We start from the raw sequence: 144,179 nt of genomic DNA, 5'->3' as shown, positions 1-144,179 counted from the left end.
CAGAGGAAATTTCTAATAAAGTCCATCGACTTAAATTTAAAGAATAATTATTTTTGGTACAATAGTAAGTATTACCATCAACATACCGGAGTTGCAATGGGAGCTAAATTTGCCCCGAGTATAGCCGGATTATTCATGGCCCAGTGGGAGGAGGATAATGTCTTTAGAAGTGCACCAGGGGAACTGGTGATCTATAAAGGATATATTGATGTTATCTTCATCTTATGGAAAGGGGACACAGATAGTCTCACCTGTTTTTTAGACAGACTCAATATGAATAATAAATATCACACTCACCTGGGACATCAGCAATAGTAAGCTAACGTTTCTAGATCTAGAAATTATACAAGAAAACTCCGTACTAAGATCGCAAACGCATTTCAAAAACGTTGATAGAAATAGTTACCTCCCTATCGAGAATTGCCATCACAAGAATTGGCTCTTCAATGTACCAAAGGGCCAATTCGTACGACTGAGACGGAACTGCACGCAGCTAAATACTTTTCTGGATCAAGCAGAAAAGATAGCACTGAGATTTGCAAATAAAGCATATGATCGCCAATTTATAGAGAAGAAAGTGAAAGAGGTCTCTGCGCTAGACCGGAATGTACTGATTAAGGATACCAACAAATCCAAACAGCCACTAGGGGGAGCACCTTTGATCTTAGATTTTAGTGCACAACACAGGAAAATCGAAAAGATCATTAAATGCCACTGGCACATTCTTTTAGCAGATAAACAATTGCAAGGATCCCTATCCGTGCTCCCACGTTTTATTTACAAAAGAGCACCAACTATTTGCGATAGAGTGGTGAAGAATGTAATAGATCCACCTAAGAGGACCTATACCTCTTTTACGGAGAAAGGCTTCTTTCCATGCAAAATGTGCTTTGCATGCCTGAAAACGAGAAGGCCAAATGAAAGAAAATTCCAGTTCACATCAACAAGTACGGGAGACACATACAAGATAAACAATTTTATTTGCTGTAACACTGAAGGAGCTGTATATGCCCTAGAGTGCAGCTGTGGGCTCCAGTACGTTGGCCGGACAAAAAGACCACTTAGAGTACGAATTAAAGAACATGTGAAAAATATCTTAAACGGCTATGATAAGCACAGCGTCTCAAAACACTTTCTATTATGCCACAACAAGGACCCGACCCATCTCAAATTCTGGGGGATTGAACCATATATTAGACACTGGCGGGGGGGACATAAGGTTAGGACCCTCAGTCAGGCCGAATCCAGATGGATATTCACGTTGGACACATTTGCACCTCGGGGCCTAAACATAGAATTCGACTTGAATTGTTTTCTGAGTGACTTTTAAGTTCTGTATACAAATACACCAAGTTCCCATGTCACACTGGCACCCAATCCTCCCCTCTCCCTCCCCATCCCCCCTCCCTTCTTTCCCCTGTTCGATCCTTTCCTACCCCTTTACTACCCTCATCCCTGCTCTGTTTTTCTACATCTGTAAATTATTCCCTCACGAATACGGTCCCATTATGGTCTTACCACATCTGTCACTTATTGCTATTTTTAGATCGGGTGTTAGCCTCTGGGGCACCTTTACCAATTTAATATTTTATACCTATTGCTTTTCAATTTTATATAATTTTTATTACATTTTGATATGTTTTATATTTTCCTGTGATATTTTAATTTTGGGGGAGAATACTTGATACCCCCGGGAGGACCACTTATAGAGTAACTTCATGATTGTGCACCGATTACAGTGGAAGGTCCTTTCCCTTAGCTATCTACTACCCTTTTTCCCATTTTAACATTAATATGAAACCATAGACCCACCTGCTCTTTTTTTATATTAAATCTCTATGAGCCCTCGATTTTCTGTTTATATCTATACACTGGCCTCCACTACTTTGGGGATAAGTGGATACTGGGGGGATTTTGGTTACATTACCCAGGCCATCCCCTCCCTTGTAACGGCCAGAGTATCCTATTTCTAACTCCTTGAAGCATGTGTGAGCTGCTGATATTCAGAAGACACCGGCCATTAGATTTACTGGTGCTTCTGTCAGCTTTCTGATAACCTATAAAATGGCCGCCTCCATGTAACCTTGGGAAAATGGCCGCTATGGCACTTCCCCATAGGACTCCGAGAAAATGGCCGCCGCACATCCACTTTACCTGATCTATTTAAAGACAACCCTGTGGGCCCTCTTGCATCCCCTGATGAAGTCATGTGACCCGTGACGCCACGCGTAGGCACAGGCACCTCCCACTGTCAGCAGTGTACGAGCTCGCCGCTCGTTTGGTTATATGCACCCTCTGCCGTTTCACTGTGTGAGTACCCCCGTTTTATCTATGAATAAAGTCTATATGTTTTAAATACTACACTATATGGCATCCTTGTTTCTCCTTCAGCTGCCGTGCCCCCTGTGGACCTGAAGTATAGAGAGACATAGTCCGGGACCCAGGACCAACCCCCATAGGAGCTACCTTAAGTGATGACTGACTTATGCTCTAACCTCAGTATAATGAGGTAAGGGGCCACTATCCACCAGTGTAGGATTGCTGCATGAAGAGGACTGAACCTATACACTTCACACTTCTCACCCTTTTAAGTGATTGACTTTAGAATCCAGTTTGCTGCTTGCACTTTTTTCACTTTTTTCTCTCCGGACGTACAGTGTAACATTGCACTTTTTTGTTTTATCTTCAGGAAGTTGTTATTATGCTATTTATGTTTTAGTCACTCACGTATTTATATATGCACTATATGTTCAGTTTGACACTGCATGTTTTTAATACCACTCATGTTGATGTTATTATTGCTATTTTTCATAGTCCGGATAATTTGACCTTATTTATTGATTTTTTTTTTTTTTTTTCTAGATTGGGCATAGTATATCTATATTTGATATTTTCCATAATGTTGTTTGAGTTTAACACACACCTTACGTTTAGGTCAGGCGATTAACTCCTGATTCACCAACACTATAGCACGGTTGCACTTATGCATTTATTTATCTACCTGGATTAGCGCAGCACCACACCCACCTGTTAGCTACTATCTGGTATAAATGCTATCACCTTAAAGTGGTTGTAAAGGCAGAACCTTTTCTGCATTCTATGCATTAGGATAAAAATCCTTCCGAATGCAGCTCCCCCCCCCCCCCGAATACATACCTGAACCCGATCTGAATCCACCAATGTGCACGAGAGCAGAGGCTCTCTCAGCAATCTCCCTGTTCATTGGTTCGGATACGGCAGTGATAGCCATTGGCTCCTGCTGCTGTCAATTGCAGCCAGTGATGAGGAGCTGTTGGCGGGTCTGAGCCCCGCTCTGTGTGTCTTATGGACACACAGAGCTGACTTGGGAGGCTTACTATGGAGACACTCAGCAAGGGGTCGGGGGGGGGGGGCTGCCAGGAACGCCAACGGGGGACCCAAGGAGAGGATGATCTGGGCTGCTCTGTTCAATACCATTACACAGAGCAGGTAAGTATAACATGTTTGTTACAATCACTTTAAGCATAGCTCCCAACTGTCCCTGATTTTGAGGGACTGTCCCTGCTTTGGAACAAAGTCCCTTTGTCCCTCATTCCTCCTCATTTGTCCCTCATTTTGGTCTGATGCATATACCTGTATATGAAATGCACTATTTAGCTATCAAAAAGTGTTTCCCAGTGCTAAACCTTTCATCCAGTTTCTAAGTTGTTGCATTTGTACATTTAAAAAGCCAGTATAAAGGAATAGAAGTGTTAAAAAAAAGTACTTGTGGGTTTAACTAATAATTATTTTTGTATAATTCTCCTTTAAGGGGGTGTGGCAGGGGGTGTGTCCTATGCCTACATACTTTTTCTAATAGGTGTACCTCATTCCCATCTCAAAATGTTGGGAGGCATGCTTTAAGGGCCCTTTATCACTGATGTGCTTTTGATTTGCTTTTGATGCATTCTGCTTGACTTACAATGGAAGGTGCCTTTTGGTGAGATTTTTAACCAAGGATGCAGCTTGCATTACTTTCCACAGTGCAGCACACCTGCAGTGTGTACAGTTGCATAGGATTTCACGAGAATCTTTTAAAATGCACTTTTGCCACCCTGGAAAATGTGGGGAAAGCGCACAAGTGTGAAAGGGGCCTACTACTCAACTCTAGGCACATATAAAGGACACAAGTTAATGCAGTCCTGTATTCATGAATACATCAGTAAATGTACTGTTGTTTTAATGCAAGCAGTATAAGTATGTAGCCCTCTTTTTGGGTTGCTCTAAACCTGTAGCTACATAGATAGATAACCAGAACCTTTAATAAGTGGAGTTAATAAAAAAAGTTGTCAGTGTCTCCACAGGGGAGGGGATTCCCTCCTGGAAAATTAACCAGTAATGTAATCAAAGTAACTGGGAGCAGAGGAACCACTCTATTCAGCATATAACTTTAACCACAAGTAAATGGATGTATACCAGTATGGAAATAATACAAGCTTTATATAAGAGATTAATAAAAGTACATTTATTGTGGTGGAATTGTGTGCATAATTCCGGGCAGGACTTTTTATCTCAAAGAATAGGTGCAGGAACACCCCCCCCCCCCCCCAACAGGGGAGAGTAGCGATTATGTGCAAGCCCCATAAGGTGGGTGTGGTCAAAATACACTGACAGAGAGGCAATTTTTAAATAAAATTTGGAGTGCATAACACAGAGTGCAGGGTTCAGGAGTATGCTATGTACAGAACGCAGGGTTCAGATGCTCAGGGCTGCAGTAAACACAGGGTGCAGGGTTCAGGAGTGCATTACACAAAGAATTCAGAGTTCAGGATTGTTCTACCTATAGAATGCAGAGTTCAGTTTGCATTGCACATAGGGTGCCTCTAGGAGAACATAACACACAGAGTGTAGGTTTCAGTACTGCATTAAACACAGGGTGCAGGGTTTAGGAGTGCATTACACACAGAATTCGGGGCTCAGGAGTGTGTTTCACACAGAATGCAAAGTTCAGCAATGTGATATGTAAATAATTCAGTGTTCAGGGGTATGCTACGTGCAGAATGCAAGGTTCAGGAGTGCACGACACACAGAATGCAGGGTTCAGGAGTGTGCTATGTACAGATTGTAGGGTTCAGGAGTGTGCTATGTACAGAGTGCAGGGTTCAGAAGTGCACATCTCTCAGTCTAGTTTACAACCAAACCCCACATTCTAACCATTCCTCCTCAACAGCTAACTTTCACAGTTTCAAAGTTAAGCTCCTTAACAGCTAAGAGTCTGCAGCCATCTTCTTCAGATATGCCCTCTGCACCCTCACAGCTAGGCTTCTGTGTTTACAAGAATTAGTAAATAGTAGTGTGCACAGAGCCACTGCTGGAGGTGGTGAAATAGACTGAAAGAAAGCCCTGTACTTGGGTATGTATGTAGTTATTATTAGAGATGCATCCACATGAATGCTGCTGCAAAGCTCAGCTGCAGGGGTCCCTGAGGGTGATGCAGCATCTGTCTTTTTATCGGAGACCTGAAGACAAGATCTGCAGTCATGGGGAGATCATTCAATTGTCCAACCAGCCAGAAATGGAGTTCAGTAGGAACTGTTGTGTGGCACTTGTGGTGTGGCATTGGAACTCATAGTCAGCCTATCTACTCTGATTTAGTCCTTCCCTAATAGTTTCTAATCTGACCTACAGCCGAACCACAACACATACAGTAGCACAGACCTAGCTATTTGGCACCGTGCATGTGAAATAAAACAAAGACAGAGTAGAGATACTCTGTCTGTCCAAAGGATTTAGATGTACACTCAGCAGATGCTTTTAAACTATTAGATCATAGGAATACTTGCATAATAGTCCCTTCTGGCTTGGGGTTTACCAGCATGGATAGGGCATGTGGTTGAGACTTTCTCCCTCTCTCCACTTCCTTCTTCCGAGTTTCAAAGCCAACAACCCAGGGACAGAAAGTGCATACATAATATATTTACAGGCGTTTACAATTGAGACAGTAGAGGGCAGAAGATCCCTACAAGTACCTGAATGTAACTTAGTATTAGCCTCTTGCAGGCCTTGTATAACCGAGCTCAGACTAGGAAAAAAAAGCAGCACAAATGCCCAATCAGTTCATGTTTAGGTAAGAAACATGCTCATATGAGGAAAAAGCAGAGTGACAGAGAAACTAACTCCTCACTGTGCAGCTTCTCCTTCATGGATCAATCACAGGCTGGGGCAGGTCCATGATAGCCTGAGCTCAAAGTATGTGGACTGAATGATGCTGGCCAACGTTCAACCCAGAAGACTGAGTGCATATACTGCTGGAGAAAGAAGCACTACATGATCAACTCCAGACTAAAGGTTTTCCAGTAAAAGTATCTTTTTTTATTTGATGTTCTAATGCAGTGGTCTCCAGACTATGCTTGCCTTTATCTGGCCCTTGGGGCACTGTTCCTACCACTAATACCAGCCACTATTCTTTCCACTGACACTTACAATAGGGCACCATTTCTTCCACTGACGCCAATGATCGTCACTATTCCTCCCACTGACACCAACAATAGGGCACTATTTCTCCCAGTGACACCAACAATGGGGCACTATTCTTCCTCCTACTGACCGCCAAGCCTGAGATATTATCTACTCCCACTGATGTTGGGGCATTTTCTACTTTCATTGGCCACAGTCCGGCCCTCCTAAAGTCTGAGGGATAGTAAACTGGCCCTTTGTTTTTAAAGTTTAGAGACCCCTGGTTCAATGGACTGCTATTTATTTTTTCACTGGACTTCTGCTTTAATTCTGGATATATGATGCTGCTCTGAGTCATATGGTGGTATATGACTCAAAATTCACATATAACGTAGCCTATGAACAGCAATAGGATTGTTATATTTAGGTTTTGTTCACTCTAGAAAATGCATGCAGGTAAAACACATTAATGCTCATGTTTTTTTTTTTTTTCATATTAAATTACCTAGAATTACAACATTCTGAAAAAAAGGCTAAGATTGCTGCAAAACTACTTTTAATACATATAGGTGTATTATATTTATGAATAAAGTCCATTAGGAAATACCTTAGGAAAGGTATTTTTATGTAAAGAACAATTCCTGCCCTGATAAGTGGCAGACGTAGCATTTCCTGTATATGATCTCTAAGCTTAAAGTAGATTTTACACCACATCATGATAAGGTCTGATATAAAGAAGCTTGAAATTTTCCTGGGCTGCAGAGAGGCTTGTGACTTATCTCTGCAGTCCCTCACTCTCTCCTTGCTCAATTCCATTGCTAAATGTATCTAAAGTGGCAAAGCCTTGGATATACAAGGATTATCATAAATCATGGCTTTAAACAGTTAGATATAAAAAACAAATCACTGCAGCCAAAACAGGTTCAATTTACAACACTCATAGGTGTAATAAATGTCTCCTTTATTGTAGCATGCAGCATATACAGCATATAAGCAATGCATTTTACAAACTGTGCACAACACCCTAAAAAACAGTTTAAATGACAAGCACAAGTAAATAATTTAAATCTCCTTTTTTTTATCTATTTTTTTTTTCACTTCAGTTTATGTTATTTCCTGAAATATATCCTAATGTTAAAGCTGAACTCTAAACAGTTATAAAAGACACAAATTAATACAGATGTAGGTTGAGGCACCTAGTGTAGTTCCCCATTTTGGCCACTAGATTCCCCAATTGCTAATCTGAATCTTGGCTACTAGAGTTACTTGGGTTAAAGCAGCATTAAACCCGAACACAAACATTTATTATTTTTCAGCTTACCAGTTATTAGATGTGATGGCTGTATTAGTTTTCTTTTCTAGACTTTCTTTCCTTTATCTTAACCTTGTGACCTGGCCAGTAAGGTTTTTCAACAGAACAAGCTGCCCTGCAGATGTAGCAGATAGAAGAATGAGACAAACCATTTACCACTGACAGGGGTGCTTAAAGTCTTTATTTATTTATGTAAAACATTTATTCCAAAAAGAAAAAAAAAATGTTCTTGTAACTGATTAAAAAGATTGAGCTGAAGTTTGGCTTGAATTTGTTAGTACATCTAAAACTCCCTTCCTCCCAAATTAAAAACGCTACTATCCAAAGGTGTCTCTGTTGCTCCTTAATCTGGAGTGTAGGCAACCTAATACAGGAGGTGTGTTACTGGTTAGATCACTGGGTGAAAATAAAGGTAAAAACGCTTAAAGTGGTTGTAACCCAAAAAAAAAACAAGATCCTGTTCCTTTAAGGCATTAACTATAGCACAGTGCTTGTGCCATGTGATTTGTCCCTTTCTATTTTGTAATATACCTGGTTGATTCTGCCTGTTCCTGTGTCCCCCTTTGTGTGCTGACCACAGTAATCATGTCTGCTGAGCCATGATACTGTGATCAGGTTACATGCCTCCGTCAGCCTGATCTCTACTGTGAGTCTCTCCCCTCTCCCCCTCCCTCCCTGTCTGTCAGCGTGAAAGCAACTTTCCTCCTGCCCCCCTCCTACCTCTATTCAGCTGCAATATGCAGAAAAAATAAATGTATCCCCTCCAGATTCTGCTGCCATTAACCACAGTGTATGTGTATTTTTAAAATGAAAAGGCTAAATACCTGTTCCCATACCACCGCTATGCAGTCACGTGACTTCTCTCTGCTGGACAGCTGACGTCACAGGGGAATCTCAGCCCCCTCTATTTCTCTCCATAGATTGGAGAAGAAGAGCGGAGGGATATCACGTGATCGCACAGTTGTGGTGTGAGAATAAGTATTTTTCATTTTTAAAAAAAGCACTTACACTGTAGGTAATGCCAGCATAATCCAGAGGGCATACCAGAACACTTTTAAAGAAAACGAATGCAGCCACATCTAATGATTGGTAATCTGCAATATATTTCATTGGAATCCATACGTCCAGCGTCCTGCATAGGGGCCAGACGCATGGACAGGGGGGAGGTGCCCGTGCGCCCTTAATGGATGGACCGCCCCTGAAAAGCAGCCTTCCCTTTAGAGGGGAAGCCAGAAGATTTTTTAAATGGGACATTTAACATCCCTCAGGGGTATGTTGGGACCACAGACACTTCTCCTTGTCAGGTAGCAGGTCTCTTGTTTCTTATTTCTGTCTCTCTCTCTCCTTACGCCCAAACTGTTGCATTCTATAAGCCCCCATGGGTGGCTAAACTTTTCTGTTGAACCTTTTAACTGCTTCCTGCCCAACTCTGGTGTCCCTTAACCAGGGCCTTTACACTCAGGGGGTAGGAAGGACTGCCCAATTATGTGACCAATGTGATTGGCTGTCACAGTGGTCACATGATTGGGAGCCTGTCCTGTTGGTTCCCAGACATTACTAGAGACCAGGAGTTGTCTTTGACAGCTCAGTCACTGTGCTGAAAGTGAGCAGGGAGCATGTTCTCAGCACAGAATATTGGGCTGCCCATGGAAGCATAGGTTCAGCATGTTGACATTAAAGCCAACCCTCTATGTTTCACATGTGCACTACATTGTGGTAAGAGGCTAACTAATTAAACTTGCAAAAAAAAAAAAAAACAACTTTGTGTGCGCAATGCTTCCTTCTTCTAACTTAAGTAGCCACCCTCTGCTATAGTGGATATCTAAATGTAACTAACCTGGGGCAATTATTAGCTGCTCAATGGGTTTCTCTCTTATGTTTCAGAGCTGCTGCAGCAGTACCCAGCTGTCATCACTAGGTGTCACCGACGCTTAGGGCTATAGTTATTGGGCACGGCTATTGAGCCTTAGGAGGAGATTTACTAAGAGTGTGCAAAATCTGGTGCAGCTCTGCATAGTAACCAATCAGGTTCCAGATTTTATTGTCAAAGCCTAATTGAACAAGCTAAAGTTAGATCCTGATTGGCTACCATGCACTGCTGCAGCAGATTCTGAGTGCTCCAGTTTTAGAGAATCCCCCCACCTCCTTATGTCCCATTTGGCTTCTACTAGTGGTCTTCTTACACTGGTGCATGCCGAGAGTGGTTATAAAAAAGCTCAGGGAGTGGCTTGGTGAGCTCTCTCTCCCCCAGACCTCGGCCTAGAGAGGAAATGTTTGTGTTGTATAGACCTGGCCTAACACAGGTTTAGCTGAGAGGCCCTGCTTGATTGAGGAGGGTGCATTTTGATTTGAAGAGCCCAGTAGATGTCTGCTGAAGGGGTAATGGTTGCTGCCCTCAGAGAGTCCAGGCCTTTCTTTAGCCTGATAGATGTCTGCTGGAAGGGGACAGAGTATCTTCTCTGGAGAGTCTTAGAAATACTTTGAAGCAATGGAGACTGGAAATCTGGTTGCTACTAGAGACCTAACCCTAAACCTCTCTCCCAGTGAGCCTGAGCAATAAAGTGACTGACACCCTTCTTTGTCATGTATCGCTCTCTATTGTGGTCACGGATTTACCCTCAGGTAAATGCTAGCTTTTTCCCTGCTAGAGGTAAGCCCTCTCTCATGCAGGAGGGTTGCTACATTTATATGGGGATGCCTCATAGAAACAGACTTGTGTCCACGGGAACATTACAGAGTCCATAGCTGGCTCCAGCTACAAGAAGTATTGGTTGGGCCAGGCTGTGTGGCCTTGCAGTCATCCCCTAAGAAAGGAACACTCGGGAACCCTGGGGGCCTCTTTCTGATAGTATTCCACCAGATCATAGAAGTCACCCAATGCTTGGACAGGGGTGGATTAAAGAGCAGATGTGCGCCCCATTACACAGCAAGGCTATGTATTCATTATTAAAGTGTATGTAAACCCTCACCTTGTAAAACAACCCATTTTGTTTAAAATGGAAATGAAAGGCAAAACATTTGTGCATATGTATATAAAAAAAATGTGTATATATATACATATATATTTGCTGCCCCTAAAAATAACTCAACACACAGCCATTAATGTCTAAACTGCTGGAAACAAAAGTGAGTACACCCCTAAGTGAAAATGTCAAAATTGGGCCCAATTAGGCATTTTCCCTCACCGATGTCATGTGACTCGTTAGTGTTACAAGGTCTCAAGTGTGAATGGGGAGCAGGTGTGTTAAATTTGGTGTTATCGTTCTCACTCACATACTGGTCACTGGCAGTTCAACATGGCACCTCATGGCAAAGAACTCTCTGAAGATCTGGAAGAAGAATTGTTGCTCTACATAAAGATGGCCTAGGCTAAAAGAAGATTGTCAAGGCCCTGAAACTGAGCTGCAGCATGGTGGCCAAGACCATAAAGCGGGTTAACAGGACAGGATCCGCTCAGAACAGGCCTCGCCATGGTTGACCAAAGAAGTCGAGTGCACGTGCTCAGCGTCATATCCAGAGGTTGTCGTTGGGAAATATGTCGTATGAGTTCTACCAGCATTGCTGCACACACTGCATCAGATTGGTCTGCATGGCTGTCATCCCAGAAGGAAACTTCTTCTATAGATGATGCACAAGAAAGTTGCAAACAGTTTGCTGAAGACAAGCAGACTAAGGACATTGATTACTGGAAAAAGGTCCTGTTGTCTGATGAGACCAAGATAAACTTATTTGTTTCAGATGGTGTCAAGCGTGTATGGCGGCAACCAGGTGAGGAATACAAAGACAAGTATGTCTTGCCTACAGTCAAGCATGGTGGTGGGGGTGTCATGGTCTGTGGCTGCCTGCACTGGAGAGCTACAGTTCATTGAGGGAACCATGAATGCTAACATGTACTGTGACAAACTAAAGCAGAGCCCCTCCCTTCAGAGACTGGGCCACAGGGCAGTATTCCAACATGATAACGACCCCAAACACACCTCCAAGACAACCACTGCCTTGCTAGAGAAGCTGAGGGTAAAGGTGATGGACTGGCCAAGCATATCTCCAGACCTAAACCCTATTGAGCATCTGTGGGGCATCCTCAAACAAAAGGTGGAGGAGCGCAAGATCTCTAACATCCACCAGATCCGTAATGTCGTCATGGAGGAGTGGAAGAGTACTCCAGTGGAAACCTGTGAAGCTCTGGTGAACTCCATGCCCAAGAGGGTTAAGGCAGTGCTGGAAAATAATGGCGGCCACACAAAATATTCAAACTTCAAACAATTTGGACATTTTCACTTTGGGGTGTACTCACTTTTGTTGGCAGCAGTTTAGACATTAATGGCTGTGTGTTGAGTTATTTTGAGGGGAGAGCAAATTTACACTGTTAAACAAGCTATACACTTACTACTTTACATTCTAGTAGGGATGAGCTTCGTGTTCGAGTCGAACCCATGTTCGACTCGAACATCGGCTGTTCGATCGTTCGTCGAATTGCGAACGATATGGGCCGCTCGCGCCAAATTCGTGTGGCGCGTCACGGCCCATAATTCACTGCGGCATCGCAGTGCATTGCTGGCTGATGATTGGCCAAGCATGCACTATGACCCGCATGCTTGGCCAATCACAGCGCCGTCAGTAGAGAGAGCTGTAATTGGCCAAAGCCAGGGTGGCTTTGGCCAATTATGGCTCAGGGGATTTAGTACACACCCCACACTATATAAGGCCGCCTGCACGGCGGCCCTGTGTAGTGTGTGTTCCGGTGTGCTGAGAGATAGAGAGAGAGAGAGACAGTGTCATTTGATTTGAGTTAGATAGATTAGGCAGAACAGTCAGTCAGTTAGCTGCACTTACAGTGTATTGTGTATATATATGCATCCCAGGTGTTGCATATATATATATATACACTGTATTCAGTTTAGCTAGATCCATTCCTGTTATCTTCTATCTAGACTATTTACATTTAATGCAGTGCGTCCTGCTCACAGTGTTCAGCTAGATCCATTCCTGCTATTTACATTTAGTGCAGTGCGTCCTGCTCACAGTGTTCAGCTAGATCCGTTCCTGTTATCTTCTAGACTATTTACATTTAGTGCAGTGCGTCCTGCTCACAGTGTTCAGCTAGATCCGTTCCTGCAATTTACATTTAGTGCAGTGCGTCCTGCTCACAGTGTTCAGCTAGATCCGTTCCTGCTATTTACATTTAGTGCAGTGCGTCCTGCTCACAGTGTTCAGCTAGATCCGTTCCTGCTATTTACATTTAGTGCAGTGCGTCCTGCTCACAGTGTTCAGCTAGATCCGTTCCTGTTATTTACATTTAGTGCAGTGCGTCCTGCTCACAGTGTTCAGCTAGATCCGTTCCTGTTATCTTCTAGACTATTTACATTTAGTGCAGTGCGTCCTGCTCACAGTGTTCAGCTAGATCCGTTCCTGTTATTTACATTTAGTGCAGTGCGTCCTGCTCACAGTGTTCAGCTAGATCCGTTCCTGCTATTTACATTTAGTGCAGTGCGTCCTGCTCACAGTGTTCAGCTAGATCCGTTCCTGCTATTTACATTTAGTGCAGTGCGTCCTGCTCACAGTGTTCAGCTAGATCCGTTCCTGTTATCTTCTAGACTATTTACATTTAGTGCAGTGCGTCCTGCTCACAGTGTTCAGCTAGATCCGTTCCTGTTATTTACATTTAGTGCAGTGCGTCCTGCTCACAGTGTTCAGCTAGATCCGTTCCTGCTATTTACATTTAGTGCAGTGCGTCCTGCTCACAGTGTTCAGCTAGATCCGTTCCTGTTATCTTCTAGACTATTTACATTTAGTGCAGTGCGTCCTGCTCACAGTGTTCAGCTAGATCCGTTCCTGCTATTTACATTTAGTGCAGTGCGTCCTGCTCACAGTGTTCAGCTAGATCCGTTCCTGCTATTTACATTTAGTGCAGTGCGTCCTGCTCACAGTGTTCAGCTAGATCCGTTCCTGTTATCTTCTAGACTATTTACATTTAGTGCAGTGCGTCCTGCTCACAGTGTTCAGCTAGATCCGTTCCTGTTATTTACATTTAGTGCAGTGCGTCCTGCTCACAGTGTTCAGCTAGATCCGTTCCTGCTATTTACATTTAGTGCAGTGCGTCCTGCTCACAGTGTTCAGCTAGATCCGTTCCTGCTATTTACATTTAGTGCAGTGCGTCCTGCTCACAGTGTTCAGCTAGATCCGTTCCTGTTATCTTCTAGACTATTTACATTTAGTGCAGTGCGTCCTGCTCACAGTGTTCAGCTAGATCCGTTCCTGTTATTTACATTTAGTGCAGTGCGTCCTGCTCACAGTGTTCAGCTAGAGCCGTTCCTGCTATTTACATTTAGTGCAGTGCGTCCTACTCACAGTGTTCAGCTAGATCCGTTCCTGTTATCTTCTAGACTATTTACATTTAGTGCAGTGCGTCCTGCTCACAGTGTTCAGCTAGATCCGTTCCTGTTATCTTCCTACTGACAGGCAGGCTTGTCTGGTTACAGTATATAAAGCTACCTGAAGAAAATTACAGGTGTTCTATTTGATCCTATTAGTACCACGGTCAGGCAGCTAGACTATTTACATTTAGTACAGTGCGTCCTGCTCACAGTGTACAGCTAGATCCGTTCCTGTTATCTTCCTACTGACAGGCAGGCTTGTCTGGTTACAGTATATAAAGCTACCTGAAGAAAATTACAGGTGTTCTATTTGATCCTATTAGTACCACGGTCAGGCAGCTAGACTATTTACATTTAGTACAGTGCGTCCTGCTCACAGTGTTCAGCTAGATCCGTTCCTGTTATCTTCCTACTGACAGGCAGGCTTGTCTGGTTACAGTATATAAAGCTACCTGAAGAAAATTACAGGTGTTCTATCCCAGCTTAGTGCAGCTACAGGCCATTAGTATGTCTGGAAGGCCAAGAAGGAGAGGCAGACAGTCACAAGCCAATAAGAGAGGGCAAGCAGGCTCTGTGTCTAGTGCTGGTCGTGGAGACGGTGCATCCTCATCAGCACGTGGCCATGGGACACGCTTGGCCTTTTTTTCGGCAGCTGGCCGTGTTGAGCCGCAACATGCGGAAGACTTGGTCGAGTGGATGACCAAGCCGTCCTCATCCTCCTCATCCTCTCTCACCCATGCCCAGGGTGCTTTGTCTGGCAAAGCAGCGGCCTCTTCCCTCAGCTCAATGTCATCAGTGACTCCTTCCCTAGCTCCACCATGTCCTCATGAGGATTCCCTCGAACTGTTTGACCACAGTGTTGGGTACATGCTCCAGGAGGATGCCCAGCGTTTGGAAGGCTCTGATGACGATACTGAGCTCGATGAAGGCAGTAACATGAGCACGGACAGAGGGGGTGCCCAAGAAGGACAGCAATCTGGCAGTCATGCTCCCCCTGCTGCAGCATACTGCCAGGTTTGCTCCAGTGATGAGGAGGGAGGGGATGATGAGGTCACTGACTCAACGTGGGTGCCTGATAGGAGAGAGGAGGAGGAGGAGGAGGAGGCGGCGGCACATCACCAACGAGGCAGGATGCCCTCCAGGGGCCAGCCTAAGGGCAGCACATTGACTGCATCACACCCCAAAGCTCCACATGTGCAGGGCGCTGCAGTCTCTGCGCGTTATTCAAAAAGTTCTTTGGTGTGGGCCTTTTTTGAGACGAGTGCATCAGATCGCACCGCTGCTATTTGCAACATATGTCTCAAGCGTATCTCGCGTGGCCAAAACATCTCCCGCTTGGGTACCACATGCTTGACCAGACATATGTTGACCTGCCATGCAGTTCGTTGGCAAGCGTATCTAAAAGACCCACACCAAAGAACAAAGAGGATCTCTCCTTGCTCCTCATCAGCTGAGATTTCCAACCCCACTAGACCTTCAGTCCTCTCTGAGACCTGCAGTGAGAGGAATGAAGGTGTAGAATTAGGTGTGTCACAGCCAAGTACTTGTGGGCAATCTGCTTTTGGTACACCGACGTCAGATTGTACCAGGCAAATTTCCCTGCCCCAGCTGCTGCACCGCCGAAAGAAGTTTGCTCCCAGCCATCCACATGCCCAGCGGTTGAATGCTAGCTTGGCAAAATTGCTAGCACTTCAACTGCTGCCTTTTCAGTTGGTAGACTCTGCCCCCTTCCGTGAGTTTGTGGAATGTGCGGTTCCTCAGTGGCAGGTACCCAAACGCCACTTTTTCTCACGGAAGGCGATTCCGGCTCTCTACCGGCATGTGGAAGGCAATGTCCATGCCTCGCTGGACAGGGCGGTCAGCGGTAAGGTGCATATTACCGCTGACTCATGGTCCAGCAGGCATGGACAGGGACGTTACCTAAGTTTCACGGCGCATTGGGTGACTCTGCTGGCAGCTGGGAAGGATGCAGGACAAGGTGCAGTAGTGTTGGAGGTTGTTCTGCCACCACGCCTCCAAAATGCTGATTGTGACACACCTCTCTCCTCCACCCCTCCTCTTCTTCTTCCTCCATGGCCTCTTCCTCGGAACCAGCGGTGCTCCGTAGGCGTTCAAGGGGCTACGCAAGTACGCAGGCCAAAAGATGCCATGCGGTGCTTGAGCTGGTGTGCTTGGGGGACAGGAGCCACACTGGGGCAGAGGTTCTGTCAGCTCTGCAGGGGCAGGTTCAGAGGTGGTTGACGCCACGCCAACTTAAGGCAGGAATGGTTGTTTGCGACAATGGCACCAACCTCCTCTCTGCCCTCCGACAGGGACAAATGACCCATGTGCCCTGTTTGGCTCACGTCCTTAACTTGGTGGTGCAGCGGTTCTTGGGCAGGTACCCGGGCTTACAGGATGTCCTGAGGCAGGCCAGGAAAGTCTGTGTGCATTTCCGCCGGTCATATAATGCCAGTGCTCGGTTGACGGACCTCCAAAAGGAGTTTAACCTGCCCAAGAACCGCCTAATCTGTGACATGCCCACCAGGTGGAACTCAACGTTGGCCATGCTGCAGCGGCTGCACACGCAGCAGAGGGCCATCAATGAGTACCTGTGCGACTATGGCACCAGGACAGGGTCAGGGGAGCTTGGTTTTTTTTCCCCACGCCAGTGGGCCATGATCAGGGATGCATGCACTGTCCTGTCACCATTCGAGGAGGCCACGAGGATGGTGAGCAGTGACAGTGCATGCATCAGTGACACTGTCCCCCTTGTCCACCTGTTGGAGCACACGCTGCGTGGAATAATGGACAGGGCACTTGAGGCAGAACAGAGGCAGGAAGAGGAGGACTTCCTTAGCTCTCAAGGCCCCCTTTATCCAGACAGTGTTCCTGCGTGCCCGCCGATCACACAGGAAGAGGACGAGGAGGAAGAGGAGGAGGAGGAGGAGGAAGATTGTGTCAGTATGGAGGTGGAGCCTGGCACTCAGCATCAGCAGCAGTCTTTAAGGGATCAGTCCCAAGAAACACATGGACTTGTACGTGGCTGGGAGGAGGTGGCTGTGGACCATGTCGTCCTTAGTGACCCAGAGGACTCCGGACCGAATGCCTCAGCAAACCTACGCTGCATGGCCTCCCTGATCCTGCAAAGCCTGCGTAAGGATCCTCGTATTCGTGGTATCAAGGAGAAGGACCAATACTGGCTGGCAACCCTCCTTGATCCACGTTACAAGGGTAAGGTTGCGGACCTTATCTTGCCATCGCAGAGGGAGCAGAGGATGAAACATCTTCGGGAGGCCTTGCAGAAAGGTCTGTGCAACACGTTCCCAGAGACTGGGAGGTTACAAACTCCTGTTTCTGGACAACGTGTTGCTGAGGCTTCGGTCAGTCAAAGAAGGAGCGGTGGAGAAGGTGTCCGTCTGACCGATGCGTTCAGACAATTTTTTGGTCCGCAGCCCCAAGGTATGATCGGTTCCAGCAACCATCGCCAGCGTCTGTTTTACATGGTGCAGGAATACCTAGGGGCAAGATCAGACTTGGACACCTTTCCCACCGAAAATCCTCTGGGTTACTGGGTCTTGAGGATGGATCACTGGCCAGAGCTTGCACAGTATGCAATTGAGCTACTGGCCTGTCCTGCATCCAGCGTTCTTTCGGAACGCACATTCAGTGCTGCTGGAGGCGTGGTAACCGATCACAGGGTGCATCTGTCCACCGACTCGGTCGATCGGCTGACCTTCATAAAAATGAATGAGTCTTGGATCACCACCAGCTACCAAGCACCTGATGCTAATGTAACCGAATAATTTTTTTTGAAATCTCAGATCCCTTCAAAGACTGCCTATGCTGATGCTGAGTGACTATCCCTGAGTAATTATCCTCTTCCTCCTCAATCATCACGCTGATAGCTTGTAAGAACATTTTTGGTTCTGGGCGCCACCACCAGTGCCTAAGGCACAATTTTTCAGCCCCTGTTTAACAGGGGCGTGTAATTACAATTTTTGATGTAATACTTTGCAGCAGGGCTCGTTCCTGCATTCCAACTAGAGTGTCTGTGAGGGGTTGCAGTGTTGTGGCACCAGCACCAGTGCCTAAGGCCCAATTTTTCTGCCCCTGTCTAACAGGGGCGTGTAATTACAATTTTTGATGCAATACTTTGCAGCAGGGCTCGTTCCTGCGTTCCAACTAGAGTGTCTGTGAGGGGTTGCAGTGTTGTGGCACCAGCACCAGTGCCTAAGGCCCAATTTTTCTGCCCCTGTCTAACAGGGGCGTGTAATTACAATTTTTGATGCAATACTTTGCAGCAGGGCTCGTTCCTGCGTTCCAACTAGAGTGTCTGTGAGGGGTTGCAGTGTTGTGGCACCAGAACCAGTGCCTAAGGCCCAATTTTTCTGCCCCTGTCTAACAGGGGCGTGTAATTACAATTTTTGAAGCAATACTTTGCAGCAGGGCTCGTTCCTGCGTTCCAACTAGAGTGTCTGTGAGGGGTTGCAGTGTTGTGGCACCAGCACCAGTGCCTAAGGCCTAATTTTTCAGCTCCTGTTCAACAGGGGCATGTAATTACAATTCTTGATCTAATATTTCACAGCAGGGCCCTGTGAGGGCTTACAGTGTTGTGGCCACAGCAACACCTAAGGCCCAAATTTCTGCTGAGTATATAGGGCAGGACCCTACTTTCAAACATCTAACTTACAAACGACTCCTACTTGCAAACGGAAGGAGACAACAGGAAGTGAGATGAAATCTACCCCTAGGAAGGGAAATTCTCTCCTGTAAGAGTTAATATGGGAAAACAATTTCTCCTTTCCACTGATGCTTTCCAATCCTTGTTCCACAAAAAAACCCAAATTTTCAAAAAACATTTTTCATTGGGACAAAAAAGTGAGGTGAAATCTTCTGAAGAGGAGGAAAGACAGCAAAACAAATGTCACAGGGGTGATAACCCTTCCCTATGTTTTCCAAAAAGCTTAGAAAAGATTTTTTGGCTGGAGCTAAACACGTTAAAAATGTTCAAAATTACAAACAGATTCTACTTAACAACAAACCTACAGTCCCTGTCTTGTTTGCACCGCCTGTATACTGCTGTTCAGAGTATATAGGGCCTGGTGGCCCCACACCTTTCCTTATTTTAATTTGGGTGCGGGGTTCCCCTTAATATCCATACAAGACCCAAAGGGCCTGGTAATGGACTGGGGGGTACCCATGCCGTTTGTCTCACTGATTTTCATCCATATTGCCATGACCCGACATGACATTAAACCCGCAAGCAGTTTTAAATGAGATTTTTTCCTTTAAAAATGACATTTGGTGCAGGGACTGTTCTAAACATGGGAAACACGCGTCACTTTACAGGCATACTATAGACACCCCCCAGGTACGATATTTAAAGGAATATTTCACTTTTTTTTTTTTTACTTTAAGCATCATTAAAATCACTGCTCCCGAAAAAACGGCCGTTTTTAAAAGTTTTTTTTGCATTGATACATGTCCCCTGGGGTAGGACCCGGGTCCCCAAACCCTTTTTAGGACAATACCATGCAAATTAGCCTTTAAAATGAGCACTTTTGATTTTGAATGTTCGAGTCCCATAGACGTCAATGGGGTTCTAACGTTCGTGCGAACTTTCGGTCCGTTCGCGGGTTCTGGTGCGAACCGAACCGGGGGGTGTTCGGCTCATCCCTACATTCTAGCATAGTGTCATTTTCTCAGTGTTGTCACATGAAAAGATATAATAAACTATTTACAAAAATGTGAGGGGTGTACTCACTTTTGTGAGATACTGTATATACAGTGGGAACGGAAAGTATTCAGACCCCCTTAAATTTTTCACTCTTTGTTATATTTGCTAAAATCATTTAAGTTCATTTTTTTCCTCATTAATGTACACACAGCACCCCATAGTGACAGAAAAACACAGAATTGTTGACATTTTTGCAGATTTATTAAAAAAGAAAAACTGAAATATCACATGGTCTTAAGTATTCAGACACTTTGCTGTGACACTCATATATTTAACTCAGGTGCTGTCCATTTCTTCTGATCATCCTTGAGATGGTTCTACACCTTCATTTGAGTCCAGCTGTGTTTGATTATCCTGATTGGACTTGATTAGGAAAGTCACACACCTGTCTATATAAGACCTTACAGCTCACAGTGCATGTCAGAGCAAATGAGAATCATGAGGTCAAAGGAACTGCCTGACGAGCTCAGAGACAGAATTGTGGCATGGCACAGATCTGGCCAAGGTTACAAAAAAATTCTGCTGCACTTAAGGTTCCTAAGAGCACAGTGGCCTCCATAATCCTTAAATGGAAGACGTTTGGGACAACCAGAACCCTTCCTAGAGCTGGCCATCCGGCCAAACTGAGCTATCGGGGGAGAAGAGCCTTGGTGAGAGAGGTAAAGAAGAACCCAAAGATCACTGTGGCTGAGCTCCAGAGATGCAGTCAGGAGATGGGAGAAAGTTGTAGAAAGTCAACCATCACTGCAGCCCTCCACCAGTCGGTTTATGGCAGAGTGGCCTGACGGAAGCCTCTCCTCAGTGCAAGACACATGAAAGCCCGCATGGAGTTTGCTAAAAAACACCTGAAGGACTCCAAGATGGTGAGAAATAAGATTCTCTGGTCCGATGAGACCAAGATAGAACTTTTTGGCCTTAATTCTAAGTGGTATGTGTGGAGAAAACCAGGCACTACTCATCACCTGTCCAATACAGTCCCAACAGTGAAGCATGGTGGTGGCAGCATCATGCTGTGGGGGTATTTTTCAGCTGCAGGAACAGAACGACTGGTTGCAATTGAGGGAAAGATAAATGCGGCCAAGTACAGGGATATCCTGGACGAAAACCTTCTCCAGAGTGCTCAGGACCTCAGACTGGGACGAAGGTTTACCTTCCAACAAGACAATGACCCTAAGCACACAGCTAAAATAACCAAGGAGTGGCTTCACAACAACTCCGTGACTGTTCTTGAATGGCCCAGCCAGAGCCCTGACTTAAACCCAATTGAGCATTTCTGGAGAGACCTAAAAATGGCTGTCCACCAACGTTTACCATCCAACCTGATAGAACTAGATCTGCAAAGAGGAATGGCAGAGGATCCCCAAATCCAGGTGTGAAAAACTTGTTGCATCTTTCCCAAAAAGACTCATAGTTGTATTAGATCAAAAGGGTTCTTCTACTAAATACCGAGCAAAGGGTCTGAAAAAGGGTCAGTTTTTCTTTTTTAATAAATCTGCCAAAATGTCAAAAATTCTGGGTTTTTTATGTCAATATGGGGTGCTGTGTGTACATAAATGAGGAAAAAATTAACTTAAATGATTTTAGAAAATGGCTGCAATATAACAAAAAGTGAAAAATTTAAGGGATATATATATATATATATATATATATATATATATATATATATATATATATATATATACCCTCTAAGCTCCTTATGCAGCGGAGAACAGAGAGCTGGGGGAGGAAAAACAGCAGGTCACTGAACGTCTCAGTGAATTGCTCAGCAGGGACAATTCTGATTATAGGAGGAGAGCACACTAGAGCACAGCTAGAGAACTGACCAGGGTTTGCTTTCATGCCTATTGTGGCCAGTTTTTAATAGGAAAGCAGAGTGACTGGCAGGATCACCAGGGATTTCACACAAAGGAAGCAATACAAAGAAAACAGGATACTTTTTCATACAAATACATCAGGCACATATCAGAAATATCAATTTGTTGGGTTTACATACTGTTTAATGTTTATTTAGCTGCAGGGTGTCTTGTGACTGCTCACATATTCCTTTTTTGTTTATATTTCTGCATTTGCCAAAATGTGTTTATCTAAGGTCAGATGAAGGTGGGTAGTAGGGCAATTTTATGTTTAGTTTCTGTTCACCGCCCTGTTGTTGGCATCCTTTTGTTTTTGTTTTATGGCAATTGCAACCCCAGGTAACCCCTGATTTCATATACAAGATTGATAAAATGATTTGTGAGAAACAAATAAAAAAAAAAGTCTCACTTCATTTTCCTTTCATCTAGTTGAGAAACCTGCAGAATGCTGTTTACTTCACTCCAAGAGACATCTGCTCTATCATTTTATTAACTTATTCCCTGTTAAAAAAAGCTAGATGATAAAAGCCGTCAGTAACAGAAAGTACTGAGATGCCTGCCAACCCCCTGTTTCCATTCTCTCTCGCCTGCTTGGCTTGTTTGCTGATGGTCGGGGCTCAGTGATCCTCTGACTTTTCTCTCCGCGAGACCTCAGCATAGCAGGTCATGCACTAATTGTCCGGGTTTTTTCACACTTTTCATTTTCCCACCTGACTGCACAATCAATTCCTGCTTCCGACCAAATCCATCCCTCCGCCCAGCCAGTCGTCCCTGCTTCACATATTTATCATGCACCATACCGCGCTTTGACTCTGTAATATTTCACTCTATCACTTAATAGGTCACTCCATCCCAGCATTAATTATGAAGGCAGCTGGAGAAAGTAATGCAACACGGGCCCTTTAAAGGACCAATAGGCTTCATGGAATGCCAGTCTTTTTCATATTTAATTATAACAGCGATTAAATGACTAGTGCAATTTGGAAGCTGTTAAAGTGACCCTGTTGCTAGACTTTTCATTACAACAGCAATCTTCCCATAAGATTATTTGTGCATTTAACATGTTTTAGACCTGTAAAAGCCTCCCTTGTGTAGACGAATGTAGCGCACCCCCTAAGGTACTGCAAGTGCAAAGGGTTCCCTCACACCGCATTCTCACAGCACCCTCGAGGCAAGGAACAATCCAGTGCTTTGTTTTGTATTTTTACTAGGGGGTTTAACTTGGATGGGAAAAAGGGTAATATGGGATGCTCACTTGACTTCAGTAGAACTTTTCAGGGACAACTTCTTCTGTACAGGTTTTATTTACACTCCTCAGCTTCCTTCAGCACAACACTTGCTTGAAGCACTACAACTCCCAGGACTGGCTGGCACACTGTAATGTTATCTGACTACAAGGCCCAATCAGTTTAGTAGCAAATGCCCTTTACAGGCAGGGACTGTGGGCCCCTTTGGTAGTGTAGCATTGTCTTAGTGCCCAGCTGTCTTCCTGTGGCTACTGATCTCAGCACCACCTCTTCAGGCACTGCCAGCCCACCTGGCTGCAGCTGCCCCTTTCTCCAGCCCTCTTGATTAAACTTCCACAGTCCTCCCAGACTGACTCTGTATCCATCTCAGACTGCTCTCACAGTGTTTTCCTCCTGCTTGTAATGGAACGTCCCACACTATGCTTGAGTGCTTCAGTCATATACCAAGGAGTGGCTTCACAACAACTCCGTGACTGTTCTTGAATGGCCCAGCCAGAGCCCTGACTTAAACCCAATTGAGCATCTCTGGAGAGACCTAAAAATGGCTGTCCACCAACGTTCACCATCCAACCTGATAGAACTAGATCTGCAAGGAGGAATGGCAGAGGATCCCCAAATCCAGGTGTGAAAAACTTGTTACATCTTTCCCAAAAAGACTCATAGTTGTATTAGATCAAAAGGGTTCTTCTACTAAATACCGAGCAAAGGGTCTGAAAAAGGGTCAGTTTTTCTTTTTTAATAAATCTGCCAAAATGTCAAAAATTCTGGGTTTTTTATGCCAATATGGGGTGCTGTGTGTACATAAATGAGGAAAAAATGAACTTAAATGATTTTAGCAAATGGCTGCAATATAACAAAAAGTGAAAAATTTAAGGGATATATGTATATATATATATATATATATATATATATATATATATATATATATATATATAAATATAATAAAAGTGTACACTGCGCTAAATTGAAAAAATATATGGTGCGGAGCAGCTACTTACAAGGTGACAACAACCAAAGAAACATGTGAAAATGAAATAAAAAGTAGCGCATAAATGGTGCCAAAAGTCTTCAATCAAAAAAACAACTGAAAAAAACAAATGTCCACAAATAATAAACATAACAGTGAAAAAACTTGTAAGTCTCTCAATATAAGTGAATAAAATCCTGTCGGTGAGTGGGAAACAAATGACATGGAATGTCCCACTGAAAACCATGCGTGGATGCAGGGAGACAGAAGTTAAAACGCAGGTGAATCAACAAATCATCCCCAAGTTGTATCTCTCAACAACATGCGACTTGGTAAAGGTGGTGTGTAAGAAACTCTTACCAGATATGATGGACTCCCTTGTCAGCGACAGGGAGTCACTCGAGCGGGTTGCCTCTCAGGGCCAGTGAACAGACATCACAGCTCTGCGAACCTTCTGGGTCAAACTCTGCGCGGATCTCCCGGGGTCGCCAGGTGGGTCCTCCCAAAGGATGGCCAAGGTGCGGATCAGAGGGAACAATGTGTCACGTACAAAGGCTGGAGTGAAGGCTGGTTGAATCTCTCAGTAAGTATGTGGAGAAAAAATAAACAAGCTCCACATAGTGTAGATGAGCAAAAATAGGATTTTTATTGCTAAAAACGCCAGATAACAATAAAATGTGATCACAGAGTATAAAATAAAAAATGGGCAACAAGGAGGATGCTGGAAGCGCCCGAAGCTTTTCGATCAATAGATCGTCTACTGGGGCATGCAGCATCCCCTCCAGGTTGCCTAATATTTATAAAAAACATTCCAAAATGGTGTGTGCTGTCAAACAACCTTCCCCATTGGATGAATGGGGTCACATGATCACACCTGATGATGACCATGATGTTTCACACCTGACAGGTGTGAAACATCATGCATTAGTATACATAGTGTGTGATTAACCTGTTGTATGTCACCAAACAGACCTCACATAGAAAAATAATTGAATAATACAACCTCAGACTGTTCAAAAATGAAATAAACAGGGAACGGAATTTGACCTGTTATATATCACCAAAAAAGACCTTACATAGATAAATAGTAGCATGATATCACATCAGAATGTTCAAACATTTTGTAATGAAGTGGAATGAACAAGAAACGGACTTATATGCACAATACTCCCATTGCTGACACTTCTGTGTCAGCTCTAAAGCAACATGGAGTCAGTGCCAATCAGGGACTATGTTTCTGGGGGCGGGCAGAGCCAACCACCAATCGCTGTGAAGACAGGAAGTCACTGGCGGCGCCGCCCAACCTCCATGAGACAGACATGAGGAAGTGACGTCGGAGCGCAGGACCAGCTCCACGTCCATCCCCTGTCATGTGGAAGTCAGGGAGAGGAAGAGGGAGGGGGGACGAGTGTCAGATAAAACGTTCCCAACGCCGGTGCCCAGGCTCCTCCCCCGTGTCTCCGGAAGTAACAAAAAATGTTAATAGCAGCCAGAAATCCCACCTCAATGATGGAAAACTGGCAAAAAGTTACCTAAGAAATGGGGAAGGGGACGCACCACTCAACAGACGGCAAGGCACAAGGGCAAGGGCCATACAGTTGGGTGGCGCGCCTGAAAGGAAGGGTAGTGCTCGGCTGACTTCTAACAGTTGAAAATCGAGGGACCAAAAACCAGCACTAAATACATCAATGCTGGCGAGAGCCCCCAAAGTGTAATAATAATCCCTTCCTATCAAAACAACAGACAAGATAAATGAATAAAATGCAATGTCTTCTAAAGACATGATATAAAATGGGTTCATGAACATTGCATCTACAAAGTAAGAGCCATCCTCATAATGTTAACCGTGCACAAGCCAGTGTGAAAAGCCAACATGCGGAAGGTGTAGCTCACCTCTGAATATAATGTAAGCGCACCCCCAAAAAATTGCGCCAACACAGGGGAAAATAGAATAATGTGGAAATAAACATAGGTGGTAGTATTAAAGGGGAGCACCTGAAAATATATGCAGATGTGATGAAATGAATACAAAAAAGGGGGTGTTAAGATGAATTGATAAACGAGTTGAGGTCCCACTCCACGTTCATCCCAAACGGGAAGAAGGACCTCAACTCGTGAATCCAGTATGTCTCGAGACGTGAAACCCCACGCAGACGAGACTCACCCCTCCAGTGCGGGACAAACTTGTCAATAACCTGGAACAGAGTGCCTGTGGGATCCCTGTCATGGTGTTCCAGGTAGTGACGTGGCACAGTGTGCTTGTCCCTACCTTTTTTGATTGCAGCCACGTGTTCATTAATACGAACAGAAAAAGTTCTGATCGTGCGACCCACATATTGTTTGTGGCAAGGACAGGTTATCAGATAAACGATGTATTGTGAGGAACACGTGGTGAAATGCTTCATGGAGTAGGTGCGGGAAGTGACAGTGGACTTAAAAGTGACACTCTTGCGTCTTCCCCCAATATTATGTAGGCAGACCTGGCACTTACGACAGGGGTAGTAACCTTTACACTCCTGAAAGAACGACACTTTTTTGGGGGGGTCTATTATATTTGGGGCGATCTGTCCCTGAATGGACCTAGCGCCTCTAAAGACTACCGAGGCCTGCTTGGGTAAAACAAGACCAAGTAGTCTATCGTTCTGTAATATTCCCCAATGTTTTTTAATAATACGTTTAATCTGTTTAGATTGAATAGAATGGGTGGTAAAAAAGGATAGCTTAGCATTAAATGTAGTGTTGTCTTTAGAGCGTTCTATAAGCGTAGCCTGCCTTTCAGTGAGTAGTGCTCTATTAATTTCGCTGTCTAGCAGGTGAGGGTCGTAACCCTTATCCAGGAATCTGCTTCTGAGGACTTGAGATTGGGATAAAAAATCTGAAGTCTGGGTACAGTTGCGCCTCAATCTTAAAAACTGGCTGCGGGGGACTGACCGAAGCCATTCTTCGCAATGGCAGCTGTCGATCGGAATGTACCCATTCCGATCTGTGGGTTTGAAGTAGGTACGGAACTCTAGGTGTTGGTGCACAACTGAAATTTCCAGATCGAGGAAATGCACCTTGGTTGTGCTGGCTTCAAAACTCAACGAAATCCCCCTGTCGTTGGCGTTGAGAGTATTCATGAAGCCCTCGAGTGATGGCCGATCTCCTTCCCAAAAGAGGAGGATGTTGTCTATGTACCTGGCCCAAAGAACCAATTCGGGTCTCCGGGCAGCATAGACGACATCCTCCTCCCACTGGGCCATGAAGAGGTTAGCGAGACTGGGGGCAAATTTGGCCCCCATGGCCACGCCCCTCTGTTGTAAAAAGAATTTGTCCTGAAACCAGAAATAATTATGCCTGGTTGCAAATTTTAACAGCTGCATAATGAAGTTTCATTGTAGTGTGGGGAGTCTTCCATCTTTGGAGAGATGGTTTTCGACTGCTTCAAAACCCAGATGGTGTGGTATGCACGTATATAACGCTGCAACATCAGCTGTAACCAGGAAAGTATATATATATATATATACCCTCTAAGCTCCTTATGCAGCGGAGAACAGAGAGCTGGGGGAGGAAAAACAGCAGGACACTGAACGTCTCAGTGAATTGCTCAGCAGGGACAATTCTGATTATAGGAGGAGAGCACACTAGAGCACGGCTAGAGAACTGACCAGGTTACCGCTTCCTCCAGTTTGAAGATAAATATCAGATATTATAGCCGCATATTGCAACAAAGAACTAGGCAGGACTCGTTTGGCTGCAAAGCTGGAATCCTTTTTCTTGTTCATACATCACGGGACACAGAGCTCTATTCATTACATCATGGGTTAGATAGTCACCTTCAGGGGTTGGAAACAAGGTTTTGCCTGTAATGTCTCTCTCTGAGGACTGGGCTCTGGGATCCAGTACTTTTGAGCACATATATTGAAGATGCACATAGTTTTTCTGGCAGAGTCTTCTACAGGTCCAGGGAAGAGGCTCCTGTAAGTAGGAACCCAGAACCCTGAAGGTTGGCACAACACTACCCCCCGTGATGGGTGAAGGTTGGGTCTGGCTGTTCTCAGCAGTATCCTGCGGTGGGGGTAAGGTAAGTGAAGCAATCCTAGGCGAACACCTTAAGGATTAGCTTCTTTGAGTTGTTGCATGTCTTACCTGTTATCTGCCACTAGAGGGAGTAAGAGGCATACCTGGTGTTACTTACATGCTTCCAGGAAATACAGCTCAGTGAAGCCGCTCTGTCAGTCACTCACCTCCTCCGCTGCAGGCTCTGCCACTTAAATGATAAAGGGGATCCCACGCAGTCTTGGGGTCCCGCATAGCTTCCCAGTCTTTTCCTTTCTCCCCCTTGCCCCCAGCCACCGCCATATTGGGACTACATGTGTGCGCGCGCAGGGGGCGTGCTTTTACAGTGAAAGCGGTGGGGAAGGAGGGGGCGTGGTTGCGGGCGCGGTGCACGTGCGGCGTGCACGGCGACTCACTGCGCAGGCGCGAGGTGCTTGTTTTAAGAAGAGCACCAAGAAATCACCGTCAGGGTCTGGGGACTCTAGACGTGCCTGCAGGGTAACATCCCCCCCTGAGAGACTGGAGGCAGCCACGCAGGATGAGTGATCGCCGCTGTCAGGCATTGCTGCTTCTCCCAATATTGCAGCCCCTACACATTTCACTGATGATGCTATGGAAGCAGCATTGGGTGGTTTAGAACAAAGGATTACTGCTTTTATCACAGCATCCTTAGGAGATAGCAGAAAACGTGGTAGGTCTCTTTCCTCTGCTCTGGGTTCCCTATCAGATGATCAGCAGTCTGATGATGATGATACAACACTGTCTGGGGACAAGGATCACGAGCAGACGAATCAGGGGATGAGGAGAAGCTCTCTTCTAACTCGCAGGCTCTCAAGCTACAGTTGCAATATTATACAGAGATGGTGCGTACCACATACAATTTGCCCTGTACTGAATCAGCTGTGTCCCCTGTTTCATCCTTGGGGTCCCGGAAGTCTCCACAGGCTGCATTTTCCTTTCCCATCCATCCATTAATGGAAAAGCTAATGTATGATGGCTGGGCTCACCCAGATAAATCATTTTCTCCTCCTAGGAAATTCTCCCTGCTCTACCCAATGGAGGAAAAATTCACCAAGAAATGGAGTGTGCCAGCAATAGATGCGGCTATTTCTTGTGTGAATAAAAGCCTAACTTGTCCTGTGGACAATGTTTAGGGGTTTAAAGATCCAACTGACAAGAAGCTGGAATCATTACTTAAATCCTCTTTTGCCTTGGCTGGCACTGTGGTCCAACCTGCAGTTGCAGCAGTTGGTATGTGCCAATATTTGAAGGAGCAGGTGAAGCAGGTAGTTAATTTTCTTCCTGCAGCTCTTCCGAGGGCCTTATGTTTTGCAATAGATGCTATTATGGATTCTGTCCAGCAAGCATCCCACCTTACACTCCTGCTGGTATACATGCGTAGGTCCTTTTGGCTTAAACATTGGGCAGCTGAAGCCTCATGCAAAAGATATTTAGCTGGGTCCCCATTTCATGGGGAACGCTTGTTTGGGAATGATCTGGATAAATATATCCAGAAGATTTCTGGTGGCAAGACCACCTTATTGCTGGTTAAAAAGAAAGATAAACATCCTTCTTTTAAACGTTCTCTTTCCCCAGCCCCGAGTACCTCGGCCTCTAGGCAGTGGCGACGGCCTTCCCAGTCCAGTACAAGAGGAAAGGTCCAAGGCCAAGCCCATGGGCAAAAGAAGCCTTGAGGTCAAAGATCTGCTAAACAGAATACCAAAGCCTCCTTGTGAAGGGGTGCCCCCGCTCGGCCGAGTGAGGGAAAGGCTTTGGTGTTTTGTGGATCTTTGGCAGAAAGAGGGTTCAGGACAAATGGGTATCCTCCACTGTATCTCTCGGGTACAAGCTGAAATTTCGAGAAATTCCACCATCCTATCTTCTTTGGTCAAGTGTCCCCAAGGATCCAGAGAAAAGGAGACAATTGTTTCTGGCTTTGGATCGCCTGTTATCTCAGGGGGTGATCATAGAGGTGGCTCCAGAGGAGCAGGGCTCAGGGTTTTACTCAAACCCTTTTTACAGTCCCGAAGCCAAACGGAGGTGTCAGACCCATTCTGGATCTAAAGGACCTAAATCAGCTCTTAAACATTTGCTCATTCCGCATAGAGTCTATTGGCTCAGTGGTTTCCACCCTTCAGGGGGGAGAATTCCTGGCATCAATAGACATCAAAGATGCATATCTACATGTGCCAATTTTTCCCGCTCACCAGAAGTTCTTAAGGCCTGCGGTAGAGCAGCGCCACTTCCAGTTTGTGGCCCTCCCTTTCGGTCTAGCTACGGCGCCTCGAGTATTTACAAAGGTTCTAGGTCTGCCCCTGGCAAAATTAAGGGATCAGGGCATAGCAGTAACAGCTTATCTAGACGATCTACTACTGGTAGAACAGTCCATGGCACGCTTGAAGCACAATGTGCTCAGCACAGTAAGATACTTGGAGTACCTATGCTGGGTCCTCAACCTGGAAAAATTACTATTACAGCCCCTAAGAAGGCTGGAATATTTGGGCATGATCATAGACACAGTCCAAAGCAGGGTATTCTTGCCCAAGGCAAAAGCCAAAGCCATAAAGGATTTGTCCGACTAGTCAAGGTCAGGAAGACTCCTTCCATTCGTCTCTGTATGAGATTATTGAGGAAGATGGTAGCCTCATTCGAGGCTGTTCCTTACGCCCAGTTCCACTCAAGGCCTTTACAGAACAACATTCTGTCTGCCTGGAACAAAAGAGTTCAAGCCTTGGACCTTCCAATGCGCCTGTTACTAGCAGTGTGCCAGAGCCTCAATTGGTGGTTACTAGACAAGAATCTACAGAAGGGAAAGTCCTTTGTTACAATATTTTGGAAAGTCGCGACTACAGATGCCAGCCTTTAAGGCTGGGGAGCAGTTCTGGAAGAAGCTTCGATCCAAGGAAAATTGTCCAGAACCGAAGGGTCTTTACCAGTCAACATTCTGGAACTTCGAGCAGTCCTTCTGGCCCTGAAGACCTGGACAGGCAGGCTACAAGGCTGTCCTGTCCGAGTTCAGTCCGACAATGCCACAGCAGTCGCCTATATCAAACACCAAGGGGGCACCAGGAGTCTGAGTGCCCAGAGGGAGGTGAATCACGTTCTCACTTGGGCAGAGAAACATGTTCCTTGTCTATCTGCAGTCTTTATACCAGGGGTGGAAAATTGGTAAGTGGATTTTTTAAGCCGCCAGCAGCTGGACCCAGGAGAATAGTCGCTACACCCCGGCAATATGCCAGAGATGGGGTACCCCGGATGTAGACCTACTAGCCTCCAGGTTCAACAACAAACTGGACATCTTTGTATCAAGAACAAGGTTCAGATGCCTTGATAGTTCCGTGGGATCAGTTTTCTCTGATCTATGCGTTCCCTCTAGTTCCTCTTTTTGCTCGGTTACTTTGCAGGGTCAAGACAGAAGGGAAGCTAGTAATCCTAGTAGTCCCGGCTTGGCCCAGGAGGTCCTGGTATGCAGAGATCATAAGGATGGCAGTCGGAAGGCCATGGGTGCTCCCACTGCGACCAGACCTGCTCTCGCAAGGGCCAATATTCCATCCTTCCTTACAAAGTCTGAATTTGACGGTTTGGCTGTTGAGACCCACGTCCCGAAAAAACGTGGGCTCTCAGGTCCAGTCCTAACCACTCTGGTTAATGCTATTATAGAACCTGAAAGGCATATGTCTCCTGGTGTGAGTCCAAAGGATGGTATCCTAGAAGGTAAATAAGTATGTGAGGGTCACCGGCGCATATATAATAAATTAAATAAATGTGAATCCTACTTCGGTTGCTGCAGTCAAAAAAACACCAATATAAGTGATGAAAAAAATTTAAAAAATACTGTTAACTGCGCCACCTTACTATTTTAAAATTAGATACACCACTAATTTACTCAAATTTGTTATGTGATCAAGATTCTATACTTCAATATATCCAAATCTACAAACTTAAAGTGCAATGTGCCAAATGCCAAAAATACCATAAAACCACATACAGATACAATTGTTACATAAATAGATATAAGATGCTACAGTGTCCAATTTATGAATAAGTGATTCTTATGCTTGTTAGCTCAATTATCCATTTCTCCTTGTGACATTTCCACCATTGAAAGTGACAATTCCACCACCACCTGTATTAACCACTCACCATACTTACCAGTATTGAATGGCGTGTTTTCTGTCTGTTGCACGGCAGCTCGAATGTGTTAAATGCTGGGTTTTGGCTGTGTCTAAGGATGGGTTAAAACACACACAAAACACGCCCTTCAACACACCCCCAACCCGCCCCGCAAAAGCGAGGCAGAAGGTGACAATTACATTCTCTCTCTGCGCTAAGTAGATCGTCGGATACTGCCTCAGACAATTTGCGCATGCGCCGTGTTGACGTCACGCCAGCTGATCAACATATCAGCTGGAGTGATGTTGCGTACTGCGCAGACCCATCGGAGGCATTTTTTGATGAAGGGCATTTCTCAATAGAACACCGGCTTCAGGCTCAGAAAGTACAAAACCCATTAACATAAGTATAAACACAGGACACCTTCAGACAATAGCAGGAGACCTCAGTAGCAGATTGCCCGGCTCCTTCACAGTTCCAGAGGCCAATGTGACCAACTCTTTCAATTAACATATATCGTTCAGAATCAAACAGGAATAGTCTTTATATACCGTATATACTCGAGTATAAGCCGAGTTTTTCAGCACTTTTTTTGTGCTGAATGTGCCCCCGTCGGCTTATACTCGAGTCAAGCACTTTTCTGCCGCAAAAAAGGACATTTTCCGAACCGTATTTGGGGCCCCGTATCTCGGGGCCACTTGGTGCTAGGAACCCCAAATTTGGTGTGCAAACCCAGTGGAACTAGCACTACAACATAAGCACAACAACATGGGGTTCCTAGCACCAAGTGGCCCAGAGATAGGGGGCCCCAAAGTCGGTTCGGAAAATGTCATTCTCTGCTTCAGAAGTGCTTGACATTTTCTGAACCAACTTTGGGGCCCCGTACGTCAGTGCCACTTGGCGCTAGAAACCCCAGCTTTTGGATATGTTGTAGAGCTAGTTCCACTGGGTTTGCACACCAAATCTGGGGTTCCTAGCACCAAGTAGCCCCGACATACGGGACCCAAATCCGGTCAACTGTGTCCATCTGCAGCAATGTCATTTCAGGACCCTTTGGGTCCAGAGACCCCAAATTTTGGCTGCAGCTAGGGAACATCTAGGAACCCTTAACTACTGAGTTTGAAGTTCGGGGGACCTATGGCTTCAAATGGGCACAGTGAGGCTGCAAATGGGCATTGTTGACCCTCTTTTCCACTTACAGTAGCAGCGCATTTCTCACCCTAGGCTTATACTCGAGTCAATAAGTTTTCCCAGTTTTTTGTGGTAAAATTAGGTGCCTCGGCTTATATTTGAGTCAGCTTATACTCAAGTATATATGGCATTTCCTGGGAGATATTGTGGATAAATATTAGTGTCCCACCTGAAGTAATCCACCGCATTCTCAGTGTCCGCTAAGTGGTGGTCCATCATTAGAGAATGATCTGCTCTCTCCCTGAGCTATAGTCAGTGGGTAAGAGACTTGCTCCTAGTCCTCTCCAGAAGCCCCTATCTTGGCTGGGTCTGTCACACTGCTTTCCTCACACCTGCTTACGTGCCACTGGTCAGGACACCTCTGTGTGTCGTGAAGAGGGTTCCTTCCACACCCGAGCTCCCAGACCCAAGGACACCCCTACCCCAGACTAGGGGGCTATCATTAAAGGTCTCCAACAGCCTCCTAATGCTCCATCTCCATCTTCCACCTGAACTTCACTGCCACAGCTGGGCTGACTCTAAGTATATGAAGGGGCCTGTCCCTTGCCAACCGATCTGTTGGGGATTGGTCAGGGCCCTCATGAATACTCTAGGCAGCTCCTCCTCACCTCCACTCCCATTCTTCTAGACTCTTCTCCAAGTTTCTAGAAGTAGGGGGAGGAATAAGAGGTGCTGCCTGTAAGTCATCCAGCCTTCCCCGAGTCTCTGCCCACACCCAGATAAAAAAAAAAAAAAAACACAGACTTGGCTGCCAGACAAGCCTGAACATTTTACGTACATTAGCAACAAAAAATCTAGCACACTAGCTAAGGGGTGCTACACGTAAAAAAAAGCCCTGAGTCTCAAGTGACACATGTATGGTGCGCTCCATCACTCTTCTCCTGGATGCTACATAAAAGTTTATGTAGGGTGGTGATAGGAGGGGCAAGCGAAGCTGGGCCAGCACAGACAATAGTTGGATTGGAGGGCTATGATGTGCAAGGAGGAAAGGGTCTTCTCTTCCTAAAGTAGTCAAATTTGCTAGTCAGTTCAGCACATTGAAACTGAATGTTAAAAAATGTTTACTGCAAGGAAAATGTTGCAAGTAAGCATTTAAAATATATGTTTTTTTCTGTATTTTTACCTGCAGGATGGTGACAGGGTCTCTTTAAAGAACTATTTTCCTCTGCATACAGATTAGTCAGTTTTCTAACTAAACTTCTTGAACATCAGAAGAAAAGAACGCCATATTTTAGACAATTCAGGTTTTCATGCCATCACTACCTAAACCCCCCCCCCCCCCCAGCTCTGACTTCTCATGCTGCCAAAGCATGGGGGCATCAAAGTGATAAGATGTAGACACAATTAGTCAGATCCAAGGCTGCAGCTAGCAGTAACAAATGAGTGCTTAGAGTATAGTATCTAACCTTATATCCTACAACTTATTTATGTAGAGTGGACCTTTACCTGAAAATCACACTCAGCTTCACCACTCTTTGTCCCCTCCAAGGTTTTTTTTTTTTTTTGTTGTTTTTTTTTAAATCACATTTTGTTTGATAAATTAGAACTTTTTTTTGGTGGTACCTACTCTCAGTTTCTCGTTCCTCACCTAGGCAAGGATGGCATACCTCCTGTCCACAGCCCCCTGGGATTTATATAAGTGGCGTATCTCAGGAGGCTACACACCAATTTCCCTACAGTCTGTGGTCTTGCGCATGCACAGTAGGGTGGCAATGGTGAGTGATGATAAAAGTGACAGCTGGCTCCTGAATGCAGATAGTAGAGCCCTTGAAAGAATCAGGTGCGTGAAAGACAGCACTGGACTTCATTGGCTGGTAAGTGTTTCATGAAAGTCAGTAGCTACATTACTTCTAGCTGCTGACTTTTAATATTTCCATAGCCAGGTACAATTCCTCTTTAAAACTGAAATTCAGGCAAACAGCTAAATACACAGCTGAAATCCATATATGTGAACCACCTTGTCTGTTCATTGGACTGAGGTGATGATGTTCATTTGTTGTCCAGTAAGGAGGCTGGAGCCAGAGAGGAATAGGCTCCAAGTCTTTCATCTGATGCTGTACCTGACTTCGCAGGCAACCCCAAACGAAGTGATATCCTACCTGACAGTGCCTATATAGTTTCAGTGCCAATGTCATTCATTACAGCCAGCAGGTAGAGGCAATAGGCTTTTAACCCCTGCTAGCAGTCGAGGAAAAGGTTAAAAGCGCAGGAAAAGTGTCACAGAAGCCTGTAATGCGCTTCGGCAGCGCTGCCCATTGATTTAAATGGCAGGGGCAGTTTTGGAGCGCTGTATACACTGCCCCAAAGATGCTGCTTGCAGGACTTTTTTTCCCATCCTGCAAACGCACCGCCCCAGTGTGAAAGCACCCAGGCTTTCACAGTGGGGCTGCAAAAGTTTACAGGCACTTTTCAGGTGTTATTTTTAGAGCAAAAACGCCTGTAAAACGCGTCAGTGTGAAAGTAGCCTAAGCAGAAGAGTGGGTTTAATAATAAAGTTGGCAGTGCCTCCACCCAGGACAGGGTCCTCCTGGGGAATTAACCAGTAAGCTAATCAAAGTAACTGGGCACAGGAGAACTACTGCATCCAGCATATAACTTTAACCTTAAGTATACAGAGATACACCAGTATGAAATAATGCAAGCTTTATATATTAATATTAATAATAGTATATACATCCAATTCACTAATAGGTATTATCAGTAAAGGTCCGAACAGGAGTCTTGAGTCTTGGTGGAATTGTGCACATATACATGAGTATTTATCAGTGGTGGCCCGTAATGCAGGGCGCAGGGGCACCACCCCCCATCCATACGTCCGGCCCCCTAATCTACATGCGGGGCACCGGATGCATGAATTCCAATGTTTTTTTTTTCTTTTAAAGCATGTGATTAGAGCTTTAGGCTCTAATAGACTTCAAAAAAGGGTGGGTTCGGGTCGGCTCGGTGCACCCCAAGGAAACCCAGTTGTGTGACAATAGTGAATGAATATTCACTATTGTCACACTGATTCTCATCCTGGCCAAGCAGGAAGCATGTCTTGAGACCAGTGGCGGCTGGTGCTCAAAATTTTTGGGGGGGCGCAAACAAACTGAAAAATTCTGAAAAAAAAACATCAATCGCAGCCACTGTCATCAAAACGCAGCCACTGTGTCATCAAAATACAGCCACTGTGTCATCAAAAATGCATCCACTGTGTCATCAAAATGCATCCACTGTGTCATCAAAACGCATCCACTGTGTCCACTGATCCCAGAAACCATGATTGTCTTCTTAATAGCAGCCAGCATCTCTTTGAACAAGGGGGAAGGGGGGCAAGTTATCAAAGAAGGAGACTCACAGTGATTTGGGGGGCTGGGAGAGGATGCTGTATGTGCTAGGGGCCACTTTGGGAGCAGAGAGGATTTGTGCTGGGGGGGGTCTAATTTTATATTCAACCCCCCTTCTAGCACAAATCCTCTCTGCTCCCAAAGTGGCCCCTAGCACATACAGCATCCTCTCCCAGCCCCCCAAATCACTGTGATTATCTCTCTTTGATAACGTGCCCCCCTTCCCCTGCAAGTGTCATATTCAGACCTCAGATCAGCACGTCCTGTGTATGTGTCCATTCTCCTCCCCCTCTCCGTCTGTCTGTGTATAGGAAGGCACTCGGAGGTGTCTTCAGTCCGTGTGTTAGTGAGACAGGAGAGGGGAGGAATGGGGAAGAGAGGGACAGATACAGATGCAGCTGTGCTGTGCTGTCCTGGAGCTCACCCTCCTTGCCAGACTGGAACCCGTCCCTCATACTGCTCTTATCTTCCTCCTGCAGCTCCGCTCGGCCGAAGAACGGAGCTGCCGACGTCACTTCCGGCTTTCGTCTGTTTCACGAAAGCCGGAAGTGACCTCAAGATTTGAAAAACAAAGCTCCAGCCCATAGAATCACACTGATTCTACGGGCGGAAGCGAATCGGCGTTTTCGTTTGCGCCACAAGGCGGGTTAAAAGCCCGCAAATGAAGCGCCACGTCTGCAATCTTGTGATTGCATTGACGTGGCACTTCCCATAGTGCACTGCGTCCGGCGCCACAGTGCACTTTGTTAAAGGACTTTTTTTTTGTTGTTGTTCTTAAAGGGTCCGTTTTAAAAAATTATTTTTTTTTTTTTTTGACTACAGGAGGGGGGGGGGGGGGGGGCGGCGCCCAGGCGCCCCCTATGGAAGGGCCGCCACTGCTTGAGACCTGTTTCCTAATTGGCGGAAAGGAGAAGCAATCCTATTTGCCTATGAGAAGGAGGGAGGAGACGCATGGTCGCCGAGAGGAGACATAGGAGAAGCCGCCGTCCGTCACCCGTAAGAAAGAGCTGCCCACGCCATTAATGGGGTAAGTACGGGGCCGACCGACCGACCACAAAATTGCTGAAGGGAGTGATTTATAGCAGAGCACAAACCAATGTAGAAGCGCTTTTGCCAGCAACTCTAGAGATTGAATTGCTAGCTGGCAATCTCTGCTACAAAATTGCTTTTCTACCACCCGCCTAAGTACCAGGTAATTCTCTTTTGCTCTCTGAATGAAGGCGTGGGGCACTGAAAGAATGGTAAGTATTAGCTGCTGTTATACCCTGTACACACGATCGGACATTGATTGGACATTCCAACAACAAAATCCATGGATTTTTTCAGACGGATGTTGGCTCAAACTTGTCTTGCATACACACGGTCGCACAAAGTTGTCGGAAAATCCAATCGTTCTGAATGCGGTGACGTAAAACACGTACATCGGGACTATAAACGGGGCAGTAGCCAATAGCTTTCGTCTCTTCATTTATTCTGAGCATGCGTGGCACTTTGTGCGTCGGAATTGTCCACACACGGTCGGAATTTACACGAACGGATTTTGTTGTCGGAAAATTTTATAGCAAGCTCTCAAACTTTGTGTGTTGGAAATTCCGATGGAAAAAGTCCGATAGAGCCCACACACACTCGGAATTTCCAACAACAAGCTCCGATCGCACATATTCCGTCGGAAAGTTCGACCGTGTGTACAGGGCATTAGAGTAAATATGGATATCTGCCATTAAGCAGAAAATGCAATTTGTTGCACCAATCAGTCCTTTTTACATCCATGGTTACTGTGGCCAGCATACTCCAGAGGAAGACGGGGGGGGGGGGTTGGGGTGGTGGAGTCTATGGCAATCTTACCATTATGCAGGGATTTTTTTTCTCAGAGAATAGGTGCAGGAACTCTCCCTTTTTGAGTCACTCCCTGTTTCTGTCTCCCTACCCATCTACGAGCACCGTTCCTTTTAGCGAATACAGAACCAAGTATAATTTTATGGTGCTAAGTCATTTGTATGGAATTTGGTCATTATAACAAGAGAGGCAGTGTGCTCAACCCCCTGCAGCCAACAAAAATAGACCCCCATCAACAATAGATCCCCCACAACAATCGATTAGCCCACAACAATAAACACCCCCAGAAACGATAAATACCCCCATAACAATAGACCTCCAGCAGCAACAACAGATTTCCCAGCAGCCAACATCAGTAGACCTCTCCTTCAACAGTAGATCCCGCCCAGCAACATTTGACCTACCAGCAACATAAGACCCCCCTTCCCCAGCAACAATATATTCCCCACCAGCAACGCTACAACCCCCCCCCCAAGCGGCAATAGATTCTCCAGCACCGGCATCAATAGACCCTCCAGCACACCCCAGCACCCCTTGCCAATGCATAGAATTCAGTGCTGGAGGTGCTGGAGGTGCTGGATTCCCACGTTCCCGCTGAAAAAAGTCCTGCCCTTACATACCATGAGCCAGTCTGACAAAGTCTATGACTTTGTTTCCAGCTCTGCCCTCCTGATGTAAACATTGTGCTGACCCTTTACATGCTGCTAGGCAGTACAGAAACCTGGACCTTCTACTTCTACTAAGAGGTACTTCTTTATACTGACACTTGTGCTAGACATCATATGCTTGATTATGTTCTATTAAAATATGGTAATCCTTCAACATACATATGTATAATTGCCAGGCATGTACTGGCCATCAGCTGCGCTGATGGGCACTGATCAGGGTGCAATAATGGGCAATGGTGTGGCTGCACTGATGGGCACTGACCAGGCTGCATTAATGGGCACTGGTGAGTCTACATTAATGGGCACTGGTGAGGCTATGCCCTGTCCTATGCCCAGTATTGGAATGTTTTTGTATAGTTTATATACAGTTTTTGTGCTTGTTTGCAAAATTAAAGTGGGCCGGTCTGGATGAATTCTAGGGCTAAATTTTTGTCCCAGTCCAGCCCTGATAATTGCAGTTTTATAAAGATAATGCTACAGATGACTGGTGTGGCACCCTCTACCAATAGGTGGGTGCTAGTAATAGGTTTTTACTAGGAACTGCCAGCACAGGCAAATTTAGGCAGGCCTATGCTGCAAGCTAGGCCTGTCTGTTTTGATCTGGGGGCTGGGAGTAGTCAGAGTAGCAGTGGGTGTGACTACCTGTGCTCTAGTTCTGAGGCGCCTCCCCTGCTTCCATGGAGAAAGTTCTGGAATAGCGGCAGGGCCTGGAACTGGAGTGGCAGGCAGATCATGTGGGAGCCCTGACCAATCCCCATCTGGTACTGGCAGGGGGCGGACCTCCTATGTAAGCTGAGGTAACATGCCACGGGGGAGGCTGAGCGAAGTGGAGGATGGAATACTAGGCAGCGGCAGGAGAGCACCCCCATCTGGGGGGGGGGGTGCGCCGATCTCAGGAGGAGGCCCAGGGAGAGCTGTGAGGGAACTTTGCCTCTACAGGGGCCCCCCAGAGGGGCAGGTGAAGCTGTCGGAACGTATGGTCCAGTCAAGTTCTCCATCAAGGATTTAGGGCAGTGAAAAGTCGGTGAGTGTTACCACAGTTGAGGGTTGAATGTGCCAGGAAGTCTGTGAGGGAACTTTACTTCTACACGGTCATTAGCAAAGTCTTCATTATTTACACAGTGAATGATGGGGAGTCCTGGATCAGAAGAAAGACTGTGGGGTTATGTGTCAAATCGATGTGGCCTGAGGGCACAGGATTTGCAAGCTGGGCTAGCTGGGAACAATAGTCCACCATCCATGAGAATGCTTTTAAACTACTAGGCTTCCTGGGAGAGGTACTGCAGGCCTCAGGCTTAGTAGCAGAGAGCAACCAGAGCCTGCTTAAGGACTTGTTCAGAGTGGGTCCTTACTGCTCAGTAGAAGAGGATGTGGCACTAATTCACTTAAGGATACGTTTTGTGCAGGAGGAAAGAAGTTTTGTGCAGGAGGAAAGAAGTTCTGGGACCATCACTCTTACATGGTAAAGAGTGGTGTCCTCATACTTTACACGGTAATGGATGGGGAATTCTCAGAAGAAATAGTCTGCAGGAGTTTAGCAGAGGAGGAGCAACAGTCTGCATAGTGATGCAGGAGGAAATTCATATCAATCATAAATGCACATCATCTCTTCGGGCTCAAATTATGTGCTTATGTGTGTAATTTGTAAAATATGATTACAAATGAAACATCCTATGAGCATCCCATATACCCTTTTCCCCAACCAAGTTGTACCCCCCCCAATAAACAAACAAAAACATTACCAGCAAAAGACTGTTCTTTGTCTCTAGTGGCAAATACACCGCTACACTGGCCTTTTGGGCATCCCATATACCCTTTTCCCCAACCAAGTTGTACCCCCTAATAAACAAACAAAAACAAAACCAGCAAAGGACTGTTCATTGTCTCTGCAAGTGACGTATGGAGTATGACAAAGGGGTGAATTGGTGGATTGTCTGTTACTAGTGGCAAATACACCGCTACACTGGCCTTTAAAGTGAGGACAGGGTTAACTACGCGGGTCCCGTTAGCACTTTCTGGCTGCCTCTCTTCTTGGAGTTGTGCCCTAAAGGAAGATATATTGTCTGCAAGTGAAACACACTGATTACTCCACAAGTCATTTTTCTTTTAGAGAGCTTTGCAGAATGTTGCCTCTCTGACCTATTACTAATGCAGGCCCTTTGAGAACAGTGCTGGCAAGGCCACAAACTTTTACTTTATGTGTATATTCAAGACGTCAAGCTATCCTTTACCCTGCCCCCCATTCACATTGACACACTGTACTCGCTTTCAGTTGAATATTTTCTTTCCTGATTTACAACTCATCTCGCCATCAAGCAGTGGCTGTCTTGGCACAGAGCTGAAGATCTTGTAACTCTTTCTTGAACGCCATCAAAGAAAAAGCAGATGTGACGGGAATCCACAATTCTCTTATATTAAAGCGCATTGTGGGTTGTGAATGAACCCTGGAAGAAAGTCATCATGTTGCTCAGATAGATTCACATTGTCATTTTTCTGAAACAGGTAGGAGCATTTAAAACAAAGTACTTGCTGTTGAGATCTCCTCCACTTTTCTTTTCTCCAGTTTTAAGTATAAATGTTCCTGTAAAAGAAGCTTAAGAACCACATGTGGTTGCAGAGTTCCCTACTCATATGCATGTATGGGCGCTTTCAGAGGTGTAACTAGAACCTTCAGGGCTCCGGTGCAAGAAACCATGAAGGGCCCCCCCGGCATCCAACCGTGGCCCTTCCCACTGATCCCATGGGACCCTTTATTACGGTCCCACTGCGGGCCAACTTCCTGCTGTCTTGGGGTCCAACACCAAAGCCCAGTCGCAAGTGCAACCTATGCGACCCTGGTAGTTCCGCCACTGGTGTCAGTAGTTTTTTATTATCTTTTACATATTTGTTAGGACCCACATTGGGGGGCTTTGGTGAAATTTCAGGGGTCTAAACAGACCCCTGATGTCTCACTCTTGAGACAGAGAAAAGGACTAAGGACAGATTCATCAGTCCCTTTCTCTGCAGCCTCAGCACAGAAGGATAATCAGGAATAGCTCTGTACAGAGCTGCCCATTCATTCATAAACTGAGGCATAGTAAACACAGTTTGCTATACCCCAGCTATAAATTAATTAAAAAAAAGCAAAAAAAACAGAGTCGGTGATCGGTACCAATTACTGACTCTATTAACTAAGACAAGGAAGGGGCCAATAAATGATGGCCCATCCTGACACATCCTCTGCAGCAGCTGGCGGGAGGTGGAAGGGGGAAAACTGGCAGTGCTACGAGGGTGGGGGACAGGGGGGCCAGGGAAGCACACAGGGGTAGCAGGACAGGGCTACGGGGGTGGAGGGATTGGCATGTATAGGAGCCGATGCCCTCCATTTGCCTCCTGCAGCTGCTAAGGGAGAGGAGGAGAAGCAGGCATTCAGCGGCTACATGGAGGGTATCGGTTCTTCAACATCCCACCACACCTGCTTCCCTCCTATCCAGACAAACAGTGTGGCTGCACACTGGTCACCCCATGACCCCTGTACTCATGGGTCATGGCTCATGGGTACTTTCATGAATACAAGGAACAGTGTCCAATACCTTTGCAAAATCTAAATATATCACACTAGCTTCATTACCTAATCCCAGATTTAAAATGTATTACCCCCAAAATAATTATCATGTTAGTCACTGACATTAGCTATATGCTGGTCTCTGACACAGGTAAAGAGTGTTTAAAGGGTTAGTTCTCCTTTGCATTCAAATTTACCTTACAATAATACAATATGGTTCATTGGAGAAAAAAATGTACAATAAGAGTCAAGAAGAAATGTACTGGGCTATTTTGGCCAATAGAGACTGGCATAGATCAATTCCATCAACCATGGAAAAGGACTTTCAAGAAGACCTTATATCCTTTGCGAAGCATATAGTGAAGCCCTGATTGATAAAGAGACATTGGACTATTTAAATGAGCTTATATTAAATAATATTCCTGCAGGCCACAAGGGGGGCTTTTTTTAAGTTTAGCTAGAAAACTTAAATTGAGAGAGATCCCCTGGGCCCTGCAGATTCTAGGACCTGAGAACCATTGAGCAAAAGGAACAAGAGCTCTCCCTCTGACATACAATGGCATACTGTATGCATACCTCCCAACTTTTTGAGATGGGAATGAGGGACACCTATCAGCAAAAGTATGTAGGCATAGGACACACTCCTGGCCACGCCCCCTTAAAGGAGAACTGTACAAAAAAACAAGATTGGTTAAACCCACAAGTGCTTTTTTTTTAACATTACTATTCCTTTATATTGGCTTTTATAATTTACAAATGCAACAATTTAGAAATCAGATGAAAGGTTTAGCGCTGGAAAACACTTTTTGATAGATAAATGTGCATTTTATATACATCTATATAGATCATACCAAAATGAGGGACAAATGAGGAGGAATGAGGGACAGAGGGACATTGCTCCAAATCAGGGACAGTCCCTCAAAATCAGGGACAGTTGGGAGCTATGCTGTATGTGCAGTGCTCTCTCCTATCCCCTGATCTCAGCCATGAACATAATAGGGGATGAAGAGAAAATTGTGCATGTACAACCAGTTGTATGTTAGTGGTGCTACACCCAGTGGTTCTCATCCCCTAAATTCTGATCAGGATGTGGTGAATCTCTATTAATAGACGTTTTTTGGCCAGGCTTCATTCTTGGCCTACATGAATATCATTTAATGTAAGCTCATTTTTTTCTCAACTGAACAATGTTTTTTTTTTTCTTTTAAATACTGTGGCCTTCTCACCAAATTAAGCTTTATCTAGTACACATTGATAAATGCCCATTTGCTCATTGATCCTATCATTTATTAGTATTTGTTTAGACATAACTGCACCTCTTCTTGTGTCAGGTGAGTAAAGTTTAAATAAGGTAATTTCTATGTCCCTCCACAATATTACCGGTCAATTGTAAATCCATTGAAAGACCTTGTTCTCAATTATTATATCTCCTAATTTATCTTGTTAGGGGCCGTTACTATTGTTTTTTTGTTTTTTTTTTTCAAATATACATTTTTTTGATATTTAATAAAAAGAAATTGGAATTTAGACCCATTCCTTAAATGCAACCACTTGTAATACATGGTTACTCAAATATAGTTTTATGCCCCGTACACACGGTCGGATTTTCCGACGGAAAATGTGTGATAGGACCTTGTTGTCGGAAATTCCGACCGTGTGTAGGCTCCATCACACATTTTCCATCGGATTTTCCGACACACAAAGTTTGAGAGCAGGATATAAAATTTTCCGACAATAAAATCCGTTGTCGGAAATTCCGATCATGTGTACACAAATCCGACGGACAAAGTGCCACGCATGCAGAATAAATAAAGAGATGAAAGCTATTGGCCACTGCCCCGTTTATAGTCCCGACGTACGTGTTTTACGTCACCGCGTTTAGAACGATCGGATTTTCCGACAACTTTGTGTGACCGTGTGTATGCAAGACAAGTTTGAGCCAACATCCGTCTGAAAAAATCCATGGATTTTGTTGTCGGAATGTCCGAACAAAGTCCGACCGTGTGTACGGGGCATAAGAGTTACACTGTTGGAACAGATCTCTTGGCAGTTGCAGTTGGTGTCTCATTTGCATTCTTCAGTTGGCGTTAACAGTATATAAATACTATATCCATTCTGTTATATATCTCCGCTTGCCATCATAACCGTAACCTACCTATACCTGTATAAAATGTTTTGTCTGTTTTTCTGCGATATTTAAAAATAACGAGTTTAAAAAATATCATTTTGTCTTTAGCTTCCGTTTTATCCAACATAAACTATTTTTACAATTTGCATTCGATTCTTTACAATTTCTGAATATGTTTTCCACACCTTTAAGTACAGAACTAGATAGATAGATAGATAGATAGATAGATAGATAGATAGATAGATAGATAGATAGATAGATAGATAGATAGATAGATAGATAGATAGATAGATAGATAGATAGATATACACACACATACACACAGTATATAAAAAAATCATATTCAGCCCAAATGCTTCTCTTTTATTCCTAGAATTTCTGGTTTTGTACATGACACATAATTTGGTATTGCTAGATGTTTCCATTTAGTTAATCTTTGTTAAAAAAGCATACTGTCAATTCCAGCTTGCAAGAATAATTATAAATGTGTGCTGTTAAAGTATCATGTATATGAACTGGGAACATTATAATTCAGTTGTCTTCTTCAGAAAATGTATACACACTTCTCCTGGGACAGAACTTCCTCTTGGATTATTAAGGACCAGTACACTAATTTTATTGCAATCCTGGACACATATTAATGGTCCTCTTGTTCAGAATTTAAAATAAGGAGCATTTCTGGCAACAAAAAATATGTTCAAATATAGATGAGTATACCCCCTTACTATAGTGCTTGGTTGGCTATTAAATAAACTAATGCTTCCATGCCAACCTTGCATATTGGGGAAGTGCTATCAAAAAGGGAGGTATCTATATACAGTATATGGTATTATTTTTGGGAGGTCCCCTTATGATGTATTATTTTTGTGGTAGTCCCATTAGAGCAATTATAATTTATCCATAAATGACTGCATGGCCGCATAATGTATAATTACTATTTTTGGGGAGTAGGGGTGTAGTTGGTAATTGTTTGGCCACTCCATGTTTATAGCTTAAAGGGTAACTCCACTTTCATGGGGATAATATATTGTATGCAATTGCGACACAAGTCATATTATAATTGAATTTTATTAAAAACTACCTTTCCTTTTCAATCTGCAGCTCTGTAATTTTCAGAAAATGCAAAGCTATATAGCTACCTGGAGGTGTTCTGTATGAACGTGTACTGAACACATCACAGAAACATCCTTTCCGGCTTGTGTGATTGGCTCGATGATTTTCCGAGAAGTCTGCACTAAGATACAAATCAGATTTCAGGCATCCCCTGCAACAAAAATTTCATTTTTGGCGAGATACTCTAATTTGGAACACATCTAAAGGCATGCAGACCTAGCAGCTTTTCTCATTAGTGCCCTGCAGGTGCACAGCTGATTGATAATTATGAAACCACTCCTATTAGACTCACTTTCCCACATGGGTACAGAGAAACACACAGGGATTTTTTTTCAGAATAACTAAAGGTAGGAATCTGCAACAAAGGTTGTTATAATCCTTGCAATGTTCATATATCACCGAGGGGGAATGTTTGTTTCTCAACAAAAGTGGAGTTACGCTTAAAACTGTGAATTTTGGATACAGATGTGTGTTGGTCTCAGCCTTATCTGGAGCCTTCTGATATACTTTATTTAGGGGTCTCCTTGTTTTCTCCATTTCGTTTCTCTCCCCTCTGTTTGTATGTAACTAAAAAGATTTAAGAAAGGGGGTGGGAGTTTCAAATATTGGGTTTGAAACCATATCAAACGACTAAATTTGATGATGATCCTCCTTTTTAGAAAATTGATAGTTTGGAACATTCTTCTTCCTCTATGATAGGATTGATGTCCATTATTGCATCCGATATTCTTTCAGAGGCCTGGGATTTATGAGTCCATTCATTTGTGGGGTGCCGTTGTTCTTCACCAGATTTTTATACTGTATTGCACACTGATTTGACATCCATGACAGGTAGTAAAGTGTATGATTGGTACCACTCTGTCATATATCAGGGATATGCAATTAGCAGACCTCCAGCTGTTGCAGAACTACAAATCCCATGAGGCATAGCTAGACTCTGACAGCCACAAGCATGACTCCCAGAGGCATGATGGAACTTGTAGTTTTGCAACAGCTGGAGGTCCGCTAATTGCAGATCCCTGTCATATATCAACATGTATGTTTATCAAATAGAAACTGTTGAATCGAAATTGTTTGATTTCTTTGTTTAATCCAGACACCTCAGTGTGTTACCCTTCCTGAAGAAGCAGGCTTTGTCCCACGAAATGCGTCTGCGAAATTCATCTGTACGACTCTTCTGAGTTGTTTGTATCTGAGGTTATGCTTGTAACCGTTACCAACCAAAACTGTGGTTTGTGCTATTGTATGTCCAATGTGTTACTTACCCCTTTCTTGGGACTTTTAAAGATTATGTTTTTATAAAAAGTTTGTACTAATAAACATATTTGATTTTTATACTTACATGGTGTGGTACTGTGAAAATCCTACTTTGTTTAGGGGTGTTTTTTGGGGGGGGTTAATATAACATTATTGTATCTATAAATCCAGTAAGTGATTGGAGGAAGGCTTTCTGCCCCACACACACATAAACACACTAATTTTTACTGTTTGTATTTAATAATGTTATAACATAGTGCAGAAGGTGACCCATTCTGTATAACCTATCCCTCCACTGCCTGTGCTCTCCCTTTATCTTCAGGTCATGAATGAATTCCTCCACTGTCTGTAATCCCACCTCCACAAACAATCCACTGTGTCCTGCTTATAACTCTTCAGCTTCCTGGTACATCAATCAGCACTCTATTTGCGCAATTAAGAGAGCCATACACACTAGCAGCGGGACCAAAAATACTTCTATTTCAGCGAGCATAGGCATGTGTCATGATTGGCTCAGCCTGCTTTTGAAAAACATCTCATTGTCTCATTGTGCACTCTAGTTGTCCATTGTAGCATTTATTAGCTTGTGAGTGCAATTCAGTTCTCTCTTCTCAGATTGGTCCAAATTCACTTTACATTTTGTGTTTTGGAACACTAACCATGTATCCATCACTTTTGCAACTTATTTCACTATGTAATGCATAAATATCTTTGTACTGACTTCTAATGGCAATCCATTGTAACTACAATTTGTTATTACTGTGTTTCTGAAATGGAATATTCTAGTTTCACTATATGTTTCGGGTTAGCTGGTTTAGTTCTTAAACAGACCCCTCCCTTATTCCTCGGGTTCCCTAAATTACCAGCCTTTATAGTAGGCACAAGGTATCAAATATCAATGTCTCTGTCAGGTCCCACACTTACCAGACAGATGAGTCCGCTTGGGCAGAGGGTAGGCTCCCTTACGTATCCGATTCGGGACCCCTGGTAGAGTAGACAGGAGGCCCACGAGTGCGGAATGGTATGAGGGCCTGAAGCTAGGGTCCTGGAGCAAGAAGGTCTGGCAAGCAACCGGTAGAGCTTCAGGGCTGGATGGAGCAGATGCTGAGCAGGAGCTAATCAGGCTGGTCACACACAGGCAGAGGTCGGCAACGGGCTGGCAGCAACGGTACAAGGGAGAAGGCAGAAACAAGGTCAGACAAGCCGGGGTCGGGTTCAGGCAGCAATCAAGGGAGGTCCAAAGGCAAGCCGGGTCACAACGGGTAAACACTACGGAGATACAGGAACACAAGATGATCACGGAACAAGACACGGAGCTGTTTGATCAGGCAGCACCGAACAGGGACAGAGGCAGACTCAAATAAGCTGATTGGTGCCAAAACGCCGCGCACGTGCGTACGCCAATTCGCCAAAGCGCCGCGCGCCCCCGCACACGCCCGAGCGCGTTCCCGATGCCGGCATGCACGCCAACGCCACCGGGCACACCTGCGGTAACGCCCATAGGCGAACGCGCGTACGCACATCCGCCCGGACGCCACCCTGCACGCCACGGCCGGTCAGACCAGACACACCAGTGCCCCCCGGAACACGCACCCCAGCATGCACGGAGACACGGGTACTAACGCGCCCCGGCGTGCACCGGCGCCCAACCAGGTAACCTCTCTGACAGTCTCTTTACACTTTAATTTGATTGATGGACATCTCACGTACTGCATTTTAACAAAAAACTATGTTGGATTAAACTGCTGTGTCTTATTGGACTTTCTGTGGAGGGTGTTTATTCAGCAGGTTATCATACTGGCCAGATGGACCAAGGACTAAAGGAGGTATGTCAATGCTTAAAGAGGTGTTCAAAACAGAACAGTTTGCTTTGCCTGCTTGTTCGGTCCTCACTGATAATTTTCCCACCCTGACTTCATTGCGTCTTCTAAATCTGTTTCTTGTAATGGCTTTGATACACAGTTCATGTTACCCTTGGCCACAACCTCCACCTCTAACCTTGAATATGATTCTGTCTCATGCCTTGGCACTATTTACACCTGGTTAGCCTTGACCTTTGCTTACTGTACAACCAGGGATTTTTTTCAGCAGGAACGTGGGACAACGCAGATCCGGCACCTCCAGCACTGAATGGAGTGCTGGGCTGTTCTGGAAGGTTTATTGATGTTGATGGATCTATTTTTGCTGGGGAATCTTAAGTTAGTAGGGGGGGTCCTTTAGTTGAAGAAGGAGTCCATTGTTGTCGGGTGCTGGAATATCTAGGGTGGAATTTATTGGTACTGGTCGGAGATCCTAATGTTGCTGGTAGGGATCTTATGCTGCTATGGGTCAATTGTTGCTAGGAGGGATCTACTGTATTGTTATATTTGGGGTCTATTGTTACTAGGGGGGAATCTATTCTTGTTTTTGTTTTTTGTTTTGCTTCGGGAGATCTATTTATGCTGATGGGGGCCCTATTGTTGCTGATGGGGATCTTATGTTGCTAGGGGGGCAATTGTGGGAGGGATCTACTGTTTAGGGAAGGCTCTGTTGATGCTGGCTGAAGGAATATGTACTGTATTGTTATATTGGGGATCTATTGTTGTTGGGGGGTATTTTGCTACAGGAGATCTATTGTTGCTGGGGAATCTATTGTTGCTGGAGGGAATTTATTGTTGCTGGGGGATCTATTGTTGCTGGCTGCACAGGAACGTGCTCGGAGGTGGGTAGGGGATGGAGACAAGGGTTGACTTGGAAAGGGGGAGTACCTGCACCTATTATCTGGGGGAAAAAAGCCCTGTGTACAACTATTGACGTGTCCTAACCTTCGGCCTACTTACCATTTATCCTGCATATTGCATATAGACTTTGTCTAATATAGGGACAAAAAGATTGAAATGTCATTAAATGCAACAAAGGCTCATTGATTAAACTGTGTCCAACTTATACAGATATTCAAATCACCCATATAAAATAAATACTGTATATTATGCACATAAATGTGTAGATTAATTATATCTAGTATGCTTCCTCTAGGGTTTTTTGCCTTGGAATTTAGCACTAAAACATTATTTTAACCGGTAAACTTATACAGATAAAAAAAAAGCTTCCGATGTGCCAAACGCTCAGCTTAACAAGAGCATGATTGCCTGTCTATGCTTAGTTGCAAAGCTCTAGTCTAAAGTGGATTATAAAAAAGAAGCACAGTGGATGCACAATGGAGCCGATAGCTGTTCCATCCATCCCTTGTGATACAAATATGAATGCATTTATTCTGCTTTTCCAATAAAAGGAAAAACACACAGTTCTGCTGGCCTTCATTTCTGTAACCCAAACTGTCGTATTCAACACACACACACACACACACACAATATTCCCGTCAAAAGAAACGTTAATCGTAGAAAGAAAGAAATTCTGACAGTACAAACTCATGATAACCTTTGATACCTTGAACAAAGGACTCTGTTCAGAAATATCTCTATGACACATTACAGCATGTAAGGCCTTTGATTGCACCTATGTGAAACACAGCCTGCTTTAATTTTCCATTTGTCTCACCATTTTGCATTATTTGACCCTGCACTCTCTACATTTTATATTAGGTTGTACACAATATCAAAATCCACATTTTTTCCCCCATGTTACATACAGCACTATAAATGTAACAGCACAATAATGTGGCAACAGAAATCCAACTGCATCTGTTAGCCATTATACTGAGGAGCATAAAAAAGATAACTGCCAGAAGTGTTTTTGTATTTTTTTGTGTAGCCCTGGTCTGTGATGCTCCCACCCCCTGCTGCGGGTGGGAGCATCACACATAAGGTGCTGCAGCTTTGTTCCCTCTATACAAACAAATGGCAACCATCCCAATAACTAGCCTTTCCAGCAAGGAGCACACAAAAGGGCAACGCATGTCAAGAAACAAGCGAAGATTCCCAGCTCACTTACCAGCCAGCCTGCAACAAACCAAACTGAGCTTGTCTAACAGCTTACATTTAAAAACAAGGGGTTTAGTTTGCACATATTTGCAAATACATGCGTGCCATGAGGGCCACTTAATGACACCCTAGGCTACTGCAGTCCTAGCTCTCTAATTTTAAGAGTCTACCAAGTTGGTGCACATATTGGATGGATAATGGCAAGTTTGCCTGGAGGCACAGGGACACACTGTACACCCAGCAAAAGCACAGTGACAAAGAAGGTATCCAATGCATCTCCGCACCAATTCACCAACTATACACACAAATGGCAACCACCCCAACCTATAACTAGCCTTTGCATCAAGGGGCACATGGAAATGCAATACATGTTACATATTTAGGCAGGTTGAAAAAAGTCCATCTAGTTCAACCAATAAATAAAAAAAAAAAATATTAAAAATCAATCCCATATACACAACTCCTCACCCACAGTTGATCCAGACAATGGCGAAAAAACAATTCCTTCCTGACCCCCCCCCCCCCGAGAGGCAGACATATTTTCCCTGGATAAACTTTACCTATAAATGTTAGTACCTAGTTATTTTAGAATATAGAAAATTTGAAAGAACCCAAGTAATCTTCTGAGCTGGCCAGAACCACCTCTGGAGGGAGTCTATTCCACATTTTCACAGCTCTTACTGTGAAGAAACCTTTCCCTATTTGGAGATTAAATCTTTTTTCCTCTAGACATAAAGAGTGCCCCCTTGTCCTCTGTGATGACCTTAAAGTGAATAACTTAATACCAAGTTCACTATATGGACCACTTATATTATGTATACATGTTGATCATATCCCCCCTTAATCTCCTCTTCTCAAGAGGGAATAAATTCAGATCCTCTAATTTTTCCTCATAGCTGAGCTCCTCCATGCCTCTTATCAGTTTGATTGCCCTTCTCTGCACTTTCCCCTGTTCCCCCATATCTTTTTTGAGAACTGGTGCCCCACACTGAACTGCATATTCCAGATGAGGTCTTACTAATGATTTTTACAGGGGCAAAATGATATCTCTCTCTCTGGAGTCCATACCTCTCAATACAAGAAAGGACTTTGCTTGCTTTGGAAACCACAGCTTGGCATTGCATGCTATTAATAAGCTTATGATCTACCTCCTCATAAAAAGTAATCAGATTTGTTTGACAACGTCTGTCTTTCATGAATCCATGCTGTCTGTTGGTTAAAATATTTTTTTCCAGCAAGAACTCGTCTAAGTGGTCTTTTATTAAACTCTCCAGTATCTTCCCGACTATAGAAGTTAAACTAACAAGTCTATAGTTACTTGGTAAAGACTTTGATCCCTTTTTAAATATGGGCACCACATTGGCCTTACGCCAATCCAGTGGTACCATTCCAGTCATTAACGAGTTCCTAAATATTAGAAATAATGGCTCCGAAATGACAGAGCTGTTAAAAAGCAAATAAAAATTCTCAACTCATTTGCCGGCCAGCCTGCAACAAACAGAATTAACCCTGTCTAACAGTTTACAAGGTGTTTGGTTTGCACACAGTTGCAAATATAGGCATAATCTGCAGGAGCCACTTCGTGAGACCCCAGTGCACTGCAGTTCTAACTATAATTTTGAGAGTCTCCTGAGTTAGAGCACATATACACTTTATTAGGTACACCTGTTCAATTGCTTGGTAACACAAATTGATAATCAGCCAATCACATGGCAGCATCTCAATGCATTTAGGGATCTAGACATGGTGAATACGACTCTTTGAAGTTTAAACTGAGCTTCAGAATGGGGAAGAAAGGGGATTTAAGAGGCTTTGAATGTGGCATGGTTGTTGGTGCCAGATGGGCTGACCTGAGTATTTCAAAAACTGCTGGGATTTTCACGCACAACCATCTCTAATGTTTACAGATAATGATCCCAAAAAGAGAAAATATCCAGTGAGTAGCAGTCAGAGGGGAAGAATGAGCAGACTGGTTTGAGACGATAGAAAGGCAACAGTAACTCAAATAACCACTTGTTACAACCAAGGTATGCAGAATACCATCTCTGAACGTACAACACATCAAACCTTGAAGCAGATGGGCTATAGCAGCAGAAGACTACACCGGTACCACTCCTGTCAGCTAAGAACAGGAAACTGAGGGTACAATTCGCACAGGCTCACCAAAATTGGACAATAGAAGATTGGAAAAACGTTGCCTGGTCTGATTAGTCTTGAATTCAGCTGTGACATTCAGATGGTATGGTCAGAATTTGGCATAAACAACATGAAAGAATGGATCCATCCTGCCTTCTATCAATGGTTCAGGCTGGTGGTGGTGGTGTAATGGTGTGGGGGGGATATGATTTTATTTGGCACACTTTGGGCCCCTTACTACCAATTGAGCATTGTTTAAACACCACAATAATTGTTGCTGACCATGTCCATCCTTTTATGACTACAATGTAACCATTTTCTGATGGCTACTTCCAGCAGGGCAATGCACCATGTCACAAAGCTCAAATCATCTCAAACTGGTTTCTTAAACATGACAATGAGTTCTCTGTACTCCAATGGCCTCCACAGTCACCAGATCTCAATCCAATACGGCACCTTTGGGATGTGGTGGAATGGGAGATTTGCATAATGGATGTCTAGCCGACAAATCTGCAGCAACTGTGTAATATTAATATGTCTAAAATCTCAAAAGGAATGTTTCCAACACCTTGTTGAATCTATGCCACAAAGAAATAAGGCAGTTCTGAAGGCAAAAGAGGGTCTAACATGGTACTAGCAAGGTGTACCTAATAAAGTGACCGGTGATGGGGCGCATGCGTGGCGGTTCCCGAGATGGTGGCTTATTTCGGGGGCTCCGTCCTGCACCAGCCGTGTAATAGCCTCAGCGCCAGTTAGAATGAGCGGATCATGTCCCTCACAACCCGCACGATCTAAGGACACCTTCCCGCATGTCGGGCGAGCAGCCTAAGAGCGAGGTCTCCCGCCAGCTCTGCTTTGGGGATCAGGCTAAGGGAATTTCCATGATGGCAGCCGCCACTCACACAGGAGGAGAATCGGAGGACCCAGAGTCCTGGGAAGCAAGCTCTGCTATTGATAATCTTTCCTATGGGCATTTATGGGGGACGCCTGCTCCAGACTTGAATACCCTCAGGTTTTCCAGTCCTTATTATTTTATGAGCCAGCAACTGGGTTTACTTATGGTTTACTGGTTATTTTACTTTGATATGTCTAATTTACTAAGTAAAATAGATTTCTGCCTATCTGTGCCCACCAGTGCCGCCTATCTGTGCCCAGTGCCCACCAATGCCACATATCAGTGCCACCTATCAGCGCCCATAAGTGTGGCATATTCATGCCTCCTCATCAGTGCCACCTAATCAGTGCCCATAAGTGCCGCCTCATCAGCGCCGCCTCATCAGCACCAATCAGTGAAGGAGAAAAATTACTTTTAGGGCTCTTTCTCATGGGGCGGATCAGTGATGATCCGCCCCATGAACACCCGCTTGCTCAGCGGGGATCGCTCCGCCGATCCCCGCTGAGCAGGAAGATGACAGGTCCATCGCTGCACATAGTGCAGCTACGGACCTGTCAGAGCACCGCTCTCCCCTATGGGGGGATCGGATGATGACGGACCGTAGTGGTTTTTCCTCCGTTACACTTTTCGGATCGGAGCGGGGTCGGATGTCAGCGGACATGTCACTGCTGACATCCGACGCTCCATAGGGATGAATGTATGTCCGTTTTTCATCCGAAAACGGAAGGATGAAAAACGGACATACGCCAACATTGGTACTAGCAGAAACAATTCACAGAATGAATAATACAATGTCCCATGCTAAGATGGTAGCCATAGATCAAAATCAAATTCCAAAATTTGAAAAACTTTGGCATCCTTGGATAAAACAACAGTTCCTGTCAAATTTCAATGACTCTGTCCTGTTGCCATGGTAACAGATTAAATGACTTACAGAGACACCCATTCTAAGGCTTCAAAGAGAACTAAAAAGAATAATAAACTGACGAGCGGGACAACCTTGTGGACCATACCTCTTCCTTTCAACCCTTTTTCTTCTTTCTCTTTCCTTTTCTCCACCTTACGATTAAAGCTCATTATCAGAATTTATTTGACCTATATACACTCTACTTGTAAACAAAATGTATAGTAGGTATAAATCATTTAAATACCTACAAAAGTAACTAAGGAAATGATATATATCTTTAATTTAGGTTTACGCGAACCCAATGTTTAATATTTGAAATTTCATGATATTTACCTATATAAACCCTACTGTAAAACAATGAGCTTACTTTATAGATCCTTGTAAACTTACTTTATGTATCTTTATAACATTGTATACTCAATAAACTTCTTTTGACAAGGAAAAACGGACATACGGATCCCTCGTGTGAAAGAGGCCTCACTTTACAAAATTTACTGACAGAAACTAAGAAAAACTTTTTTTTCAACATTTTTGGTCTTTTTTTTTTAGGAAAAAATAAAAAACCCAGGAGTGATTAAATATCACCAAAAGAAAGCTCTATTTGTTTGAAGAAAATGATAACAATTTCACATGGCTGCGCAATTGTCATTCAGAGTGTGACAGCGCTGAAAGCTAAAAAATGGCCTGGGCAGGAAGGGGGTGTAAGAGCCTTGTATTGAGGTGGTTAAGGGTATCCAAACTATATCTCTGATAAGAAGCTAACTTAAAAAAGTCATTCCCCGCTGGTACATGGTACCCACACTCCTTGCAAAAATATATCCTGTAGTTTCCTCTTTATGCTTTGGAGAATGTGGTCTTTCTGGTTCCCTGCTGCACATCTTTTGGCAGTGCCCCAGAATCAGAGGGTTCTGGAATCAAATCTTTTGCCGCATACACACGGTCGGATTTTCCGACGGGAAATGTTGGATGTGAGCTTGTTGTCGGAAATTCCGAATGTGTGTTTGCTCCATCGAACATTTGCTGTCTGAATTTCCGCCAACAAATGTTTGATAGCAGGTTCTCAAATTTTACGCCAACAAAACTTGTTGTTGAAAAGTCAGATTGTGTGTACACAAGTCCGTCTCACAAAAGTTCACGCATGCTCTGAATCAAGCAGAAGGAGCCGCACTGGCTATTGAACTTCCTTTTTATCGACTTGTCGTACGTGTTGTATGTCACCGCGTTCTCAAGTTCTGAATTTTTGGCCAACATTTGTGTGACCGTGTGTATGCAAGACAAGTTTGAGCCAACATCCTTCGAACAAAAATCCATGGTATTTAATTTAATCCGCAAGATAACTGGAGTTTCGGTACCCCAGGACCCCAAGACAGCTCTTCTCAATCTACGAATAGCTAAAACTTCTAAATCTACTCAAAATTTGATTAGGTTTATCTTAATCAGAGCTAAAATTACAATGGCTCGAGCATGGAAGAGCCCTTTTATATCATTTAGTATGGCAAAGCGGAAAATATCTTGGACAATGTCACAAGAAAAGATGACAAGCATCCTACAGAATTCTGTTGAGAAATTTGAGCTGACCTGGGAACCCTGGGCTACCTATATGAAAGTTGCCCTTTAATCCGGCATATATCTTTCTATTTTATTGTATCTTGATATTGCAAGCTGTCTCCCGCACAGGTATCACCCCCTTCTACTGTTCTCTCATCTTCACCTTCCATTGCTTCTCTTCCTATCTATCAACGTGTTCCTCTCCAAACACCTTACTGACTACACTTACCTCAGAGTTTCGGGAACCATTTCCAGATTCTCTGGTCAATTAGTAGGTTGTCTCTTATGTTAGATGTTGGATGCTTCTATTGCAATACTCAATTTTTCCCAAGGGAGCAGGCCTCCTATTATTATTATTATACACAATACCCATTTATGTTTGTTCTTTATCATCTGTCCCCGAGTTACAGACAACAATTCCGATGTTGTATGGTTTAATCAATTTGGGGTATATTTTACCATTTGGGATACCTTCGGTGGCAATAGGTAGTCTCACTTACAAATTCCTATCCATGCTAGCCTCTCTCGAGACTCTTGAAGTGCAGGAATATTGGGTATATTGTTGCTACGAGACCTCAAATGTGTTTTACCCCTTTAGATTCTCTCTTTTTGGTCAATCTTACTGAATATCACACTGAGGTTGTACTGGTATTTTACTCATGGCAACCAATGGCATTTATCATTCTGTGCTGATTGTCTATATTTTTGCTTTAAATCAATAAAAATACTGAAACATAAAGTGACCGGTGAGCATATACTAATGGATAAATTAAGGGCAGGTATGATTGGAGGGAGCCCACCCCTCCTTAAAGGCACAGGGATGCATTGGACTGGAACTGACCTTAATCTATCCATTATTATATATGTGCTCCAATGTGGAAGACTCTGAAAATTATAGAGTTAGGACTGCAGTACACGGGGATGCTGTGACATGGCTGCTGCAGCTTACGCATATATTTGTAAATGTGTGCAAACTAAACCCCCTGTTTTTAGTGTGAAGTATTAGACAGGGTCAATTTGATTTGTTGCAGGCTGGCTGGTAAGTGAGCTGAGAATTTTTGTTTGTTTTTTTGGCCTGTGTTCCCTCTCATTGGCTGCCAGAGGGTGAAGAAGAGAGGTTGCATACAACACTGTGAGTGCCTGTTATGCAGCCTGGGAGGAAAGAGGACTGCTGGGAACAACCTGGGACTATGGGAAGTGTAGTCCCATGGAGAAATCTTTCTATTAAGCCAAGGACTTCCAAGTCCCGGGAGACCAGAGAGTTGCAGCAGGAAAGAAAAGGGAAGGAAGCCCTGGGCTTGGGGCAGTCTTGTGGAGAGCTGAGAGCTCATCGATAGAGAGATAGAGAGACCCTTCTGCCATGTCTATCCAGAGGTCACAGCTGTGAGAGTATAAGGTACCTGTGGTAGGTAGTGTCCGAAGTGGAGCTTGTGTGCCGAGGATTCAAGCGAAAATGTTGTCAGGCAGGCAAAGCAGTACACAATCGAAATCCAGAGAGTGGTCAGGCAGGCAGAGGTCAAACACGAGCTGGCGGTGAAGTACAAAATCAGCAGGTTAGAGAGTCGTCAAGAATTTAGGCAGAAGTTCATACACGGTAATCAGAGTCACAGAGCTATCAACACACCCAGAAAGCTAGTCCACACAATCGGGCACTGAGTAACAGGAAGTGCTGCTATTTATGGGCTGCTTGATTGTACATTGTCTGTAGCTGGCCGCAGGTGGGGCTAGTGAGTCCAAGGCAATGCATCAGGCTGGGAGAACATTGCAACAACTCCAGAGCTCCCCCGTGGCACAACAGGTAAGACTTCAGCTGTTGGACCAGGAACATTCCAGTTCAATGACACCCAGATGACACACAGCTGCAGGCATAAAATACAGGCAAACCTACAGCAGCTTCTTATACCATTCTTATACAGCTGAATCCCAGGTTGTGCTGGTGGACAAAACTCCAACACATCCAGGTAGTGTTGAACCTTGCTCCCCCTTCCCCCCAAACATTCCTATTGGTCCATCAGCATGAATGTCTGTCTCACTGGCCAACAGTAATGTGCAGGAGACAGGAAGGGACAGGCAGTGACAACCTTTAACCACTTCACATCTGCGCTATGGCCGACGGCCACAGCACGGACCTGAATTCCTGTGCATGCGCCCTGTGCACGCCCTGCAGGGCGCGCTCCGAGCGCGCTGTGATCACCGAGTCACTGAGACTCGGGTGATCACCGATCTAAGTAAGGGACCCCTTACCATGTGATCAGCTGATCACCGGCTCGGATGTGAGGGACATCGGTCCCGAAGTGGAAGAGGCACATCTGCCTCAACAGTGCCACCTAATAGTGCCACCTAACAGTACCCACAGTGCCACCTAACAGTGCCCACAAGTGCCACCTCTCAATGCCCACAAGTGCCACCTATCAATGCCCACAAGTGCCAGCTATCAATGCCCACCTGTAGTGCCAATCAGTGCCACCTAGCAGTGCTGCCCATCACTGCCACCCATTAGTGCCCATTACTACCACCCATCAGTGCCCATCACTGCCGCCTATCAGTGCCCATCACTGTCCATCACTGCCGCCTCATCAGCGTACATCAATGAAGGAGAAAAATTACCTGTTTTAAATTTTTTATAACAAAAAATAAAAAATTTAAAAAAATAAATAAATAAGTTTTTTACATTTTTTTAACAAAAAGTAAAAACTGCAGAGCTGATCAAATACCACCAAAAGAAAGCTCTATTTGTGGTGAAAAAATTATAAAAATTTAATTTGGGTACAATGTTGTATGACCGCGCAATTGTCATTCAAAGTGCGTCAGCGCTGAAAGCTGAAAATTGGTCTGGATAGGAGGGGGGTTTAAGTGCCCAGTAAGCAAGAGGTTAATTCAAACTGTTTCACAGCAGCCTGAAATAATATTGTTCTTGAAAGAGCAAAAATGAGAAATTCAAATGGAGACTAAAGCCAACATAACCAGGTATGACATGCTAAAATATACTGTATATTTTACATGCAGACACTTTAAAGCAGACAAATGAGAAAATAACTTTAAAGGTATGTAAATGTGAAACTGTACATCTTTGAGGTGACAGCTTTGCTTTAAAAAAGTCAAAGAGATACTGATGCAAAGTATTCTATAAAATTAATTTAATGTCCTTAATAGGATGCATTTTCTGGAAATGTTTGCTAGACTGAGTAGGAAGACTAAGCGCAAGCCTAATGTAACATCGCTCATGAGGTCAAGAGAAGAAAGTAGTTAATTACCCTCAACTCAAGATGTTATCTAGGGATACAAAAGTTAAGCTTCCACTGTTCTGAAATTAAAAACTAGGTCATCCATGCAACCTGAAGTTTGCTTGTAAAATCTTTTATTTCAAATTGCATACTCTTAATTATTTTCCAGCTTAGACAAATGCAATATATTACACAGAGCTTTACATCAAAAAGAGAAATGAATCCCTCCCCAAATGAACTCACTACAAAGTGGGGGGAACACAGGTAAATAGTGCTCAGCAAACCAAGCACAGTTTGGTTCGCTGGACATTTCGCTGGACATCTAAACATAGCAACAATAGCAAACCCTTTTGAAATCTATGGGAGTCTGATCTTGTTATTTTTTGACCATTTTTTAAGGCCAATTTGCAAGCTTTTGTTAAAAAAGTACAAAGGTAGCTGGGCACTGCTATGGGGGACCAATGCTATGTACCAGAACAAAAAAATAAAACTTTTGCTTAGGGGAAGCCTTAAATCTGCATGTGAAGCTGCACACCAGTACAATATACCCCTGAAAAAAGTTAATTAAAAAAAAGTATGACGCTAAATGACAGTACCCTGCTGTCATAGTTCTGTTCTTAAACTTTAGACTGGGATTTTCAGTGATGTAATTGACCAAATATTTAGTCGACATCACTCAGGATCCCCAGCTGCTCTATTTACATTATCACAACAGCTGGGGAACTGTCATTTAGCGATTAGAGTTTGGTGGGGCAGCATCATTGAGTGGCGCTCATTGCGATTGGCGCTGCATTAACACTGCTGGATGTGATTTAAATTGGATTTATGTCTGGGAAGTTGTTTACTTTTTAACCCCTTCCCACCCAGCCCTGGTTTTCCTTTAAAAGGGTCTTAATACCGGGGGGGGGGGGGGGGGCAGGAAAGACTGCCCGGCACAGTGATTGGCTGTTACAGTGGTCACATGACCAGAAGCTGATCCCACCAGCTCATGATCATTTCGGGGTTACAATGATAGCTTGGCCACTGTGCTGAAGATATTCCTTCTACTAAATCTGATTTCCTCTTCCTCGGTAGGAGACATGTGAGTATACGCTATGAGCTGTCCTTCACTGTAATGTACACTGAATAGACAACCTTATTGGTGAAATTTTAGCATCCTCCTTAAGGACTGGATGCACTCGGTAAGTTTATGAAAGGACCAACATCTTTGCTGGGTGAGAGAGTATTGCCAGGCAGTTTGATTATTGCTTTGTATTTATGTTTTCTATCCTGGCCTTTTTTTGTGGATGACTGGCAATTGCAAGAGGGAGAGAAAGAGCAAGTCTTTTCTACCTGATATGTTTTCTGTTATGTATTTTTTTGTTTTAGTCAATTTTTACAGAAGATAATATAGAAGAGGAAGATCGCTTTCTTCATTTTTCATGGAGGATCAATTTGCCGCTCGCTGAGAGGTTGAGCTGGGTGCCAGTCCAGGCATGTAGGCGGATCCCGACCCCAGTGTTGCAATCTTGTCTGGACTAGTTCTGTGACATCAGCAGACAGAGGACTTCAGCCTGCTGTCTGCTGAAAACAGGTCACAGGAGTGCAAAACAAACATCACTCCTTTGATCTATAGGAGAAGTACAGCCAAAAGAGCTTTGGCTATACTTTTCCTTTAAGCACCATTTATTGATTCATAAAAGCAATTATTATACTTACAAACAATTGAGTTCACGAGTGCATCAGTATAATCATTCAGAGTCCCAGGTGCCAAAACTAGCACTTGTTCCCCAACTTGGGAAGAAGCCATCCAGGTCCAATATGATGAAGAAGGGGTTACCCCTTGAAGCGTGTAAGCTATGTTGGACCTGGATAGCAACATCCCATGTAGGGGAACAAATGCTACAGCTATGGCATCTGGGAGTTTGAATAACTATATTGATGTGCTTGTAAACTTAAAATGAGTATAATTAATAAATCAATAGATGGTGTTTAAAGGTAATGTACCAGGCTGGTGCACCCTCCTTCCATTATTTTTCCGGGTTGTGCATAGTGGGACACCCTTAGTCCTAAGCAGGCAGCAAAGTGTGGAGACACCATTGAATTCACGGAATTGCACATTTGAGCGCAGGAGATTGTTTTTGATGCTCCTGTTCAGTTAGACTGGTCTGTTCCGTATGACAGCGCTATGGTAACTCCAAACTGGTTGGACAGAAATATAAAATCTTTGCCAGATAAAACAGCTCAGTGTTTATTTAGCTGTTTGCGTGAGGAGCTTTAATAACATTAAAAGAGAAGTATGCCCCTTCTTCTCTTTGGGGCCTAGGAGTATATTTTTTTGTTCTCTGGTGACAAATAGTTAAAGTGATTGTAAAGTCTTGTGTTTTTTTTTTATCTTAAAATAGCAAACATGTTATACTTACCTGCTCTGTGTAATGGTTTTGCACAGGGCAGCCTGGATACTCCTCTTCTTGGGTCCCTCTTCGGCTCTCCTGGCCCCTCCCTCCCGTCGAGTGCCCCCACAGCAATCAGCTTGCTATGGGGGCACTGTGCTGAGTCACAGCTCCCTGTGTCTTTTCAGACACAGAGCCCCATTTCTGCCCCGCCCCCTCTCTCTCCTGATTAGCTAACTGACTTTGATTCACAGCAGCCAGTGGCGCCACTGCTGTTTCTTAGCCAATCAGGAGGAGAGTCCCATACAGCCGAGGAACTCGTGGACATCACTGGAGGAAGATTGGGTTCAGGTAAGTACTAGGAGGGTGGCTGCTGCACACAGAAGGTTTATTATTGTAATGCATAGAATGCATTACGATAAAAAAACCTTCTGACTTCACAACCACTTTAACAGTGGGCTTGCAGCTGTCAAGGCAGAGCTAGGCTAGGCTCTGGAAGAATCCTGACAATTTTTTGGGGGATCCACCCTGCTTCCTGACTGAGAGTTGACTCAACTGTCAGTGTGTGGCTGAGGACTGGAGCCAATGTCAAAGTGTCATTAGCACAGTGACAGTGCATATTTTTGTGCTGATCACTGTATCAGTGTCACTGGTTCAAGGTGACAAGGTGTCAAAAGTGTCAGTTAGTTAGTGTCCGAATGTCCGTGGAATATTACAGTACCCTATAAGTCGCTGATCAACGTCATTACTAGTACAAAAAAAATACCAATATATATTTCTTAGTTTGTAGATGTTGTAACGTTTGCGCAAACTAATCAATATACACTTTTTGGGATTTTTGTTTACCAAAAATATGTAGCAGAATACATATAGGCCTAAATTTAAGAAGAAATTTTTTTTTTGTTTTTTTTTGTTTCTTTTTATTCAATAGATGTATATTGAGTTTATAGTTGTTAACAAGTTAATAAAAAGTACAGTAAGGCAAATTAAGATAGATCAATAAACACATTACGTAATGTTATATATTCATTGTCAATATTCAAGGAGGTTATTGATATATATTAATATTCCTGCGTAGGCTTCATATGTTACTATATTTCTCTGTCCAAATTTGCCAATTTTTATCAAATGTTTTGCAATGCATAGAATTAATAGCAATGAGACGTTCAAAGTATGGTTACGTTGGACAGATTTTATTACTTCAGAAATATTTATGAATGAATTATCTTTCCATTTGCGAAGCATTAAGGTACGAGTTTCGAGCAGCATGTGGGTTATAACTGATCTGAATTGAGGAGGAAGCTTTTCTATTCGTATGTGGAGGATTGCCATTGCTGGGTTAGTAGTGGTTATAATTCCTGTTATCAAGGAGATTTGTTTAAAGATTTGGTTCCATAGACTTTTTATACTCGGACAGTCCCAAAATGTATGCAGCAGATTCCCTGTTTGGCCGCAGGTTCGCCAGCATAATGGTGACTTATCTGGATAGTATTTAGCGAGTATAAAAGGGGTATATATATATACTATATTTATATGTATTTATTATTTTACTCGTCAATTCCCAATGGCATATTGCCATTGAGCGTCTGAGAAAGTGGTCCCAATTCTGTTTCCCATTTTCGAATTGTTGTGTTTTTTTTTTGAATACTTGTTTACCTTGGGAGAAATGATAGAATATTGATATTCCTTTTATATGAGGCTTAGTATTTGTGTAAATGTGTCATGCTGTGACTGATGCTTTTATAGTTGGTATTGGGTGTGCCTTTAGGAAATGTAATATGCGTATACAAGTAAAGATCATGTTGCTCTGTATTTTATATTCTGTCATTATTTGTTCTATAGATTTAGGTTTGATGTCATTGGAGAAATCTTGTAAGAAATTAGATTTTTTTATTAGATATATATTTTTTAACAGAAATTTAAAAATATTGTTTTTTTTTTTTCATAATTGTCAGGTGTTTTTGTTTATAGCGCAAAATACCGTATTTATCGGCGTATAACACGCACCCCAAGTTTAGGAGAGAATTTTAAGGAAAAAAACTTTTAGCAGGGAAGTTTAAGGAAAAGAAACTTACATTAAAATGCCCATCAATGCAGCCTCATCAGTGTTCATCTGCAGCCTTGTTAGTGTCATTGCAGCCTTTTCAGTGTCAATGCAGCCTTGACCCAGTGTCCATTGCAGTCTTGTCAGTGCAACTTTGCCCCAGTGCAGCTTTGCCCCAGTGCAGTCTTGTCAGTGCAGCTTTGCCCCAGTGCAGCCTTGTCAGTGCAGCTTTGCCCCAGTGCAGTCTTGTCTGTGCAGCTTTGCCCCAGTGCAGTCTTGTCAGTGCAGCTTTGCCCCAGTGCAGCCTTGTCAGTGCAGCTTTGCCCCAGTGCAGTCTTGTCAGTGCAGCTTTGCCCCAGTGCAGTCTTGTCAGTGCAGCTTTGCCCCAGTGCAGCCTTGTCAGTGCAGCTTTGCCCCAGGGCAGCCTTGTCAGTGCAGTCTTGTCAGTGCAGCCTTGCCCCAGTGCAGCCTTGTCAGTGCAGCCTTGCCCCAGTGCAGCCTTGTCAGTGCAGCTTTGCCCCAGTGGTCAGTGCAGCCTTGCCCCCAGTGTCCATGCCTACCGCCGCCGCCATACACATAGCTGCATGTAGTTTTAAATATGGCGCCGCGGAGTTCGGAGGGACTCGGCGCCGGCGGAACTGAACGAACGCCGCCGAGATACACATAGTCGAGTGTATTCGGCTCTTTCCGGCGCCGCTCACAGTCCCGCCCAGTCCCGCCCTATGATGGACATAACATAGGTCCAATGGCGGGACTGGGCGTGACTGTGAGCGGCGCCGGAAAGAGCCGAATACACTCGACTATGTGTATCTCGGCTCTGCGATTTCGGCGGCGCTCGTTCAGCTCCGCCAAGTCCCTCCGAACTCCGCGGCGCCATATTTAAAACTACTCGCTATGTGAATGTCGGCGGCGATCAATGCAGCCTTATCGTGTCCATCTGCAGCCTTGTTAGTGTCATTGCAGCCTTTTCAGTGTCAGTGCAGACTTGCCCCAGTGTCCATTGCAGCCTTTTCAGTGTCAGTGCAGCCTTGACCCAGTGTCCATTGCAGCCTTGTCAGTGCAACTTTGCCCCAGTGCAGTCTTGTCAGTGCAGCTTTGCCCCATTGCAGCCTTGTCAGTGCAGCTTTGCCCCAGTGCAGTCTTGTCAGTGCAGCTTTGCCCCAGTGCAGCCTTGTCAGTGCAGCCTTGTCAGTGCAGCTTTGCCCCAGTGGTCAGTGCAGCTTTTCCCCAGTGGTCAGTCGCCGCCGATAGCTCACAATTAGCGGGGATCGGCGTATAACACGCACCCTGATTTTAAGGGGAAAAAAGTGCGTGTTATACGCCGATAAATACGGTATTCAAAAAAATGCAAAGAAAGCTCTATTTGTGGGGAAAAAAAGGACATAAATTTTATTTGGGTGCAGCATTGCATGACTGCGGAATTGTCAGTTAAAGTGCCATATCGCAAAAAATGGTCTGGTTATGAAGAGGACTAAATCTTCCGGAGGTCAAGTGGCTAACAATATGGCAAGTATGGCCATTATACATAATATATACAGTATCTCACAAAAGTGAGTACACCCCTCCCATTTTTGTAAATATTTTATTATATCTTTTCATGTGATAACACTGAAGAAATGACACTTTGCTACAATGTAAAGTAGTGAGTGTAGAGTTTGTATAACAGTGTAAATTTGCTGTCCCCTCAATAAAATAACTCAACACACAGCCATTAATGTCTAAACCAATGGCAACAAAAGTGAATACACCCCTAGGTGAAAATGTCCAAATTGGGCACAAAGTATCAATATTTTGTGTGGCCACCATTACTTTCCAGCATTGCCTTAACCCTCTTGGGCATGGAGTTCACCAGAGCTTCACAGGTTCCCTCTGGAGTCCTCTTCCACTCCTCCATGACGACATCACGGAGCTGGTGGATGTTAGAGACCTTGAGCTCCTCCACCTAACTTTTGAGGATACCCCACAGATGCTCAATAGGGTTTAGGTCGGGAGACATGCTTGGCTAGTCCATCACCTTTACCCTCAGCTACTTTAGCAAGGCAGTAGTCATCATGGAAGTGTGTTTGGAGTCGTTATCATGTTGGAATACTGCCCTGCGGCCCAGTCTCCGAAGGGAGGGGATCATGCTCTGCTTCAGTATGTCACAGTAAATGTTGGCATTCATGGATCCCTCAATAAACTGTAGCTCTCCAGTGCCAGCAGCACTCATGCAGCCCCAAACCATGACACTCCCACCACCATGCTTCACTGTAGGAAATTCACACTTGTCTTTGTACTCCTCACCTGGTTGCCGCCACACACGCTTGATACCATCCGAACCAAATATGTTTATCTTGGTCTCATCAGACCACATGACATGGTTCCAGTAAGCCATGTCCTTAGTCTGCTTGTCTTCAGCAAACTGCAGGCTTTCTTGTGCATCATCTTTAGAAGAGGCTTCCTTCTGGGACGACAGCCATGCAGACCAATTTGATGCAGTGTGTGGCCTATGGTCTGAGCACTGACTGGCTGACCCCCCATCCCTTCAACCTCTGCAGCAATGCTGGCAGCACTCATACGTCTATTTCCCAAAGACAACCTCTGGATATGATGCTGAGTATGTGCACTCAACTTCTTTGGTCGACCATGGCAAGGCCTATTCTGAGTGGAACCTGTCCTGTTAAAGTGCTGTATGGTCTTGGCCACCGTGCTGCAGCTCAGTTTCATGGTCTTGGCAATCTTCTTATTGCCTAGGCCATCTTTATGTAGAGCAACAATTCTTTTTTTCAGATCCTTAGTGAGTTCTTTGCCATGAGGTGCCATGTTGAACTTCCATTGACTAGTATGAGAAAGTGAGAGCGATAACACCAAATTTAACACACCTGCTCCTCATTCACACCTGAGACCTTGTAACACTAACGAGTCATATGACACAGAGGAGGGAAAATGGCTAATTGAGCCCAATTTGGACATTTTCACTTAGGGGTGTACTCACTTTTGTTGCCAGCGGTTTAGACATTAATGGCTGTGTGTTGAGTTATTTTGAGGGGGCAGCAAATTTACACTGTTATACAAGCTGTATACTCACTACTTTACATTGTTGCAAAGTGTCATTTCTTCAGTGTTGTCACATGAAAAGTTACAATAAAATATTTACAAAAATGTGAGGGCTGTACTCAACTTTGTGAGATACTGTATATATATATATATATATATATATATATATATATATATATATATATATATATATATATATATATATATATATATATATATATATATATATTTTTTTTTTTTTTTTTTTACTGGTGGTGAAGTATTCCTTTAAGATTTCTTATTGTCCCAATGTCACAGTACAACAGGCCAGATCTACACAAACACACAGCTTTCAAGTCATTTACTGGAAACATATTTACATTCTAGCATTTAGCTGTGGCAGAGACAAGTCTGGCGCTCGCCAAAATTTCCGAGGCACCCTCAGGCAAGTGCCTGATTTGCCTAATGCTTGTTAGACTATTTCTGATACACAACAGATGCTGCAGACTTTCCACCTCACTGTATCTATAACAGTACAAAGAGAACGCACAGTTCAGTACTCTCCTGGGTGCTGAATTCTTCAAGTCAGCTCATTCGATCTCCTTAAGCCTACCATACAACATCTCCTATCGTTCTGTTAGCCAGGCACAGATATCTGCCAGTGAACTTTAATAATGCAAAACTGCAAATCCTGCCATGCTGGTCCTGGCACACAAATCTTCTAATTAGCATGCTCTGTACCAGCCATTGCCCCACCGTTAGCTGGTAGCCTTGATCTCAAGGAATTAGACTACAGTTCATATCTACATTCCAGCGCCCCACTGCCAGCTGAATAATCTTATATCCCTGGCTCTATATATATCTATATGTTCAGATCTCGTTAGAAGCTTTAGACACGTGTCAGTGTGCCATGTGCTCTGTTCCATGCTGGTAATTCATCTGCTCACAGTATGTATATATTTATTTCTGTCATTTTATGCACTGTATATGAACAATCTCTTTTTGTGTGCTGTCTGGATATGAAGAAAAAATCTGAAGGCTCTATTCACACTGAATTACTTTAAATTATGAGCTGGTGAAGGCACTCAGGACTCTCTTTCATGCCTGTTATCAAATAATATATAGGCTGGGTACAAAAAGCAGAAAGTAAAAATCACTGTGGCCACATGTGGAAAAATACAATGCGAACACATAATGCTAGCTCTACTGAATGATCTTTATTATATCACCAGTAAATAATAAAATTCCCTTATATAGTTGATAATATTAGACTGTGCAGTCATTTAATTAGCATACAGCTTACAGTCTGCTTGGGAAGAAAAAGATAATTGGGGTCACATCTCTTGGAAAGTGTATCTAAATCCAAAAAAACAAAAATGTAATGTATTGCAGCTTACCTGACCTTAGATGTAGTGGTTGCGTTAGGGTCCTTTTCAGGCTAAGTACATTTTGTTCAAGTGCAGTACGACCCAGAGAAGAGATTGGATGGAGGGTCGGCATAACCAAAGTGAGGAACAGGTCTGAGAAGGGTTCAATCTTGGTCATTTAGTGGTGAAGGGGTGTAGTTCTTACCTTATTGACTGAAGGTCAGATGGGCAGGAAGGAGCCGCAAGGGTGGTTCATGCAAGGGATGCTTGGTGTTCATTCTGGAAAGTTTAGGTGAGGAGGAAACTTCCCACTGCTGTTCCCCTGTGGAGAGAAAAAATCAAAATGAGCGACCTGGAGGCTTTGTTGGACCAGGTCAGAGCCTGGTACTGTTAAGGGTCCACAGTGGCCCCAGCAGCAGCTGATAGGAATTGCTCGGGGGGTCTGGGGGCACTACATCCCATTAGGCAAGTACTTATCATAAAAAAAGGGGGGGGGGGGTCATTGTCACAGCAGTTTAGTGGGTCAGGGGTCTTTGGGGGGGTCAGTGTGTAAGTATATTGTTACAAAATCGGGGCCCATCTAGGATTTGGCTCTCTCACCTGGTTGGTTATTGGTGGTTATCCCAGGAGCTAGGTCCCCTGGTGGAAAATGTAAGAAGGTGTGAGGTTGTAATGCCTTTCAGCCGGTCGGGGTGTGGCTGAGGACATGGACGATTACAGTTATAAAGTGTACCTTTAGGACATCCAAAGACCGTTCCTGGTTGCAATATTGCATCGTTTTAATTGATGTTGTTTATTCGTTTGTTAATAAAAGGTCTGTTATGGCCATTTAAACCCATGTCATGCAGTTTTGTGTATTTATTTCGAAAGGTTAAAGGACCAGGGTTGACAAATCATTTAGTCTCTCCTCTAACAAAAGGCTAACTAGCCAGTTGCTAAGGAGGCACCCATGCTCACATGCTTCCATTTAAACACACAGCACCCAGAAAACCATGCCCCTGATCTCTCATCCCAGCAAACTGAGCCTGAGTCTATGGCTGAGTCCATGGTCTCCTGTACAATACAGAAGTTCAGGGACTGGCGTTGATCATCTCTATGACAAGTTACAGTAGGTAAATATTTGGGGACAGTAGATTGGTTGTAAATATATAGGAGCGTTTTTTTTTTTTTTTTTTTGCTTATTGTTATGAATGTTTTAGATCAGGGGTATCCAACCTTTTGACTTTCCTGGTCCACATTGAAAGAAGAGGAATTGTCTTGGACCATACATAAAATACACTAATAATAAGGATAGCTGATGAGCAGAAAAAGTCAGGCAGATCATAAATTAACGATTACTGATATATAGAATGTATCCATCTGAGTAATGAAACTTCATTTTTGTGTAATATTTTTTATTATAAAAGGGAAAAAGGGCAACATAAAGCTACTGTGATATTTGACACTGTTTTTGATAAACGAATGTATTGATATCTGGTTCATAGTTTCATAGCAGGTAAGGTTGAATAAAGTCACTAGTCCATCCAGTTAAACCTGTGTAGGTATATGTGTGTCAATGTTGATAATCATTTCCCATATTCCTGTATGTTGTGTTCACTAAGATGCACGTCCATGAGTCTTAAAGCTATCAATATTCCCCACTGACACCACCAATTGTGCTAGAGAGTTCCACATCCTTATTGCCCTGACAGTGAAAAAAACCCGTACGTAGCTTTAGGTTAAACTGTTCCTCTTTCAGGCTCATTGTGTGGCCCCTTGTCTTCTTACAATCCCTGAGACTGAATAGTTTTCTTCCTATGCTGAGTTCACCGTTGAGGTACAGTGGGGACGGAAAGTATTCAGACCCCCTTAAATTTTTTACTTTGTTATATTGCAGCCATTTGCTAAAATCATTTAAGTTCATTTTTTCCTCATTAATGTACACACAGCACCCCATATTGACAGAAAAACAGAATTGTTGAAATTTTTGCAGATTTATTAAAAAAGAAAAACTGAAATATCACATGGTCCTAAGTATTCAGACCCTTTGCTCAGTATTTAGTAGAAGCACCCTTTTGATCTAATACAGCCATGAGTCTTTTTGGGAAAGATGCAACAAGTTTTTCACACCTGGATTTGGGGATCCTCTGCCATTCCTCCTTGCAGATCCTCTCCAGTTCTGTCAGGTTGGATGGTAAACGTTGGTGGACAGCCATTTTTAGGTCTCTCCAGAGATGCTCAATTGGGTTTAAGTCAGGGCTCTGGCTGGGCCATTCAAGAACAGTCACGGAGTTGTTGTGAAGCCACTCCTTCGTTATTTTAGCTGTGTGCTTAGGGTCATTGTCTTGTTGGAAGGTAAACCTTAGGCCCAGTCTGAGGTCCTGAGCATTCTGGAGAAGGTTTTCGTCTAGGATATCCCTGTACTTGACCGCATTCATCTTTCCCTCGATTGCATCCAGTCGTCCCATCCCTGCATCTGAAAATTACCCCCACAGCATGATGCTGCCACCACCATGCTTCACTGTTGGGACTGTATTGGACAGGTGATGAGCAGTGCCTGGTTTTCTCCACACATACCGCTTAGAATTAAGGCCAAAAAGTTCTATCTTGGTCTCATCAGACCAGAGAATCTTATTTCTCACCATCTTGGAGTCCTTCAGGTGTTTTTTTAGTAAACTCCATGCGGGCTTTCATGTGTCTTGCACTGTGGAGAGGCTTCCGTCGGGCCACTCTGCCATAAAGCCCTGACTGGTGGAGGGCTGCAGTGATGGTTGACTTTCTACAACTTTCTCCCATCTCCCGACTGCATCTCTGGAGCTCAGCCACAGTGATCCTTGGGTTCTTCTTGACCTCTCTCCCCAAGGCTTTTCTCCCCCGATAGCTCAGTTTGGCCAGATGGCCTGCTCTAGGAAGGGTTCTGGTCATCCCAAACAACTTCCATTTAAGGATTATGGAGGCCACTGTGCTCTTAGGAACCTTAAGTGCAGCAGAAATCTTTTTGTAACCTTGGCCAGATCTGTGCCTTGCCACAATTCTGTCTCTGAGCTCTTCAGGTAGTTCCTTTGACCTCATGACTCTCATTTGCTCGGACATGCACTGTGAGCTGTAAGGTCTTATATAGATAGGTGTTTGGCTTTCCTAATCAAGTCCAATCAGTATAATCAAACACAGCTGGACTCAAATAAAGGTGTAGAACCATCTCAAGGATGATCAGAAGAAATGGACAGCACCTGAGTTAAATATATGAGTGTCACAGCAAAGGGTCTGAATACTTAGGACCATGTGATATTTCAGTTTTTCTTTTTTAATAAATCTGCAAAAATGTCAACAATTCTGTGTTTTTCTGTCAATACGGGGTGCTGTGTGTACATCAATGAGGAAAAAAAATGAACTTAATTTTAGCAAATGGCTGCAATATAACAAAGAGAGAAAAATGTAAGGGGGTCTGAATACTTTCCGTCCCCACTGTATTTGTATATCACTATAATATCTCCTCTCAGGCATCTCTCCTCTCTCTACTCCCTGTCACTACACTACCCCCACAGTTAGAAACACCTCCTTAGGGAACACTTAACCCCTTTATCTCCCCCTAGTGTTAACCCTTTCCCCTCCAGTGACATTTATACAGTAATCAGTGGCTATTTTTAACTCTGATCACTGTATAAAAGTCAGTGGTCCCCAAAAAAGTGTCAAAAGTGTCTGATCTGTCCGTTGCAATGTTGCAGTCTTGCTAAAAATCACTGATCACCACTATTACTAGCAAAAAAAAAAAAAAAATACTAAAAATGCCATAAGTTTATCCCCTATTTTGTAGACACTATAAATTTTGCGTAAACCAATCAATATAAGCTTATTGCAATTTTTTATTACCAAAATCATGTAGAAGAATACATATTGGCCTAAACTGATGAAGAAATTCATTTTTTACATTTAGGGGGGGGGTATTTAATATAGCAAAAAGTAAAAAATATTGTATTATAATGCAAAAAATAAAAACCGCAGAGGTGATGAAAAGAACACCAAAAGAAAGCTCTATTTGTGGGAAAAAAGGACGTACATTTTGTTTATGTACAAATTCGCATGACCGCGCAATTGTCAGTTAAAGTGACGCAGTGCCGTATCGCAAAAAATGGCCTGGTCATTAAGGGGGTAAATTCTTCCGGGGCTAAAGTGGTTAAAAAGGAAAACAAATGGTAGGAAAGGGGTTTCTAGGAACCCCCTTTCCTCATGGGATGACAGTAGGAGGCCTGGGGCACACAGTGAAGCCTTAGTTAGGTATAAAGTGGTGAGGTGAGGTCAGGTGACCTATTGGGGTACAGGTCATGTGACATCCCTCAGAATGCTCCAGAACCCCTGAGCAGGTCTATATAAAGAGGGTTCCATGTCTGAGGGCTCATTGGCCTCAGAAGGCACAGCTGTGGTGCACCCCGCCCTCCTGCCCCTTTCTTATATGTCATGGCCGTTATTATGTGGTGGTGTCACCTTGGAGACAAGGGGGACAGTTTTTCTTCTGAAAATATTATAGTGAGTTGGTAAGGACTAGGTCAAAGTGTGTTTTAAAATCAAAGTGCTTTGGGAAGTTTAAAAAAGTGTGCAAATATTTATGATACAGCTTGAGCCGTTGTGGCTAAGCTGCTTTGAGTATTATTATTATTATTTAAAGGTTATTGAGTTGTTTATGCATTTTGTCTTATCTTTTAAAACCAACAATAAACGGGCGTGGCCAAATTATTTATCCAAGCCCGGTGTCCTGTGTATTATTTTATTTAGGTTGTGCCTTCCTGCCTGTTATCCATGCCCATCCAACTACCGCATCAATGGACTTGTAAATTGCAACATATTCAATTTTTGTGCTTCAATTTTTTTTCGAGTAGATGTGCTTTAGGAGTACAGTTAACTTTTAAAGGAATGTTTAAAAGAGATATGAAACTTCCACAGCATTGACCCTATTGACTTAGAAGACCAGTATTTTAAAAGAGATTTATTAGGTCATTATAACAGGTCGTTCCCTCTACCAGTAGGTCATACAAGCTTGCTACAATCGGATACTGGAGCAGATATGGGTTTTTGGATTGGTTGAATTTTAGAAGGATATTGATTTTTAAAAACGTAGCCCTCTTTGTTTAGCAACAATCCATCATTTTTCACCTATATTTAATTACCAGCACCAATTATTGACCAGTATGCTCGTAAAGTACACACATTTGCTTCTAATAGGCACAGGATTACATTGATAAAAAATGGTGCTAAGTAAACATAATAAACTTATTATAGCCACCATGTCCAGCCTGCCATGACAAATGACCGGCAGAATCTGATTAGCGTGAGCAATAGCTCTTCTTTCCTTCCCTCCAGTTTTTATTCACAAGGTTTAATATGGATGCAACTTTATTATCTACTTTGTTATATCTTAATATGGAGGTTTGGCCCAATTCAAAATAACTTGTCACTGGAAAGGATGAAATATATTATGAAGTTATCAGCAAGTGCACACAACATAAACTAGCTCATGTATTAACGCGCTGCAATCAATACTTCCTGCTACTGTAAATGACCCATTTATATAATGAACAACTACTAATTGCCTAGTGCATAAACTTAGATCAGGCACAGAGCCAGTGCAGAGAGAATAGGTGTGAAAGCTTTATTGACAGGTGAGATGAGTACAAAATATACAAGCTGCAAAGCCATGTTCCTCCTGCTGTATTATAGTGCTTATGTTTTTTGTATGATTGGACTTGTTGAAGAGTCTTCAAGGACAACTAGCTGAAAGTAGAACTCTAGATTCCACATTTATTTTAAAATATCTTACTCTGGAGGTTTCAAAATGAAAAAGCAGCTTTGCTGAAATCCTCACCTTCAATCCAACACAGTCCCCGGCAGAGGGTCTGCTTTGCTGGTTTGAGTAACAGGCAGCATCACTTAACGGACTTCCTGTGAGCCTAGGCTGTCATGGATACACTTGCAGGGAGTGTAACATCATGCAGCCTAGGCTCACAGTGCATGTGGACTGTGAGAGGCTCATAGATCAGAGGAAGAAGGCTCCATGACATTGCCATACTGCTCCGAATATTGCATGAAGAAATAGTTGTTTTTTTTCCAGAAAAATACTGGTGGGGTGTACTTTATGCTTTATGGAGTGGTGAAGAAGAAAGAAAGGGGGGGTGCACAAAGGGTCGGGTACCCCCTTCCCCCCCAAAAAAAACACTCTTTGTTTAAGAACTTCTACTAAAGTACACAATTGTATATTTAAATGGAAACTTTGATGGTATGTGCAATTCATTAATTTTTTTAACAGTTTTTATTTTGTTGGGTTTTTTGCAAGTTAATCACTTCAGCCCCGGAAGGATTTACTCCCTTAATGACCAGGTAATTTTTTGCAATATGGCACTGCGTCGCTTTAACTGACAATTGCGTGGTCATGCGACGCTGTACTTAAAAAAAGTTGATGTCCTTTTTTTCCCACAAATATAGTTTTATTTTGGTGGTATTTGATCAGCTCTGCGGTTTTTATTTTTTGCGCTATAAACAAAAAAAGACCAACAATTTTGAAAGATAAAAATATTTTTTTTTTACTTTCTGCTATAATACATATCCCCCCCAAAAAAGTAAAAAAACAAATGTATTCCTAAGTTTAGGCCAATGTGTATTCTTCCACATATTTTTGGTAAAAAAAATCCCAATAAGCGTATATAGATTGGTTTGAGCAAAAGTTATAGTATCTACAAAATAGGGGATAGATTTAGGGACACTTTTTGGGGACCAGTGACACCAATACAGTGGTCAGTGATAAAAAAAATGCACTGATCACTGTATAAATGACACTGGCAGGGAAGGGGTTAACATTAGGGGCGATCAAAGGGTTAACTGTGTTCCCTTAGTTTGTGTTTTAACTAGGGTTGTCCCGATACCACTTTTCTAAGACCGAGTACAAATACTGTTACTTTTTTCATCTACTCGCCGATACCGATTACCGATACTTTTTTTTAATGTTATGTGACAGTTTCCAAAGCACAATACAGATTAGGTGGCACTGATATGCAGCACCGATGAACACTGATAGGATTAGGTGGCACTGATATGCACCACTGACAGATGGCACTGATAGGTGGCACTGACAGGTGGCTGGCACTGATAGGTGGCACTGACAGGTAGCTGGCACTGATAGATGGCATTGACAGGTGACGATGGCACTGATAGTTGGCACTGACAGGTGGCGATGGCACTGATAGGTGGCACTGATAGATGGCTGGCACTGATAGATGGCATTTACAGATGACGCTGGCACTGATAGATGGCACTGACAGGTAGCTGGCACTGATAGATGGCACTGACAGGTGGCTGGCACTGATAGATGGCACTGACAGGTGGCTGGCACTGATAGATGGCACTGACAGGTGGCTGGCACTGATAGGCGGCACTTATGGGCATTGGACACTGATAGGTGGCATTTATGGGCACTGATGGGCAGGTGTAGTGACACTGTCATGCCATGAGGAAAGGCTGCTGCAACGCCCATGTTTGTACTCCCTGCACTTGGCCTCATTAAAAGCAGCAGCGGCCATCTTGTTACACCTAGCCCAAACTATATGGGCTGGGTGTAATAAGAAGTCTGCTGCTGGCTTACTGCAGCCGAGTGCAGGGTGTACCAAGATGGGCGTCGGGATGTCCAAGCACTGACGTCAACACAGAGCATCACTTCCAGTGTTCCGTCCGCTGACTTCCGGTTGCGCCGAGTCGCTTTATTCCTCTCCCAGGTATCGGATCTGGCATCGGGAGCATTTGTGCGAGTACAAGTACTCGCGCAAATGCTCAGTAACGGTCCTGATGCCGATACTAGTATCGGTATCGGGACAACCCTAGTTTTAACTGTGTGGGGGATGGGCTCACTGGGACAACACAGAGATTGCTGTTCCTGATTACTAGGAACAGCCAATCTCAGTGTTGTACCGGGTCAGAACGGGGATCCGCCTTGTTTAGACCCCCATTTTGCCCCTCTGTGGAGCGATTGCCAGTGGCAGGCAGACATTTAGTCCGCGGGACCCACGCTCATGCTTCCCCAGCATGCTGCGGGTGCGTCCACATGCTCAGTATCTCATGCACGAAACGACGTACAGGTACAGCCCTTCTGTGGTATATGTGCGGTGGGCTTTCTGGAAGTGGTTAAATTGTTGCTTGTATAATTATGTTTCACTCACTGCCATTGTCAACAGTAGGCTCTAAAACTTTGTCCATGGATCAAAAAATGGAAAACAGTAACGCATCACACAGATCACACAATTTACATTATGGAACACAATACCTAACCTGTGTACATGGGCTGACATGCATTAAAACATGTGCACTTTAAAGAATAAATTCACCTTCTATAACATGTTGCATGTTACACCCATATCCAGGGTGTAACATGTAACATGTTACAGATGCAGCCAACCCCGCACCCAAAAGTCCCAGTTGTGACAGCGGGCCAGGGCTATTCTCCCTGTACCCACTGTCACAATTTAAAAAAACACAGCCATGTAGGGCTCCGCCCACCTGGCCAAGTCATTCATTCACCAAGTTCTGTGAATGGGGGAACAACAACTACGATCAGCCATTGCAGCTGATGGCCTATAGTTTTCGATGAACTACCAGGGTGCTGATGAGCGCTCTAGGTAGTTCATTGATGCTTCCTGTTATTCTTTAACTGCCTGCCCATACGAGGTACAAGCAGTCTGCAGGAGCCTGAGATTGCACCTCTGATCTGCTGAGCTGATCCTGTGTGCAATCCTCTGCAGGCTCCTAAATAAAATAAAAAATAATATAAATGCAGATTTTTTTACCTGCAAAAAGAACTACATTTTTTTTTTTTTACAAAGGTAAACGTATCCTTTAAATGTATAGGTGTGAATGGGCTCTACATTTTAGATCTAATCTTTGAAATAAAGGAGGAATCACTGCGCAGAGTTACTGCTGATGAGTCATTGAGCTCTGTAAGCAATAGCTTTTTTCCTCAAACTCTGGAGGAACAAGAATAGGAGGCACAGCAGACAGCAGCATTGTCAATCTGGGGTGGGGTGGGGTGGGGGGGGGGGGTGGTAGTAAATGTATTCGCAGATTTAGGATCACTAACAAATTGAAGCCAAACTCAGCTCACACTCTATAAGCTGTTACAGCAAACAGTATTTTTTTCCTTTTGGGATAAAGATTTTGCATGACTAAATAAAATCTGATCAGTTTATTCATGCCTGCCAGTGTTAAGGGGTTTTTCTCATCCATGTAAACTGATACATTCTGCTGGAGAGTTTGTGCTGTGAAAAACAGACTTCCTGGCTGGATTACCAGATGAAAATGGAAGAAAGAAAGTCTAAAAACGAACTAGTACATCCATCACATTTAAAAATTAGTAAGCTGGAATATAATAAATGTCTGTTTTTGGGTTTGATACTGCCTCAAAGGGGATATACAGTGGCATTGTATATATTTTCTTCAATATTATAAGCGATGTTTTAAAAAATGTAAGGTAAATGTGAAATGTTCATTGGAATTTTTAATGTTTACATTTACAGTCAACAGGTATAATGTTCGCCTATTATTCATGTTATACTCAATTCTTGTGAGCACTACTGAAAAAAATCCTGTTGTTTACAGGGCTCAATAACTCAAGCTGAAATGTATGCAAACAACTAAATGAGCCAGACAAGATCCCTGTCATGGCTGGGCTCAGCTCTCAGAGCTGGCCGCTCATCTGTTGGCTAATTGCCAGCTTCTATCTCTCCACAGTTACTCAGCTGTTGATGATATCCTGCTCGTCAGTCCTGCCTACTTAAGCCGTTCAGCCCAGATGATCTCTGCCTTCACCTTGGTCAACATCACAGACACATCTCTTGCATTCCTGTTTAAAGACTTGCTTTGCTGACATCCCTTCTGGCTCCATGTCCTGCTTGCTGTTCCACTACATTGATCCCTGACTTCTGGCTATCCGTTCCGGTTACTGAACTTTGGCTATGTTTTTGACTACGTTTGTTCTTTTTACTTTTATTATTAAACAAGTGTGATTTAACTGTACTTCTGCCTCGGTCTGATTTCATGGTTTCTGACAGTCCCTCCCTGCCTGCAATGTTCCAATGAAGCCCTACAAACTTTCAATGAGAGAGAGAATCTGAAGGCCAACGGCTTCTGTTGTGCTTTCACTTTCACCAAATATATATTCATTTATGAATCTGGTGTCACATTTAACCCCAAACAATTATACTTTCTCTTAAAAGACTGAGGTGTATATAAGGAGCACAGTCTACCTGCTTATGGTCAGTGTTTATCTGGCGCTCCAGATGGAGTAATCCTTAGGGGTATAGTCTGTGGCTGTAATAGCTGGATGGTGATGTAGCCATAGAAAGGGGTATTAAGGGTTAAAAAGGAAGGCAGCCATCCTTCAGAGTGTGTGCAGAACTCTGCAAGACATGTAAGGAAAAAACAGGGAGGGGGAGGTTCCGACCTGAGTGTAGTATTAAAATGATGACTTTAATAGAATAAGATTAAAAACACTTACAAGATGATAGAAGATGCATGCTCGTCAAAGTAAAGTGCAGTCCTGGCATTCCACATGGCTCTGTGGGTCCCACCGCTGTTCCGGATAGCTGGAAAGGATTTTGCGGCTGGCTGGAATGGATCACAGTGTTTCTCCAGGAGCAAAGGAACCAAGCAGCTCCACACAGACCAGCTGGACTGTGGAACAGGAAGTGATGTCACCGGCGTCTGATTGGACCTAGGCAGGGCTGGAATCTTGTCAATCAGGGCTGCAGTGATGAAAGGTTACGCGCTTGGAGCTGACTGCTCTCGAGGTCAATAGAAGGAGCAGTCAGCTCTGAGCGTGTAGACATCAGACGCCGGTGACATCACTTCCTGTTCCACAGTCCATGCTGGTCTGTGTGGAGCTGCTTGGTTCCTTTGCTCCTGGAGAAACACTGTGATCCAATCCAGCCAGCCACTCAATCCTTTCCAGCTTTCCAGCTATCCAGAACAACGGTGGGACCCACAGAGCCATGTGGAATGCCAGGACTGCACTTTACTTTGACGAGCATGAATCTTCTATCATCTTGTAAGTGTTTTTAATCTTATCCTATTAAAGTCATCATTTTAATACTACACTCAGGTCGGCGCCTCCCCCTCCCTGTTTTTTCCTTACCTGCTTATAAACTATTCTTTCTCATTCTCTTTTGTTCATAAGGAAGCCCTTTTGCTTGTAATACAATAGTGTTATAGAAGGCTTAAATACCGTATTTATCGGCGTATAACACGCGCCGGCATATAACACACACCCCAAGTTTAGGAGAGAATTTTAAGGAAAAAAACTTTTAGGAGGGAAGTTTAAGGAAAAAGCTTACATTAAAATGCCCATCAATGCAGCCTTATCGTGTCCATCTGCAGCCTTGTTAGTGTCATTGCAGCCTTTTCAGTGTCAGTGCAGACTTGCCCCAGTGTCCATTGCAGCCTTGTCAGTGCAGCTTTGCCCCAGTGCAGTCTTGTCAGTGCAGCTTTGCCCCAGTGCAGCCTTGTCAGTGCAGCCTTGTCAGTGCAGCTTTGCCCCAGTGGTCAGTGCAGCTTTTCCCCAGTGGTCAGTCGCCGCCGATAGATCACAATTAGCGGGGATTGGCGTATAACACGCACCCACGATTTTCCCCTGATTTTAAGGGGAAAAAAGTGCGTGTTATACGCTGATAAATACGGTACTTATGTTTATTGGAGAAAATGCTGCTCAAGGATCCCTTTAGTATTGGACAAATGTCTAAAGGCCAAGGTGTTTGATAACATGATCTTCTTGCTATGTCCTTAGTAGAAGTGTCCAACTGTCTAGTCCTTCAGACTTGTGGTTACACTGAAGGGAAACTAACGCAGTCTTTTCTCCAGGAAGGTAAATATTTTAGCCCTTCTATTGTGCTTTTTATTCATTTCAGGAAGACTGCTAACATAGCTTGATATTAATATTAACTTGTCACTGCTGTATAAAAATGTAAATGCGAGCAACCTGTAAAAGACAAGGTTGAATACTTACCTTTCTGATTAGACCGTAGGGTCAGTTTAAGTATAATTTGTGAAAGTCAATAGCGGATGACCAGGCATTTGAAAATGATTCAACCAATACAGATATTCCTTTTCTAGAACTGTTACATAAGAGTTAAAGGCATGTATTCTACAACCTTTCCATGGACAACAGTTATTTTGAACAAACTTCGACTAGACCTTATGCCTTTGCATGCAAGAGTAGATTTGGTTTGATGGTTTCTTGGCAGCCCATAGCCACTCTAATGCCCCGTACACACGGTTGGATTTTCCGATGGACAATGTCCAATCGGAGCGTGTTGTCGGAAATTCCGACCGTGTGTGGGCGCCATCGGACATTTTCCATCGGATTTTCCGACACACAAAGTTGGAGAGCAGGAGATAAAATTTTCCGACAACAAAATCCGATCGCGTCAATTCCGACCGTGTGTGGCCTGTTCCGACGCACAAAGTGCCACGCATGCTCAGAAGAAATTCCGACACGGGACAGCTCGTTCTGGTAAACTTAGCGTTCAGAATGGATACAGCACTTTCGTCACGCTGCAATGTTCAAAATGGTTTAATACAGCGCACTCTCTTCTTCTTTATAATGTGACAAAAATTAAGTAGTTTTGCTGCTCATATTCACACACACTTCTCACAAATTTATTTCGTTACTATTTATCGGGATTCCCTCAATATATTTTGATTTCTCACATCTGACAACAACATTTTTTTTTTTTTTTGGACTTTAATGTAGATTCTTTTTTTGTGTTTCTCTTTTTTATTTTTTATTTTTTGGTGATTTTGATTTGTATTCCCGAAAATGTTTGTGTGTTTTTTGTGACAAGTTCCCACAACACCACTAATATGTTGTTCTATTTAATCTGTAGGAGATTGTTTGGTGTTGTTGTCCCTTGTTAATTTCACATTGTACTTTAGAAATGGACCTGAATCGTCACCAACAAACTGTCCTTTTTGGATGAAAACACACACAGGAGAGTAGAATTTACCCAAAAAAATTTTATTAAGGGCTCACAACTAAACAAAGAGGGAGGCAACGCTGGAGAAACTGCAGAAGTGGGCGAAGCCTTGGACCCCCGGGGCAGACATCAACTATTTAAAAGCAAAATTGGTGGCCTGAGGAGTCCATATCATAAGGGAGGGCAGTCTGGTCCAGAAGTCCCAGAGATCCGGAAAGCAGCAGATGACATCTGTGTCCCCAGGCTGTGGTCATACGAGAGACTGCAGCTTCTGTCAGACCAGACTGAACCCAGGGCAATCACTCTCAGGTCTTCTTTCCACGCTTCCTTCCAGCCTTTGGCTGTGGTGGTGGAGTTGTGGCAGCAGGAGGAGGAGGAGGAGGAGGATCGTCGATCTCAATGACATCCGTCTTGTGTGTCAGTTCCCCACTCTCCCCCTTACGAAGGACTTTATAAATCAGGTCCTCAGAGATCTTGCGTTGACCCTCCTGCATGCCCTGCAATTTTGTGGCAGCCATGCAGGCAAAGGCCTCTTCAGGACTGGGGAAGGCTCGGAGGGACGCCGAAGCCTCCTGGATCAGCCTGTACGCTGAATCCTGCACGGGACTCGGAGTGGCCTTCCTGGCTCGTTTATATGGCAGGCGGAGGGGAGGGACCTGAGACTCAGTCAGGCTGCGACTTGTCCCTGGCTTCTCTTGGCTGACACTTAGCCCCGCCTCCTCCTGGCTGCCACTAATCCCCGCCTCCTCCTGACTGCCACATTCCACAACCTCCTCCTGGCTGAGGTCTTCCTGTGTATGAAAAAGGGACATAGTTTTAGTTTTTTATTCATCAATCACACACAATTTTCACCTCCTGACTGCTGCAAATTGAATGTTAACAAATATAACAGACTATCCTTCTGAGCCCAGCAGTTTTCATTCTTTTCCCAATTTTGGGTGCCCACTACTGTCTATTGATATGTAAAGCACTTTTTTTAATCAGCAATTAGTGATCAATAATAACATCTAATAAACATCATTTATTTATTGACCAGAAATCTGTAGAAGAATGCTATACCTGACTCCAGCTGGGCTCCTCCACTTCTTCCTGGCTGGAAGGCCCAGGTTGGACATCGGAAGCCTCAGCTGGGATGGAAGGAAGCGTGGAAGGAAGAGTGGAGAGGGATTCCCTGACTTCAGTGTGGTCTGACAGAAATCGCAGTCTCTCGTAGTACCACAGCCTGGGGACATAAATGTCATCTGCTGCAGCTCCGGACCTCTGGGAATCTGTGACCTTCTTGCGCTCCCTAAGATAAGTGCTCCTCAGGCCACCAATTTTAGCTTTCAAATAAGGGATGGTTGCTGTGGGGACCACCGGCTTCACCAACTCCAGCAGTTTCTCCAGCGCTGCCTGCCTCTTCTGTTTGTGATTATAGTGGGGGTGTCTCACTTGCCACAGACAGGGCAGCTCCCTGTACTTGTCTATGAACAGGGGCAGGAAATTGTGGTCGTTGAACCCATTCATTTTCTCTGTAAGACACAACACAAGACAAAGCCTAATGTCAGGCCAAACTCCCCTAATCTTGGTACAATATAGGCTTCCATTTCGAAGCAGTATAGGCCCAAGTTTAGATCCTACCTTCGTTAGCACGATCGGCGTCTCCGATGCTCCTTCCTCCGCTCACAGATCGTACGTAAGACGCGCGTGTTACGATTTATACACACTGCGCATGCGTATAACTCCGCCCGCCCCTGATGTTCTTTCTAGTCTATTCCCCGCCCCTTTTCATTCGGCGCAGTGGGGGAAGAGCACATGGCGGATAGACAGCAGGATCATGCTAATTGTAGCAACGAGGAGGAGGAGGAAAGGCCAGAGCCTGAAAAGTCCCGATCCAGAAGGAGATTAAAGGACTCAAATATGTCCTTTGGGGAGATGTTGGAGATGGTGGTTATCCTGAAGAAGGCCGACTATGATGGAAAGTATGGGCCTTGCCCCAATGTCCGAAAGGCCAAGATCATGGCGAAAGTGGTCAGGAGTCTGCACCGGAAATTCGGGGTACGACGATCGAAAGATCAGCTCAGGAAGCGGTGGTCGGACCTGAAATTATGAGAACATGAACAGTACAGAAAGATCCGGAGAGTGCTGCAAAAAAGTAAGTAGTTGTGCTGTGTTCCTATTCTTTATGTTTATTACGTTCGTGCTGCTCCATGTGCTTTTAGGAACTGTTGTACAGTTTAAAATGGCAACTTTCATGTTCATGGGCACATTATTCGTTCGGATCACACATTGTTATTTCGGACGATAAAATACCATTGTTTAGGCCATATGCATTTGGCCACCATTTTGACGCCCTATACTTGTCTTCAAAGAATTGGGTTGTGTAGATGGCTTTGTTACTAGAATGAAATGCAAACTAGATTCTGTGTAAGGAGAGGACACTGAGCAGCTGTTTTCACATCTGGACACTGGAGCACTAGTGTGGGACACAAGAACACCATTTTTATTAGGGGGCCACACAGGTGCTCCAGTGTATACTATAGGGGGGGCTACATCTGTGAAGCTTTTACCAAACAGGTAAAGTATTGCAGCTTGACAAAGGACACTAAAAAAGCTACATGTTGGAACTCGGCTAAAATAGATAATTGTACCCCACTTCCAAGCAATGTTTCATCTTTATAGTTCTGCCATCAAATATCTGTGTGCTAATTATACCATTTTTGTTTTACATAGGGGAGAAAAGACTCGGAAGACACCCCTCATCCGAGGAGACCAGAGCCCCCCCCCTGGAAGAAGGGGAAATCCCCCCAACACAAGATGAGCAGGAGGATGAAGACGTGGTGGAAGTAGTTACCACAACAGGTGAGTGTCTGCAACCACAGGCTCCGATAAGAGATGGATTGCGGCATTTTTTTGAAACCTAATTTATTTTGGGGTTCCTCTCTTTTTAGGTGATCGTGAGGTTGTGGATCCAAATCCTTTCACATCCGAAAGTGCCCAGATCCTGATCGGGGAGATCATGGGGTGTAATTTACAATTGGAAAACATCAAGCAAAACATCAATGATGTTATTCCAAAATATAAAAACATCATTGATGTTTTGGGGCGAGTTTAAAGCCCCTCCAAATCACTTTCTTCTTTTGTGTGCTACAATGTGCGAAATGTTTTTGTGATTTTTCCCAAAGCATAATTTGGAAGATGCACACAGTGTGTCAACATGTGCTATCTGCCATCACGGGAGATCAATGGACGCGTTTTGGGGGTGCAACCCCTTCCTTAATAATAAAGTAGCAGTGAGGAAGGGCTTTCTCCCCCAAAACACACCCCTTGATCCCCCGTGATGGCAGCTAGCACATGTTGACATTGGGAAATTTGTGTGCATCTTCCAAATTTGGCTTTTCCAGGGGTGATTTCCCCCCATCTGAACGCAATATCAAACACAGTTCCTAAATACTCATGTCTGATATTGCCTTCCAGTTCTACCAAATGTGAACTTTGTAAGATCAAGATTTGTGTCTTTCTTGTTGGTTTTACACAGGCCTGTTTTCTATAAAATGCACATTTTGATTTTGGATAATGACACCACAAAAATTGTTATACAACAAACATGTTGGTTTGTCAGAAAAACCTTTGGTAAATGCACATGTGATTGTGCAGGTATTAAAAAGATTGTTCATCAAGAATGTGTGGATTATTGTCTCACGCTACAACACTTTTGGGGTGATGTAATTGTTGTTTTATGAGAAAATGGGGGTTATTTCCTAAGGGGAAATCCACTTTGCACTACAAGTGCAGTTTCAGTGCAGTTGCAAGTGCACTTGTAGTGAAAAGTGTCTTTGCATTTAGTAAATAACAGCCAACAGTGCTTTGTATAAGGTTACACAATCACGATATTTTCTGCACTCCACACATTTCTGTCAGGGTCAGCTCAAACAAACACAAGCAGGAAATGTCCACAAAGAAGAGCCTGGGGGGAGATGCCTGTCGAGAACTTGAGGTCCTGCAGGCTTCTCCCTGTGGCCAAATACCGCAAGGTAGCGACCAACCTCTGCTCCGGAGTGATGGCTTGCCTCATGCAGGTATCCTGCCTGCTAATATAAGGGGTCAGCAAAGCCAACAAACGGTGAAACACGGGGTCCGTCATCCTGAGAAAGTTCCTGAAATCATCTGGATTATTCTCACGGATCTCACGAAGCAAAAGCATATGAGAGAACTGGTGACGCTGAAGCAACCAATTCTTGGTCCATGAACTCCTCCCCACCCTGTTCATGGACTGGACTTGTGTCAAGGTCAGGACCCCAACACCAAGCCCCCGCACAGCACGAACTGTACGAGGAGTACGCATACGAAACATGGCTAGAAAACGGTCGGCTGCTCAGAACGAAGTAACAGAACGCACTGAAGAACAGCAAGGCCTGTGAAGAGCGACCTGAAAAACAGCAACGAGCGGGCAAGATCGCACAGAAAACTCCGATACGAACTGACTGCACGCACTGAAGAGCAGATACAAACCCACAAGCACAAACTGAACAGCAGAAAACGATCTGAAAGCCACGAGTCTGAAAAAGCGCGAATCGTCTCTCACCAAACTTTTACTAACACGAGATTAGCAAAAGGAGCCCAAAGGGTGCCGCGCTTGGTTCTGAACCGGCCTTTTCTAGTCTCGTCGTACGTGGTGTACGTGACCGCGTGGTTGTCGATCGGAAATTCCGACAACTTTGTGTGACCGTGTGTAGGCAAAACAAGTTTGAGCCAACATCCGTCGGAAAAAATCCGAGGATTTTGTTGTCGGAATGTCCGAACAAAGTCCGACCGTGTGTACGGGGCATAATAATTATTCAAACCAACCTATTTCAGCAGGATTAGAAGACAATCATCCAATGTCTATGCATTGTAGCTTGCATTATTAAAGTGTTAATAAACCCACATCATAAAAAAACTATCAATAAATGCGGTATTACATGGTGTTCATTCTCCCTCAGTCACTATGCGATTCGTGTTCTATATTCTCCAAAAAAACTGGTTGATCCTGCTGTTCTCTATCTCCACCTTCCATCCAAGTCACCAATTCAGCTGGGGATTTTGCAGAGCCATGTTAACAGCTCTGCACATGCTCAGTTTTCAGTGAGTTTCTATGCTGAGAATTTCCTCCCTATCACATCCGAGCAGCCCATGTGACCATAGAGTCACACATAAGGGTGTATACACAGTGGTAAATGACAGCCCACTCCCTCCCTCCTCCACCATGCCCACTAACTAGCTAAACACAATGGGGGTGGGATATTACATGTAGCTTGATGGAGGCTTCACCCCCTGTTATTCTAAGACACAGGCTGAAGGGGTGCGACACAGCTTGTGACTGGAAGAAATCCACCCACACCATGTTATTGACAAAAAATAATAAAGATTTGATTTCAAATATATATTTGTTTGATGATTTAACCACTTCAGCTCCAGAAGGTTTACTCCCCTTCATGACAAGGCCATTTTTTGCAATACGGCACTGCATTACTTTAACTGACTATTGCGTGTGATGCTGTACACAAATAAAATGTATGTCCTTTATTTCCCACAAAAATAGCTTTCTTTTGGTGGTATTTGATCACCTCTGCAGTTTTAATTTTTTGCAGTATAAACAAAAAAAGACCGACAATTTTGAAAAAAAAAAAAAAAATTTACACTCTGCTATAAAAAACAACCAATAAATAAATGTAAAAAATCAAATGTATTCAATCAGGCTAATATGTATTCTGCTACATATTTTTGGTAAAAAAAAATATCCCAATAAGCATATATTGATTGGTTTGTGCAAAAGTTATATTGCCTACAAATATGGGAATATTTTTATTTATTTATGTTTTACTAGAAATGGCGGCGATCAGGGACTTATAGCGGGACTGCAATATTGTGGCGGACACCTAACTGACACTTTTCACACTTTTTGGGGACCAGTGACACGAATACAGTGACCAGAACTAAAAAAATATGCACTGTCACTGTACTAATGACACAGGCTGGGAAGGGGTTAACATCAGGGGCAATCAAAGGGTTAAATGTGTTCCTAGGGGGTGCTTACTAACTGTAGGGGAGGTGCTTTGACTGGGGGAAGGTAAATATCTGTGTTCCTGCTTAGCATAAACACAGGATCAGTACATTCCCCCTCTCACATAATGGCAGTCTGCCTTGTTTACATACACATTTGCCTGTGTCCTGAACGACCAGCGGGTCCCAGCGGACATCGAGTCCACTAGACCCGCTACTTGGCTCCTGCAGTGTCCACCTACAGCAGGAGCGGGTCGCCGGCACCAGCGGATCTGTTTCAGATAGGTATGCGTAGGGCGTAGGGCGCTCCGCAAGCTGTTAAAACAGTTTATTGATATAAATTATTTATTTTTACTCCTGTATTCCAAAGGCTGTTTTTTTTTTTCATTTAGAACATGTGGCCAGCAACAGAGAACTAGAAGATCCTCCTGTTTATGTTTCCCTGCAGACAGGCTGGGAAAGATCTGGGTCATGTGACAGCTGTATATCAATTAGGAAAAAGGTACTTAGATGTTTTCCTTAATTAAAATAATTACAGTGCCATCATCCACATACAGAAATAGAAAAGGAGAATGTACATTAAACGGTGTGTGTTTAGTATCACTTTAAAAGAACATTTTGGTTGCGTTCATAAATAAAACCATATAATACGGCAGTTGTTTGTTACTTAAGCATTTTATTAAGTAACAGAATGAAAGCAGAATTTCTGATGTTTACAATGATAAACTGTAAAGATAAAGAACATTTACTTGCATATCACAAGAACGACTGAGGCAAATCTTGTTGAACACCAAATATAATACAATTTAGATTGAATAAAATAAATATTTCACTGAAATCATTCCACTCTTGAAAACGCGATTATTACTGGCCGCAATCTGTGCAGTGTAAAACTCTAATTGAATCATCAGTATTTAAAACTCTTACAGAGTACATTCAGAAGCAAACATGCAGCTTGAGCAATCAGTGCTACTACAGTAGAGCCTAAAGGCAAGACAATCCATCATCAGAGAATGGGGAGTTATTATGGAGACCAGGCAATCAGTGTCGGGGATGGGTAGCATTGAGCACCTGTCTGGGCCCCTACATAGAACATTTCTTGTATGGAATTTTACCTTCTCCACATTATTATTTGTGACTAGGAATAAGCTGAGAGATTTGGGGTTGAACTGATTGAGCCATCGGTTACATTGGAAACTGTCAGTTTAGCCGCTATGGCAATATTTGCTTGAAAAAAAAAAAAAAAGTTTATTTAGAGGATGGGGGTGGTGGTATTTAGGGTAGTAAAATATATTCCAAATGTTCTTTGTATTTATTATTTTGTGTCTGTGTGTGTTTGTGTGTATTTGATTGTTTCCTTTGTGTTTTATTTGTGTCGTTTTGCTTAGGAGGAAGTAAACTTGTTTTCCCTTCAAATGGCTGACAGGCAGGGTATTCATGACAGAAGAGACCCTAATGGTCTCTTCTGCCATAAATGCATCCTTCTGCCTGTCAGCTGTCATGTTCACTGAGCTCAGCCAACATTTACGGCCCCAATCAGCCCCCGATCTGTGCTGCAGTGAGGTGACTTCCGTGCGCATGCGTGGGAGTGGCGTCATTGTGGCCTGGCCTATCAAGTGGCAGAAGGCACGGGACCCAGAAGAAAGACCGGGTAAAGATGGAAGCGCCGGGGGCCCGCCGGATTGGTCCCAGCGCTGTGCTGGGAGGACACCATATGACAAGTAATGTAATGTAATAATATGCTGTGCATACTAGTACATTATAACATAACCCACCTGCGGGGCCTTGAAAAAAATAAAATACAGCGGACTTTACGTCCGCTTTAAAGTGGTTGTAAAGCCTTAAGTTTTTTCACCTTAATGCTTTCTATGCATTAAGGTGAAAAACTTTCTGTGCTGCAGACCCCCCCTTTTTCTTACCTTAATCTGATCCGATGCAGCGATGTACACATGCGCAGCGGCACCAGCCGCTGTCGCTCTCTTCATTGGACAGATTGATAGCAGCGGGAGCCATTGGCTCCCGCTGCTGTCAATGAAAAGCTGTGACACGTGTAGCACTGACCCCCGAAGGAGCTGCTGAATTTTAATTGGGCCTGCACTCTGCTCTTACACCCCCTATAACTTGGCTCAATCCCCTTGACACAGCTGTGGTGCAGTTTTAGTGTAAAGCTAATAGGAAAGGATAACCCCACAATGTGCAATATAACAATAGTATACCTTTATTTTTACCTGGATATCCGATGTTCCACCTGCTGGAAAAGGAACAACATTCCACACCAATTGTACTTAACCAGGAATGTATTTTTACTGGAACTGGTATAAAATAGTAATTACAGTATTTGCACTGTCACACAAATATAATGCAACAGCCCAATAGGTATTCACAACAATCTGTACACATAAAATTTCTTAGATGACCCCTGAGAGTGAGTCTCCAAGTGGGACTAGTGCTCAGGCAACAACCTCAGCACTGGACACCTTGCCACTTCCAGCACACCTGAGTAACCACAGAAATGCAACGTTATCAGTACAGTGTAATACAATTACTAGGGAGTTCCCCCTACTTTTATAATGCAGTTCCTCTTATCATTAATAGGATGCAAGGCCTTGCAATTAGAGATGCAATCTTTCCGGTCTTCTGTCTTCTGCTAGCTATTTGTGTTGTACCAATTGTAATCTGACAGTTGAACAAACAAAGGTCAAAGGAAACCGAATGCTAGAACTATTCTTGTAGTGCAGTGAAGGGTAGGCTTGAGGCCTGTTCAAACTCAGTCCTTTTGCTTAAGATCTTCTCTGTGGGACTACAGGTCCCAGCAACACTGTTTATAGTCTAGGTGTATAAAGGTGCGTTAAGGACCTATGGGCGGCAGCCCTCTCACCACACTGGGTCCAGACCGATGGATGTCTCCACTCCACAGTATCTCAGTTCGTTCGCTGTGGCCATGCCGTCACGCTGTTCCTTCTCACAGATGACCGGGAGTCCTTGGTTACCTCCTTCAAGGGTCTCTGGAATGATCACACTGCTGCTCCAGCACGCTGTGATGTAAGGCAGGATCACTGGCTGCTGTTCCGCTCTGCACAAGGTAGGCCGCAACTCTGTGGGACACACACACCCACAGAGCCCTGCTGGCAGGCCATGCGTCCCAGGAACAAGAGAAAGAAAATGGCCATGCGGGCCCTTTTATAACCTACCAAGCATGCAGTTCAGTGCTGAGCGTCCATGGGAGGTCACTTAGCATTGTGGGTAGATCAGTTCTTTGTAAAATGTAAACAACAGTCACTTCCTGTAACCTCCCTCCATGTTCTTGAAATGAAAATAAAACTGAAGCCCATTTCACGTTTTGGCCACTAGATGATGCCAAATACCAAGGTATGTACTGCCCATACTTTTACATTACATTAAGGAAATGGGCAAAAATTTGTCAGCGCTACACAAGAGGCGGGGGTGGTCGAATCTCGCTGTCTGTGTCAATGGATGCAGGACTCGTGAGCGGGCAGGCACGGGTGCCCCCAGGGAAAGCCGCTTTCCCTGGGGGCACCCAATGAAGAGGAGGGGCCTGGAGAGCCGGTGACCCCAGGAGAAGAGGATCGGGGCTGCTCTGTGCAAAAACCATTGCACAGAACAGGTAAGTATGGGCATGTTTGTTATTTAAAAAAAAACAAACGTTTACAACCACTTTTATATTAAACACCAACTCTGGGAAATCTGCAAAAGCTAACTGTTTGTGTTGGTCTAGGGGTGAGTAAAAACATCTTACTTACCTGATTCTCAGCTTCCCTAGTTGATGGCACTCCCCCATGCTCCGACACATCCAATGCACAGCTATTCACCCTGCATTGGTTTTGATGATATCAGCAATATGCTGTGGAGAATGGTCTAGCAGCACAGAGGAGCAGAGGATTAGGTAAATAAATCAATTTTGCTTTTCCCTCTAGACCTAAGGGAAAATGCTACTGAATCACTGTAAATGAGAGTAAAAAATTCTGCTGTGTTGTTGTCAGTGGGAGGAGAAAAACAAGCAGTACTAATGGGGGAGGTGGGGTACAGTTTATGGTGGGGAATTGGGATAGGCAATATAGAGGGTACAGTTTATATTGGTGACAGGTTATACAGCAGAATCCAGGCTCCATCATCCATTCCTCTAAGTCTCAGATGTCCACAAGTATTTCCTCTCCCAATGTAGACTTTGAAGTGATCTCATTCTTGAGATTGGGCCCCCCCAACACTTGGTTTAGGATCAGGAGTCAGGTTGCTCAGCAATCAGGAGAAGTTCTCTCTTGCCCTGGTCCAGGTTTTAGTTCAAAACACATTGCAGATTTCTCTCCTCTCCCAGGCTACACTGCCAATCAAACAGCAGAGAGGAGCGAGAGGGAGATGGGATCAAGCATCTCAGGCACTATGCCCAGGCTGAGTGGCACCTGAACATTAAAACGGCTGCCAGTCAGGGCTACAAACAGGGATATGGGCTACAACCGAAAACACGTGTTTTCTCAGGGGACAGCCTCCTTAGATCGGGGACTGTCCCAGGAAACTAGGGTTGTGTGGTCATCCTACTCTACAAGCCCAAAAAAAAAAAAAAACTGATTTCTTCATCTAGTCAGCCTAGTTTCAACAGTGATCACAGGCTAATGAAATGTATAGCTTGTAATGTTTTGAAATACTTTTTTTGATAATTTTGGAAGAAAACATAAAACATTCTCTTTATGCTTGAAATATAGATTAAAGTGCTTCAGAGTTTAGTTCTGAGTCTTCTCTGTGAATTCAGCTATCTGTGGATCTTGTCAAGTCAGCAAGCTACCATGTTCTCCATACAGACTGCTTTTAAAGATGAATATCACTTGCACAAAGGGACATCTGAAGCAGAAAAATAGCATAGATAAATCTAATGATGCTGGTTTCAGTACTACTGTAGCTGAGTCTCATTACATTACAAAGAAAGTCAGACATTAAATTAATGACAGGTCAAATTAGTAATGAAATTAAAACAATAACTTTCCCTTATTTCTTTTTAAAAAGTCAGATTAGGTTGGAAACTTTGGCTTTTAGTAACCTTAGAAGTCGGTTTAAAATATGTTTCATTTTACTTTCGGATGTCCCTGGTCATTACAGACTGTTTTAAAGAAGTCTTATGCCGTGTACACACGAGCGGACTTTACGGCAGACTTTGCCCGGCGGCCTTTTCAACGGACTTTCTGAATGAACGGACTTGCCTACACACAATCAACCAAAGTCCGACGAATTCGTACGTGATGACGTACGACCGGACTTAAATAAGGAAGTTCATAGCCAGTAGCCAATAGCTGCCCTAGCGTCGGTTTTTGTCCGTCGGACTAGCATACAGACAAGCGGACTTTTCGACCGGACTCGAATCCGTCGGATAGATTTGAAACATGTTTCAAATCTAAGTCCGTCCAACTTTTGAGAAAACAAAGTCCGCTGGAGCCCACACACGATCGAATTGTCCGACGAAATCCGGTACGCCGGACCAAGTCTGCCGTAAAGTCCGCTCGTGCGTACGCAGCATTATACTGAGTAAACTGTGCCCACATTTGAATCCTTAGTTCCGATTGGGGAGATTCATACTCTCTATGGCCCTGATGACCATTGACTCTGGGAATAAAAGTAAGCAGAAATATAGAATTTTAAGTTGTCACGTGAATGGGAGTAGAGAGGATGTCTTCCAATGAGGACTTTTTAAAGTGACATCTGTCTTATGCCGCGTACACACGATCGGAAATTCGGCCAGCAAAAGACCGCTGAGAGCTTTTGGTCAGAAAATGCGACCGTGTGTATGCTCCATCAGACTTTTGCTGGCGGAATTCCAGCCAGCAAAAGATTCAGAGCATGTTCTCAATTTTTCGGTCGGAAAAAGTTCCTATCCGAAAATGCGATCATCTGTAGCAATTCTGACGCGCAAAATTCCAACGTATGCTCGGAAACAATTCGACGCATGCTCGGAAGCATTGAACTTAATTTTCTCGGCTCATCGTAGTGTTGTACGTCACCGCGTTCTTGACGTTCGAAAGTTTTGCGAACTTTTGTGTGACCGTGTGTATGCAAGCCAAGCTTGAGCGGAATTCCATCGGAAAAACCATCCTAGATTTTTCTGATGGAAAATCCCCTCGTATGTATGCGGCATAAGAGGTTTTCCTCAAATCATTTCTTGTTATGTCTGCAAGGCAGGAAGTTAACGTAAATCTGCCCAATGGGACACACAGGGAAACAATGCAGAATGGTTTTAAAGTCTATTTTTTGTGTTGGATAGAGGTGAGGTGAGGATTAAACCCCCTTTTTACCATTAGAGAAATTTCCCTTAACTCTTTGTCTCATAGACATAACAGGTATTTAGTGTTTATATCTCTAAAGTAGGGTTGCACCGATACCACTTTTATAAGAGCTAGTACAAGTACCATATGAAAAATGTGGCGCTCACAATGATGAAAAACATGCAAAACTAAGTGTAGATATGTGCAGATATAAATAAACAAAGCAAAATTCCATATGAAGTAAAGTCCAAAAATATTCTGAATGTTCTAATCCACAATGGAAAAAAAAAAACTTTAAAGGTGCAGTAAACCACAGACGCTGCAGAACTATTCAGATGCAAATCAACACCCCTGTGACAGACCTAGCTGGGAGAGAGACTTTTGGAGGGGACTGTATGCTAGCCTCTTGCCGATCGATCGGGGGCCCTTGCATTTGGGGAAACGGTGCTCTTTGTGAGCTGTATGCCTGGGGATCCTTGAGGTGGTATTACTGTGGATTCGGGTCCTGGTCCCCCAGGACACACAGACTCTGGGGACCCTGGATTTGCCATATTAGAATAGTGGCTGATTCATAATGCTGGGACAGATACTGTTAGGAGATGCTGATGTAAATTCCAACACCTGTCTGTCTATTGTCTGCTAAAATGTGTATTGTAAATAAGTCTACTATGAGATCTAAGAGTCATTAGATCCCCATTGTTATTTGTGTTAATTAACTCTGCTATTGTGTGAAGAAGAGTCTATGTTGATTGTGATAATGTTGATTGGATTTTCTGAACTACAAGATGGCCAGTCTGGCCTAACGGTCATGTCTGAGTCATCTAGGCTGTCTAAAGGGATTAGTTAATTAGCTCATGTTAATTAGGTTAATTAGGTTACAGCTGTATTGTTAGAGTAATATGAGCAGGAGGTCTGCACCTCCACTTTGAGTGTATAAAAGCCTGTATTTTGCAATAAAGATAGATTCCTGGTTGAACTTACATACAGCCTGCCTGGTGTTTGTTCTGAGCTATCACAACCGGGTTAGAACGGCACATAGCTGTAATTCTAATTCCGGAGCATTGGATGACCGAGCAATCAGATGCTGCGATCTGCAATCTGATTCGATAGCCGCAGAGGAGTGTCGGGAGAGTGGAACCGAGCGAGCAAGGGGCTCGTTACATTGGTGGCAGCAGTGGGATTTGCTCTCCAGTTACTGGAACACTCCAAACCAGCCTGCAGGAGAGCCACGCTGAAAGACTTACTTGGGAGCCGTGGAGGGAATGGTGGGATCGTGCTTCCTTGCCGTGAACACATCCAAACCATCACCTGGATCCAAGGTAGCAGGATAGCAGGAGAGGAGAAATACCAGCCACCATGGATGAGGAATTCAGAAGGAGGTTGCGAGAGGAGATACAGCACAGAGGTCCAGTATCAGAGCAGGTCCTGCTAGGATGGTTTGATTCTATCCGCTGTGAACTCTGGAAGGAAGCGCTAGCCCGTGAGCAGCGACACCAGGGAAAAGTTCTCCCCTCCATCCATGTGAGGTACTGGTCGCAGTATGAAGTGCGAATGCTGTTTTTGGGGGAACAGCCGAACCAGGAGTGGACAGCCGAGTTAAGCAGGCAGAAATGCGGATGGACGAGAGCTACAGAGCCCTCCAGTGGTATGTAGCCCAAGTGTGCCCATGGACAGCGGATGACAGCCCCACGGAAGGCTTTGACTACGATGGCTTGGGATTGTTATACTGGAGGCTGTCCAGGGACCCTGACTTTGGAAGTGATCGGGAGTGGCGTTTGGAGGAAATAATGGAGCACAGAGAGCGGAGACTGAATGTCTCAGAAGTGCACTGGGCACTAGAAGATTTGGAGTTTCTGGCCATTCAGGAATGGGAGTTGGAGATCGCCTACAAACAGCTGTTAGACTCTGCTCAGCAGCAGGGTGGTGCTCCCTTTGCCTGGGACTATCATAAAATGCCAGTTGACAACTCTGAAATCCTGGCTGAAGAGTTGACAATGTGGCAGAGTAACGGTGTGTTTTGCCAACCTGCACCCGCAGCTACGGAGGGGGAGGTCTTATGGCAGATGCAGCAAGTGCTGACTGACCTTGATGAACCTGTTTCTGCATTGGATGATCTTGGATGGAGGAATGTGCCTGTCCAGCAGAATGCCAGAGAATTGGCAGTGGAAAATCTGAAGATTGCTGTTCCCAAACCTGAAGTGATGACAACAGGGCAGAGCTCTGCTAACCTCTGCCCAGCACTGATAGCATCTTCTGGGTTCCACGGAGAGGAGATGGTGAACCTTTATCCCCAGACACCAGTTGCAGAGACAGGGTTTTTGATAGACTTTTCTGCTGAGGAAGAACAACCTGGTGAGCCTCCAGCAGAAGAGGAGCTGTTATTAGGGCCAAACTTCACTATGCTCTGCCCAGCACCAACAGAAGTATCTGTGAAGTTACAAGGAACTTCCCCAGCTGAAGCGCTGGCAACCGGACAGAGGGTCCAAGATCTCTGCCCTACACCTGCGGTGGTTCCGGAGGCTCAGGGTGAGAAGGAGGTGGTCACTTCCCAGCAGCAGATCAGGATACAGGGGGAGGAGGGAGAGGAGGTGTTCATCGTCCCTCCCCAACAGTTAGCCGGAGCAGATGGTGTGGGGTTTCCAGCAGAAGGGCTGGCAACAGGGCCGAGTACTGCTGGACTTTGCCCTCAACTAACAGAGCATGGATGTCCTGTGAAGGTGGATGGGACTTCAGTCTCCACCTGTATACCCCAGGGATGCTGGGCAGTCGGCCCAGATCCCCAACAGCATGACGGGGTGAGCCCAGACACCCTGTCTTCTCTCCAGCGGCAGAAAGGACTCCAGGGAGAAGGGCCAGTCCAGGCCTCTCCCCAGCGGCAGATATGTTCTCTGAGAGAGGCGGAGGTTGGCTGGGTGAGTAATGCTTTGTTTGGAACAATTTGTTTGGGGTACTGTGTGGGTACAGGCATTAGAGGACTGGAACTACTGACTAACTTCGGAGTCAACCCGTCTGGGGTCTCCTGTGTTAGTCTCCTGCCAAAAGGTGAGAAATGTGACAGACCTAGCCGGGAGAGAGATTTTTGGAGGGGACTGTATGCTAGCCTCTTGCCGATCGATCAGGGGCCCTTGCATTTTGGGGGAACGGTGCTCTTTGTGAGCTGTATGCCTGGGGATCCTTGAGGTGGTATTACTGTGGATTCGGGTCCTGGTCCCCCAGGACACACAGACTCTGGGGACCCTGGATTTGCCATATTGGAATAGTGGCTGATTCATAATGCTGGGACAGATACTGTTAGGAGATGCTGATGTAAAGTCCAACACCTGTCTGTCTATTGTCTGCTAAAATGTGTATTGTAAATAAGTCTACTGTGAGATCTAAGAGTCATTAGATCCCCATTGTTATTTGTGTTAATTAACTCTGCTATTGTGTGAAGAAGAGTCTATGTAGATTGTGATAATGTTGATTGGATTTTCTGAACTACAAGACGGCCAGTCTGGCCTAACGGTCATGTCTGAGTCATCTAGGCTGTCTAAAGGGATCAGTTAATTAGCTCATGTTAATTAGGTTAATTAGGTTACAGCTGTATTGTTAGAGTAATATGAGCAGGAGGTCTGCACCTCCACTTTGAGTGTATAAAAGCCTGTATTTTGCAATAAAGATAGATTCCTGGTTGAACTTACATACAGCCTTCCTGGTGTTTGTTCTGAGCTATCACAACCGGGTTAGAACGGCACATAGCTGTAATTCTAATCCCGGAGCATTGGATGACCGAGCAATCAGATGGTGCGATCTGCAATCTGATTCAATAGGTGCAGAGGAGTGTCGGGAGAGTGGAACCGAGCGAGCAAGGGGCTCGTTACAATCCCCATATGTGCCCCCACTCACCAAATGGCGATGACCCCCAGCTTTGCAGTCTGGGGGTCACTTGAGGCTTAAATGATGGTGTCCAGAGAAGTTCAGGGGTAGTGATGTGCACTTCAGATCAAAGGATTCTTATCGGAATTTCTCAGCAGAATCGCCAGGCACCAAAAGAAATAAAAAATGGAACTAATAGTGAAAGTACAGTTTAAAAGGAATTTATTCCACATACAAATGGGTACTTACAAAATAGCTGATAAAAACAGGCCCTCAAAATCCAATCACCGCCTTCAGGCTTTCTAAGGGAGTAAATTCTTGATTTCACTTCTCACTACCTATCGCAGTTTCAGAGGCCATGGAATGTCCAGATAGCACAAAACTCCCCCATATGACCCCATTTTGGAAAGTAGACACCCCAAACTATTTGCCAAGAGGCATGTTGAGTATTTTGCAGATCTCGCTTTTTGTCAGAAAGTTTTTAAATCCTTTTTTTTCATTTTTAAAAACAAATGAGAGCTGCAAAATACTCACCATGCCTCTTAGAAAATACCTTGGGGTGTCTACTTTCCAAAATGGGGTAATTTGGGGGGGTTTGTGCTATCTTGGCACTTCAGGGTCTCTGAAACTGTGATAGGTAGTGAGGAGTGAAATCACCATTTACACCCTTAGAAATCCTGAAGGCGGTGCTTGGTTTTTGGGGTCCTATATGCGGCTAGGCTCCCAAAAAGTCCCACATATGTGGTATCCCCGTACTCAGGAGAAGGAGCAGAATGTATTTTGGGGTGTATTTTCAAATATGCCCATGGCATGTTTGAGCAATTTATCATTTAGTGACAACTTTGTGAAAAAATAAAAAAAATATATTGTAATTTTCCCAAAACTTGTGGCAAAATATAAAATATTCCATGGACTCAACATGTCTCTCAGCAAATAGCTTGGGTTGTCTACTTTCCAAAATGGGGTCATTTGGGGGGTGTTTTGACCTGTTCTGGTATTTTATGCACAACATTAGAAACTTATGCCACATATCCATCTCTTCTAACCACTTGAAGACAAAGCCCTTTCTGACACTTTTTGTTTACATGAAAAAACTTTTTTTTTTTGCTAGAAAATTACTTTGAACCCCCAAACATTATATATTTTTTTTAAAGCAAAGGTCCTACAGATTAAAATGGTGGGTATTGCAATTTTCTTTTTCACACAGTATTTGCGCTGCGATTTTTCAAATGCAATTTTTTGGGAATAAAACACTTTTTTGAATCTTAATGCACTAAAACACACTATATTGCCCAAATGTTTGGTAAAATATAAAAGACGATCTTATGTCGAATATATAGATACCAAATATGGTTTAAAATTGTGCACAACCGTGAAGCGGCGACAAACTACATGCATTTTAAAAGCCATCAAAACCTTAACAGGTTACCACTTTAGATTTACAGAAGTTCTACTGCTAAAATTACTGCCCTTGATCTGATGTTTGTGGTGATACCTCACATGCATGGTGCAATTTCTGTTTAGATATGACACAAGACCGACGCTTGCATTCACCTTTGCGTGCTAGCATGGGGGACATTCCATTTTTTTAAAATCATTTTTATTGTTATCACAGGGAATGTAAATATCCCCTATGCTGTCAATAAGTAGTGACAGTACTCTTTTTTTTTAAAATTGGGATCTATTAGACTCTAGATCTCTCCTCTATCCTCAAAGCATCTGACCACACCAAGATCGGTGTGACAAGATGCTTTCCCAATTTCCCAATGGCACCGTTTATATCCGGCAAAACCAAAGTCATGAAATGCTCGTAGCTTCCGGTTTCTTAGGCCGTTTTGGTCTTCGATAAGCTCTATGGTCAGCTAGCGGAACCACCGGCTGCATTCTCAGGTTCTCCAGTGGGACAGGAGAGGCCGAGAAAACCATATAAGACGACAGGGGGAGGGAACGTTGCCTCCCACTGCTTGTAAAAGCAGTCTAGCAGCTACTTTGCTGCTAGGATTGCTTTTACTTAAAAGCCGACCGCTGGCTGAAAAGAATGATACCAAGATGATATCCAAACCTGCAGGCATCATTCTGGTATAACCACTCAAAGTCCAGCAACATACCAGTACATTGCTGGTCCTTGTTTGGCATATATTGTAATGTTCTTTTTTTTCATGCAGCCTGTGGGCTGCATGAAAAAAGAGATTGATCGTGGGTATGCTCACCACTAGAATAGTGCCCTGCACCCACCCACTTCTAATGATGGGCATACATGCACCATTTTTTTTAACTGTGGTGGTGGTGAAATCACCTCTAATGCCCCGTACACACAGTCTGATTTTCCGATGGAAAATGTCCGATCGGAGCGTGTTGTCGGAAATTCCGACCGTGTGTGGGCTCCATCGGACATTTTCCATCGGACTTTCCGACACACAAAGTTGGAGAGCAGGAGATAAAATTTTCCGACAACAAAATCCGATCGCGTCAATTCCGACCGTGTGTGGCCTGTTCCAACGCACAAAGTGCCACGCATGCTCAGAAGAAATTCCAAGACGGAACAGCTCGTTCTGGTAAACTTAGCGTTCGCAATGGATACAGCACTTTCGTCACGCTGCAATGTTCAAAATGGTTTAATACAGCGCACTCTCTTCTTCTTTATAATGTAAAAAGAATTAAGTATTTTTGCTGCTCATATTCACACACACTTCTCACAAACTTATTTCGTTACTATTTATCATGATTCCCTCAATATATTTTGATTTCTCACATCTGACAACATATTTTTGTATATTTTTTATATATTTTTTGGCTTTAATGTAGATTCTTTTTTTGTGTTTGTATTTTATTTTTATTTTTTTTTGCGATTTTGATTTGTACTCCTGAAAATGTTTGTGTGTGTTTTTTGTGACAAGTTCCCACAACACCATTGATATGTTGTTCTATTTAATCTTTGTAGAGATAGGAGATTGTTTGGTGTTGTTGTCTCTTGTTAATTTCACATTTTATGTTAGAAATGTACCTGAATCCTCACCAACAAACTGTCCTTTTTGGATGAAAACACACACAGGAGAGTATAATTTACCTAAAAAATTTTATTAAGGGGTCACAACTAAACAAAGAGGGAGGCAACGCTGGAGAAACTGCAGAAGTGGGTGAAGCCTTGTACCCCCAGGGCAGACATCAACTATTTTTAAGCAAAATTGGTGGCCTGAGGAGTCCATATCTAAGGGAGGGCAGTCTGGTCCAGAAGTCCCAGAGATCCGGAAAGCAGCAGATGACATCTGTGTCCCCAGGCTGTGGTCATACGAGAGACTGCATCTTCTGTCAGACCAGACTGAACCCAGGGTCATCACTCTCTGGTCTTCTTTCCATGCCTCCTTCCACGCGGTGGCTGTGGTGGTGGAGTTGTGGCAGCAGGAGGAGGAGGAGGAGGAGGATGGTCCAACTCAACCACGTCGGTCTTGGATGTTAGTTCCCCACTCACCCCCTTACGTAGGACTTTATAAAGCAGGTCCTCACAGAGCCTGCGTTGACCCTCCTGCATGCAATTTGGTGGCAGCCATGCAGGCAAAGGCCTCTTCAGGAGTTGGCAAGGTTCTGAGGGACGCCGAAGCCTCCTGGATCAGCCTGAACGCAGAATCCTGCACGGGACTCGGAGTGGCCTTCCTGGCTCGTTTATATGGCAGGCGGAGGGGAGGGACCTGAGACTCAGTCAGGCTGCGACTGGTCCCAGGCTTCTCTTGGCTGACACTTAGCCCCGCCTCCTCCTGGCTGACACTAATCCCCGCCTCCTCCTGGCTGACACTAATCCCCGCCTCCTCCTGACTGCCACATTCCACAACCTCCTCCTGGCTGAGGTCTTCCTGTGTATGAAAAAGGGACATAGTTTTAGTATTTTTTCAATCAATCACACACAATTTTCACCTCCTGACTGTTGCAAATTGAATGTTAACAAATATAACAGACTATCCTTCTGAGCCCAGCATTTTTCATTCTTGTCCCAATTTTGGGTGCCCACTACTGTCTATTGATATGTAAAACACTTTTTTTAATCAGCAATTAGTGATCAATTATAACATCTAGTAAACATCATTTATTTATTGACCAGAAATCTGTAGAAGAATGCTATACCTGACTCCAGCTGGGCTCCTCCACTTCTTCCTGGCTGGAAGGCCCAGGTTGGACATCAGAAGCCTCAGCTGGGATGGTAGGAAGCGTGGAAGGAAGAGTGGAGAGGGATTCCCTGACTTCAGTGTGGTCTGACAGAAATCGCAGTCTCTCGTAGTACCACAGCCTGGGGACATAAATGTCATCTGCTGCAGCTCCAGATCTCTGGGAATCTGTGACCTTCTTGCGCTCCCTAAGATACGTGCTCCTCAGGCCACCAATTTTGGCTTTTAAATAAGGGATGGTTGCTGTGGGGACCACCGGCTTCACCAACTCCAGCAGTTTCTCCAGCGCTGCCTGCCTCTTCTGTTTGTGATTATAGTGGGGGTGTCTCACTTGCCACAGACAGGGCAGCTCCCTGTACTTGTCTATGAACAGGGGCAGGAAATTGTGGTCGTTGAACCCATCCATTTTCTCTGCAAGACACAACACAAGACAAACCCTAATGTCAGGCAAAACTCCCCTAATCTTGTTACAATATAGGCTTCCATTTCGAAGCAGTATAGGCGCAAGTTTAGATCTTACCTTCGTTATCACGATCGGCGTCTCCGATGCTCCTTCCTCCGCTCACAGATCGTACGTAATACGCACGTGTGTTACGCTTTATACACACTGCGCATGCGTATAACTCCGCCCACCCCTGATGTTCTTTCTAGTCTATTCCCCGCCCCTTTTCGTTCAGCGCAGTGGGGGAAGAGCACATGGCGGATAGACAGCAGGTGCGTGCTAATTGTAGCAACGAGGAGGAGGAGGAAAGGCCGGAGCCTGAAACGTCCCGATCCAGAAGGAGATTTAAGGACTCAAATATGTCCTTTGGGGAGATGTTGGAGATGGTGGACATCCTGAAGAAGGCCAACTATGATGGAAAGTATGGGCCTTACCCCAACCCCAATATCCGAAAGGCCAAGATCATGGCGAAAGTGGTCAGGAGTCTGCACCGGAATTTCGGTGTACGACGATCGAAAGATCAGCTCAGGAAGCGGTGGTCGGACCTGAAATTACGAGAACATGAGCAGTACAGAAAGATCCGGAGAGTGCTGCAAAAAAGTAAGTAGTTGTGCTGTGTTCCTATTCTTTTTGTGTTTATTACGTTCGTGCTGCTCCATGTGCTTTTAGGAACTGTTGTACAGTTTAAAATGGCAACTTTCATGTTCATGGGCACATTATTTGTTCGGATCAAACATTTTTCGTTCCAACTATAAAATACCATTGTTTAGCCCATATGCATTTGGCCACCATTTTGACGCCCTATACTTGTCTTCAAAGAATTGGGTTGTGTAGATGGCTTTGTTACTAGAATGAAATGCAAACTAGATTCTGTGTAAGGAGAGGACACTCAGCAGCTGTTTTCACATCTGGACACTGGAGCACTAGTGTGGGACACAAGAACACCATTTTTATTAGGGGGGCCACACAGGTGCTCCAGTGTATACTATAGGGGGGGTCTCCATCTGTGAAGCTTGTACCAAACAGGTAAAGTATTGCAGCTTGACAAAGGACACTAAAAAAGCTACATCTTGGAACTCTGCTAAAATTGACAATTGTACCTCACTTCCAAGCAATGTTTCCTATTTCTAGTTCTGACATTAAATATCTGTGTGCTAATATACCATTTTTGTTTTACATAGGGGAGAAAAGACTCGGAGGACACCCCTCATCTGAGGAGACCAGAGCCCCCCCCTCTGGAAGAAGGGGAAATCCCCCCAACACAAGCTGAGCAGGTGGATGAAGACGTGGTGGAACTAGTCACCACAACAGGTGAGTGTCTGCAACCACAGGCTCAGATAAGAGATGGATGGCAGCATTTTTTTGAGACCTAATTTATTTTGGGGTTCCTCTCTTTTTAGGTGATCGTGAGGTTGTGGATCCAGATCCTTTCACATCCGAAAGTGCCCAGATCCTGATCGGGGAGATCATGGGGTGTAATTTACAATTGGAAATCATCAAGCAAAACATCAATGATGTTATTCCAAAATATAAAAACATCATTGATGTTTTGGGGCGAGTTTAAAACCCCTCCAAATCACTTTCTTCTTTTGTGTGCTACAATGTGCTAAATGTTTTTGTGATTTTTCCCAAAGCCAAATTTGGAGGATGCACACAGTGTGTCAACATGTGCTATCTGCCATCACGGGAGATCAATGGACGCGTTTTGGGGGTGCAACCCCTTCCTCAATAATAAAGTAGCGGTGAGGAAGGGGTTTCTCCCCCAAAACACATCCCTTGATCCCCCGTGATGGCAGGTCGCACATGTTGACATTGGGAAATTTGTGTGCATCTTCCAAATTTGGCTTTTCCTGGGGTGATTTCCCCCCATCTGAACGCAATATCAAACACAGAACCTAAATACTCATGTCTGATATTGCCTTCAAATTCGACCAAATGTGACGTTTGTAAGTTCAAGATTTGTGTCTTTCTTGTTGGTTTTACACAGGCCTGTTTTCTATAAAATGGACATTTTGATTTTGGATAATGCCACCACAAAAATTGTTATACAACAAACATGTTGGTTTGTTTGAAAAACCTTTGGTAAATGCACATGTGATTGTGCAGGTATTAAAAAGATTGTTAATCAAGAATGTGTGGATTATTGTCTCAACGCTACAACACTTTTGGGGTGATGTAATTGTTGTTTTCTGAGAAAATGGGGGTTATTTCCTAAGGGCAAATCCACTTTGCACTACAAGTGCAGTTTCAGTGCAGTTGCAAGTGCACTTGTAGTGAAATGTGTTTTTGCATTTAGTAAATAACAGCCAACAGCGCTTTGTATAAGGTTACACAATCACGCCATTTTCTGCACTCAAAACATTTCTGTCAGGGTCAGCTAAAACAAACACAAGCAGTAAATGTCCACAAAGAATTTTTTTGTTTTTTTTTTTTTTTATAAAAAGGCTTCACAGATTGTCTGGCATATTGATAGCCCCCCTACCCGCAAAGAACTCCAGGTAGCGTAACCGGACATCATAGGCACTCAGGGAGGGCAAGCCAGGACGGCCACTTTCAAGCGCCGTCAGTGTGGTTTGATGTATGATTCCGGCCTCAGGCCCAACTGAGCCAGCATAGTTGGCCAAATGTTTCCTTAAAAAGTTATGGAGAACACAGCACGCAAGTATAATATGGTTCAGTTTATACTCCGCCATATGGATGGGTGTCATAAATAGGCGGAACCGGCTGGCCAGGATTCCAAATGTGTTCTCCACCACTCTTTGGGCTCTGGCCAGCCGGTAATTAAAAACCCTCTGTTCCGGGTTGAGGGTCCTCATTGGGAATGGCCGCATCAGGTGGTCCCCCAGTGCAAACGCTTCATCAGCAACGAACACAAATGGGAGTCCTTCAACATTGTCCTCTGGAGCTGGCAAGTCCAAGCTGCCATTCTGGAGACGCCTGTAGAATTCCGTCTGGGCGATGACTCCACCATCGGACATCCGGCCATTCTTCCCCACGTCCACATACAAGAAGTCGTAATTAGCCGACACCACCGCCAACATCACTATACTATTGAACCCCTTGTAATTATAATAGTACGACCCCGAGTTGGGTGGTGGGACGATGTGGATGTGTTTCCCATCAATTGCCCCTCCACAGTTAGGAAAGTCCCACCGCTGGGCAAAGTGGGAGGCCACAGTCTGCCATTCCTGTGGTGTGGAAGGAAACTGTTGCGGAAAAAACAATAAACATTACTATTTTTTCACAGAAACATGGCAAGCAGATTAGACACAAACATTATGGGGCAACCTCCAGATAGCATTTAGTAAGGGGAATTTAACAAGGCCAAAGTATAAGGTACACCTATCATATCCCCCCTCCCCCCCTCTCATGGGCCATTTCTAACATTATAGGGGGTGTGTGGAAATATTGGACAGGTAACCCTCTTCACTTCATTGAGAGATGAATGCCTAAATAATGGGTATTACTTTGAACAGCCCCTCCTTAGTTACACTATTGGCAGCCCACTGGACAGGTAAGAAGTGTCATAATACAAAGATATAAATACACACTGTACACATTTGAGGACATTTGGACATTCTGCTATTACCTGTCAAGATAATAATAGGATACAAAAACTTTAAACAGTACCATTTGAAAGTATACAGGCAGGCCCTTGCACTACATGCTTTGGGGAATTCATCCATACATCTGACCAGTAAAGAAGTGGGTATAGTGTGTATGGGTTTGGCAAAGTCAGCGGATAGATGATTGAGGATAGATAGAGAATTGGGATCAGCTGACTTAGCAGTTGGGGGAGGGAGGGTTACTAAAAATTATTTGGGGACACCACAAAAAAAAGCCTCTGCCACTCTGCCTGAATTTAAATCAAAAATAAAATTTCCAAACATTTTAGGGGGTGTTTGGGGTAAAGCACTACTATGGAGCTGATAAAATACATTGTTAAGTGACTACATGAGGTGAATATAGGCCAGGAGACACCATGCTGGAGAGGTTAGTGAAGGGCTGTTAGGTACCTGGTAGTAGAGCCTGACTTGTAGGAGAAGACCTCTCATACAACGCTGGTTCAGGAGCCACTGGAGTGGGGACAGTGGTCTCCTGAGCACAGTGGGGTAGGAGTGCCTGTTGAGCTGAGTCTCTGATGCTGAAGTGATGAGAGATCCCACAGGGATGGCTGGACTGCAGATCAGGTGAGACTGGAGGCAGCAAACTGGAACACTTGGAGATGCAGAGGTCTCTGGAGCTGAGGATGAAGGTGCAACAGCAAGGACTAAACAGGAACAAGCAGGGTCAGACGGTCCGGGTCAGCAAGGATATGAGACAGGCAAAAACAGCAGGCAGAGGCAGAGTCGGTAGGCAGGCAGAGATCGGCAACGGTATCGGTAGTAGAAGAATAGTCGGACAGGCCGGGTCGGATTGGAGCAGGACGGATGGTCAGACAAGCCGGGTCAGATAGGTAGCAAGCAATCAGGTTCAAATACAAGGATCACGAAGCTGAGACGAAGCAGCAATGTGCCAGAGGCACAGGGGGACTTTTATGTGCACTTTGGCGCCAAGCCGGCGCTATCGCGAACGCGCACGCCCGTACGCGCGCACGTGCACACGCGCACAAGCGCCGCGTACCCGCGCGCACCCTAGCGCCGCGCCGATGCCCGGGAACAACAGGGATTTGCTGAACAGCACGTAACGGAGCGCGCCGGCGCATAGGCGTACGCCGACGCCCCGGTTCGGTGCCAATGGTACCCTAACATTGCCCCCCCCAAGGGGCAACCTCCGGGTGCCCAAAAGCCTTTTCTTTTCCGGATGGTTAGAAAAATAGGCTCGCACTAAACGCCTAGCATGCACATTACTATCTGGTTCCCATGAATTACTTTCTGGGCCGTAGCCCCTCCACTTAATTAGGAACTGGATCTGCCCTTGTCTTTTCCTGCAATCAAGGATAGCCTCGACCTCAAATTCCTCGTTGCCATCAATCACAATAGGTTCAGGAGGTCTAGTTCCTCTATCGGGGAAGGGATCAGGTACAGCAGGTTTGAGCAATGACACATGAAACACGGGGTGTATTTTAAGAGAGTTAGGCAAAGTTAGTTCATACGAAACTTCATTGATCTTTCTTTTAACCGGAAATGGTCCCATAAATCTAGGTGCCAACTTCTTAGAAGGACATGCTAGTTTGATATTACTTGTAGATAGCCATACCTGATCGCCAAGCTGAAGCTTCAATTCCCCTCTTCTCTTCCGGTCAAAGATCCTCTTGCTGTCCGCCTGAGCCTTGGATACTGCTTCCTGCAACATCTGGTTGTTATGATTGATGAAGTCTACCGTACTCTGTACTGCCGGGACTGAGGACTCTGGAAGAAAATCGGGTAAAAAGGTTAGATGGAAACCATAATTAGCAAAAAAGGGGGATTGACCGGTGGCTGAATGTTTGGCATTGTTGTAGGCAAATTCTGCCAAAGGCAGCAAGGATACCCAATCATCTTGGGAGAAAGAAGTAAAACATCTGAAATACTGCTCAAGAGTCTGATTGGTCCTCTCCGTCTGACCATTGGTCTGAGGGTGATAGGCCGAAGACAAGGCCAGTTTAATTTTTAAAGACTCACACAGGGCTCTCCAGAAACGTGAGGTAAATTGTACCCCTCTGTCAGAGGTTATGTTTACAGGGATTCCGTGAAGTCTAATGATTTCCTTAATGAAGATGTGAGCCGTTTCAATAGCTGACGGAGTTCCTTTTAATGGAAGAAAATGGGCCATCTTGGTAAAACGGTCTACTACCACGAAGATAGCAGAACACCCCTCAGAACATGGAAGCTCTACAACAAAGTCCATGGATATCATCTTCCAGGGCCTATCGGGTACTGGTAAAGGTTTTAACAGGCCCCAAGCTCGACTCCTGGAAGTCTTATTCTGGGTACAGATAGGGCAAGATTTGACATACTTCTCACAAAAGTCCTTTAAATTGGGCCACCAAAAGGTACGCTGTACCAATTCCAGGGTTTTACGAACCCCAAAGTGACCTGCCAGTGGGTGATCATGCAGGAGTGCCAAGACCTTGACCCGAACCTCCTCAGGAACAAAAATTTGGCTACCTTTCCAGAACAGTCCGTCCTTGCTACTTAAGGTAAACCCTGTGGGTCTGGCTGATTCAGAAGATGCTTCCTTAATCTGAGAGAGAAGATCAGTTTGTATGAGCAAAAAATTGTTTGCAGGTAAAATGGTGTCCGGAGCAGATAAGTCCCTTGGGTTGTCATGCATTCGTGATAATGCGTCTGGTTTGACATTTCTTGAACCTGGCCGATACGTAATGTGGAAGGAAAAGCGTGGGAAAAACAGCGCCCAACGGGCTTGACGGGGTTTTAGTCTTTTAGCAGATCGTAAATATTCTAAATTCTTGTGATCAGTATAAATTAGCACTGGATGCACAGCCCCCTCCAGCAGGTACCTCCACTCCTCTAATGCAGTCTTGATGGCAAGAAGCTCCCGATCACCAACATCATAGTTTCTCTCCGCCGAGGAGAGTTTTCGGGAGAAGAACCCTACAGGGTGCATAACATCCTTACTGCCCTTTCGTTGCGAGAGTATCGCACCGACCGCTATCTCCGAAGCGTCCACTTCTAAAATGAATGGCAAGGATGGTTCAGGGTGACTGAGAATAGGTGCTGAGGTAAAAAGTCTCTTGAGGTTCTCAAAAGCCTCTTGGGCTAGATGATTCCAGGAAAAACGGGTATTCTGTTTGGTCAGTTGTGTGATTGGTGCGATTATTGCAGAGAAATCCTTGATAAACTTCCTGTAAAAGTTTGCGAACCAGATGAATCGCTGAACCCCTTTCTTGTCCAGGGGTACCGGCCAGTCCAGAACGGCAGAAACCTTCTGTGGGTCCATCTTGATGCCAGTTGAGGAGATAATCAAGCCCAAGAATTGGATGCTCTGTTGTTCAAACTCGCATTTCTCCGCCTTTGCATAAAGTCTGTGTAAGCGGAGACGATCCAACACTTGGCAAACATGTTTCCGATGGAGCTCTAGGGATTCTGAAAAGATCAAAATATCGTCTAGATATGTGATCACGAACAGATCTAAAAAGTCTCTAAGCACATCATTAATTAGGTGTTGAAAGGTCGCAGGGGCATTGCAGAGTCCAAAAGGCATGACTAAATATTCATAATGCCCGAATCGGGTCCGAAAAGCTGTTTTCCACTCATGCCCAGCCCGAATGCGGATCAGATTATAGGCCCCTCTTAGATCAAGCTTAGAAAAAATGACGGCGGTCCTTAATTTCTGGAACAGTTCGGGTATCAAGGGTAGAGGATAACGATTTTTGACCGTGATTTTATTCAATTCTCGGTAGTCAATACACGGGCGGAGAGATTTGTCCTTCTTAGTAACAAAGAATATTCCCGCACCTGCTGGAGAAGTAGAATGGCGAATGAATCCTTTGGCCAAGTTTTCATCTATATATGTTTTCAACACGTCTTGTTCCTTCTCAGATAGGGGAAAGATGCGTCCAAAGGGAATTTCGGATCCTGGCAGCAATTCGATGGGGCAATCGTAGGGACGATGAGGTGGAAGAGAATCTGCCCCCTTTTTGCTGAAGACATCAATGTAGTCATGATAGTGTTTGGGAATGACCTGACAATTTGTCTGGTCGGAGTCCAGGCAAAGCAGGGTAGCTTGGGGATCCGAATCTTTCGCCAAACAGTGTTCCTGGCAGTAGGATGACAGAAATTTTACTTCTCCTGATGCCCAGTAGATGTGTGGATTGTGGGCTTTTAGCCAGGGAATGCCCACAATCCACACATCCAATGGATTGTGGGCTTGTAGCCAGGGAATGCCCAGGATAATGGGAAACATAGGGGAGGTGATGGCGTCAAGGATCAGCAATTCCTTGTGTTGAGAAGAAGTTGTGGCGGGTAATGGCAGGGTCTCTTGTGTCACTTGTCCGGATCTAATACGGGAGCCATCGGCAAGAAAGACAGAAAGTCCATGGGCTTTAGTCCGTAAAGGGATGTTGTGCTGATTGGCAAAGTTTAAGTCTATAAAGCAGCTGCATGCCCCGGAGTCAATAATTGCGTTGACTTGGAGTGTCCTTTCTTGAAGCTGTAACAAGAGAGGAATGGCAAGGTGGGTAGGATTTGTAGATAAAGCAGAGAGACTGGTAAGTATAGGAGATGAACACTTACTTATTCTGACTGGGCAATTATGGACATAATGCCCGGTTCCTCCACAGTAAAGACACAGATTTAATTGTCGACGTCGGGCACGTTCTTCGGGAGACAGGGCAGGTCGCATCAGACCTAACTGCATTGGTTCGGAGGTATCTGGTGTGGCATTGACTGAATTTGGACTGGGCACAGGTAAGTAGCGTGATGCAGGAATCGGGGCTCGTGGTGTCATCCAGGTCGGGCGGTTTGGCTGAACTGATCGTTCAGATCGGCGTTCTCGGAGGCGACGATCGATCTGAATGGTTAGGGTGATCAAGGCCTCCAAGGTATCTGGAACACCAACTCGAGCAAGTTCATCTTTTAAACTTTCAGACAGTCCAATGCGGAACTGATGACACAGAGCCGCGTCATTCCACTGGGTGTCCGCGCTCCAACGTCTGAATTCAGTAACATAGTCCTCCGCAGGTCTGCGGCCTTGTTGGAGCGCGAGCAGAGCAGATTCGGCTGTGGCAGTCTGTTGAGGATCCTCATATAATTGTGCCATGGCTTGGAAGAAAGCGGATAAGGTTTGAGTTAGAGCAGAGTCCCCTTCAAGTAAACGATGTGCCCAGATCTGTGGTTCCCCTTGTAGGAGGGAAATTACAAATCCAACTTTAGTGGCTTTCAGCGAAAAGGTTCTGGGCTGTAAGGCAAAAAAGAGCTGGCAAGCATTGCGGAAACCCCGAAACTTAGCCCGGTCTCCGGAGAACCTTTCAGGAATGGGGACCCGTGGTTCAGGCGGGAGCATTACCACTGAAGGCCCTGGAACAGTCTGTGTTGGGGCAGCAGCTGAAGAGGAGGTTGAAGGGTTAGACCCTGCAAGATTCTGAACTTGTCCCTCCAGTCTGTTATAATTGCCCTGAAGGGCTTGCACTGCTTGGGTGAGAGCTGCCAGGTGTGTGCATATCTCCTTCAATGGAGAGGTATCTCCTGCAGGCTCAGACATGGCTGCTTCGTACTGTTAGGTACCTGGTAGTAGAGCCTGACTTGTAGGAGAAGACCTCTCATACAACGCTGGTTCAGGAGCCACTGGAGTGGGGACAGTGGTCTCCTGAGCACAGTGGGGTAGGAGTGCCTGTTGAGCTGAGTCTCTGATGCTGAAGTGATGAGAGATGCCACAGGGATGGCTGGACTGCAGATCAGGTGAGACTGGAGGCAGCAAACTGGAACACTTGGAGATGCAGAGGTCTCTGGAACTGAGGCTGAAGGTGCAACAGCAAGGACTAAACAGGAACAAGCAGGGTCAGACGGTCCGGGTCAGCAAGGATATGAGACAGGCAAAAACAGCAGGCAGAGGTAGAGTCGGTAGGCAGGCAGAGATCGGCAACGGTATCGGGCAGGTAGTAGAAGAATAGTCGGACAGGCCGGGTCGGATTGGAGCAGGACGGATGGTCAGACAAGCCGGGTCAGATAGGTAGCAAGCAATCAGGTTCAAATACAAGGATCACGAAGCTGAGACGAAGCAGCAATGTGCCAGAGGCACAGGGGGACTTTTATGTGCACTTTGGCGCCAAGCCGGCGCTATCGCGAACACGCGCACGCCCGTACGTGCGCACGTGCACACGCGCGCGCGCACAAGCGCCGCGTATCCGCGCGCGCCCTAGCGCCGCGCCGACTCCCGGGAACAACAGGGATTTGCTGAACAGCGCGTAACGGAGCGCGCCAGCGCATAGGCGTACGCCGACGCCCCGGTTCGGTGCCAATGGTACCCTGACAAGGGCAAATATGTATGAAGGACCTAAAATAATAATTACATAAAAATCCAGCATGCATGAGGACAAAGGGGACATTCACAGCATATTACAATCATGGTAATTAGGGAATGAGGAAAGAAATACAAGATATTAGCAAAAATTCAATACAATAAAATGTGATATAAAAGGATAAAAATCTTACCTTCATATACTCCTTCTGCAGGACCTGGATGATGGCAGAACAGGTCTCTGGGATAATGATCCCCAGAGCCTGGGGGGAGATGCCTGTCGAGAACTTCAAGTCCTGCAGGCTTTTCCCTGTGGCCAAATACCGCAGGGTAGCGACCAACCTCTGCTCCGGAGTGATGGCTTGCCTCATGCAGGTATCCTGCCTGCTGATATAGGGGGTCAGCGAAGCCAACAAACGGTGAAACACGGGGTCCGTCATCCTGAGAAAGTTCCTGAAATCATCAGGATTATTCTCACGGATCTCACTGAGCAAAGGCATATGAGAGAACTGGTCACGCTGAAGCAACCAATTCTTGGTCCATGAACTCCTCCCCACCCTGTTCATGGACTGGACTTGTGTCAAGGTCAGGACCCCAACACCAAGCCCCCGCACAGCACGAACTCTACGAGGAGTACGTGTGTAGACAAAAAAAGTTTGAGCCAACATCCGTTGGAAAAAATCCTAGGATTTTGTTGTCGGAATGTCCGAACAAAGTCAGACCGTGTGTACGCCCTATTACAGTGCTGGAGTTGCTTATTTACGTATCGTGAGAGCAAATGCTGTTGCTGTCAAGATAAATAAATCAGTGCTACGGCTGAATGGTGTACCTTAAAAGCAAACAATGGTAACAATAAAACATTAACTCAAAAAAACAACAATCTGTGCCAGAAATAGAGTAAAATATATATGCCGAAGCATGGGGGCAATCCGTCCCTAATGGTAGGGGCAAATCGCCCCTTAATCCCTGCCCCCATGCTTTGGTATATATGGTCTTTTTTTTTTTTTTTTTTTAACTGTGGTGGTGAAATCACCTCCTACAGCGCTGGAGTCACTGATTTACATATTGTGAGAGCAAACGCTGTTGCTGTCAAGATAAAGAAATCAATGCTATAGCTGAATGGTGTACCTGAAAAGCAAACAATGGTAACAATAAAACATTAACTCAAAAAAACAACAATCTGTGCCAAAAAAAAAGTAAAAAATATATGCTGAAGCATGGGGGCAATCCGCCCCTAATGTTAGGGGCAAATCGCCCCTCCACCCCTGCCCCCATGCTTCGGCATATACGCTCTTTTTTTTTTTTTTTAACTGTGGTGGTGAAATCACCTCCTACATCGCTCGAGTTGCTTATTTATGTATAGTGAGAGCAAACGCTGTTGCTGTCAAGATTAATGAATCAGTGCTGCAGCTGAATGGCGTACCTGAAAAGAAAATAAAGGTTAACAATAAAACACAGTAAACAGTAAAGTATAAAAGAATTACATACCCGAAAAGCAAACATGATAAAACATAGTAATAATAAAACATTGCAGTTAAAAAATACAGTAAAAAGAGCAGAGCAATAGAGAGAGAGCAATAGAGAGAGTTAGAGAGAGACAATAAAACAACTATTTTTGGCTTTTTTATTTTATATATATATATTTTTTTTTTCACTTTTATTTGTAACTGTAATGCCACGTACACACGATCGCACATTCCGACAACAAAATCCATGTTTTTTTTCCTGACGGATGTTGGCTCAAACTTGTCTTGCATACACGCGGTCATACAAATCTTGTTGGAAATTCTGAACGTCAAGAACGTTGTGACGTACAACGTGCATGATGAGCTGAGAAAAATGAAGTTCAATAGCCAGTGCGGCTCTTCTGCTTGGTTCCGAGCATGCGTGGGATTTTGTGCATCGGAATTGTGTACACACGATCGGAATTTCCGACAACAGATCTTGTTGTTGGAAAATGTGAGATCCAGATCTCAAATTTTGTTTGTCAGAAATTCCGACGGAAAATGTCAGATGGAGTCTACACTTTCCGACAACGAGCTCCTATCGAACATTTCCCGTATCGAATATTTCCCGTCGGAAAATCCGACCATGTGTACGCAGCATAACTGTAACGGTTCCAGGTTTGGGTCTCTCAAAATGGCATCTTTGGAGACCCTGTGAAAGTGTACCCTAGACTGTGCCATGCTGTACCCTACGCTAATACTCCATTGGTGTGTGGTAGTGTTCAAAACATTCACAGATGCAAAGACCAGGTTGGCCAGGGCAGGAGGGACAATAATAGCAGGTGTCACGCCTATATCCGCACTTGCTACAGACACGACATCTTCTTTGGGGTGATCGTTGGGTAGGGGTACCAGGGAGGACACACGGAAAATGCCTCTCATGCAGCTAGCTCACTGCATTTGGATTGGGAAGTTGGGCCACAGCACCATCTGGAAACAGAAGGGCTGTGATGATTTCTTCCTGGAATTTAAGGAAGGATCCAGTTCGTCCTAATGCTTTGTATAACACATAAGCATTCAGCAGAGCCAATTTGAATAAGTATACAGACTCTTTTTTATACCAGCGTCTGGCCTTACGGCAATTAAGTATGGCGCCATCAACTAGTCGTTGAGGTCCACCCCTCCCATATTAAGGTTATATTCATGGACACAGAGGGGTTTCTCCACAACACCAGTCGCCGTTGGAATTTGGACTGTCATATCTGCATGAAGGGAGGACAGAACGAAAACATTCTGATTATCCCTCCACTTCTTTGTGAGCAAATTATTTCTTCTCAAGCATGCTCTCTCCCCCAGTCTAAGACCGGACTCTACAATCTGCTGGGGTAATCCCCGGTGATTAGATCACACTGTGCCACATGCGCCAATATCATGATCAGAGAAATGTCTAAAAAGTGGCACGCTCGTGTAATAATTGTCCATGTACAAGTGGTACCCCTTTCCGAATAAGGGTGACACCAAGTCCCAAACAATCTTGCCAGCGTTCACTATGTAGTCTGGGCAGTTCTCGGGCTCCACGTGACTATCTTTTCTCTCATAAACCATAAAACTATATGTATAGCCTGTTGCCCTGTCACAGAGCTTATACATCTTGACTCCATATCTGGCACGCTTGCTGGGAAGACAAACGGACAGAAAACGTAATCAGGGACTCATCAACGCAGACAACTTGATTGAGAGTACACAAGGCTGCAAACTGTTGGTTGAAGTGGTTTACGAGGGGCCACATTTTGTGGAGCTAATCATATTCAGGGTCACCCCAAGGATGACTAAATTAATTGTCATTAAAATGCATGAACCGCAAGATCTGCTCGTATCTAGCCCTGGTCATGGATGCAGAGAACACGGGTGAATTGGGTCAGTGGACCAATATTACGGCAACTCACTTTTTTTAACTATGCCCATGAGAAGGGATAGGCCCAGGAAGGTCTTAAGTTCGGAAAGAGTAATAGTAGTTTCCAATCTCTGGTAAGGGTCAACTGGGGATTAGCGGTGATGAATTGACCAGCATACAAATTGCTTTGGTCCACAATAGATCTATAGAGATCTTCCGTGAAAAACAGCGAATAAAAATCAAGTGACGTAAAATCAACTGTTTCCACCTGAATTCCGGGTTAGCCAGTGAATAAGGGAAGTACCGGTGCTGCAGAAGTGGTGGGCTCCCAATTAGTATTGGCATATTCTGCAGGAAGGGCACTATGGGATCGACGGGCCTGTGTTTGTCTTCTTGGTGGCTGCAGGACACTACATGTGCTAGCTACCGCACCAACTTGAACTGCAAGCTCGCCACATCACCACGTGATACTGCAGTGCTGGATGTACAACCAGGGTGTACTAGGCCACTGGTGCTTGCCAGTGCACCTCAACAACAGAAGAAGAACGGGTTCGGGTACGCCTGACCTTAGCAGGGACCACTACTCCGTCATCAGAGTTATCTGTGAGGGTGCCGCTGCTGTCTACTGTATCGTATTCTGAGCCTGAATCTGACAGATGGGTGACTTCCTCTTCACTCTCATCTGTCATGCTCAGAAACGTGTAGGCCTCTTCACTAGTGTACCTTCGATTGAACATTGTGGGCTCTAAATTTACTGGTGAGACTCACAGGCAAAAAAAGCACCTGATTGTCAGAGCCTGCTTCAATCACTACCAAAAAAACTTTTAGCATTCACAGAGATCAGGCCTGACTCTGTGAACGCTGCAGTTATGTGTGTTGTGTTTTGCAAGTGACAGTGATTGACTGATACTGCACTCGGGTGGGCTGGGCAGGGCTGGGCGGAGGGGCAAAATGCAGGTGCTAGCAGGTATCTGGGCTGATCCCGCTAACGCTATATTTTTGGGAACCTTAAACTACTGGGGACACTAGTATAGATCTGATCAGATCAAAGATATTGATCCGTTCAGACACTATACTACTAAGGGAGGTGTATGGTGTGTGCGTGGGTGTTAGTGCTACTGGCACTAATCTAACGCTGCCTGGGACTGACGTTAAAACCTAACTGATGTCATTGCTGCGTGATCAGGGGGTTAAACCTTTATTAGGTAATATATGGTGGGTACCCTGAAGCTATAAAAAAAATAGCTAACTAGCGTCACCCGTGACACTAATACGGTGATCAGAAAATAGATCTAATAGTGACACTGGTGACAGGGGGTGAAAGGATTAACCGGGGGTTAAGCCTTTATTTAGGGAGGTACCCTAGACCTTCCTGGGCCTACTACTAGCTGCCCTAATGCTGATTAGTGTCACAAGTGACACCAATGCAGTGATCAGGAAAAAATCTGAAAACTGCAATTGGTGACACAGTGACAAGTAGTGAAGGGGATAACTGGGGGGTGATCGGGGGGGGGGGGGTGAAATGTGTGCCTACATGTACTGTGTCAGTGTAGTGTTGGTGCAACTCACTTTTAGATGTCCTCTCTTCTCTCTCTGGAACCGAAAATAATTCAACGGGGGGAGATGACATCACTTCCCCTGACTGTGTTTACACTTACAGGCAGGGGAAGCATTTTGTTGGTCAGAACCGATCAGCAGGTCCATTGGCCTGGACCTGAAGACTGATCGGTTCTGCAACAATTCCAATAACCGCAGGCACGGCGGGGGCGCAAGCAACTTATGGGTACGTGCTTTTGTGCACCCGTGCCATTCTGCCGACGTATATCGGCTTGAGCCAGTCGGGAACTGGTTAAAGTTTGCATTGTTTAGGATAATGTGATTAAGCTCTTATCTGATTTTGTGTGGTATAAATTCGGTGTGAACTTACAATAAAGAATTCAAGTTTGCACCTAAGCTAGTGTCATCTAGTTCTTGGGTGCAATGCTCAGCTATAATACCTGGTTCCTGGTTCCAGAGTGGAGGAAGCTGTATCTTGGTGGAGGAATCCAGGAGGGGCGCCAGGCAGTCCGTCACACACTCCATCTATGCTTTAGAGATGGTGACTCTCCCTTTTGAGGACATGGACAGCAATAATAAACCTGACAAGGAGTTCTAATGCTTCCGCCCCCCATCCCAAACTAAAAAAAAAGTTTTGGCTTTAGACAGGGCTGGACTGGGACCAAAATTTGGCCCTGGACTTCATCCAGACTGGCCCACTTTGACAGGTCTCTCCCATGCCGGCTTGCCACCCAAGCCCCCCACTAGCCATTAGCCGTTCTACATTATTTCTCTTATAGGCAGTACCAGTGGGGAAGCTAGACATTATTTCACCTGGGGCAAAGAATCAGTTTGGCGCCCTCCCCCCCCCAATGGGACAAGATTAGGCAGGAAAGTGAGGCCGCCCTCCTTCCAGATCGTATGATGAGCTTCTCAGTGTTGACTCCTGAGCATCATGTCTGTATTCAGGCACGCTGCATAACTAGCCAGGGAGAGGAGGTGAGCACTGCGGGGGGGGGGGGGGGGACAGAGGACCGGAGGGAGGCAGCGGTCCACTGTCACTGAAATCGGCCCACTGAGCCATCGGCCCACCGGGAAACTCCCTGTAGTCCCAATGGCCAGTACATGCCTGGCTTTAGATATACTTTAATCCAGAAAAAGGTTATGACAAAAATGTTCTTGAAGCAGCAGATATATTTACAAACTTGGCCTAACTCAAACTGTGTTTAAAATGTGTCTTCATTCCTGCTATTTAATTCTATCACTGGAGGGAAAATATTTTAGGAGAAGTGGTGCAGAGCACAACATAGTGCAGTTAATGTGAAGGCTTCTTTTGATAGTTTTCCATCAATCTGTTCTATTAGTTGTTGAAACTCTTCACTGTAATCATTTCTCTATCTTCCGTCAGCACTGCCAGCCCCTGAAATGCTTTCTCCTTCATGGTTCATGGTATAAAACAGTGGTTTAGAATATATAATTTAGCTGTGGAAATGCAAGCGGAACCTTGATGGTGCTCTAGTTTTTTGTCCTACATAATCTTTTGGCCATTGACTTTTCAGACATTCCATTGTGCTCTAACTGTTGACTTTTTTTCTTTTTAATTCCTTTAGAGATAACCTGGCACATAATTTTAAAATATCCACATTTTTTTTATCAGAGTAGGATAAAAACGTGTCATTTTTAAAACTTAGTAATGTGTGGGCAATACTCTATATACAAATTTCATGATGGTTTGTTAATTTGCGGGAGCTGCACTGAAGCTTGAGCTGCTGAACTTAAAAAGGAATGTGCACTGTTTCTGACTGATTGGAGCTGACTTTTTTGGTTCTGCAAAATATCAAAGATATTCTGAAACTGAGATCTGTGTGAAGTACTGCTAAGCCAAATGTCTATATGTGTTATAATAATGTACTCACAAAATTGTCTGTTGCCTGTACAGAAAAAACAGGGAAGAGATGGTAAAATTGGGGAAGGACAAAGCCATGGGGGAAGGTTACCTGTGTGTGCATTTACCTTTAAAGATACATTTCAGAAAAAAAGATAAATAAATATAGGAGCTCTTTTGCCAGCCAAAGAATGTATAATCCCGTGTAGTTTTTTAATCCAGGGACTCTTCCAGGAAGCATAGCCAGGTCCTCCACTTAAGCAGCTTGCTCAAGAACACACCCCAAGCTGTTGATTGAACAATGAAGGAGCAGCAACATCATGATGAAATACAAGTGGGTTTATGGTGCAAGAAAGGGATTGTAGACACTATCCACGTATACAGCCTCAACAGGGGGAGTCCAAAAATATCCAAGAGTATACGGGTCCACTTATTCTGTATCTCAAGTTCATAAATTTACATAAATTGTTTATTAATATTGCTTCAGTAGACAGCTCCATCTGAGACAGGAGCAGATCTCTGGAAACCCAAAAGAAGAAACACAAATTTTGGTGCTAATATTGGCTCCTTTCTCAAAGGTTTGAGAAAGGAGCCAATAGTTGCTCCAAAACGCGTTATTACAGCAACCGGTCGGCCCACTGTGTGAGGTCACATTCGACTCCTGCACTCCAGGGTGGTTCTTCCTGCTTCCGGGATCAGCAGAACCAGATTCCCCACTGACAGACACTCAGATAGCTGCTACATCCAGGACCGGCCATATTACACCCATTATCGCATTTGGTTGCATTTGGCTGTTCATTTTATCCAATTAAATATTTACTAATATTGTACTTAGTGGGTGCCCCCTTGTGTTTCTTCTTTTGCATCACCACGATGAGTCTCCCTCTTTGTCAGGAAAGGGTTCACCTGTTGGTGGCACTGTTGGTCCTGTGGATTGCAGTACCAATGTCCACCAGCGGGTGTCTTCTTGCAGCCAGGATCTGTGATAAAGGATCTCACCTGCTAGTGGCACTGTCAGATCCATGGGCCGTAGTACCGGTGTCCACCAGCGGGTGTATTCCAGCAGTGTGGGGCAGGCGGCACCTCCTGCGCTCAGGTTTTACGTCAGGACAATTACTGGCATTCTCATAAATACCCAGCAAGCCCTCACATGCTTGCCTTGGTATATCTCTCCCTGCGCCCTGGTCTCACTGCCTGTAATCCTGACCTTGAGCCTGCATCTGACATGACCTGACCTGATCTGATCTGATCCGATCCCTATCCTGAGCCCATCCTGGACCTGTCCCTCCTGTTACCTAATTACCTTGGATCCCTGCCCTGCAGCCTATACATCCATTCTCTCCCTGTCCTGTTGGTTTCCCGTCATTACCCATCTGCTGAGCTCCCTGTGTGTGACCTTGGCCTGACTTTTGTTTACGATTCCGGTATCTCCCATTTATTGTATATGCTATTTGTTGTTTGTGGGTCTGTGGTTGGTTGTGCACTGTTTGTATTCACTTACTTGTCACCTATTTTATTAAACAACATTATCATTCACTTACATGTGTTTTGGTTTCCTCTGTGCAGTCCACACAGTCTGGTCTACTAATTCCCTGATACTCTTCCTGTTAGTGTGTTCACTTTCAAGCACATGTACACTGAAGCAGAGTATTACAGGCTGCTAATACGGTGCCCCCCCCCCTCCCAGTCTTGTGGTACATAGGGGTGGCAGGAGGCTGAAATCTGAAATTAAGACTTGATACTTGCACTATATTATATTATTATTTATGGTTGGGGCAAAGCTGGCTGGCCCACCTTACTCTACCCTTTCTTTCAATTGTTTTCTGAGTGCATCTGTGTCTATCACATAGACATTATCAGACAGTGGACGGATTTCTTTGCCTTCTTTACCCCTAGTTAATTGCTGTCACATGTAGGTGGGACTAATACTTTTCTAGGGCTCAATTTATAAAGCAGTAATATGGCCTTACTGTAGCCTAATGTGCTTAGTGCTTCAGGACTCAGGACTCCAAAGACAGGACTTCAGGACTCCAAAGACAGTGGAGCGCTATTAAAATGATTGGTGTAAAGAAAAGCCAAAATCAACCGACCCACTCCTACCCACACTGAGAGAACATAGTGACATACTGCACACTCGGCACCTTGGCTTGCATTTTATGAATGGGCTGCTCTGCTTTATAAATTGACTCCTTAGTGTCATTGCCTCTTCCAAATCTAGTAGCATCTCTGTTGATCTGTGAAATTTGGGATGTTTCCTTTGCTTCACACATTGGGTATATTTACTTTATGTATGGAAACTTTACCTCAAGTTGAGGGAAAAAGAAGTCAGCACCATCTTCAGTTAAATGTCCTCAAATACTTGGGCTATAATAAAACACAGGGCCAAAAATGTTAGTGTTTTAGACTGGATGTTTGACTGTCAAAGGGAGCCTGCTACTAACCGACATAGTGCTTATCCCTCTGACACACCATGGAATGCTCCAGGTCACTGATCTTATTACAGTTGGTGTGACCTTATCACGGTTGGCTTGACCTTATTTCATAAATAGTTTAATGTTCTCTGTAAATCACTGCAAAATTTAAAGGTGTTATGGAAGATAATAAGATATAAAATAAAAAAACACTAATAATGCCCTGGTCACAAGCTTTTATTGACTCTCCAAACACTCCTTCTCTTACACCTCTCTCCTATTTTCTTTCCTTTTCTTTCCCCATTTATCCCTTTCTTCATTGAAAAAAATGGTCTCTGTATCTTGAGTACAGAATCTAATAACACTCTTAATCCCATGATGCCTATTTCATTTCTATTTTGAGCATCACCCACTATTTGTAAGAGGACCTTTGTCGAAAACCAATACCCCCCCCCCCCCCCTAGTTCTCACAGATGTTAATTTTGAAAGATCTAATTCATGTCGATTTTGCTTTGTGACAGTCCTATCTGTAAGTTACTTTTTCTTGATTTTTCTTCTGCATGCAAGTGTTCAAACACTTTATTAATAAAGTATTTTCAATAAATAAATAAACCACAGTAAAGTCAAATCATGTTCTCATTCATGTATTTCTTTCACCGGCATAAATGCTATATTTGACCCCTTAGGGTACACGGAAATGCACATGTGTCTTCCAAAATTTTGACAGTTATAATACTGTTTTGTTCAATCTCAATTTTATTGTATCATGTAAAATATGGTAACAAACCGCATATCAATACAAGAGAAGGTATATCGTGGGATGATATTCTTACATAAGCAACTTACAGTTAAACAGCTAGGAAGATAAAATCCACCAGAAAAAAATATTAAGCAAAATGCATCAGCCATCGATTATTAAAGCGGAGTTCCATCCTGAAATTTTTTTTTGCATATTCACAGACCTTTAATAGTATTAAGAAACATTTGGGGGAAATTTTTTTTTTTTACTTACCAGAAACGTCTTGTTGCTATGTAGTGGCTGCTAATCTGCCACTTCCTGTTCCACGGCGCTCCTTGTCACTTCCTCCCTCGCCTGTGCTCCTGGAAAATGAGAGTCATCATTTCTCAGGAGTCAGTGGGCAGTACTGTGAGCAAAAATCGCGTTATTTCCCGACAGGAAATGATGCGAATTAAGGGGATTACCATAACAATAAGGTGGGACTTTCCTCCGTCACCGCCCGTTGTTATGGCAACTTTCTAAACAATCGTCGCTACGGCCGCCGGAGCATCAAGCATGCGCAATATTGAGAGGTGCATGCTGTTTACCCAGCATACACCTCTCCATTGGTATTCCAGGAAGAGATTGCGATTGGGCTTCACATGCCCACAATCATCATGGAAAGGCCAGAAGAGGATTTTATTAATAGTAAGTATAAAAAAAAAGATATAATTCAGACCCACTAGCAAAAATCTATAAACTTTATTTGTGTAATTAAAGCATTATGATGGGATGCCTAAAAAAAAAAGAAATCTGTGGCCGGAACTCCGCTTTAAGATAACGTTTAGGGTCAAAAGTAGGCAGAATAATACATAATAAACATGAATAACATATAACCTGCAGAAAGTAATTTACCCTTTAAGGAAAATGTTGTAGGGAACATTGCTGAGGAGCAAATTTGATACTTCATTTTTTGACAGCGATAAAGAGTGAAGAGTCAGGAAAAGAAAGGCAGGTAGGACAGGAGCACAGAGAATAGTAAGGGATACAAAGAAATTATTTTTGTAAACTCTGTCATGGCCCAAGTGAGGTGTTCCAGGTGATATAGTCGGACGAGTAGCGGAATACCAATCATGAGGTCCAGGTCAGCGAGAACTGATCATCTCTATTGGTTTCCTATGCTAAAATCCGCTCAAGGTTTCTAATGCTATCAACTGTCATGGACCACTCCCCTAGGGAAGGCACATTGGTAATTTTCCAATGGCAAGGTATGACTATTTTAGCTGCGGATAAGAAATGTCGAAGGACGTCTTTTTTGATGGATTTGAATGATCCGGGAAGTATTGACAGGAGAGCTATTTCAGGGGTGGGTGGTATGGAGGTATATAATACTGTTTTAAGTAATGTGTTTCCTTGCTGTTGTTAGGATGAAAATATACTGTACATGTTTAAATGATTTTTCATTGCTTTTATTCAGTTAAATAGGAACTATTGAATAGGACTATTTGGAATTTTGACTTTCATTTAGCAAGTGGCACCCCGGGATTATTTTCATATTTTATATGGGTTATTCTTCGCTGCTTTCTCAAAAATAAAATGTATGTAGCGCTCACTTCCAAAGAAGCTGCTGAGAATATGCCCAGGTCCTCCCAAATAGCACAGAGAAAGCCAATCACACAAATACTGTCTCATGCACACCAACAAATCCGGCTCAGTCAAAGGGATGTCTTTTTAGTATTTATTGCCGAAGAACTTTAACAGGAGAGGGGTTTAGGGTCACAGGATACTCCAAAATGATCAATAGCAATAATGGGAGAACAAACTTCTCACTAATCTTCTAGTAACAGCTTTTCTTGGAGGTAACAGGGAATGGCCAGTATATTTAGGACCTCATACAGAAACCCCTGGCACTTAACTCTCTTTTGGCACTTGCACAACTAGTAGCCACCAAAAAGGTCTTTACTCACAGTGTCCCAGGAGCTGTCTGCCACCCAGCATCCACAGGTAGATGCTAAGTGAGCGAGATTATCTAGATCCTTCTCATAACCCAGGACTTTAGTGCAGTACCCTCCAGTAAATGTGATCCTCCAGCAATCATCCCTACATCCTTAGCCTAGAAGCTGCTGAAACCCAGACTGCAGTTTCTTGTCTCAGTAACTCTCTCCCAGGGGCAACAGCCCCCAGGAGACTGAAACCCTCCCCACAGAGGGAAAAACACTCTGTTTAGGCCTTCTGCACATTTATCATCTCCTTAGCCTCCTTCTGGACGCCTCCAGGGGTTGGCTGGGGAAAGATAAATAGTCAACTACCTCTTTGAATCTCCCAGCCCTTTGCTCTCAAAACTTCTCTCAGAGGCATGTGGGGGTAATCAAACTCTCAGCTCAGGAAACCCTGAACCAACACAATCAATCACTGCTCCACTTTCTGTAGTAGAGCCAAAAACTTTAAAGTTTACCTAGCAGCTGTTGTTTTTGGCTTCAGGCATTTTTTCCGCAGCCAGTAAACTCTCCAGCATGTTATCCTATGTGTCCATGCACACATAGGCTGCTATCAGAATTTTTTGGCAGGGGAGTTTTCTGGCTGGAAAAAATCCCCAGAACGATTGGGTTTTAAGAGGAGTATTTCAGCTGTAAAAACACTCTAATGCCGCGTACACACAATCGGACATCCCGACAACAAAATCCAGAGATTATTTCCAACAGATGTTGGCTCAAACTTGTCTTGCATACACACGGTCACACAAATCTTGTCAGAAATTCCGAACGTCAAGAACGCGGTGACGTACAACATGTACGATGAGCCGAGAAAAATGAAGTTCAATAGCCAGTGCAGCTCTTCTGATTGATTCCGAGCATACGTGGAACTTTGTGTATCGGAATTGTGTACACACGATTAGAATTTACGAGAACAGATTTTGTTGTCGGAAAATTTGAGATCTAGATCTCAAATTTTGTGTGACGGAAATTCCGAAGGAAAATGTCTGATGGAGCCTACACACGGTCGGAATTTCCAACAACAAGCTCCCATCGAACATTTTCCATCGGAAAATCCGACCGTGTGTACGGGGCATTACTCTGATAAAAGCTTTAAAACACTGAAAAACGCTGAAAAACACAGCCATTGAGGCATTTATCAACGTTTTTGAGCCATATGCCGCGTACACACGATCGGAAATTCGGCCAGCAAAAGACCGATGAGAGCTTTTGGTCGGAAAATGCGGCCATGTGTATGCTCCATCGGACTTTTGCTGGCCGAATTCTCGCCAGCAAAAGATTGAGAGCAGGTTTTCAATTTTTCGGTCGGAAAAAGTTCCTATCCGAAAATGCGATCGTCTGTACAAATTCCAACGCGCAAAATTCCTACACATGCTTGGAAACAATTCGACGCATGCTCGGAAGCATTGAACTTCATTTTCTCGGCTCGTCGTAGTGTTGTACATTACTGCGTTCTTGACGGTCGAAAGTTCAGAGAACTTTTGTGTGACCGTGTGTATGCAAGCCAAGCTTGAGCGGAATTCCGTCGTAAAAACCATCCAAGTTTTTACCGATGGAAAATCCGCTCGTGTGTACGTGGCAATAAGCTTTTGTGGGACTATAGTTTTGCTAAGAAAATATAAAAATGCTACAGCTAAAAAACATTTAAAATGCTACTGCAAAAAGGCTGCAAAACTCATTCTACAGCTTTCTACAGCTAATGCTACTGGCATTTTAATAAGGTCCAGTGTGCCTTATTATATTAGGCCTTAAAATGGATGTAAATCCTCACATATACACAGTGAGATGAACAGCCTCCGATGATACACAGAGATGAAACAAATCTCCCTACATAAGTTTCACTTGTATATCTGCTGTCTTCAGCTTTCTAGACTCTTTAAAAAGTGCAGATCGTGTTACAATTTTTTCTTCCTGTTTCAGCAGAGGGAGGGGAGTCTGGGCATACACTGTGTGTGAGCTGATTGGAGGAAAGGCACCCCCCCCACATAAGCAGAGGAAGGAAGAAACTTGCAGAACTGCATTGTTAATAGACAAGCTCTCTGCTTTTCTATCTCTAAGTTCCCTCCCTGACACAAATTTCCAGCTGCTTTTATCTTGTGTGTCTGAGAATTTGTCAGAAGTTATCATGCTGATAACAGAGAAACGGAGCAGCAGAAAGACACGGGACTTTGTGCTTTGGAGAGAGATAAGTATATTATATGAAGGCTGTCATAACCCCTGTATCCTCTTTCTCAGAAGGCGGTCCGCTTTCAGATAAAAGTGGTCTTTGTGGCGGATTTGCCGCAAGATCACTTTTATCGGGGATGGGAGAGGGCCCCCCTCCCGCCACGCTTCGGTGGTCTCTGCCGCTTACCGGAGCCGCCGGTAGCGGCGGAGACAATCGGGTCCTCTCTCCTGTTTGGCCCGGTAGCATTGACTGGCAGAAGTGACTTCAAACGTCACTTCCACCCAATGCTCTTAAAGGAGAAATGTATTTATTTATTTTTTCAAATGAATTTCTTTATTTATTGCATTTTAGTGTAAATATGAGATCTGAGGTCTTTTTGACCCCAGTTCTCATATTTAAGTGGTTCTGTCATGCTTTTTTTCTGTTACAAGGGATGTTTACATTCCTTGTTATAGGAATAAAAGTGACCCAATTAATTTTTTAAAAGGAAAGTGTCAAAATAAAAAGTAAAATAACTAAGAAAAAAAAGAAAAAAAATGTAAAGCCCATACGTCAGTATTATACGTGAGTATACCTCACACTTGTGAGGTATCGCCGCGATCATTAGAGCGAGAGCAATAATACTAGCCCTAGACCTCCTCTGTAACTCAAAACTGGTAACCTGTAGAAATTTTCAAACATCGCCTATGGAGATTTTTAAGGGTAAAAGTTTGTCATCATTCCACGAGCGGGCGCAATTTTGAAACGTGACATGTTGGTTATCAATTTACTCTAATTGATAATTGAGTAACATTATCTTTCACAATATAAAGAAAAAAAATGGAGCTAACTTAACTGTTGTCTTATTTTTTTAATTCAAAAAAGTGTTTTTTTTCTAAAAAAAAGTGTGCTTGCATGACCGCTGCGCAAATACAGTGTGACAAAGTATTGCAACGTGATAAAGGATCTGTGATAAAGGATCTCACCTGCTAGTGGCACTGTCAGATCCATGGGCCGTAGTACCGGTGTCCACCAGCGGGTGTATTCCAGCAGTGTGGGGCAGGCGGCACCTCCTGCGCTCAGGTTTTACATCAGGACAATTACTGGCATTCTCATAAATACCCAGCAAGCCCTCACATGCTTGCCTTGGTATATCTCTCCCTGCGCCCTGGTCTCACTGCCTGTAATCCTGACCTTGAGCCTGCATCTGACATGACCTGACCTGATCTGATCTGATCCGATCCCTATCCTGAGCCCATCCTGGACCTGTCCCTCCTGTTACCTAATTACCTTGGATCCCTGCCCTGCAGCCTATACATCCATCCTCTCCCTGTCCTGTTGGTTTCCCGTCATTACCCATCTGCTGATCTCCCTGTGTGTGACCTTGGCCTGACTTTTGTTTACGATTCCGGTATCTCCCATTTATTGTATATGCTATTTGTTGTTTGTGGGTCTGTGGTTGGTTGTGCACTGTTTGTATTCACTTACTTGTCACCTATTTTATTAAACAACATTATCATTCACTTACATGTGTTTTGGTTTCCTCTGTGCAGTCCACACAGTCTGGTCTACTAATTCCCTGATACTCTTCCTGTTAGTGTGTTCACTTTCAAGCACATGTACACTGAAGCAGAGTATTACAGGCTGCTAATACGGTGCCCCCCCCCCCCTCCCAGTCTTGTGGTACATAGGGGTGGCAGGAGGCTGAAATCTGAAATTAAGACTTGATACTTGAACTATATTATATTATTATTTATGGTTGGGGCAAAGCTGGCTGGCCCACCTTACTCTACCCTTTCTTTCAATTGTTTTCTGAGTGCATCTGTGTCTATCACATAGACATTATCAGACAGTGGACGGATTTCTTTGCCCTCTTTACCCCTAGTTAATTGCTGTCACATGTAGGTGGGACTAATACTTTTCTAGGGCTCAATTTATAAAGCAGTAATATGGCCTTACTGTAGCCTAATGTGCTTAGTGCTTCAGGACTCAGGACTCCAAAGACAGGACTTCAGGACTCCAAAGACAGTGGAGTGCTATTAAAATGATTGGTGTAAAGAAAAGCCAAAATCAACCAACCCACTCCTACCCACACTGAGAGAACATAGTGACATACTGCACACTCGGCACCTTGGCTTGCATTTTATGAATGGGCTGCTCTGCTTTATAAATTGACTCCTTAGTGTCATTGCCCCTTCCAAATCTAGTAGCATCTCTGTTGATCTGTGAAATTTGGGATGTTTCCTTTGCTTCACACATTGGGTATATTTACTTTATGTATGGAAACTTTACCTCAAGTTGAGGGAAAAAGAAGTCAGCACCATCTTCAGTTAAATGTCCTCAAATACTTGGGCTATAATAAAACACAGGGCCAAAAATGTTAGTGTTTTAGACTGGATGTTTGACTGTCAAAGGGAGCCTGCTACTAACCGACATAGTGCTTATCCCTCTGACACACCATGGAATGCTCCAGGTCACTGATCTTATTACAGTTGGTGTGACCTTATCACGGTTGGTTTGACCTTATTACATAAATAGTTTAATGTTCTCTGTAAATCACTGCAAAATTTAAAGGTGTTATGGAAGATAATAAGATATAAAATAAAAAAACACTAATAATGCCCTGGTCACAAGCTTTTATTGACTCTCCAAACACTCCTTCTCTTACACCTCTCTCCTATTTTCTTTCCCCATTTATCCCTTTCTTCATTGAAAAAAATGGTCTCTGTATCTTGAGTACAGAATCCAATAACACTCTTAATCCCATGATGTCTATTTCATTTCTATTTTGAGCATCACCCACTATTTGTAAGAGGACCTTTGTCGAAAACCAATACCCCCCCCCCCCCCCCAGTTCTCACAGATGTTAATTTTGAAAGATCTAATTCATGTCGATTTTGCTTTGTGACAGTCCTATCTGTAAGTTACTTTTTCTTGATTTTTCTTCTGCATGCAAGTGTTCAAACACTTTATTAATAAAGTATTTTCAATAAATAAATAAACCACAGTAAAGTCAAATCATGTTCTCATTCATGTATTTCTTTCACCGGCATAAATGCTATATTTGACCCCTTAGGGTACACGGAAATGCACATGTGTCTTCCAAAATTTTGACAGTTATAATACTGTTTTGTTCAATCTCAATTTTATTGTATCATGTAAAATATGGTAACAAACCGCATATCAATACAAGAAAAGGTATATCGTGGAATGATATTCTTACATAAGCAACTTACAGTTAAACAGCTAGGAAGATAAAATCCACCAGAAAAAAATATTAAGCAAAATGCATCAGCCATCGATTATTAAAGCGGAGTTCCATCCTGAAATTTTTTTTTGCATATTCACAGACTTTTAATAGTATTAAGAAACATTTGGGGGAAATTTAGTTTTTTTACTTACCAGAAACGTCTTGTTGCTATGTAGTGGCTGCTAATCTGCCACTTCCTGTTCCACGGCGCTCCTTGTCACTTCCTCCCTCGCCTGTGCTCCTGGAAAATGAGAGTCATCATTTCTCAGGAGTCAGTGGGCAGTACTGTGAGCAAAAATCGCGTTATTTCCCGACAGGAAATTATGCGAATTAAGGGGATTACCATAACAATAAGGTGGGACTTTCCTCCGTCACCGCCCGTTGTTATGGCAACTTTCTAAACAATCGTCGCTACGGCCGCCGGTGCATCAAGCATGCGCAATATTGAGAGGTGCATGCTGTTTACCCAGCATACACCTCTCCATTGGTATTCCAGGAAGAGATTGCGATTGGGCTTCACATGCCCACAATCATCATGGAAAGGCCAGAAGAGGATTTTATTAATAGTAAGTATAAAAAAAAATATATAATTCAGACCCACTAGCAAAAATCTATAAACTTTATTTGTGTAATTAAAGCATTATGATGGGATGCCTAAAAAAAAAAAGAAATCTGTGGCCGGAACTCCGCTTTAAGATAACGTTTAGGGTCAAAAGTAGGCAGAATAATACATAGTAAACATGAATAACAGATAACCTGCAGAAAGTAATTTACCCTTTAAGGAAAATGTTGTAGGGAACAATGTTGAGGAGCAAATTTGATACTTCATTTTTTGACAGCGATAAAGAGTGAAGAGTCAGGAAAAGAAAGGCAGGTAGGACAGGAGCACAGAGAATAGTAAGGGATATAAAGAAATTATTTTTGTAAACTCTGTCATGGCCCAAGTGAGGTGTTCCAGGTGATATAGTCGGACGAGTAGCGGAATACCAATCATGAGGTCCAGGTCAGCGAGAACTGATCATCTCTATTGGTTTCCTATGCTAAAATCCGCTCAAGGTTTCTAATGCTATCAACTGTCATGGACCACTCCCCTAGGGAAGGCACATTGGTAATTTTCCAATGGCAAGGTATGACTATTTTAGCTGCGGATAAGAAATGTCGAAGGACGTCTTTTTTGATGGATTTGAATGATCCGGGAAGTATTGACAGGAGAGCTATTTCAGGGGTGGGTGGTATGGAGGTATATAATACTGTTTTAAGTAATGTGTTTCCTTGCTGTTGTTAGGATGAAAATATACTGTACATGTTTAAATGATTTTTCATTGCTTTTATTCAGTTAAATAGGAACTATTGAATAGGACTATTTGGAATTTTGACTTTCATTTAGCAAGTGGCACCCCGGGATTATTTTCATATGTTATATGGGTTATTCTTCGCTGCTTTCTCAAAAATAAAATGTATGTAGCGCTCACCTCCAAAGAAGCTGCTGAGAATATGCCCAGGTCCTCCCAAATAGCACAGAGAAAGCCAATCACACAAATACTGTCTCATGCACACCGACAAATCCGGCTCAGTCAAAGGGATGTCTTTTTAGTATTTATTGCCGAAGAACTTTAACAGGAGAGGGGTTTAGGGTCACAGGATACTCCAAAATGATCAATAGCAATAATGGGAGAACAAACTTCTCACTAATCTTCTAGTAACAGCTTTTCTTGGAGGTAACAGGGAATGGCCAGTATATTTAGGACCTCATACAGAAACCCCTGGCACTCAACTCTCTTTTGGCACTTGCACAACTAGTAGCCACCAAAAAGGTCTTTACTCACAGTGTCCCAGGAGCTGTCTGCCACCCAGCATCCACAGGTAGATGCTAAGTGAGCGAGATTATCTAGATCCTTCTCATAACCCAGGACTTTAGTGCAGTACCCTCCAGTAAATGTGATCCTCCAGCAATCATCCCTACATCCTTAGCCTAGAAGCTGCTGAAACCCAGACTGCAGTTTCTTGTCTCAGTAACTCTCCCCCAGGGGCAACAGCCCCCAGGAGACTGAAACCCTCCCCACAGAGGGAAAAACACTCTGTTTAGGCCTTCTGCACATTTATCATCTCCTTAGCCTCCTTCTGGACGCCTCCAGGGGTTGGCTGGGGAAAGATAAATAGTCAACTACCTCTTTGAATCTCCCAGCCCTTTGCTCTCAAAACTTCTCTCAGAGGCATGTGGGGGTAATCAAACTCTCAGCTCAGGAAACCCTGAACCAACACAATCAATCACTGCTCCACTTTCTATAGTAGAGCCAAAAACTTTAAAGTTTACCTAGCAGCTGTTGTTTTTGGCTTCAGGCATTTTTTCCGCAGCCAGTAAACTCTCCAGCATGTTATCCTATGTGTCCATGCACACATAGGCTGCTATCAGAATTTTTTGGCAGGGGCGTTTTCTGGCTGGAAAAAATCCCCAGAACGATTGGGTTTTAAGAGGAGTTTTTCAGCTGTAAAAACACTCTAATGCCGCGTACACACAATCGGACATCCCGACAACAAAATCCAGAGATTATTTCCAACAGATGTTGGCTCAAACTTGTCTTGCATACACACGGTCACACAAATCTTGTCAGAAATTCCGAACGTCAAGAACGTGGTGACGTACAACATGTACGATGAGCCGAGAAAAATGAAGTTCAATAGCCAGTGCAGCTCTTCTGATTCCGAGCATACGTGGAACTTTGTGCATCGGAATTGTGTACACACGATTAGAATTTACGAGAACAGATTTTGTTGTCGGAAAATTTGAGATCTAGATCTCAAATTTTGTGTGACGGAAATTCCGAAGGAAAATGTCTGATGGAGCCTACACACGGTCGGAATTTCCAACAACAAGCTCCCATCGAACATTTTCCATCGGAAAATCCGACCGTGTGTACGGGGCATTACTCTGATAAAAGCTTTAAAACACTGAAAAACGCTGAAAAACACAGCCATTGAGGCATTTATCAACGTTTTTGAGCCATATGCCGCGTACACACGATCGGAAATTCGGCCAGCAAAAGACCGATGAGAGCTTTTGGTCGGAAAATGCGACCATGTGTATGCTCCATCGGACTTTTGCTGGCCGAATTCTCGCCAGCAAAAGATTGAGAGCAGGTTTTCAATTTTTCGGTCGGAAAAAGTTCCTATCCGAAAATGCGATCGTCTGTACAAATTCCAACGCGCAAAATTCCTACACATGCTTGGAAACAATTCGACGCATGCTCGGAAGCATTGAACTTCATTTTCTCGGCTCGTCGTAGTGTTGTACATTACTGCGTTCTTGACGGTCGAAAGTTCAGAGAACTTTTGTGTGACCGTGTGTATGCAAGCCAAGCTTGAGCGGAATTCCATCGTAAAAACCATCCAAGTTTTTACCGATGGAAAATCCGCTCGTGTGTACGTGGCAATAAGCTTTTGTGGGACTATAGTTTTGCTAAGAAAAGATAAAAATGCTACAGCTAAAAAACATTTAAAATGCTACTGCAAAAAGGCTGCAAAACTCATTCTACAGCTTTCTACAGCTAATGCTACTGGCATTTTAATAAGGTCCAGTGTGCCTTATTATATTAGGCCTTAAAATGGATGTAAACCCTCACATATACACAATGAGATGAACAGCCTCCGATGATACACAGAGATGAAACAAATCTCCCTACATAAGTTTCACTTGTATATCTGCTGTCTTCAGCTTTCTAGACTCTTTAAAAAGTGCAGATCGTGTTACAATTTTTTCTTTCTGTTTCAGCAGAGGGAGGGGAGTCTGGGCATACACTGTGTGTGAGCTGATTGGAGGAAAGGCACCCCCCCCCCCACATAAGCAGAGGAAGGAAGAAACTTGCAGAACTGCATTGTTAATAGACAAGCTCTCTGCTTTTCTATCTCTAAGTTCCCTCCCTGACACAAATTTCCAGCTGCTTTTATCTTGTGTGTCTGAGAATTTGTCAGCAGTTATCATGCTGATAATAGAGAAACGGAGCAGCAGAAAGACACGGGACTTTGTGCTTTGGAGAGAGATAAGTAAATACAACAGATATATGTGCCAAGGTCAGATTTCATGAATGGAGTTTACTTCCACTTTAACAGCAGTAAATTAAATTCAGTTTACCAAAGTGGCTGTGCTGTGTGGTAGGGCTGTATAGACTGAAATACAAATGTGCAGTGTATACACAGTACACATATATATATATATATATATATATATATATATATATGTATATATATATATATATATATATATATATGTATATATATATATATATATATATATACTGTATTAGGAATGCACCGATACCAGGCATTTGAGAGAGAATCGGTACTCGCCCAAATGCTCCCGATACCGATACTTTGTGGTGCGATTTGCGTCAATACAAAATGAATTGGCGCAAATCGCACTGCAAGAAATTGCATGCAATTTGATCAGGAACGTGGTGCAGTGGGCAGTTTAGAACGCACAAAATTCAGCAGAGGGAGCACTGTTCCAGAAAGTAGGCAGAGACAGATTCAAAGTTTAACCACTTACGAACCACCCGCCGTCATTATATGAAGGCTGTTTGCAGAAAAATACCGTTGTTATGGCAGCAGATAGCTGCCATAACCCCGGTATCCTCTTTCTCAGAAGGCGGTCCGCTTTCAGATAAAAGTGGTCTTTGTGGCGGATTTGCCGCAAGATCACTTTTATCGGGGATGGGAGAGGGCCCCCCTCCCGCCACGCTTCGGTGGTCTCTGCCGCTTACCGGAGCCGCCGGTAGCGGCGGAGACAATCGGGTCCTCTCTCCTGTTTGGCTCCGTAGCATTGACTGGCAGAAGTGACGTCAAACGTCACTTCCACCCAATGCTCTTAAAGGAGAAATGTATTTATTTTTTTTATTTTTTTTTTTTTCAAATGAATTTCTTTATTTATTGCATTTTAGTGTAAATATGAGATCTGAGGTCTTTTTGACCCCAGTTCTCATATTTAAGTGGTTCTGTCATGCTTTTTTTCTGTTACAAGGGATGTTTACATTCCTTGTTATAGGAATAAAAGTGACCCAATTATTTTTTTAAAAGGAAAGTGTCAAAATAAAAAGTAAAATAACTAAGAAAAAAAAGAAAAAAAATGTAAATCCCATACGTCAGTAGTATACGTGAGTAGCGCCCGCATATGAAAACGATGTTCACACCACACTTGTGAGGTATCGCCGCGATCATTAGAGCGAGAGCAATAATACTAGCCCTAGACCTCCTCTGTAACTCAAAACTGGTAACCTGTAGAAATTTTCAAACATCGCCTATGGAGATTTTTAAGGGTAAAAGTTTGTCATCATTCCACGAGCGGGCGCAATTTTGAAACGTGACATGTTGGTTATCAATTTACTCTAATTGATAATTGAGTAACATTATCTTTCACAATATAAAGAAAAAAAATGGAGCTAACTTAACTGTTGTCTTATTTTTTTAATTCAAAAAAGTGTTTTTTTTCTAAAAAAAAGTGTGCTTGCATGACCGCTGCGCAAATACAGTGTGACAAAGTATTGCAACGACCGCCATTTTATTCTCTAGGGTGTATATATATATATATATATATATATATATATATATATATATATATATATAATGTTAGGGGGCTCTAAGTAATTTTTTAGCAAAAAAAAATTATTTTAACTTGTAAACACTGTGTCTGAAAAATAGACCCAGTCCTTAAGTGGTTAAAGCAGCAATAATTTATTGGAAAACTGGAGCTCCTGGGGGCGGGCGATGAGCCCAGTGGATGACCTCGTTGGTAGCCCGCATAATACTGCCTCCATAGTGGAGCACTTCCGCCTGCTCCTGGCATTTTCCCTGGTGGTGACGAGCACTGACCGCAGCTGTCATTTCCGGGTGCGTTCTATTGATCCAGCATCCATTGGGCTCACCGCCTGCCCCCAGGAGCTCCAGGGTTAGAGGCAGTCATTCATTCCACCAGGCTCAGCAGAGTAAACTATGGAACCCGTGAGTCACAGTGCCTCACTGGCACACTACCGTCTCCCTGCAAGGGCTTTTGATCTATTTTCCTAATGTCATCAGCATACCTCCCAACATTTTAAGAAAAAGTATGTAGACATAGGATATGCCCCCTGCCAAAACCCCCTTAAAAGTGAATTAAACAAAAAAAAATGGTTAATTAAATGCACAAAAAAATGCACTACTATTCCTTAATATTGGCTTTTAAAATTTACAGTATATAAATCAGACCAAAATGAGGGACAAATGAGGAGGAAAGAGGGACAGGGAGACTTTGCTCCAAATCAGGGACAGTCCCTCGAAATCATGAGTCAGTTCAGTTTTCCAATAAATAATTGCTGCTTTTAACATCTAATCTGTCTCTACCTACCTACTGGAACAGCAATCCCTCTGCTGAACTTTGTGAGTTCCAAACTGCCTGCTAGATACTTCTATAGTCACACACACACAGAAATCGCATGCGATTCTTTGCAATGCAATTTGCGACAATTTCTTTTGTTGTGTTGACGCAAATCGCACAGCAAAGTATTGGTACTCGGTATAGGCGAGTACTTGACCGAAAGTATCGGTACTCATACTTGCTGATAAAAAACTGGTATTGGTGCAACCCTAATATAAATATATATATATATATATATATATATATATATATATATATATATATATATATATATATATATATATATATATATATATATATATATATATATAAAATATACATATATAATATTCCAACTATATAACTATATTTCAGTTTTCCTGGAGTTAAACTTTAAATGTTCCTATTCTGGAAAGACTGTATGTTGATACCTTTGGTTGTGACTGTTTGGCACCTCAACCATTAAACACTTACCTACTGGGCACTTTCACCCCCTTCCTGCTCAGGCCAATTTTCACCTTGCAGCGCTATCGCACTTTGAATGACAATTGCGTGGTCATGCAACACTGTACCCAAACTAAATTTTTGTCATTTTTTTCCACACAAATAGCGCTTTATTTTGGAGGTATTTACCACTGGGTTTTTTTTAAGTTTCTGCTAAATAAATGAATAAATATGGAAAAAAATGTTTTAACCGCTTGCTGACCAGCCGCTATCATTATACTGCGGCAGGTTGGCCCTAAGAGCTCTAGGGGCCCCACACGCGTGCCCGCGGTGCGAGGCCTGAGCCTTTGCGCATGGCTGGCAGCCACGATGTCTGCCGGCGACCCGCGATCTCTCCTCAGAGAGCCAGAATGGGGATCTGTTAATGTAAACAGACAGATCCCAGTTCTGACAGGGGAGTAGAGAGAGATCTGCTGTTCCTAGTGATTAGGAACAGCGATCTCTCTCCTCCTTCAGTCACTACACTCCTCCCACAGTTAGAAACACCTCCCTAGGACACACTTAACACCTTGATCGAGGTCCCCTTGTTGATTCCAATAAGCCCCCTGCCTGCAGACCCCCACAACGACTGGGCAAGGGTTGTGGGGATGAGGTCCTTGTCCCCATCAACATGGGGACAAGGTGTTTTAGGGAGGACCCCAAAACGCCCTCCCCATGTTGAGGGCATGTGGCCTGGTATGGTTCAGGAGGGGGGGGGCGCTCTCTCACCCCCCTTTTCCCGCAGCCTGCCTGGTTGCATGCTCGGATAAGGGTCTGGTATGAATTTTGGGGGGCCTTACGCCATTTTTTTTAGTTTTGGCGCAGGGCCTGGAATAAAGGGCCTGGTATGGATTTTGGGGGAACCCAACACAATTTTTTTTTTAATCTTGGTGCGGGGTTCCCCTTAATATTCATACCAATATTCATTCCAGACTCAAAGGGCCTGGAAATGGACTGGGGGGGCAATGCTGTTTTTTTCAATGATTTTTATGTATTATGCTGGGATCCGATATCAATTCATTACAGCCTCGATCAGTTTTAAATAACATATTTACCTTTACAGATGTCGTTTTGCTGTGGTACTGCTCTAAACACGGGAAGACTAAGGACACCCCCAGGCACGATATTTAAAGGAATATTTAATTTTTATTGTTTCACTTTAAGCATTATTAAAATCACTGCTCCTGAAAAAACGTCCATTTTAAAACTTTTTTTTGCATTGATACATCTCCCCTGGGGCAGTACCCAGGTCCCCAAATACTTGTTTTGGCAATAACTTGCATAAAAGCCTTTAAAATTAGCACTTTTGGTTTTTCATGTTAGTGTTTCCGTGGCTTTCGAATTTGCTGCGAATGCCGCATAATGTTCGCTGTTCGGCAAACGGGCGAACACCTGATGTTTGACTCGAACATCGGGCTTATCCCTAATTCTGAGTCATGGGGAAAGCAAAAGAATTGTCAAAGGATCTGCCGGGAAAGGTAGTTGAACTGCATAAAACAGTAAAGGGATATAAAAAGATATCCAAGGAAGAATGCCAATCAGCAGTGTTCATACTCTAATCAAGAAGTGGAAAATGAGGGGTTCTGTTGAAACCAAACCATGGTCAGGTAGATTAACTAAAATTTCAGCCACAACTGCCAGGAAAATAGTTTGGGATGCAAAGAAAAACCCACAAATAACTTCAGGTGAAATACAGGACTCTCTGAAAACATGTGGTGTGGTTGTTTCAAGATGCACAATAAGGAGGCACTTGAAGAAACATGGGCTGCATGGTCGTGTCGCCAGAAAAAAGCCATTACTACGCAAATGCAACAAAAGTATCCCACTTACAATACGCCAAACAGCACAGAGACAAGCCTCAAACCTTCTGGCACAAAGTCATTTGGAGTGATGAGACCAAAATTAAGCTTTTTGGCCACAACCATAAATGCTACATTTGGAGAGGAGTCAACAAAGGCCTACGATGAAAGGTACACCATTCCTACTGTGAAACACGAAGGTTTAATCACTGGTGTTTTGGAGATGTGTGAGCTAGAAAGGCACAGGAAATTTGGTCAAAATTGATGGCGAAATGCATGCAGTATGTTATCAAAAAAATACTGGAGGAACATTTACATTCATCAGCCAGGAAGCTGCGCATGGGACATACTTGGACATTCCAACATGACAAAGATCCAAAACAAAAGGCCATGTAGACCTGTCATTGGCTACAGCAGAATAAAGTGAAGGTTCTGGAGTAGCCATCTTGATCTCTGTCTCCTGACTAGGGATGAGCTTCGAGTTCGAGTCGAACTCATGTTCGACTCGAACATTGGCTGTTCGCAAGTTCGCCGAACAGCGAACAATTTGGGGTGTTTGCGGCAAATGCGAATGCCGCGGAACACCCTTTAAAAGTCTATGGGAGAAATCAAAAGTGCTAATTTTAAAGGCTAATATGCAAGTTATTGTCATAAAAAGTGTTTGGGGACCTGGGTCCTGCCCCAGGGGACATGGATCAATGCAAAAAAAAGTTTTAAAAACGGCCTTTTTTTTTAGGAGCAGTGATTTTAATAATGCTTAAAGTCAATCAATAAAAGTGTAATATCCCTTTAAATTTCGTACCTGGGGGGTGTCTATAGTGTGCCTGTAAAGGGGCGCATGTTTCCTGTGTTTAGAACAGTCTGACAGCAAAATGACATTTTGAAGGAAAAAACTCATTTAAAACTACCCGCGGCTATTGCATTGCCGACAATACACATAGAAGTTCATTGATTAAAACGGCATGGGAATTCCCCAAAGGGGAACCCCGAACCAAAATTAAAAAAAAAAAATGACGTGGGAGTCCCCCTAAATTCCATACCAGGCCCTTCAGGTCTGGTATGGATATTAAGGGGAACCCCGGCCAAAATTTAAAAAAAAATGACATGGGGTTCCCCCTAAATTCCATACCAGACCCTTCAGGTCTGGTATGGATTTTAAGGGGAACCCCGCGCCAAAAAAAATAAAAAAAAACGGCGTGGGGTCCCCCCAAAAATCCATACCAGACCCTTATCCGAGCACGCAACCTGGCAGGCCGCAGGAAAAGAGGGGGGGACGAGAGTGCGGCCCCCCCTCCCTCCTGAACCGTACCAGGCCACATGCCCTCAACATTGGGAGGGTGCTTTGGGGTAGCCCCCCAAAACACCTTGTCCCCATGTTGATGAGGACAAGGGCCTCATCCCCACAACCCTGGCCGGTGGTTGTGGGGGTCTGCGGGCGGGGGGCTTATCGGAATCTGGAAGCCCCCTTTAACAAGGTGACCCCCAGATCCCGGCCCCCCCCCCTGTGTGAAATGGTAAGGGGCTACATAAGTACCCCTACCATTTCACGAAAAAAGTGTCAAAAATGTTAAAAATGACAAGAGACAGTTTTTGACAATTCCTTTATTTAAATGCTTCTTCTTTCTTCTATCTTCCTTCATCTTCTGGTTCTTCTGGTTCTTCTTCACAATATTGAGAACTGGGGTATGTAAACTTTTGATCAGGGTCATTTGGGTAGTTTCTGTTGCCATTATGATCTAAAAAGAGTAAACACAGTTGATTTCTAAGAAATGGCTTCAGCCAAACACTAACCACGAGTGAAAGAAAAGTTTTTGTGTTATCGTTCATATTCTCTGAAAAATGACCAAGAAATCATAAATTCTGCCAGGGTATGTAAACGTATGAGCACAACTGTATACACCAGTGGCTTGAGTCCTGCTCGTCTTGCGAGACAGCGCCCGTAAATCAAGTCAGGATTTAAAAAATAATATAGCTCATCTTGCGAAACGCTCGTATACCGCGTTACTTGCAAACCAAGGTATCACTGTAGTACTACTTTTACCCAGAATAGGTATTCAGACCAGGAGAGTTAAGACAGAAGTCTTTATTTGTGTACCTCTTCTGAGTCAGTGACTCAAAATACTGCAATAATGAAGCAGGGGCGGATCCAGAGTCTAGTCTCGGGAGGGGCACTGCCAGAAAATATATTTTTTTGGGGTACATCTATCGGGGAAATGGCTGGTGTTGTCGCTTCAATCATCACGGCACCATGGTTGTTATGGTGTCAGGATGATTAAAGCGCATTATTACTATTATTACATTGTTATAATAAATTAAATAGTTTAACTCACCATAATGCAGAATCAGTGGGAGCCCCGAGTGTGTCACTTGCCACGTCACTTGCCACGTCGCCTGTCACTAGATGCAGATTGTCACTTGCCACGTCGCCTGCCACATGTTGCGGAATGTCACTTGCCACGTCGCCTGCCACATGTTGCGGATTGTCACTTGCCATGTCGCCTGCCACATGTTGCGGATTGTCACTTCCCATGTCGCCTGCCACATGTTGCACCTCACCAACTGAGCCGCCGGGCCAGCCCGCTGTCTCTCTCCTGCGGAGCCGCCCGCTGGCTCTCTCACCTATGGAGCCGCCTGCTGGCTCTCTCACCCGCGGATCTACCCCCTGGCTCTCTCCCTCACCCGCATTTCTCGGAGGGGGCAATTGCCCTATTGCCCCCCCCTGGATCCGCCCCTGTAATGAAGCAGGTATATCAGTGTAGTGGCAAGGTGACTAGAGTTTTAATAAGGAGAACTTGTTAAATGCAGCCTACATGTTTTTCTCTGGACAAGAAAAAAAAAATGTTCACTATGTATTGTTGCATGATTGGCAACCTTTATTTCTTCAAATGCGGCTGAACTTGTTACTCACAAAGCCAAATTGTGCAGAGACACTGTCATTATTTTAAAAGTTATCCCCCATACACACAATTAGCCTGCATACTGTATAAAGAGCGCTACAAAAATAACATCTACATCCTATCACAAAGTTTCTTTTGTAAAATTCACAGGAATTCATCTTGATGTTTACCAAGTCTTTTCTCCAATATCCTCAACTATGCAGCAAAGTTTGAGAACTTCCAAGTCCTGATGTAAGAATTTAGTAGTTATACATAAAGTAATCTGAAAACAAATAGGGATTGTTAATGTAGAGCGCGGTAGGAAAAGAAATCAATAAAGAAACAAAAAGACTGGCAGGATTAGAACGTGTGTTTCTGTTCCAGTGAGTCTGAAAGACTTTGTTTTCTTGGGTCCTTTATGCAGTTAGCGGTTGTAGAAGCCTAGAAATGTGAAGGCTTACTCGTCTCCCTGCCATCTTCCTGAACAGACAGACTCATTCACAATGCTGTCTTCAACCGTCTAAAGTTTTTCGGGATAAGAACAGGAACATTTGTACATTTTCTGCAGGAACCATTATCAAACCGTCAATGTTCTTTGTTCCCCAACGTATCCTGCATAAACTATAGTTTAAACTATAGCTCTATATATATTAATTTACTGGCTTAGCTTAGTTCAACCAAGTTTCAAAATCTGAATCCAGTCCCATCTCATTTTCTTGCCATTAAAAAAAAATAGAAAGTAAAAGAAGTATAAGAGTATGTGCGCTTCAGATAGATATAAAGGACAAATGAATGCAGTTCTGTATTCATTAAAGTAGTATTAACCACTTCAGCTCCGGAAGAATTACCCCCCCTTCATGACCAGGACATTTTTTGCGATACCGCACTGCGTTACTTTAACTGACAGTTGCGTGGTCTTGCAACGCTGTACCAAAAAAAAAACATTTATGTCTTTTTCCCACAAATAGAGCTTTCTTTTGGTTATTTTTGATCACCTCTGCGGTTTTTATTTTTTACGCTATAAACAAAAAATACATATCCTATATAAAGTATAAAACTTATTAAAAAAAAAATGTAAAAAAAATAAATTTCTTCATAAATTTAGGCCAATATGTATTCTGCTACATATTTTTGGTAAAAAAAAAAAAAAAAAATCTCAATAAGGGGATATTGATTGGTTTGCACAAAAGTTATAGTGTCTAAAAACTATGGAATATATTCACAGAATTTTTATTTTATTTTATTTTTTTTTACTAGATCAGACGCTTATAGCAGGACTGTGACATTGCGGCGGACAAACCTGAGTGACACTTTTTTTGGGAACCAATAACACCAATACAGTGATCAGTGCTAAAATAGACACTGTAAATGTCAATATGTAATATGTCACTAGTAATGACACTGGCAGGGAAGGTGTTAACAGCAGCGGTGGTCAAAGGGTTAAATGTGTGCCTAAAATGTGCTTGCTTACTGGAGGTCCGTGTTCCTGCTTTACAGAAACACAGGATCACTACCTTCCCTACTGACAGGGATGATTGGCGCCCGCTATGTCCAATAACAATGGGAGTGGGTCGCCAGTGGCGCGCACGTGCGCCCCAGACCCAGAAGTGTCAGATCACATACTAGGTACGTGATCTGGCACAGAGCGGCTGCCCTGCCGCAGTAAATGTATGTGAGGTGGCCGCTAAGCGATTAAACAAACATTTCCCAGTTAACCATTTGTTACACCAGCACTTGCAGTTTACAACTTTCAGTTCTTCTGGTTTCTGCTCCCACGCTGCTGCTTTCCTGATCTTCCTGTCTTCACAGAAAAGAGTTAAAAGTGGACAGTGCAGTCTCAAGCAAAGGGGGGGGAATACGAGGAGCAGGGGAGTGCCTTGCCATCCTAGGCTACAGAGCTGTGTTTTTATTGATGCTGCAACTGATAGGACCCACCTTGAAACTGGAAACCTGGGGTGGTGATCATAGCACCAGCTAAAACTGAAAGAATTAAATGATAAAGAACCTGCATTCTCAGTAATTAAATCAGCTGCTGAAAGTTCTTACAAACTAAAGGTTTAATGTAACTTTAATAAATCCTTAAAGGGGAAGTACAGCCAAAGCTTGTTTGTTCTGCACTCCTGTGACCTGTTTTCCGCAGACAGCAGGCTGAAGACAGTTCTCTGCTGACATCACAGAGCTGGTCCAGGCTCGGCAAAGATCGCAACCATATGGGCGGGATCCGCCCACATCCTGGACAGACACCTGGCTCAGCCTCTCAGTGAGCTGCTGAGAGCCTGAGCCGGCGGCTCCCGCCCCCTCCACGGCCCAGCACTCTGGTAAAGGCGAGGGGGGAGAGCAGAGAGATGGTGATTGACAGTCACCAACTCCCTGCACAGGGAGCTGTGAGAACCGAGCAATCAGCTGGGTTCGATTGTTTGGTTCTCAGTCTTAGAGTCGGCAGGGGACAGATGCAGTGTCGGATAGATACTGCATCCACCTAGATAAGTATGATTCTACAAAAGAAAAAAAAATACCATACTTCTCTTTTAAATGCAAGAAGTGTAAGTATCTGAATTTGGCTTGGTATCAGCCTATTGCAGTCTCTGTACAGCAGAGTTCAGACTGGTAGAGTGAGAAGCAATACAAAAAGCCAGTGTAAGGAACATTCTTGGAGTTGCATAGAGATGAGCTCATCAGTGTACCGCTTCTCCTTTCACTGTCCAGTCACGGACTAGGGAAGGAACAAGACCTGTAGGTGTTAGGTAACTGCAGCAGGAAAAAAAGGTCTTCTGCTTTGGCAGGAAGGACTGTGCTCTGTAGTAGGGCTGTGTAAAACACAGAAACACAAACACAAATCCTGGGGCAGGTGTAGCCCTGGCTGGCAGCCCTTTTAAGAGGGCAGGTGCCACACAGTCTGGACATTGTGGCCACACCACAGCTTAATCTTTTGTCCACCACCACTAAATTGAGCAGTAGGAGAGGGAGAAGAGATGGGAAACTGGATTTTCCCCAGCCATGGACAGTACCTGCTGAGAGGAGGAAGTGTCCTTAGTGAAGGGAACGGAGAAAGTAGTAAGCAGAACTCTGATTGGTGTCGGGGTGGCTGGAAGTTGTGGAGAGTAAAGCCTAGTACACACTATTATTTTTTTTTCATTCAACCCAACAGGAGCCGCTGTACTAACAATCCGATGGTAGTACAGCAATCTCCCCTGCTGTGCTATTGTGTTCT

The sequence above is a fragment of the Aquarana catesbeiana genome, linkage group LG07 (assembly GCF_042186555.1).
Source record: "Aquarana catesbeiana isolate 2022-GZ linkage group LG07, ASM4218655v1, whole genome shotgun sequence".
Taxonomy (NCBI): domain Eukaryota; kingdom Metazoa; phylum Chordata; class Amphibia; order Anura; family Ranidae; genus Aquarana; species Aquarana catesbeiana.
Note: the sequence above shows the minus strand (reverse complement) of the source record.